Below are 144179 nucleotides of genomic sequence, written 5' to 3'. Positions count from 1 at the left end.
AGACCTTCGATTGTGAAGCTTTTGCTCATATAGACTCTAAAAATAGAACCAAGCTAGAAGCTAAATCAAAGAAATGTGTCTTTTTTGGATATGGCATTAATGAATTTGGTTATAGGCTTTGAGATTTTGAAAATCTTAAAATTATTAGAAGTCGGGATGTCATATTCAATGAGAAAGTGTTGTACAAAGATCTGTTGCAGCAACATGAGAAGAAAGAATATGATTATATAGTGCTGGATGATACTCCAAAAGCTGATGTTCCAGCCATTCCTCATGATGTGCAACAACTGCAACAACAAATACCACACACACCAGTGAATGTTAGATGATCAAAAAGGCAAATTAGACCTCCACAAAGGTTTTCTCCCTCTTTGTATTCTATTTTACTTACTGATGCTGGTGAACCTGAAAGTTATGATGAAGTTGTGCAGGTGGATACTAAGATTCAGTGGGAGTCTGCAATGAAAGATGAAATGGACTCTTTGCTGAAAAATAAGACATGGGATTTGTGCAAGTTGCCTGTAGGTAAAAAGGCTTTACAGAATAAATGGGTTTACAGGTTGAAAGAAGAGGAAGGAGGTAAGAAAAGATTTAAGGCCAGGTTAGTTGTAAAAGGATTTGCACAGAAAAAGGGAATTGATTTTGATGAGATATTTTCTCCTGTTGTTAAAATGACTTCTATTCGTACTATTTTAAGTCTTGTGGCTACTGAAAATTTGCATTTAGAGCAGATGGATGTTAAAACAACCTTTCTTCATGGTGATTTGGATGAAGAAATATATATGGCTCAGCCACAAGGTTTTGAGGTCAAAGGTAAGGAGAACTTAGTGTGCAAATTGAAGAAAAGTTTATATGGCTTGAAGCAAGCACCTTGGCAATGGTATCTGAAATTTGATAGTTTTATGCATAAGCATGGATATAATAGGTGTCATTCAGATTACTGTGTTTATTTTAAGAGGTTGGATGATGATAGCTGCATTATTTTATGTTTATATATTGATGATATGCTTGTAGCTGGGTCTAACATGGATCATATTAAGGGGCTGAAACACCAATTAGCACATGCATTTGCTATGAAGGATTTAGGGGCAGCAAAACAAATCCTTGGTATGAAGATTTGCAGAGATAGGAAGAACAGAACATTGACGCTATCTCAAGCTGATTATGTTGAGAAGGTGTTGCAACATTTCTCTATGGAGAATGCTCAAGCTGGTTGCACATCTTTACCTGGTCATTTGAAATTGACTAAGGAGATGTGTCCCAAGACACAGGAAGAGGAGGATAAGATGTCCAAGGTACCCTATGCTTCAGCTGTAGGAAGTTTGATGTATGCTATGGTATGCACTAGGCCAGATATTGCACATGCAGTGGGAGTCGTTAGCAGGTATATGAGTCATCCAGGATTTGAGCATTGGAATGCTGTCAAGTGGATTCTCAGATATTTGAGAGGAACATCCAATAAGTGTTTACACTTTGGGGGCTCTACTACTAATTTACAGGACTATGTTGACTTAGATTTGGCTGGGGATATTGATACCAGGTGGAGTACTACAGGTTATGTCTTTACTGTTGGTGGGGCAGCCGTGAGCTGGGTTTCTAGGTTACAGAAGATTAATGCTCTCTCCACTATAGAGGCAGAGTATGTTGCTGCTACAGAGGCAGCCAAGGAGATGATATGGCTTTAGTTCTTCTTGGAAGAATTGGGACATCCTCATAAGGATAATTATTTGTTCACAGATAGTCAGAGTGCCATTCATCTTGCTAAGAATTCAGCTCTACATTCTAAGACCAAACACATACAGTTGCGGTACCATTTTATTCGGTCAGTTTTGGAGGATGGACAGTTAAAGCTGGAGAAGATACATACCAATGACAATCTAGCAGATATGTTGACAAAGGTTGTAACAAGGGAGAAGCTGAACTCCTCTTCAGCTTCGGTTGGTCTTTTAGACTGAACATGAATAAAAGAACAGTAGAGTCTAGGATGGTTTGATCTAGTGGGAGCCCCATGTGGTAGTGGTATTGCTATAGGATCAGTCTCCAAGTGGGAGATTTTTGTTTAGTGTGGAGCCTGATCAGTCCCCAAGTGGGAGATTGTTAGATTATGGCCAAAATATGGTCGACATGTTATAACCCTAAAGCGGTTTAATACTTGTATAAAAGGGCTTAGGGTTGGGTATTTTTCATAATGTTGTGATACGAAATTGGTTCTTGCGGCGGTATTGAGCTGTAAGGGATTACAGATTGTAATCAGGTTGTAATCACTAGATTGTAATAAGATCGGACTTGCTGTTTGGTGGACGTAGCCCAGGAATTGGGTGAACCATGTTAAATCTTGGTGCCTTGTGTTCATTTTTGTGTGTTCTATTATTTTTTGTTATTGGTTATATTTGCATGTAGTTTTTTTTATTTCTGTCTATGGTTTATCCTAACACTAGTATCAATATCCCCTATCAAATCTAAGTCAACATAGCCTTGTAAATCAGTAGTAGAGCCCCCAAAGTGTAAACACTTAGTGGATGTTTCTCTCAAATATCTAAGAATCCATTTGATTGCATTCCAATGCTCAATTCCTGCATGGCTCGTATACTTTCTCACGACTCCCACTGCATGTGCAATATCTAGCCTTGTACATACAATAGCATACATCAAGCTTCCTACAGCTAAAGCATGGGGTGCCTTGGACATCTTATCCTCATCTTCTCATGTCTTGGGACACATCTCCTTACTCAACTTCAAATGACTAGGTAAAGTTGTGCTGACAGATTTAGCATTCTCAACAGTGAAACATTGCAACACCTTCTCAACATAATCAGCCTGAGATAGCGTCAATTTCTTATTCTTCCTATCTCTAAAAATTTGCATACCAAGGATCTATTTTGTTTCCCCCAAATCCTTCATACCAAATGCATGTGCTAACTAGCATTTCAATCCCTTAATGTGATCCATGTTAGACCCAATTACAAGCATATCATCAATATATAAACATAAAATAATGTAGCTATTATCATTCAACCTCTTAAAATAAACACAATTATCTGAATGAGACCTACGATATCCATGCTCATGCATAAAATTGTCAAATTTTAGATACCATTGCTGAGGTGCTTTCTTTAAGCCATATAAACTTTTCTTCAATTTGCACACTAAGTTCTCTTTACCTTTGACATCAAATCCCTGTGGCTAAGCCATATATATCTTTTCATCCAAATCACCATGAAGGAAGGTTGTTTTAACATCAAACTACTCCATATGAAAATCTTCAATAGCCACAATACTTAAAATGATATGTATAGAAGTCATCTTAACAATAGGAGAAAATATCTCATCAAAATCAATTCCTTTTTTCTATACAAATTCTTTTACAACTAACCTAGCTTTAAATATTTTCTTACCTCCATCATCTTCTTTCAACCTATAAACCCACTTATTCTGTAAAGCCCTTTTACCTACAGGCAACTTGCATAAATCTCATGTCTTATTTTTCAGCAAAGAGTCCATTTCATCTTTCATTGTAGACTCCCACTAAATCTTAGTATCCACCTATACAGCTTCATCATAACTTTCAGGTTCACCAACATTAGTAAGTAAAATAGAATACAAAGAGGGAGAAAATCTTTGTGGAGGTCTAGTTTGCCTTGTTGACCATTTAATATTCACTGGTGTGTGTGGTATTTGTTGTTGCAGTTGTTGCACATCATGATGAATGGTTGGAACATCATCTTTTGGAGTATCATCCAGTACTACATAATCATCTTCTTTCTTCTCATGTTGCTCCAACAGATCTTTGTACAACACTTTATCATTGAATATGACATCCTTGCTTCTTACAATTTTATGATTTTCAAAATCCCAAAGCCTATAACCAAATTCATTAATGCCATATCCAAAAAATACACATTTCTTTGACTTAGCTTCTAGCTTGGTTCTATTTTTAGAATTTATATGAGTAAATGCTTCACAACTGAAGGTCTTCAGAAAATAATAACTCACCTTCTTACCAGTCCATGCTTCCTTTGGAATACCACAACCCAAAGGAGTAGTGGGACCTCTATTAATCAAATATACATCAACATTGACAGCCTCTACCCACATGTATAAGGGAAACCTAGCATGCAACCTCATGCTCCTTGCATGTTCCATTATAGTCATGTTCATGCATTCACCCACTCCATTTTCCTATGGAGTCCTTGGAAAAGTTTTTTGTCTATGAATACCATTAGTGGAGCAATAATATTCAAATTCATGACTACAATACTCACCACCATTATTAAATCTAAGAAATTTTAATTTCTTACTAATCCCATTTTCAACCAAGCATTTCCATTTCTTAAAAGTTTGAAATACATTAGATTTTTGTCTAAGGAAATAAACCCATACTTTTCTAGTTCATCATCAATAAATGTAACATAATAATGAGACCTGCCAAGGGAAGATACCTGAGTTGGTCACCATACATCTGTATGCACAAGCTCTAATTTATATCTTTTATTTTCCTTCCTAGTCTTCACAAAGCTCACTTTCTTTTGTTTTCCATACACACAACTTTCACAAAAATCCATATTAACACATTTTAGACTTGGTAAAACATTCTTTCAATGAATTACTTTCATACCTTTCTCACTCATGTGCCCAAGTCTATTGTGCCACAATGTTGTACTATTTGTTCTTCCTACTCAACTACAGCAATTATTCCTTAACATTCATTTTTCTCTGAAACAATTAAAGTAGAAGAAAAAATATGGCTTGTACAAAGATATAAGGTGCCTACTTTCACACCTTTTTCTACTAGAAGGGAACCTTTTGAAACCTTCCAATTTTTATCATTAAAAGTAACTACACAACCCTCATCACTGAGTTGCCCTGTTGAAATTAAATTCCTATTTAGTCGTGGAACATGTCTTACCTCATGTAGTAGCCAATGATTCTCATTTTGCAACTCAATCTTAACTTTTCCCTTTCCAACAATTTGACAGAGTTCATTATGCCCAAACTAACAAGCCCAAAATCCCTTGGGACATAATCAATGAAATAACCTCTATGAGGTGTAGCATGAAATAAAGCACACGAATCTAAAACTCATGAATCATTAACACTTTCTTAAAATAGAATCAAAGCATCCTCTTCAAATTTGTTACTTACCACATTTGCCTCCTTGTCTCCATCTAGTTTATCTCCTTCATTTTTCTTTTGAGTCCAAAATCATTCATTTATGCCCTAGTTTCCCATAGTACCAGCAATCGTTCGGTCCTCTCGATTGAGACCTCCTCACCTTTGACTTTCCTCTTGATTTCCCACAATTTCCAGAATTACTTCCTCCTTCTCTGTTTTGCCTTGACTTTGGGCATTCAAAGCACTTCCAGATGTAGATCCTTCTGAGGATTTCCTACAAGTTTCCTCACTCAAAATAACACTGATCACATCATCATATTTTAGGGTACTAGATCTAGGAACATAATTACTCATAGTCATTACCAAGCTATTCTAGCTTCCAGGCAAAGAACACAAAATCAAGAGAGCCCTAATTTCTTTATGAAACTTGATACCCATAGAAGATACTAACTAGTAATAGTATTAAACACATTTAAATGATCTACAACAGATCCACCTTCTACCATTTCAATATTAAATAAATGCTTCATGAGAAATACCTTGTTTGAAGTGGAGGGCTTTTCATACAATTTCACTAGGGTTTGCATCAATTCTTATGTTGTCTTTTCTTTTGTAACATTAAATGCCACTAATGGCACCAAGCATAATTGAATGATTCCAAGTACCTTTCTATCTAAAAGATCCCATTCCTTATTTGACATAGATCCTTGATTCTTGGTTTTGTCTTCTAACAACTTCCATAAATCCTTCTGATAAAGATAGTCTTCCATTTGCATCTTCCATAAGTAAAAGTTTTGCCCATTAAACCTATCATCCCTCAACTTACCCTTGTCTGCCATCACTCCCACTCAACTATGAGACTTTCCTGTAGAGGATAACTAAAAAACAACTAGGCTCTGATACCACTTGTTAGGATTAAACCACAGATAGAAATAACAATTACATACAAATATAACCAATAACAAAAAATAATAGAACATACAAAAAAGAACACAAGACACCAAGATTTAACATGGTTCTCCCAATCCCTAGGCTACGTCCACCAAACAACAAGTTTAGTATTATTACAATCTAATGATTACAAATTGATTACAATATGTAATCCCTTACGGCTCAATACCACCACAAGAACCAATTTTCACATCACTTACTATGAAAAAACCTAACCCTAAGCCCTTTTATTCAAGTATTTTATGCCATATTTGGGTTACAACATGTCAACTATATGTCGGCCATATGTTACCCCAAAGAATTTATGAAGTATGTATAGTACATCCCTGATGAATCACCACAAACTAACACCTTTTTCTATATGTGTCTCTTACATACACTCGCACCTACACTCTACCATTTGTTCAGCTCTCTACCTCTTTAAATAGGCAATTCTTACTTTACCATTTTACATGATCATCGTAGATCTTAAGGTTTACAATCAAGCTCAACATGATTCATTGTATCTATCCATCTTCGTGATCTTCCTCTAGAAACTTCTCTGGATTCCATCTATTTGGTCTTTACCTAATCATTGCCTTTAATTTAATGATCTAATTCATCAATCTTATCTTCAACACAGTTTGAATATCCCAAGAAATCAACTAATTCTAATGTGAATCATGATTTCCTCAAATTCATCTTCAATAGTGTTACTCATAAATTATTAAGTTTTGACACTTGGTCATCACTTAACATTCGATCACTGTAAAACTTTTGGATCAGCATCAATAATCTTTCTCAGTCAGTACTAATGCTCAGTTAACACTAGATTTTCTCGGCACCAAGTGTGGCTTGGTTACACTAGTATCCCTCAATATTCCTTAACCTTTTACTCTATTGCTTGGCTTAGCTTAATTTTCTTGACATAAACAATCACTTTGTTTTATCAAAATCTATCTAATCAGATGTCCATTGTAGTTTCCTTTTCATAACTCAACCTTTTCTCTAGGTGCTATTGTTATGAGCAATTTCTCAAATCCTCTTCATTAATCAAATAGATACAACATTTAGATTAGGTAGCAATACATCTTATCAATAAATTTGACATCAATGAAAAAAGACAATTGTTCTATTTGTAAGCTTCCAACAATCTCCCTCTATGGCATTGATGGCAACATCTCTACATCTTAATATTAGCAATATCTCAATGTATCAAATGTATCTCACTTGGTTACCATACAATCCAAAAGATTTCACTCACATGAGTCATCAATATCCTTAGTTTCATTCTAATTATTGTTGTTGATTTTCTCCCTCTAAAACAACAAATCTCATTCTTTATCTATTTCTTTGTATATTTTCCCTCTTATTATTATGTTTTCCTCTCTAATGTATCTCCCTCTATGTATATTACTTCTTCTATATATTCTACCCCTTTGGCAACAATGCCAAAGACACTTAGCTTGCATAGCTTCAATCTCTTCACACATATGAGTTATGTAGATTTTTCATGTTTGTCTAATTTCTATCATCTATCTATGATTGATCTATTATGCGGTACTAAACTATCTACCTTAGTCATTTCCTAAAGTAGAGTTGTACTGCATCACTATGTAAGATATTTGATTAGCACATGTGATGCCATGCACTTTGCCTCCTTAAGTAGCTTTGGTTAGGGGAATCAGCCCTAATTTACCTCTAAGATATTCATGAGCATCTTTAGGTAATGCTTTTGTGAATATGTCAATAATCTGTTCCTTGGTGTTCATATATTCTAGCTTCACTTTCTTATCTTGAACTAGTTCCCTCAAGTAGTGATACTTGGTAGCAATGTGCTTTGTCTTAGTAAGCATCACTGAATTCTTTGAAATGTTAATATCACTTGTGTTATCACAATAGATAACTACTTGATCTATAATTTCTTCTTTTGTACCTTTCAATAATTGCTTTATCTACATAAAGTTTGAAAATTTTACTACAACTGCCACATACTTGGCTTCAGTTGTTGATTGGAAAATACAATTCTGCTTCTTGCTTTTACATGGCACCAATCTCTTTCCTAGAAAGAATGCACCTTCACTAGTGCATTTTCTGTCATCAATATTTTTTTCCCAATTTGAGTTAGTGAATAACTTTAGTTCAAATCTATCACTTCTTTTGTAATACAATCCATAGTCTTCTACACCTTTTAGATATCTCATTATCCTTTTCACAACCATCATGTGATTTTTTTAAGGATTTGCTGAAAATATAGCAACTATGCCAACTGCTAAAGTAATATCTGGTCTTCTATGAACAACATACTGTAATTTTTTCATGGATCTATACAAGGTTTAGTTCACTTTAGTAGAATCATCATTCTTAGATAGCTTATTTCCTGTAGACATAGGTGTACTCACTGACTTTGAATCTTCCATACCAAAATTCTTTAGTATCTCCTTGATGTATTTGGATTGAGTAATAAAAATACCAAACTTCATTTGACATACTTGTAATCCAACAAAGAATTTGATTTCACCAAACATAGACATTTCAAGTTCCTTCTTCATTTCATTAGCAAATGATTTGCATAATGCTTCTGTTCCTCCAAATATAATATCATTAATAAATATTTCAAATAATAGTACTTCATTGTTCTTACCATTCTTCAAATATAGATTATTGTTATCATTTGTCCTTTTAAAACCAATCTTTACAAAATAGTTATGTAATCTTTCATACCATGCTCTTGGGGCTTGTTTCAATCCATAAAGGGCTTTGTTCAATTTACATACCATGTTCTTCTTGTTTGGATCTACAAATCTTCCAAGCCATTCAATGTATACTTCTTCCTCCAGTATACTAATTAAAAATGCAAATTTAACATCCATCTGATATACCTTGAAGTTCTTGTAGGTTGAATAGGCAAGCAAAGTTCTAACTTGTTCAAGTCTTGCCATAGGAGAAAAAGTTTCTCCATTATCAACTCCTCCTTCTTGAACATAACCTTTGCATACCAATATTTCCTTGTTTCTTCATTTTCATTGAGTTTGTTCCTAAAACACCACTTTTTGATGACATTTTTGTCTTTAGGTCTAGGCACTAAAGTCCAAGTATTGTTTTTCTCAATCTATTCAATTTCCTCATTCATTGCCTTAATCCAATCTTCATTGTCTATAGCATCTTTCACTATTTTGGGCTCAAATTCACAAATTAAGCATGTGCCATCTTTGAGTTTCTTTCTTTTCATAATGCTTGATTCAACATTGCCAATGATTTCTTCATGTTTGTGATGTCTTCTCACATATTTTTCTAGCACATGTAGTTTCCTTCTTTCTTCTACAGGTTCATCCTGAAAAATAATCTCCAGCTCATTTGCTCTTCCTTGTTTAGGTTTTGGTCTAGCTTTTGCATGCTCAAAATTTTATATTTGATGGTTGGCATTGCCTATCTATGACTCAACATCTCCAGTATGTTTCTCAGCACCCACTCTCTGTTGCTTGCCAATTTTTTGCACTACAACATTTCCTATCTACTGAGAGATTGCAGCTTGATTATCTTATTCATTAGGAGTACTTGGAGCATCATCATCCATGCAGATGAAAGTACTATAGTCTTTAGGTTCTTCGTTGCATGCAGTGTCACTTCTTTATGCAAACTCATCAATTTTCACATTTGCACTTTCCACAACTTTGTTAGTGTTAGTGTTCAAACACTTTTAAACTTTACTCTTAGTGGAATATCTTAGGAATATACCTTCTTCACTCTTTGGATAAAGTTTTCCATTCCTATTATCTTTGAGTATATAACATCTACTTCTAAAGATTTCAAAATATTCCACATTAGGAGCATATCCATACCACAGTTCAAAAGGTGTAGCATTTGTACCTTTCTTGACTTGTACTCTATTTAGGGTATAGACAATAGTACACCATCTTCTCTCCAATATTTATTTGATACACTCTTCTCCATCATTAATTTTCTTGCAAAATAAATCATTACCAAATTTAACACATCCACCTTTGTATGAACCAATATCCTCAAATTTATCTTTATCACCAGTCATATGATTGGAGCATCCACTATCAATTATCCATATGTCAGTTTTTCTTACATATGAAATCAATTTAGTCTTCTCATCTTCATCAGAATATTCCTTCATACAAACATAGACAACTTCATCATCATTACTTTTAGATTTATTATCATTTTCTTCTTTAGTAATATAACATGATTTCTTACCTTTTTCATCGTTGTTTCTCTTGAAGTCTAGGTCATCTCTTCTTCCTTTATACTTTATTTCCTTCCTTTCATCCTTTTCTTCTTTGTCAGGACACCTAGCAACAATATGACCTACTTTGTTGCATGGAAATAGTGATAGATAATTTACCTTTGTATCTACCTTTTCCTCTTCCAAATTATTTTGCAATGAGGGCTTCAAGTTCATTAATCTCATCATCAAAACTATCACTATCACTCTTCACATATTTTTTATTTTCTTTTGCTAGAACCAATTGTGACTTAAAGGAAGATTCAATAGTAGTAGGTGTGTAATTATCAAAATTATGCATTTCAAAAGTAGTAAGTCTACCAATTACATCTTCTAAGGTCAAAGTGTTACCTAGTGTGCATCTTATTTCTTGAATTGCAAAAACTCTATGGCATAAATAGGGAGTAGAGTCCTAAATACCTTACTTATTATTATTTCATCTTTGATTTCTCCATTTGCACCATGAATAGCATTAATAACCTCTTTGACTATTGTGTGGTATTGAACTATGTACTTACCTTCCATCATTCTCGTATCATCAAATTTACCTCTTATGCTCTCATATTTGGCTCTTAAGACATTGCCATCACCTCCATATATGGTCTTCATTTTGTCCCACATTTTCTTTGCACTATCACAATCTTTCAAGTCATCAAAATCATCATAGCTTAGGCCTGAGGCAATCTCTAACATTGCTTGATTGTGTTCTTGCTTCTGCTTTAATTGTTTTGTTGTCAAAGGAGTAGTTGTTACCTTCACAAATTCATTGTCCAAAACTAAGCTCTAATACCAATTGTTAAAAATTTTTAGAATAACTAAGATGGATTGGGGGGGAGGGGGGTGGTTGTGAATCAATTACTCAATGTCCTTAAGTACCATTTGAACAATTAAACATAAACACATGCTCTTATGCTTATCTTGTTGTTTCTTGGTCTTTACTACAAAAATATTGTCTTAAACATAACATGCTTTGCTTAGTGAAAATATTATCAAATGTAAAACATATAAAGCATTCAACACAAGTTTGACACTAGGATTATAAATGGAAACCCAATTTGGGAAAAACCACTAGCAACATGTCACCACTTTTTCACTCTTTTGAAGTGAGCTTTGTTAGGATCCAACCCTATCAAAATTTTACAATACACATTACTAAATGTGACTTGGTTAAAGGATTTAATCACCTATTAGGATTGAGCTTGTTAGAGGAATTTGATCATTCCATTTAGAATGTCACCTAGTTAAAGGATTTACATAGATTGTTAAGTCTTCCAAATGATTGTTACGTCAACCTTTGTTAAAATAATTTCAATACAAACTATTTACAATGGTTACAAAGAAATTAGTAGGGTTTTGATCTATTTGATTACAACTCACTTTGCAAGTTCAGATCTCTATTTGGTCCATGTGTTGACTTACTGATAAGTTCTCCATTGCCATCTTTGTTCTTGATTCTCTTGAAAACTCTTCAAACAATCAACCTTCTCTTCTCATCAATAGTTAATCCTTCTACTCAGATTTACTTATCAACATGAACATTTGCATAAGCAATCTCCTTTAGCTTTACATTCACTCTCACACTTGTGCATCTCTGATCAACATTCTTTTGTATGTTTCACTTACATACACTCACACCCACACTATACCATTTATTTAGATTTGTACCTCTTTAAATAGGAAATTCTTGCTTTATCATATTCCATGATCATCATAGATCTTAGGGTTTACAATCAAGTTTAACACAATTCATTGTATCTATCCATCTTCTTGATCTTCCTCTAGAAACTTCTCTAGAATCCATGTATTAGGTCTTTACCTAATACTCATAGTGAATTTAATGATTTAACTCATCAAACTTATCTTCAACATGGTTTACATCTCCCAAGAAATCAACTAAGTCAGCTAGAAATCATAATTTCCTTAAATTCATCTTCAACAGTGTTACTCAGAAATTACTAAGTTATGACATTTGATCATCACTTAACACTTGGTTGTTGTAAAACTTCTAGCTCTACATCAACAATATTTCTTAGTCGATACTAATACTCGGTCAACACTAGATTTTCTCAACACTAAGTGTGGCTTGGTTGACACTAATATCACTCAACATTCCTTAACCTTTTACTCTATTGCTCGGCTTGGCTTAACTTTCTTGATATAAACAATCACTTTGTTTTATCAAAGTATATTTAATCAAATGTCCACTGTAGCTTCATTTTCATAACTCAACCTTTCCTCTAGTTGCTCTTATTATGAGCAATTTCTCAAATCCTCTTCATCAATCAAATAGATATGACATTTAGATTAGGTACCAATATGTCTTATCAATTGATTTGACATTAATGACAAAACAAAAACTATTCCAATTGTATGTTTCCAACAACTATCTACAATACCTTTAGAAAATCCCAATTTTGCCAAATACTTTTCCAATCTCGCATACTAATTTCTAGGCGCTTGCTTTAGTCCATACAATGCTTTCTTCACCTTGCATACCATATCTACTTCTTTTGTCAGAGGAAATCCTTTAGGATTCTCAATGTGGACTTCACATCCATTTGATACACTTTGAACTTCTTATTTGTTGCATAAGCCAAGAACATTCTCAATGCTTCAATTCTGGCAATAGGTGCAAATGTTTCTTCATAGTCTATACCTTCTTTCCATGAGTATCCCCTGCATACCACTATAGCTTTGTTTTTTATAACCTCACCTTGTTCATTCATTTTATTCCTGAAAACCCACTTAGTTCTTGTAACATTTTTGTCCTTTGGTCTAGGGACCAATTCCCATATCTCATTCTTCACAATTTGATCCAGTTCTTCCTTTATGACTTGAATCAATGATCATATTTGCATGCTTCATATGTACTCTTGGGTTTTTTTTCATAACTCCTTTATCTTTACTTCCAATAATTTGATCAGTAAGGTGATTCTTTCTCAAATTCTTGTTTGGTGTTGGTGTTATTGTCTCAACTCTTACTTCTAGTCTAGGTTCAGATGTTGGTTCCTCTTTATGTTCCACATCTTGAATGTCATTTTTCAAATCATTGTTAGTCTCATCAAAAGTCTGAACATTTTCTTGGATAGGATTAAGACTAGCTTCTCCATCATCAGAATTATAATCAAGCATTCTCTCTTCTCATCCACATTTACATTTGCACTCTCAACAATAGTATTAGTCCATTGATTAAAACATTTATAATATTTTCTTTTCAATGAATAACCAATGAACATACCTTCATCACTTCATGCATCAAACTTACCAATATCATCATCTCTCTTGATATAACATTTAGTTCAAAAAATTCTGAAATACTTCACTGATGGTGCATGTCCAAACCATAATTCATAGGTTGTTTTATTTGTACCTTTGATAATATGCACTTTATTGATTGTATATATTATTGTATTAACTTCTTCTCTCCAAAATGCCTTTGATACATCATTCTCAAACATTATAGCTATTGTTGCTTCTTTTACAAACCTATTTCTTCTCTCAATAATACCATTCTACTCAGGAGTCTTAGGGGCTAATAACTATCTCTTAATATCATTCATTTCATAAAAAGTATTAAACTCATTCAAGGTAAATTCTCCTCCTCTATCTAATCTTAAACATTTAATCTTCAATCCAAACTCATTCTAAACTCTATTCTTAAACAACTTAAACTTCTTAAATGCTTTAGACTTTTCTCTAAGGAATGTTATCTCTTACAGGAATGTTATCTCTAAGGAATATTAGTAGGCTTCATAATTTTTGGTAAATCTATTACAACAAATGCACTACTTACTTTCAAAATATTATAAAATTTTATATGATAAAACCTTCTATGTGACAAGCAACTATTATCAACTTTAGCAACCAAACATGTCATCTTTGTAGGATTCAGCTTAAAAATGTTACCTTTAGATCTTGTACTAGTGGCAATCATCTTACCATTCTTTTCCTTAATGATGTATATCTTCTCTATGAATTGTCATGTAACTGATATCCCTTATCAACCAACTGTCCAACACTTAGAAGATTATGTTTCAGTCTATCAACAAAGTAAACATCATATGTATTAGTTTTACCATCAAGAGTAATAGATCCTATTGCCTTGATATGACAAGCCACATTGTTACCAACTTTAACAATTCCTCCATCACAACTATTGAACTCAATAAACTTATTCATATCACCAATCATATGATGTGAACAACCATTGTCTATGATCCAATCAACTTGCGACACTAGGACTTTCTTTTCTATGACTTCTTTTTTAGGATTTTCTTCCTTTATAGCAACAAAGCCTAACTCATCATCACTTTCACTCTTTTCTACAGATTCATCATTATCATTTACATACAAACATTCTCTAGGCCTTCCAGACTAGAAATTATTCTTATACTTCTTCACTCTTTTAGGACACTTAGAAGCATAATGACCAAATTCATTACAATTCTAACATTTAATTTTTTTCTTACCATTTAGTCCTCTCTTCACAAGTAAGGCAATTCCTTCTTCAATCATTACGTCTTTTTCAAATCTTGATCTATTATTGCTAGAATAATCTCCACTTGTGTTTGCTCTCTTTGATAGGGAAGGATGAACACTTAATGCATTAAAGGAAGTTGCCATTCTAGGTAAGTCTCCAAATTATTTTGAACTTACTTCTACTACTTTTAATCATCTAAGAGAGTCTCTTTGGAAAATTTATCGGCATGAGGTATCACTTGCTCAATCATTTGTATTGTCTGCTTGAATGGTGGTGTGAAAGTCTTCAATGTATTCCATATGATCTCATATTCATCTTTAGTTCCATTGCAAGACTTGATTCCTACAACAATTTCTCATATTTTTCCAATATAACTTATTACAGATTCATCATCCATCATTTTAGCCTCTAGAAATAAACATATCTAGTTTTGTAATCCAATTCTCTTAGCATGATTATACCTTAAAAAGTAGATTCCAAAGCTTTCCAAATTTCATGAGATGGTACCAAATATTTTACTTGGTTGTACTCATTCTTAGGAAGAGATAACAAAAGTGCTTCTCTAGCAAGCATGTTACACATGAAAAAATCACTTCTAGCTTCTATACATTCTTCAAGTTTTCTTTCTTCCACAATGGTCTTCCCATTTTTTGTAATCAACCAATATTATGGACCCATGCATAGAAGATGTGTCTTTATATTCTATTTCCAACTATCATAGTTAACTCTATCAAACTTATGACTTTTTTTGAAATGATCTACCATTGATCTCCTTAAGTTGTTAAACTTTTCCTTCAAGGACCTTATACTCTTGTACCAATTGTTATAAAGTAAATTCTACCAAGATAATTGAGAGGGGGAGATGGGGTGAATTAGTTATCAGATCAATACAAATTTTATCAGCATCATTAAACTTCAAACATGTGATCAATATAAATAGCAACCATAAGAAGATACACATACACAAATAACACCAAATATGTTAACTAGAGAAACCCTTGATCAGAGGGAAAACCCTGGTGATGATGGTATCCATAAAATAATGTACTGATATAAATGTTCTTGTAAGAGGATGGACTCTATTAGGAGCCAACGAAATACATTTAGTTTATATCAGTCCCTACTAGGAGACTTTGAATCCCTATGAGGAGATTCCAACCCTGTTAAGAGTTGTGTTAACCTTGTTAGGAGTTGTAGAAGGAAGATGGACCTATTGTCCAATAGTTTCAAGAGAAAGACCACCGAACTCACTATCCAACTAGCATCTATATTATTCCTTTTAGAATAATAGAAATGCAACTAATCTCATAAACTCAATACTTTTGTTGTCCTCTTACCATGCTTCTACCACACCAAAAAAATCTCAAATCTAAATACCACATCTACAAACTCACATCACAATGATCCCTTTGATTTCTTACTTGCATTTACCGAATTTACATATCACTTACTTCTTGCACTCTACTCATATTTCATCACAAGGAAAATAACTTTCCTTTATACCAAGTCCTCACAATAATTCATTGATTCAACCTTGATGCTTTCCCAATTAATTACAATAGGACCTCATTACGATAACACACTATAATACATCATTTTCATAATTACAAAATACTATCAGCTCATAGTCTTCACAACTTCTCACATGTGTGACCTCAAACTTCACACACTTGCTGACATCATCATTAGGTTATCTTGTATCTCTATCTAACTTAGCTCATCCAGATTCTATCCCTAGTAGAGATATAATCCAATTATTAGAAACCACTTCTCAAATACTCTATCTGCAAACTTTCTTTTGTATTTCACAAATAACTCTCACCAATTTTTGACTTTTTGTATGCACACTTGAACACTAAATTAGGGCACATTGTAGTTCCCAACCGCACTTGACCTCAACTTTAGTACTCAATCCATGCAACCTCAATATTTGTCTCCTACTCTATCAATCTTCTCTATATATTAATATCAATGACAACATAGTCATGAATGCAACACATAGTCATGCTAATTGTCTCTCCACTACTCCAAAAATGTTACAATACTCCCCCATAGAAATATCATCAGCAATCATACTAACAAAAGTTCCTCCTGTAGATCAATATTTTTTTTTATCACCATGGCATGATCTTGCAAGAATGCATTACCTATGTATGGGACTTAGCATGTTGTGCTTGAATGTGCTACTTATATATGAGATTTAGCAAATTCTTATGCATTACTCATATATAAGATTTATCACATATGTATGGAATGCATTACCTATATACGAGACTTGGTGATCTTGTATGTGTTACCCATATTTGGATGTGTTACCAATAAATGAGATTTAACAAGTTTCTCTATGTTACCATATATGAGATTTAGCATATGTTCTTGTGTGTGCAAAAGAGATGAAACAACAATGCGTATATTTGAGAATAACTTAGAAGGCACAACAAGCATCCAAGGATAAAGTACTCAGAATTTGTATTTTCTATCCCACAATCATAAGCAAAAACTATGTACAAGGACTCGGGTATATATGCCCCTTCCTTATCATATCTAGATATTAGGCATGAGAAGAAAGAGAAAGAGAATACCCACTTTACACAACAAGGAGATATCTTTAAAGAAACAATTCAAACTATATTCATAGCACAAGCCTTAACCCATACAATCTAAGAACATAGACAATCATGGAAAGGATATATTATTTATGGAAAGAGGATCCTCAAAAGGGAGAAATCTTAATGACAAGACATCTACCTAAGAGGATATTTAGATTAACATAACATCTCCTAGAAGAGGGGAATAAGAACAAGAATACACCTATTCAACCCCCTGTATAGGTGGAATAGAAATCCTTGGATGAATGATGACAATCTCCAAGCAAGGGAAAGTATATATAATGGATATATATTTACTTGATAAAGAAGAGGCAACAACACAATTAATACACCTCTTGTAAAAGAGAGAATGCATAGTTCAGACACAATCCTTCATAAAAAAAGAAAAATGTTGCTTCATAAACAAATTCCACTTAAGCCTAAGGAAAGTAGATCCTTAGAAAAAAAGAAAGAATATAAAAAGCTTCTTCCCCCCTAGCATGTGATAAGAAAATGAAATCTATGGTGGATTATATAACAAAATCTTGAAATATATAAGGATGAGTTGTAAGAAAAAATTGATAGCCATGCACAGAACACAAACACCCCATATCCAACAAGAATTATTATAAAGTAATGCAACACCATCGAGAAAATAAAAGCAAGAAACACCATATGATAATAGAATTGAAACAACATACAATGCTAGAAAACATATCACATATGAAGTAAAATAGAGATGATAATTATGTGAGAAGAATTAAAATCCAAGCATGAAGAGATATTTGCTAGGAAAAAATACATAGTCATGCACGTAACACAACAATACATACCCATAGATAAGAATGTTCAATAAAACAATACAAATCTATAGTGAAATGAGATAGAGAAATGAAAGGATACCACATTATGCCTACTTAGTTATCACAAAACAAACAACAAAGGGATAAGATATCATTGAGATAAGAGAGAAGGAAAATCCAATATATGCACTAAAAGATATATTTTTCACAATAAAGATGCACTTATAAGCATAAGATGACATCTATGATGATAATTTGTACATAACACAATAAATGAATGCAAGAGAGAACATAAAATAATAGGAGAATGCAAATTAATAAAGGAAAGGGTATTGGATAGATTGAAGAAGGGAAGAAGGACACATTATGTCTCCCTGAGTGGCTTCAATGTATACTAGTCATGTAATTTCAAGAAAACATGAGATTACACTTGGGATGTTACTTTACAAGTAATAATAAGAATTGAATAAAAGAAAGGATGACATCATATAAAAGGAAAAAAAGTTAGAAAAGGGAGATAATGGATCTAATGATATTATAGAAAGAGGAAATATGGCCTTTGGACCCCAAGTGAAGAAACGAGGGAAATGACTATTATGTTTCTCACAAAGTAAGGATGATGAAACTATAGGATAACATGTCATATAGCTAGGAGAACCATAATAGGGATTTAGATGTATCAAATAAAATGATCATGAAAAAAGATACCATTCATCATTGCAATTCATATGAAACATAACATAAGAAAGGAATAAAAAAAGCATATATAAGATTATCTCTTAGATGTAATTAGATGTAAATGTAAAGAGAAGAAATCACCATACATATACTCATTAAATAAAGGTGTTAGAGTCGCAAAGTGAAGAATGTATGGTGTTGGTGTGAAATATAAAGTTTTTTAATCTTGAAGAGTTGACAAGTCATCCATCAAGTCAATCTGAGTGGGATCCTTAGGATCTAAGGTTAAAATAGGGTCATAATGATTATCATCTTCAACAAGACCTAAATCATTTTGAGATTTATATTGAAATAAAAAAGAAGAAGAAGAAGAATCAAGGGTGTGGTATTTTATGACTAAGGCACTCTTAGGAAAAGCGAAAATAAACTTATAAAAGCCTCATCTATAAAAGGAATATCAGTGAAATGCCTTCAAAGGATTTGATCATGAGAAGCAATAATGATGTCATCATCTAAAAATGTCTCATAAGAAAGAGAGTAATCCATGTCCTTATCTAAGGGTTCATCCCAAATAGTATGATCATCCAAAGAGGGAAGAAAACATACATTAGAGGAGGAAAAATCACAAGTCAAAGAAGTTTCATGAGGAAGAGAATAGTTAATATTCCTATCCAAGGGCTCATCCCAAATAGTAACACTATCAAGGTTAGGAACATTGTGAATCGCTAAAGGTTGATCAACATCATCTTTGAAAAGATTACCCTTTAAAGGGGAATGAGAGGGGTCGATGCAAGGAAAAACCAAATTCTCATCATATGATTAATGAAATTGAATGTCTTGAAGATCATGAATGAAAATTTAAAATAAACAAAATAACCCCATTGAAATGAAATACAATTACTATGAAAGGAACAAGATGCATTTTTTTTGTATTTTAAAATGAAAATATATATGAAATTCAATCTATATGTAAATGCACAAAAGGAGATATAAATACCACAAATACAAACAAGTAGATCTAGATACACCAAGAAATCTAACTCCAAAATGTAAGAAAGAAGTGCAGCAGTTGGGTTCACCAAAAAGAAGGTAAGCACCCAATGCAAAGAGTCTAATTCTAATGCAAAAAGTGCATAGGAAGTCATGTTAACTAAAATGTGTAAGGGTAAAATGGAATCAACCACCCTAAAACATTTAAAAGAGGGAAAACCAAGATCCACCTCCTTAATTAGAGTTGATTGACACAAAAGGAACGCTAATGTGTAACCGAATGCAAAAGGAGTGAATAACTTGGATTTATGTCCCTCTCACCTCTACCTTAAGAGGGTTTTGAGAAATTAGATATGAAATATAGAGCTAAAATATAAAGATAAGATAAGATGATAAAGAATATTGAATTGGAAAAAGGGAAAATGGTGTACCTTATGAAATACGAAACTAAAAATGAGCTATCAATGACCTCCAAAAGGGATCAATCATGCAATCGAGGCCTATAATTTGGAGATCTAAATAAACTTAAATCATTTGACGATCTAGCACAGGTAACTTTCTCACAATGATGACCTTTGTAACCTTAATTTGTACAAGGGTGAGTACTAAAGCCTTGATCAATTATACCTGGCCTTGATTCATATTTTGTTGTTCTATAGAATGAAAAAAAGGGTATCTAACTCTACAACATGTTCTCCAATCCAAGATTTGAAACATGCAAAACAAAGGATTTTAGGTTTTTATTTGTGGGGGGGGGGTGGGGGGGTGTGTGGATTATTATCCTCATCAAGCCCCAATTTAAGAATTAACCTTGAATTGAAATAGAAATGGAATGCTAGCAAGTACTAGTGATAGATCTAACATGAAGCAATGCAAAATCTATGAATATTCTCTTAAATTTGGAGTGTAATCAAGTTTGTAGGTTCAATAGCCTTGGCTCAACTTCAAAAACCTTAAGAAAGGAAATCAAAGTAAATCAAAACCTTCGTGAATGAATGTGCTTGAAACATTCCATAGGAATGAATATAGATCTTGAGTGGATAAATGTAGAAGACACAACGAAGGATCTTGAAATGTATGAAGGGAGATCTTGAATGTTGAAAATTCTAGATCTTGCACAAACTCCTTCAAAAGCTTGAATGCATGAATCTTTGATCTTCAATAGATAGATTTCTTGAATGCCTTGAATGCTTGAAGAAGTATTGAGAACTTGAGAGCTTAGATGCTTGCACATGTGAGAGATGAGATATGAGATGAAAAAATGGAGAAAATAAATGGGTTTATAAAGGGCTCAAAGGTAACTTTTTCTTATATACTGACCCACTTAAAAGTTAACACCTCATAACAATTTGGATCGAGGACCTAGTAAGCAGACCTAGAATAGGGCCCAAGAAGGGATGCATTTCGTCTTTATTGGTCCAACAGAAGCGCGCTACATCCTTGCCAACCAAGGACCAAAACCTTTAGGATTCTCGAGCATGGTCCTAAAATAGGATCCTGAATCCTGAAAATCTAGTCCAAAACTAGAGATATAGCCATTATAATATAGAAAATAGATTTTGAGGGATCATATGAATGAAAGGAAAGACCTTGGCCATTAAATCCAACCTCAATATTTATATTATGAAAATAGGAGCATTAAATAGTATCAATTAGGTCTTACCCCAATTATACCTAGGAGAAAGGAGAAGAACGAGGAGGAATGCAAATGAATGATGAAATCACATTAAATGGTTGTTAAGTCATCATTAAATTGCGGTTCTTCCAATTTAAGATTTTACACCATGAATATGGAAATTTCTATAATATTTTGCATACCTAATGACGTATGTTTGCATAGTAGGTCAGTAGTAACCAATCCTTAGTAGTTTTCATGCTAATGCAAGACTAATGGAGTGAGACCCATAGATGCTCTCATGGATTTCAACTAGCACACATTTGGATTCATATTTCTATAGACATCTAAGAAGTGTCCTTTCAAGACCCCTCCTAAAAAAAGTCATCAGAGATGAGGGTGTAATATGAAGCATTGCATATGAATTGGCATTTTTTGTTACAGATTAAACCATCAAGGATGATTAGGTCATGAATATAGGAGTAGATGTTAGTATAGCGGGAAGAATCATGACCAATGATGGTGCAAATGACATGGTCTTTAGGGGACTCACAAGAAATGTAACATAGCTCTTCCAACAAGAATTCAAATCTTGATTCATGTTCTTGTAATTGCAAGATAGAAGCCAAAGTTAGCATAGCATCAACAACTTTATTTTTGACTCTAGGTATTTGTTGAAAGGTGATGAAAGTGAAGTAAATACCTAGAGCATCAACCAACTTCTTGTAAGGGATTAGCTTTTCATATTTGGTTTGATAATCATTGTTTATTCGATTGATAATAAGTTGAGAGTATCCAAAGATGTGAACCTTGGTGATTCTCCATTTAATAGCCAATATGATCCCATTTGTTAATGCTTCATACTCATGAATGTTATTTGCACATGGAAATAGTCACTTGTGATAATTTGGGATAGTGTACCCATGAGGTGTGACAAATAGAATCCCAACACTCAACCCATTTTGTATGTAGGAACCATCAAATAACATTTTCCATGTATGCTCAATCATATACATAATGGATGAATCAAGGAAGTCTATTTGCATAGGAGCATGATCTTGTAAAGGGAAATTTGCTAGCTAATCTGCAATAGCCCTTTAATAGCCTTATGATTGATATACTTAATGTCAAATTCAGAGAGAATCGTCATCCATTTTATTGATCAAACACTAAGGGTAGCCTTACACAACATATACTTTAATGGGTCAATCTTCACTACAAGATGTATAGTGTGTGCAAGAATGTAGTATCTTAATTTTTGAAATGTAAATGCTACATCAGAAAAGATTTTTCAATATTATTATATTTGACCTTGTAGGCTACTAATGTTTGGTTAATATAATATATCACCATTTCTTTCCTTGTGTCATCTTCCTATACTAATAATTCCCCTAGGGATGTAGTTGTAGCTAAGATATACAAAATAAGAGGTTTCCTTAGGATAGGAGGAAATATAATTGGAAGGTTTGCTAGATATTCCTTGATTTACTTTAAGCTCTTTTTGCATTCCTCATTCATATATGAAGATCCTTTATGAATATTTTGTTGAATGGTTGTGATCTATCAACAAGTTGAGAAATGAACTTCCTAATAGTTTGGAGATGTACTTGTAGACTTCTCATCTGACTAATGTTGTGAGGAGGTGGTATATCTATTATTGCTTGGACCTCTTTGGCATGGACTTCAATTCCCTTGGCTGAAATGATATGTCCTAGTAGTTTCTCTAAGAACATTTCTTTGGATCTATCCTAAGATGAAATTATTCCATTGGATCTAAAATTGATCCCAAGTCCTCAAGATGTGTAGTCCTTTTCTTAGACTTTTCTAGGGTATCATCCACATATTCTTCCCTAAATTTATGCATAATGTCATGAAAGATTGTAGTTATAACTCTTTAATAAGTTGATCCAATATTTTGTACAAGTTATTTCCTCTTGGCCTTCAAGAGTGATCTTAATTTGGTTATATCTCAAGAATCCATCCATGAGAGAATACATTTCATAACCCGCAATCATATCTATCATCATATCTATGTTTGGAAGTACAAAGTCATCCTTTGGGAAAACTTTGTTAAGGTCTCATAAACCAGTACATACACAAATAAATTTGTCATGTTTTGAAACTAGTACAATATTTTAAATCTACTTAGCATAGTTAGTAGCTCTTATAAATCTAGCTTTGAGGAGTTTTTCTAGTTCTTCTTTAACTAGGAAAGCAATATGCAAATAGTTTTTTTTCTTAACTAGTTTAACACCAGGAGCTATGGACAAGTGATGCATAATCATATTAGTGTCAAGCTCTGGCATATTAGAGTATGTCTAAGAAAAAATATTTTCTTCTCTTTAAAGAACTTGGTGAATTCCTCTTTTTCATCTAATGATAAAAACTGAGCTGGGTGAATGATTTGTGGAGCCTCTTCTATTCCAAGATTAATGGCCTATGTAGGTTCTACCAATATTGATGATTTCTCTTGGAAATAACTAGGCAGGCTACCAAGTATCTTATCCTCAAGCACTTCAGGGAGGTTTTCACCCTTGGTTACATCTTTTGTTTATACTTTTTTTGGTTTTGGCATTACCACAAAGTGGTTTTCTCCATCAAAACACTTTATTTTCATTTATTTTCATTTTGTGACTAAGATAATTAACATGTGACTCAGTCATGTTTGTTGTTGGTTCATTGGTGGAAGAGACTATAGGTTTAATCAAATTTAGGTAACAAGTGATCTCATGTCATTTTGAAAAGTCAATAGCTATGGTTGTCAATTTTGTTGAGACTAATCTATGAGATTAGGATGCATAAGTGAAAGAGATGTGGTAATGGAAAGAGTAATCTCCAGTGATAAGAAAGTTAGAGTGTATAGAGTCCCCCTCAAAAATGCCTAGATCAATTGGTCCCCTAATGTGGTTAGTTTGGTCAATAAGTGTGACATGAGGATGACTCATCATCTACGTCAAGTTGGTTTGCATAAGTTTGGATGACATAAACCCCTAGTTTCATAGATTCTATTGAAGCTAAATTCCATTAATACTCATGTAAATATGTAATAAGATGTCTCTTTAGTAAGCATGCAATTTTACTTTAAATTCTCTCTCTATTAGGATGTTCAAAATTTGATTCTCCATTTTGATGTGATATGAAGGCTTCAATAGTATAGTCAACATGATGTTCACCATTATTTTGTGCCCAAGGAAGAGAAGTATAAAGGTAAAAAGTCATCCTCTTGTGTAACTAAGTTGATAGGTTGGACCTCTTATTTGAATTCATTAGAATCACTATGTGCTTCATCAAAAATATACTTTTCATCAGCATTGTAAAATCCTAAGCCAATAGTGTCTCTAGACTTGCATCAATTAAAATGATCTAGGGGCTCAATAAGAACATTATTTTTAGCACTCAAAGGACCATGACCAAGGAAACCCCATCTTATTAATGAATTCATAGCCTTTTCATTACTATTTGGGAGACATTTCAACTAAGATAATAGTTTCATCATATTCTTCCTCTTCCCCATGATAGATCCAATTTCTAACTATAGTTTCTTCATTCTTATCTTCTAGTGGTACGAAGGATTAGATGAAGGTACCATAAAATTTCATAGCTGAAGAGGAAGGTTTCATCTTTTACAATGGTTGAACATATGAGCATGGAGAAATGGGAAGTGTAGAAATAGAGTCCAATATACACTCTCTCATTCCTATGTTCAACATCTTAAGCTTCTTCTCACATTCCACAAGTGAGTTCCTATTATTAATTTTTTCTACAACTCTATTATGAGTTACACATGATTCAACACTGAAATTATTGATTGATAAGGATTTATCCCCAGGAATAGATACATCAGTGTCATTAAAATGAATTTTGATACATTTATGGTATGTAGATGACACAACTTGCATGTCGTATATCCATAGTCTCCTTAGCAAGATATTGTATATGGATGGACCCACATAAAGTACTTGGAATACAATGTCATTTTCTATTGGACCCATACAAATAGGTAGGAAAAATAATCCCTTGGAAAACCTCTCTTCTTTATCATAAGCCTTGATAGTGATCTTCTTCCTAGGATAAATGATGTGCTCTGAAAATCCCAACTATTTGAGTAAAGTAAATGTGCATATGTTTAGCCCTACGCCCCCATCTATCAACATGTTTTTGAAATAAGTTTTATGGATTAATATACTTCTATGTGTAAGGAAATATTGTGTGTATGACTTAGTGATTTATCACCCTCTGTAGAAAATGAAAGGTAGTGAGGGGTAGAAATGTGTTTAACTATTATCAAGAACTAGTCTACATCAATGTCTTTGGGAACACTACCCATGTGTAAGGCATTCTCTAGGATTTTCTTATGAGTATGAGACAATTCTAGAAACTCAAATTTTTATATTTATGAGGGATTCCATTGCAATTTGTACACTAAATTATGGCTTGACTTATTTGAGGTGGACACTTTCTTAGATGTAGGTTTTATGGATGCGGGTTGCTTAGACTTGGATTTTTGAGAGGATCTAGGACCCTTAAGCATGATATGGATTTGTTGACTCCTATTGGCCACATTTAGACTCTCAAAGGAAGGTGAAATAAATCTTCTAAGGATAATCAAAGGTCTTTCTTCATTTTCAACTTCATGTGAATGCCCATGTGTAAATGCATGACCTCTACCCCTAAGGTGTACTCTAGGTGGTTCATTGGCATCTGAGTCATGGTTGGTATTCTTTCCTTTCAATCATAACATATTAAAACTCTTATCTATAGGTTCAAGCATGTTGATCGCATTGTCCATGCTAGCATAGGTGTAATTTATCTTAGCATCTCCATTCTTAGGTTTGGAAGTTTCCCCTTGTTCATACGTAGGGAAAGGTTCACTATAAAGCCTCATGATTAAAATTAGTTATTAATCTATCTACACCAACCTTCTTGTTATCAATAAGATCTTGATGATGGTCTTGAGCATCATGCAACTATTAGTTTTATGTCCTTTATTCCTATAGTAGTTGAAATAGTGGTCATCATTCCATAATTTGGGCTTGATCTCTAACACATAAGGTTTTAAGTTGTTCAACAGAGTAATTATCTTGTTTGCAATTAAGGTCTTTTAAACTACATCAAGAGAGTCTCCCAAAGGTGTAAAATTGTATTTAGACTTCTATTCCCACGAATGTTTACCCTTGGAGTTGTTAGATATATTGGAGTCACTAGAGTTTGACGAAGCCTCTTTAAGTTTCATAGCTTGGACTCCACTTGATAAATTAAAGATAGGCTCCTTAGGCTTAGAGGTATCAACAACACCATCATTAACAACATTCTTGTTTTTGTTCCAATAGTTTTTTTTACCCTTATCTTTGTCATTATTGTTGTGTCCATTCAATTTATCTTTGTTTAAGCTAAGTATCCCTTGTTTGACCAAGACATTAATCTATGTAGAAAGCACTTTCTATAATGGTATCAAATGTGTCAAATAGTTGCTCTCTAAGGTCAAAATATAATAAAGGGACAAGAGTATTCACAAATATATCAATATTTATCTTGAATGCAATTTCCTCCATCTTTGCAAGAATGTAACAAAAGGTTCACCTTATTTTTGTTTAAGATTGAATAAGTCCAACATAGTGATTGGTTGTTGAATGTTATAAGAGTAGTATTGAACAAATCTTTGTGCTATCTCATCAAAGGACTTAAGGGGAGTGAAATTTTAGTGAACCATTACATAACTTGACCACAAAGGCTCCTAGGAAACAACCTCATGAGATATGTTTCATCATGCATAAACTCCATGCTTAAGGTATGTAATGTACTAACATGATCATAAGGATATCCATTCCTATCATACTTTTGAAAATTCAATTTTTTGTGGAAATGGAGTCAAATATAGATGCTTGTCTAAAGGAAAATGACATATAGAGTTAATAGAAAATGATGTTTAAGGCTTCTCATTTTCCTTCTCCATGCATGGCACCTTGTTTTTCAAGTCTCATATTTCTTTCAATGCAACCTCTAGTTATGAAAGTTCCTTCTTCTGAGTTAATCTATTAGCATTGAAGTTGTATGGAAGTTTTATCCCTCTAGAGGCTACATGCGTGAAATATCAATCACCATTTTTTTTGTAAGGTCTTCATCATGAGTTAATTAAATCCATTAAAGAGTGACCTCTCCAATCACTTTTTTGATTCACACTAATGGGTCAAAATTTATGATTTTCTTAGAAAGATAAGAGCATACTCTTCTACCATCAACACGAACCCTTACTAATGAGTCATTAAGTGCCTATGAAAATGAAATGCTACTAACAACAAAGACACCTTTTTGGGCTTTTTCTTTTCAATACTACTCCAAATGAAAACACCTATAGGACAAGGTTAATACATAAAATAAAAATAAAAACAAATAACCATGCAAAACCACTTGTTACAAGACATTAGAAACCAAAAAAATTGAAATGCAAGAAAATGAAAGAAAACTAGTCTACCAAAAATTGAAAGAAATCAATAATAGTTTTGAATGATTTTTCATAGTTCACTAGAATATTGTAGGATGTTTCTCTATAAGATAGGTGATATCTCAACTACAGGGGACAAAGAACCCTCAACTATATGATGTTTCACCTTACAAGGGATGATATTCTAGTTTACTTGTAGAAGATTGGATATGACTAGACAAAAATCGCTTGTAACGTAGAGAAATGTCACACAACATACTTGGAAGATGTCATACGATATTCCCTACTAAAAAAATAAAAATGATAGACTTGCAAGCTACAAATATGAAAATGAGCAAGAAGTGGAACTAGAAACTTGGTTCCAACCCTATGGTGGGTGCCAAAAATGTATACCAAAACTGGGGTACACTTCTATAAACCACTACACTTGAGAGAACCGATGAAGAGAGAGTCTCAAGAAGTTTCTTATAGCTTCCTACTCATAACATGCAAGGAAAATGAACAAGATATCATACTTGTGGCTCTCAAATAAACCAAGATAAGGGACCTTGCAAGATGCATTGCAAGATGGAAGATTCAATGGAGTAAGAGAAATGAGATGGTAGTATCCAAGGATTTCCAAGAGAGGACACAAGAGAAATGAGATGGTAGTATCCAAGGATTTCCAAGAGAGGACGCAAGTGCAAATGTGAGTAAACTAAGACGATGATGCAAAAACTAAGCTAAGATGCAAAGCAAGAACAAAAAAATTAAAGCTAATCTAAGTACAAGGAAAGAGAAAACAATTTTACCAATGCAATATTACAAGTCCTCCTAATTAGACTATGTGATTTAAGTTAAAATGCAATAAAGAAATTACTAAGCTAAAATGCAAGTAAATTGAATGAGGATACAAATTTGAGTGCTCAAGTGCTTAAATGAAAGTGGAACAACATAACAATAGTATGAAAGTATAAGATATGAGAGACCGAGGAGAGGGCCTCCTTTTAAAGAGAAATGGATTGTATAAAGAGAAATGGATTGTTGGAGATTTAGAGGCAAAATCAAGATTGGAGAAATATTCTCATTTTGATTTTGAGCTCAAGATTCTCAAGAGACAAAAGCAAAGGCTATGTTTAAGAGGAAAAAGAATGAGTGGATGAGATTAAAATGCAAAATAGATTCCACTTGCCTTGGAAAGTGTGCATTCAATGTGTAGACACAATTTTTTTTCTTATAAGAAATTCCTTTTTCGGGTGCACCCATAGGGTAAAGGGGATTTTATTTAATTAAAAGGGAGCAAGTTCTTCTAATTGAATAAAGACTTAGGATAAGGCAGTCAAACCATAGGATAAAATCAAATAAATAATTAAATGATGATTTGATCAATGATACATTATTAAATACTTATGCAAAATTGATTAAAAAATGCTGAAAAGGGGGCTTATAATTTACTAGATCAATTTGATAATTGTTATTTCAACATATACTTTATTTTCTTCATCAGCAATTGTGTTACTCTTGAGGTAGAGAGCTTTCACAGTATCCATTTCTTAGGAATTATTCTTGTGGTTTGATATCCATGTGTGGATTGTAAGTTATCTCTCCAACATGGTGAGAGTGGACCTAATTAGGTTACCCATGAGGTCAGGAGGTAGCAACATTCTTACCATTGGGGTCCCCCATAGATTTGTATAGATGTTGGATGATCCATTGTTACAATTGTACCATTCTTACTTATCTTCTTGACATGTTCTGTATGTTTAGTTAATGTATCTACTATGTATTCATGTATTATGTAAATTTGTATCTTAAGTTCGTTACAAGACAATGTATTGTATTTGGTTTATCATTACATACCCTATGACAAGTGCATTGGATGTTGTGTGTATATATGTAATTCATTGTATCAACTATATTCATGTATTCATCATGAGATCATATATATGATACTTCATTATGGTTATGGACATTGTACTTATAATTAAATCTAATTAATAATGCCTATACAAATGTGCTTCAATGTTAAGGAACCCTTGAGAAATGTAATTTTTCATTGTATTGCTTATGTGTGTACGATGCGTATGTGTTATATTGTTCTTGCATTGTTACCTTGATGTCGCATAAACTTAAAAAAATAAATTAGCAAACATTGTAGCATACTAGGTTAATTTCTCTTGGGTTCCCTAGTAGAGGTTACACTATTAGTTTTCTACTTGCGTAAATGTTATGTTGTGATGGTTAATTCTATCTTTAAGAAAAAAAAATTGTGTTAGTCTTTGATTGATCCTTCTTTCCAAGGTCTCAAGCGGACATTACAGACCATCCTTGTATGGCCAAGAAGGGAAGAAAATGCAAAACAATTAGGGCATAAAAATAGAATCATAAAAATGTTTTACAAAAATTTAGAATGACATTATTAATGAAGCTTATGAGTCTTGCTAAACTTCAATTAACAATTTCTTATAATACGTTTGTTGACTTCTCTAACAAATTTATGTTAATTGAATAAATATTGGCAAAGTTACATTTGACCAACTAATATGTTGCATTTATTTGGAAATATAACTCTTGCCCCAAAAACAATCCTATTAAAAAAGAATATACCTTTTTTTTTGGAGAGACGTGTAGTTGATTTTAAGGGGATTTTAAAGTATGTCATTTTCTTAATTACCTTCAACGACAATATGTAGGCAATGCTTCTTTTTATTTTATATATTGTGACTATAGACATTAATAATTTTTCATAAATATAATTGAAAAAATTCAAGGTTTCTTTTTGTATGCAATCATAATTATATTCAAAAAATACAATACATGTTTTAGATTTTTATATTGTTTATTTTAAGTAAAATATCAATTCAACTTTCAAATGTATTATTCCACTATGCTCAAAGTTTTTTTTATCTTTATATATATTAATTTTTTTAAAGTGTTAATCTATATAAAATCACCTCAAATAGAAAATAAAATTCATAAAATTTACTAATTGTATTATATATAAAATTTAATAAATACATAAAATAATTTAAAAAAAAAAAAATTAAATATGTTATAAATTAAAATTTATCATTGTTCAATTGATTGATTACAATTTTTTGGGGTTGGTAATATTGATAACTTTATTCAAAGAATCGAAAGGACCTTGCCCTAAAGCAAGGGTGGAAACAACCAAGGGAATCATCATCCCAAACAAAAGCACATAAGGAAAGAAAAGTTAAAAAACATCAAACACCCCAAACCTACACCAATAATTACAATTTGTGTCCATTGCCCACTTTAGTTTGGGATTAAAGAATCATTTCTAATTTCTTTGGATTCCTATCCTTCTCCTTTTTGACCACATGCCACCCATCTTCAAATTTAGTTGCCTCAGCCCACCACTCCAAATAATTGACCTATGAGCAATTCCCACAATCTCTTCACCCGAGTCTTTCTAAATAAACTCCTCCCTTGAGTCTTTCCCAACATCCTCCGCACCCTGAGTTGTATCACCTTTATGATATATCTTTGTCCATTCCTAGTGTGACCCCACTCTGCATTTCTCTTTGCACACATGTATGGCTATCTAGCTCCAACTACAACATCAATATCCTTTTGCTTCTTTCAACAAAGATCGAAAGAGGGAGTATCATAGGCCCTTGCACTATTTCTTGTATCACTTTTATGCTCTTTCTTTGTCCATTCCTAGTGTGACCCCACTCTGCATTTCTCTTTGCACACATGTATAGCTATCTAGCTCCAACTAGACCATCAACATCCTTTTGCTTCTTTCAACAAAAATCGAAAGAGGGAGTATCATAGGCCCTTGCACTATTTCCTTTGCCACCACTTGAAAGAAACTCCTTTGTTTCTCAACCATCTTCTCAATTGTGTACTATTGATAAGGGATATGTTCTCACCAAGATGATACCTTAGTTCCTCTTATTTTATCACAATTAGATGCAATATGCCTTGTTTAGAAACACCTTTTGCATGTGAAGAGAATCCCTTCATAGTCTACCTATTGTACTCAACATCCCTTTGAAGACTTAATTAAAATTTCAACACAAAAAACATCTGAAAATGTCAAATTCAACCAGAATTCGAGCAAAAGTTGAATGAAGGAGATTCGAAGATCCTTCATCAATCATTGGAAAAATCCCTGAAGAACTGTCAATAGCTTTTAGAAGAGTATCAAACCAAAGATGTAGGGATAAATTTGGTAGTATTATCCAAATATGAATTTAATAATTTTTTTGATAGCTAGACAAAAATCAGAATTCTAGTGTTTCAAGATCAACGAAAACTTCTCCTCCCAACTCTAGGAGCACTTATACAAAACCTTATTTCTACCTTAATTATCTCAAAGACCACAATGAAAAACCCTTTTACCACTATATATTTGAACACACCCATCATCAATCAACTCCCACTTCTCTAAAATCTAGGACTGAAGCTCCTATAGGCTTGGCCAAAAGTTTTGAGTTGCTCGATGACATCAAACTCAGAAAAAATAGAAAGCTTATGAGTGACTTCGTCCTTAGTCTTCTTATTCAAACTAATTGTTGCAATCTTGAAAGATATGCATAATGTCGTGCCCAAATGCTTTAGATGTTGGGCATCAGAAACATCAGAAAGCCTTGTAGGATTTTGGGAGGCACCCCCTTGCTTGTATTAGCATCTAATCCACTTATTAGAAGCCTACCATCATCTACAACACAAACCCCACCAAAACCCCCGTTAGACCCCAAAGTTGTCATTGCCCATTTGTAGGCTGCACATGGTTGAGACTCTACCTAAATTGAGAATCAACCAAAGGGGAGATTAAACCTTTGTTAGCAACATGGTGTGGTGACAAAGACCCCAAACTAATTTGACTATCCCTGTTAGCCACCAAACTATTAGTGCCATGTTTGTCCTGATGAGCCCAACAAACCTTCACCAACCTTTAGTCATCTCGTATCATCCTGCCCATACTAGAGGATGATTCTCCTTTAAAAAAATAGAAGCTTGACCTCTATAGAGATGATTTTTGGCCATTCACACAACAACAACACTAGTATTGTCATTCCACCCTCAATGTCCTTGTATGCTTGCATTTGTGCAATCATGATGAAGACACAAACTTCACCCTATACCCTAACTATATTGATTGAATGCAATTTACATGGGTGACAAAAGAAGATATAAAAAATCACCCAACAAAATTACTTATTTCCATTTAGAAACAACACAGATTTTTTCTTATGCTTTTATGAGAGTAAAGATATTGCAAAAAATGTCTCGAGTTTAATTTCCACATGTAAGATAACCTTTAGCTTAAACACTCTAGTTTATTTGTTTCCCCTCGTTGAATCCATGAAACTGCACTTGAGGCCTCCAACATTTGTGTGCCCCGAACTTTCTCCTTGTGATACCTGTGCTCTGAACCTCCTTATTTTCATGATCCTTCTGAATAATAACAGGGATTTTTTCCATATAAATCTATGTTATCAAACACAGGATTCAAGAAAAATAAACTTTTGCCATGGCTGATTTCTTTGCCTGGTTCGATGTCAAATTCACGCTGTGTTCTTTAACCCCTCTGTAAAGGCTTTCTACCTGCTTCAGTAATGTAATTTTGCCAGAGATGCCTTGAGTAGTGTATTTCCCGAGTGAATTTTTTAATGTAATCTTCTTCCTCGTTAAGATTTAAGTAATCTTTGGTTAGGATTCTCCCAATGTGGGGCAAATAAGCTTTGGCACAAGCATCATCTTCTAATTTACCTGGGGGTCAACCTGAGATCTTGTCGGAATTTGGAGCCCATGTTTATATCATTTATAGCCATTCTTTCTCAGAACTGTTGCAAGGTGACTCTCTTTTATCTGGACGCGATTGTTTTAAAACAGTCCTTAATGCCTGGTGGAAAGGGTATAACAAATATCCGACTTCATTTTGTCAAACAAGTAACTGCAACTTCAGTTTTCAGGTTAGCCGGCTACAACATTTTAAGAAAGTTACACTTGTTTATTTTGAGTGATCCCCACGATTTCATCAACAGGCCCATTTAGTATAAATGATTACGGTCCATAATACGGCAATTTTATCAAACAATTCGCGTCTTGCGTATGTTTCAACATTCTGCATGCTTGAGTAGTAGCTGTAAAATCGGAAATGAATTTGCGTTCAATATTTTTTTCCTGTATCGCCATGGTACGCAAAAAAATTGCCATTATGAGACAAGATTAGGAGGGTGCTGGCAGTGGTTGCTATTGGATTTAAACTTGCTAATTGCATTTGTCTACAGACCTTAATGGCTCTACCACGAATCTCATTTTATGCATATGCAACACTGATAGCAGTCCGCGCAACCAAATTCTACTAAGGTATCTTTTAAAGTAACATGTGTATTATGCACCGTTGGGCCAAAAGATCGACCTCCCCATACAGACGCACAACTTATAAACACAGGAGGCAGTTAGTCTAACAATCCTCCTCGGCATTGTCTGAGATTTGACCTCCGATCAAATTCTGATGCCACTTGTTAGCCGTTGTATTAGCCATTGTACTAAAAGATTGACCTGTTAGCACCGATGCAACCACACAACTTATATAATAAAGAAGGAGATGTTAAGCTACATCATGAGTCCCAAAGGGCAACATTGGTGGTTAGTCCAACACTGTCGACATTGTGGATTCATGTCTATTGGGTTAACCACTTCTGGTTTTTTCTTAAATAGTCTCTATGATTTATTCCATAGCACTAAATTCAGCAGCAGCTGGGATGGTGATTGAAAAGGTAGAATAGACTTATCTTTAAATATATAAGAATCCCAGACCTGATAAAATTAAAAAATTGACAATAGCACTATAAGAGAAGAGACTGAGACTGTGAAGCTTCTGCTAGAAGACACCAAATGCGTAGAGAAGAATCTTCCAATATACGCACAGAATGCTTTAGTTGTGTAGAGAAAGATCCACAGTGGAAGCTGAAAGAACTCTCATATAAACTGAAGTAGAGGGAACTATATAGTGGAACAGTTTGCAGTCAAAGAAACTTCAGCGACTAATCTCAGATATAAAGAACAAAATCCAAATTCCATAATTCCCACAGACTGATCTTTCTTATATGCCAAATACTAATTTATCAAAATATGATGCAGAATTGAACCATATAAGCAAATAATTGCTATTTTATGTTGAGTTATCAGGTTCGCACGTTCTAGGGTAAATTTGTTAACAAAATGATTTTTTTTTTTGATATTGTATAGACTGGACTTTCTGCTTGCAGTAAAGACATTTTAAAACACACCAGAGGTTTGAGCGTATCTTCCCTATATTCCCTCTTAGCCTATAAGCATGAAAGACTGTTAGATACATTATCTACGGACTCGGTGGTTTCAACTATCACTCAGATGAGGAACATTGTGAAGACATCTTTTTTGCTTGGTAGTGAAGGTTGTTGTATGGATATTGACTTTGGCTTCCCTTAGTAAGCCAACATGCACAAATACAACACAGTTTTACATCCTGTTTGTGGCTTTGATTGCTGAAACCTATTGCTTTTGCATGGTCTCAAAGCCATTCTATTTGCTTCCTGTGTATGAGCATTTACTCAAACAGAATCATCCAGGTGGATATGATTCATCTTGTGCAAGTAAGAAGAGGATTTGGAAAGAAAAGAGTGGGATACCAGTGGAGGCAGCGAGGGTGACTCCCCAGGCATAACACAGCCAAGCTGTGTTTTGGGTAAGACAAAGTTAAATTGTTACATCCCAATATTAAATGCTTCTTTATAGTGTTCGTTAAAATTCCAAAAATTCATTGAGGACAATGAATCACAAGGGGGAGGGTATGTTACATCCCAATTTTGGCTCCAGATTTTGGAATGAATCACAGATCTGTGTATATCTTCTTTGACCTTTTCTTTGTGTCAATATAAGAAAGTACCATCATGCTGATGGAAAGGCTATTTGCATAGGACTCTTCGAGTATGAATGTGTATTGTGTGTAACTAATTAATCTCTGCCAAGGGGTGCCAGCTTGTACAGAGGTATTGCCAATATACCTCTGAGATGAGCACAACACCATGTTTGATATTGGAAACAATCGGAAAAGAATTGTAACTTCATCTTAAGCCATAGGCCAAGTTTGGGTACAATGAGATGGCTGTAACTAAAATCAGAACTCAAGCTTTACTCAAGGGATCTCCTAGGAAAGCACCCATAAGGACTAGCATGGTCAAGATGAAGGGTGGGAGGAGAGAATATCCCTGCAACAGAAAGAACAAAGATGGATTAGTATATATATAACAAAAATAAATAAGTCAGCTCATAAAGGTCCAATGTCCAAATCTTGATCCCTAATCGAGCGGTGGAATTGATACTTCAGTACCAGGATGCTTAGAGGCTAGATAAGGTGTTCCATGACTATTTCCGAGTAGGGAGGGCCTTTCTCGGTTGAGATTGTGAGGGGATAATTAAGGGTCTGTGGTTGGGTGGTTAAACCCCTGACAATCCTTCCCCTCTCCACTAGATGCCAAGACATGCACAAAACAGAGATAAGTTATGCATTTAACATCTTTTGGTAATAGGTATCTTACTTTTATGATATTTGAATTTACAAGTTGAAGATATCTTAGATAGAATTATATCATTGAATCAGTTATTCCCTTCAATAAAATCAACTTTTCTTGTCAATGTAATTTGGTAACTCGTTAGATAAGTTGATCTTCCATTTGAACATGAAATGTATCTGTATGCATGAGATAGGCTTATTTGATGGTTGTTATTTCTGTCTTTCATTTATGTGAATAATGATTATAAACATATCTTTTAACTATATGTTATTGCCATTAGTTAGCAACAGAAAGAAAATAGATGATACAGTAGTATTTGATGCCCTAAATGGTAATTGTCTTTATGATATAGTGGTATAACTATTCGTGTCCTAATTAGTATATGTGGATTAACTTGGGTTTTGCAGATGATGCCCTAGGTGGATTCCGGTTTCGGAATTTAGGGTATGTAAAACTTAAATTCTTTATTTAGATTTATTGATGATACTATCAATTGTTAGTTATGAAATTTCCATTTAATTGATTATAACCATTAATCTCATTAACATGAACATAATTGTTGTAACTGTCTTCCCATGAATATGAAATAGTAACTGCATTTCTATTATATGCTAGTTGTTAGTTAAGACCCGGAAAAAAGGGATGTTACAGAAAGCTACTGACATAGCACTCATATAGGCTTCATCTCTTTGGTCAGTCTACCAGAAGTGGGTGGCTGAGGTGTAAATGACAATAAATCATTCACAGTCCAAAGTGTAAATAACTGAATAGAGCCTCTTGTAAGTGATGGGGTCCATGGGCATTTGACAGGTGTCAAACTTGTGTGAATGCTACATTGTTCAATCATTGTATGAAATCAGCACGTTTGCTGAGAGGCATCAATACTTCGCAATAACACAAAGGATAACTATCTGGAATAGTGCAAGGTTGGACAGCTTGGCATCTAGAGTACAGATTTGGTAGACTGTCTGCATGACAGATGTTTTGTGTATATTTGTTCAGTGGATGGGCAGCAAACACGAGAGACAACCAGTATGAGGTTGAATTCAAAAACATCATTGCCATCTTGTTGAGTGGCACGTACCAGGCTAGTTAGTATTGACACATTCTTGCTGGCATTTGATAATTTCATTTGCAATATTTTAAATATTAATTGGAAAGTATAATATCAATTAAATTGTTTTGATTGATATCATTAAAGTGATCTTTAATTTTTCAGGTTAACTTAAGGGACAATAATAGACAAAGTGTAAAGCTGTGTGGTATGATAAACTTAGTTAATAGTGTGGTCTTTATTTTTGTGATAACGATTTTATTGAAGTTTTGAAGTGTGCAGTGCGAGCATCTAATTCTTAAGGTGACAATAAGCTGTGTTCTATTTTATAAGGGTAACAATGACAGGAATCCAGACATTTCTTTCTTTTGTGTAATTCTGAGATATTGGCAGGAAAGAATTCTATGGACTCATAGGATACCATTTGTGAGCATTGTGACCTTGAGCAGATCATGTTGAATGAGGAAAGACCAGGTTATGATCAAGAGAACTGTGACAGGAGGCATAAGGAAGCCTTGATGCATCTAAAGTCCATTATAGATCCATTGACCAGGAGCTCAAAATGCCACTGCATAGGCTACTCAGGTCTTGTGTAGGAAGAACATTTTTTTCTTTGAAGTTAGAAGAAGGTAGATCTTTCTCAAATTGCTTGTTTTATTTGAAAGATCTAAGTGACTGTCTGCTATCCAGAATCCAGTGGGCGATGAAGACATGGTAAGTTTAGTTTTACAGAGCCTCCCATCATCATATGATTCATATGTTGAATCTTTACACTTCACTGTAGAGCCGCAAGCACTTTTTTTGTGTGAAGGTGTCCACACTTATTTCGGAAAGAGAAAGGAGATTGGATCAGATGGAAGTATCAACTTCAGAATCTATGTAAAGTGCATTCAGTCCATGGATGAGAGACAAAGGTAGGCAAAAGAACTAGAAGTGTATCAAATGGATCATCAAAAGGCAGTAGCACATTCAAAAGACCAAGAGTGAAATGTTTTTGCTGCAACAATAAGCTGGATTCTTTGAAGAGCATGTATGAATGAACTGGAGGTAAAATATGGATTTACATTTCCTTCTGTTCATTACATGGACAATCCACATAGTCTACAACCTAGCATATTGTTCCAGGTGCATCAAAACCCCATTTTGATGCTATACATGCTTCATAGATTGATATGAATCTTTTACTAAGGATATAAGTAAAAGTGATTTCACTTAAGGAAATGGGTGGACTCATCTTGATGAAGAATGTTGTGATGTTTGTGACATGTTGACAATGTAGTCCAGACTCTATATATGAGAATGTTTAATACATTCTGTTGATGTGAGTTTTGTTCCACTACAACATACATAACAAAGACTTTGTATTTCAGATGAAACACCAAATCTCCAGCTTTATGTTGAATAAGGATGCTCATATGCTATACAATGTACATGGATTGTGTGATCAAATGAGATAACCCCAAGGTTATCAGCATGTCTTCAACTTTTTCCAATCAAGCAACTTGCAAAGAGATAAGGATTTTGAAAGCTATTGTACTCCTAGAATGTAAGGAATTGTGGACGTCTTTGCGACTCTACTAGACTTAGTTTAGCCATCAACATCAACCAAGCTAGTGCAATCCCCTAAGATAAATGTAAGATGATCAAACTACCACCATTCCATTAACACCACCCATTGATGCATATCAATGTGCAGGCAATTATGAAAGTTAAGCTCATGAATATGTCATTCGACCATGCAATGCTTGCAATCAGCAAGCAACTAGTGGTGTGGTTTGAGTGAACTCACCAAAGATGTATCCAAAATCACTTCCATCCAACTAAACAATATTTCTGACCAACATGAAACAAGATCTACCCTAAGCGAGGAAATGAAGAAGCATACAATACTCCAAAGCAACACAAGTAATCCACCATAAAGACCAACAATGAATTAACAATTACTTTGATAACATTATGGCAACAATTTCAACAAGTCTCCTCCTACTGTACCTCTAATCTAATCTCCTCTCTAATGAATATATCTCATCCTTGACTAACTTGACTACTTAATGGGGCAAAGTTGCTCAAGCTCATCTCATAGACTTACAGGCTTGAAAATTACTGCCAGGATGACCTAAGACTGCTACTCCTGTTGCTAAGCGAAAAGAGTGGGTCCCCATTTGCAATGGGTTGATGGTGTGGAAACCTCACAATATTTAGCACCCACCCAAAGAAATGCTCCTAACATTTCAAGGATAAAACTCGCTTGGAATCAAGAACCTGTGATCAATTCCACTTTCACCTATCAAACAACTAGGAAATGCACTTACCAACTCACTTCCGCTGCCATTAACATTTTTTCTTTTGATATCATTTTCATTTCAAATTTCATTTTGGCCCTCAAGCAATAAAGCTCATAATGAGTTTGGAGAAACCACAATGACACTGAAACACACGTAAGATTTTCACTAACTCCAACTTCTCAAAAACTCCAATGACCCAGAGCAACCAAGTGTGAGACTAGGAGTAAATGTTGTAATCAAAAGACAATGCATGAATCCATTCCAAATTTAGGACAAATCCTTTTCACAAGATAAGTTTTTTAAGAATGATGTCCAAAATTCTGAGGACCTCACAAAGAGATATCTAGGAAATAAACTGAACTATCTATTGGGAAAACCAAAGAACCGAAACTCGGAATCGGCTTGGAGTTGGCAAGGTCGACTCGAATCGTGAATCGACTCAAAATCGCCTATGAATTGACAAAGTGAAAAAACCCTTGAAATTTAGAGATTTTAACAATTTGAAACTTATTTCATGCACCCTTTATTGAATATAACTGAAAAACACTATAACATCATCAAATAGAAGCTAACATTACATAAACAAAGAACATAAATGATAAATCCATCACATACGTAAAATGTAAATTGTAATTTGTAGCTGAAGTTAAAAAAAAAAAAACATAGGATCATATGACAGATATATAGAATTACAAATATTGTCAAATCATAAATGTGTGTAAGGTAAAGATCCATTAAACGAATGACATCAGATACTCAATGTATCTAAGATGAAGATCCATGAAAAGTATGTCTATCTATAAACAAAATGAAAAAACCAAGTTTATTTGTAAACAAAATGAAAAAAACAAGTTTATCTGTAAACTAAACTAAGATGTCTGAAAGGAAACCTATTGTAAGATTCTTGAACCAAATGGTCCAAGACAAGCCTACTCTAACTATATACAGAACACTCAAGTGGACAATGCTCAAAAGACCTAAATATATACATTGCCTCACATGGTTTCTCAAAATGTTTAAGGCTAAAAATGCTTAGGTTGTGGTTCTCATTCTAGAAAACTTATCATTATGCTTTGAGAGGAATTTTGTTACCTTACATTCAAACTCAGGAAATTTATCATGTAGAATCAATAAATGAGGCAACGCATATGGGCCATGGTCAATCCAAATGCAAGTTGTCTTTCCTAGATTACCATAATCAAAACAACTTTCAAAATTTATAACACTAAAAGCTAGGAAAGAAACAACCTGGTGTGCTTCAAATGAAAAATCTTGTTGCTGATCATCCATAGCTTCAAGAGGTCGAAGTTGGTGATAGATCCTCCGACTGGCATCAAAATCAAACTCATGAGAAGTCAAGGAAGGAAACTGAGGTCCATGGAATATTGCTTTAAGTGGCTTGTTCTTGTGTAACACAAACTGTGCATCTTTGTGGATTTCTTTGAGCATATCCTCGAAAATAAAGCATTCCTTGATGAAATGATCTTCAAACAATTCTTGAAGTTGTTCGAATGCAATGTCAAATTGTAGCACCCCCAAAATGTTCTTCATTCTCTTCTTCCATGGGAGCAACTTGGTCATCTCTCAACAAATCTTGCATAGTCTCACTTGACATGTGATTCTCAATTGATTTTTCTTTAGGAACATCTTGCAATTATTTGTGTGTATACCCATCAAGCAAAGTGTCTTTAAATATTGAGGATTCTTTGGTAAGTGGAGCTTCAAATATCTTGATGAATTGATCATCAAATACAATCTCAAGTGGCAATAACTTTGCAGGTCAAAGTTGATGATGAATCATGCCATTGCAGCAACTTGTCTATCTTGAGATGCCTTTCGCAATGAGTCCATTTGTATTTCTTCCTTGAGATCTTTGAGCACGCCCCCCAAAACATTGTGGTGATGATGTCTTGTGGTACCTTGTCAAATTGCTCTCTATACTCAGATTCTTCTATGATATCTTGACGTTCCTTGTTCAACTTGTCCACTTGACCATCTTCTTCTTCACGGAAGCTTGGAAAGTTTTACAATTTATTCTTAAGAATCTCCTCTTGCAACATGAATGAAAGCTCATCAAGGATTTTTTCTTCTTCAAATTTGCGGTGACCTTGTTATTCTTCAAGTGTTTTCAAATGTTGATCTCTGCTTCCTATCCCTCTTGTTTCTTGAATGAAACCAAGTGCCTCCTTGATTGCCTTTTCAATACATTCTTTGTGTGGAGTAATGCGTGAAAATTTATCTTCCACTTGATTGCGCTGGTCATTAAGCTCGACCATGCTACCTTGTTGTAACTCGTTCTCCTTTTCATTGGATGAAGATGTCGTACACTCATCTTTTGGTTTCAACTTGAGTGCTGACTACCATCCTCGTTTTCTACCTTTGATGATTCCTCATACCACCCCATTTAAAACTTGACTAGGTTGATGGTATCCTAACATGATGGACAAGTAGATTCTGAATGCAAGAGGTCATGTATACTACACCAAAAATGGTGTCAAGTATTTTCTTCATATCTGTTTCATGGTTGCCTCTTGATCTTTTCTATAAATTCATGGAGCTCTAATTTTGATCTGACAAGTATTGCTGGCTTATACACATATGGAAAAAAAATTATACGTTACAATGGCAATTCCACTCTCAAAAGAAGTACTAAACAATGTATTTTCTAATGCTTAGTCGTTGCATGTATTCTACATTGTGTTACATCCCAAAGTTTTGACCTAATTAAAAATAAATTATAGCCATTGAGATGATTAGTTAAAAACTATTGTTTTCCTTGATCATGTGAAAAGGGTAGTTATAATTAACCATTATTTCATATGAACTTGGTTGTTAACAATTATTATGTGTAATTGCTTAGTGATGATGGTAGTTAGTTGTTACATGTCATATGTTCGATGATGGTAGTTAGCAGTTGCTTGCTTACTGGATGATGGTAGTTAACTATTTTTACAACTATTTGTGTTATATGTTGATATTGATTTATTATAGGAGAACTTGTTATTATTGTGGAAATGTTGCATGGGTGGTTGCAGGAGTAGGCAAAGGGGAGAAAGCATTGCTAAATGGGATCTACGAAATGGGCACTACTTTAATCCATTGATCCAATCGTTAGGTATGGCCTCTAATTATCTTGGTAAGGACTTAGTGACTGCATAACAGGGTACATACATTGGACACGCATGAGCTACTTGGGAAACACATAAAACATTTATATATTTAAATATAACCAAAATTCGTACCTTTGTTGTTCTATGTTGGCATATCCATTATTCACATACACACACACACATGCACATATGTATAAAGGTATGATGCCACCATGATATTAAATATCCAAGCTCGTCTCTATTAACATACAGATAAATACACATGCATATATATACATTAGGAGGATATGAAGTTAAGATAAATCATAATTCTCCGAATTATGCACGTATATAGATATACGTATTATAATAAGTATAACCTTGGACATAATAATAGCATGATGACACCATTTTGAAAATTATATATATATATATATATATATATATATATAGAGAGAGAGAGAGAGAGAGAGAGAGAGAGAGAGAGAGATTCTTCTTTTTAATAAGGAGCCTTCGATATTGTTTTTAAATTATAAGTTTCTATGAGAGACGTTGAATACACTTGGCACCCCTTTTCCCATTTTTGAATTGGTGAACTAAGAAATCGATGATCTTGTTTTAACTCACATCTTGGGCTGCGGCTTAAGTTTAAGTCTTCTCTTTTTGCCAAGATATATGTCTGACTCCATTCTTCTTCCATTTCACCCTTTTTTCATTCCATGTGGCTCCCTCTTTCTATTCAATTTTACTCTTCTTACTCAGCTTCCATCACTGGATGTGAAACTGAGCATTGCTGTCATACGGGAGCTCTGTATTAGACATCCGCTTTGGCCTTCAATAGTTCAGAACATTGTGAGCTGGCCAGATGAGACTACCTGATTCATTTATCATTGATTAGGTTACGTAGATACCTTTGCTCTTATCTTTTATACATGCTCAAAAATCGATACAAGTATTGATTTAAATATGCCAAAGATTCTTCATCAAAGAATATCTTTGCTACTAATCAATAAATAATGTTCAATTTAGTACGGCCAAACCTTCTCATTTTATTCAATATCTATGATGAACTGTTTCATATCAGAATCGGATCGAATATGTAATATGCGTCTCCTATCTTTGAACAATTTGTCCTTTACTTTTGATGATATAATTTCTGATTAAACAAGATTGAGGTCTTTGAGTCACAAAGACGACTTAATGCCAGTAATGAATTATCATCTTTGCATTAGTTGAGTGTCAACAATGAACTGCTATTCCATTATTGATAAAATACCAAGGACTCACCCTGGTTGAATGGCCAATGAAAGGGGGTGAACAGGTGAAAGGGATTCCTGCAAAAAGGAAAGAACATAAATCGGAATTATCATGAACTTATTTACTTAAATTTAAAGAACTTTTCAGTAAGCTCATATTTTGTCCAAATCATATACCCTATTGTCAAGTCGAGCGGTGGTGATCGAGTATCGTAAACCCATCTAAAACTTTGGCCAAGGTTGTTAAAGGCATGCTTGCCTTCTATAGATCACATGATGTTGGTGGCAGCGGTTAATCAGGCATGCTCATCTATTACTGAGTGAACATTCTAAACACTCGTATTGCTCAGATAACTGGACAAATAGTGCCCCAAGCCTAGCCCTGGGGTAGGGAGGGCCTTTTGTGTTAAAAGAATGTGTGGGGATTGATAAGGTCCGTGGTTGGGAGGTTAAGCCTAAGCTAATGCTTCTCCTCTTATCCAAAATTGGAGGTTTGCACAACACTATGAGAACCCTCAGGTAGTTTATGTATGTTCCTCTTCAATTCTTTACTATGCATTACTTTTTCTTGTAATTATTAAATATCATAGATCTTAGAAGGTAATGATTTAGATTCTTTTGTAATTACCATAGAAATTAGTTATTTTAGTTGGTTGTTATTTCAGTTAATTTCGCATGAAATGGAATTCACTTCGGTACTTTGGTTCCAAGTAGTGCTCTTATATCTACTTTATTTCAGAATATAGTACTTCTTTTCTATACTAGAAAATTCATTTGTTACACATTGTCCAGATGATGCAAGTTGAGATAATCTTTGTGGATGTAACAACTTGTTTAAATTAAATCAAATTGGAAGAACATCAACTTGCTGACTGTGGTAATGGTGCCCCTCCATGAGAAGCCTATTCCTTTTGGATTTTCTAATTTTTCATTTTTTTAACTTGTTCATGCTTGTTAAAATTTTTTTCAGCCCTTGAGGATCATCGAAATGTAACTTTAAAAGCTCATGCTTGTTGATATCATCATGAACAAACTTTCTTCAACCCTCTTTCTAGTGTCCATTTTTTAAAATGTGAGTTGTGTTCCACTACAACTTATAGAATTAAATACTTAGTATTTCAAATGAAACTCTAAATCTCCAACTCTCTCTTAAGCATTGCTATTCCTTTGCAGAAGTATCCTAAGCATTGGAGAGATTGTGTGAATGATTGACATGTTGCATTCATGATTGTGTTTGTCATTGATGTCAACATAGTATTGTTTCTGTGAAGATTGACAGAGTAGTAAATAGAGAACTAGGTTGTACGAACTATGTATTGAGTATGAGGTCAAGCGCAGTTAAGGATGTATTCTACATTGTCCTAGTTTTGTGGACAAGTGCGCATATAGAGAGTCGAAGACATACGAAAGATATTCATGAATTACAAAAGATAGTAAGCAGGCAGAGTACCTGATAAGTGGTTTTTGATGATTGATTTGTATCTCTTAACTAGGATAGAATTGTGATTAGTGTAGTTAGACAGTGATAGTAGACAGCTTGATGATGACATCAATAAGTGTGCAAGGTCAGTAGTCGCACATGTGAGAAGTTGTAAAAATTGTGAGCCGACAGTGACTTGTAATTGTGAAAAGATGTAATATCATAATGAGGTCATATTATAATTAATTGTGGAAGTCATAAGGAATTATTTTGAGGATATGGTACAAAGGAATGTTATTTTCCTTGTTTTGAAGTATGCATTCAAGTGTGATATGCAAAGTATTTGGTAAATGTGAGTAAGCGATTATTTGGATGCGAAGTTGGTGATTTGGTATTGAGATCAGAAGAGGATTGGTTTGGTCAAGAGGATGGAGGAGTTCGAGATCATTCATTTCTATTATTCTGCAAGGAATAATACAGAGACTAATTGGACAGTAAGTTCGGTGGTCTTGCCTCTGAAGCTGTTTGGACAGTGGGTCCTTTTGCCTTCTACAACTCTTAACAGAGTTGACACAACTCCTAATAGGGTTGGAATCTCCTAATAGGGACTGATATGTACTGAATGTATTTCATTGGCTCCTAACAGAGTCCATCCTCTTACAAGGAACTTTTATATTAGTACATCATTTTGTGGGTACCATCCCTATCGGGGTTTTACCTCTAATCAAGAATTTTCCTAGTTAACATATCCGATGTTATTGTGTATGTATATCTTCTTATGGTTGCTGATTATATTGTTCACATGTTCAAGGATTGATAAGGTTGATAAATGTTTTAATAGTTGGATAATTGATTCACCCCCTCTCTCAATTATCTTGGTGGACTTTACTTTCTAATAATTGGTATTAGAGCATCAGGTCTTCGAAGAAAAAGCTTAACAACTTAAGGAGATCAATGGCGGGTCACTTCAAGGAAAAAAACCTAAATGTGATAGAGCTAATTTTGATATTCAAAAGATGGAGTTCCTTGGTGAGATATCAAAATTATGTACAGAACAAAACATTGAGTTTCTAGATCTAGAATCTTTTTGTTGCATACAAAAGAATAAACTTACTAATGCAAGCACAAGTAAAGATAGATTTAGATCCGAAGAAGACAAGAAGATTGAAGAAGGAATTGCCTTGCTTATGAAAAGAGAGTCAAAAGATATGAAAATTTTTGTTTGTTGGACATGTAAAGAATTTGGTCATTTTTCATCCAGATGTCCTAAGAGAGTAAGGAAAACTAGAAAGGATTCGCTTTCTGATGATGATGAAGAATTTAAAGCAAGTATGGAAATATTCTTTAATGATAACAATAATGAAGTTGATGAACTTGGATTGGTTAAATAGGAAGTAATAGAAGAGATAGCTTTAGTGACTATTGTTGATCCGAAAGCTAACCATGGAAATGTTAAAGTTTTCTTTGAGACACAATGATTTGCAGAATGATGTTCAAATTGTTGAACAAAGAGAAGAACAAAGATCTAAACTCAAAGAAGTAAGACTTGTAAGAACAACATCTACATCGAATAGGAATTTGACAAAGAATCACCCTGTTGATCAAATTATTGGAAGCAAAGACAAAGTAGTTATGACAAGAAACATAGTACATGAAGAATTGTGTTTGATTTCTCAAGTTGAACAAAGAATGTAGATGAGGCATGCAAGGATGATCATTGGATTCAAGCAATAAAGGAAGAACTAGATCAGATTGTGAAGAACAAGACATGGGTTCCGAACCCTAAAAACAAGAATGTTATAGGAACTAAATGGGTTTTCAGAAACAAGATGAATAAACAAGGTGAGGTTGTGAAGAATAAAGCAAGATTGGTATGCAAAGGATATTCATAGCAAGCAGGCATAGATTATGAAGAGACATTTGTCCCTATTGCCAGACTTGAAGCAGTAAGAATGTTCTTAGCTTTTGTAGCAAGTAAGAAGTTTAAAGTATATCGGATGGATGTAAAGTCAAAATTTCTAAATGGAGAACTTGAAGTAGTATACATTGAGCAGCCCGAAGGATTTCCTTTGACATAAGAAAAAGACATGGTATGCATATTAAAGAAAGCATTGTATGGTCTAAAGAAAGCACCTAGAACCTGGTATGCAAGATTGGACAAATATTTAGCAAAGTTGGGATTTGCTAAAGATACATCATATAGCAATTTATATTTGAAAGAAATTGATAATGGATTGTTGATTATTGTAATATTTGTGGATGACATAATCTTTGGAGGTAATGATGAAGCGAGTGCCAAATTTGTTGTTGAGATGAAGAATGAATTTGAGATTAGTATGATTGGTGAGATGAAATTTTTCTTGGGTTTACAGACTATACAAAATAGTGATGGTATTTTCTTATCACAAGCTACGTATTTGAAAGACTTGTTGAAAAGATTTGGCTTGGAAAGTTGTAAGTCTGTTGGCACCCATGATAACTGGTCACAAGTTATCTAGCAAAGATGAGACCCCTACAATTGAGCAGAAAAAGTATAGATCTGTTAGCATGAATGTTGATGGTATTCCTTTGGGGGAGTATCATAAGCATTAAAGAGCATTAACATGTTGCATTCATGACTTTGTTTGTCATTTATGTCAACATAGCAGTAATTTTGTGAAGGCTGGCAGAATAGCAGACAGAGATCATACTTGTACAGACAACGTTTTGATGTACAAGTGAAGCGTGGTTAAGGACATGTACCCTATGTCCTGATGACAAGGTTAAATGCGCAACGTATAAGTTGAAGATGTACAGAATCTATAAGTGATTTATAAAGAGCAGTGCAGAGACAGATTGCATGGAAAACAATTTTTGATGATCCTATTATATCTTCTAATAGAGATATAATCTAGTGATGTGTAGTCAACCAGTAATAGTAGACAGTTTGATGGTGATGTCAACAAGTGTGCAAGAACTAGTATCGCACGTGTGAATTTTTGTATAGACTGTGAGCCGACAATGCTATTGTGATTATAAATTAATTAATTATCTTATTGTAATTAATTGGGAAAGCCTCAAGGCCGACTCAAAGAATTATTTTGAGGATAGGGTATAAAAGAAAGATGTTTTCCTTGTTTGTAATAGAGTTGAATGTAAGTGCGAAAAGGAGCAGAGTGTTTTGGTGAATGCGAGTAAGCGATCCAAGGGATTATTGAATTCAAAGTTTGTAATTTGGTATTAAGATTAGAAGGAGCAAAGGTCCAGTTGACAGGATAGAGGAAGAGGAAGGAAGCACAATTCAAATCTATTATTTTGCAAGGAATAATACATAGATCATTTGGACAATGGGTTCATTGGTTTTTCCCTTGAGGCTGTTTGGACAGTGGGTCCATCTGCCTTCCACAACTCCTAACAGGGTTGGCACAACTCCTAATAGGGTTGGAATCTTCTAATAGGGTTGAAATCTCCTAACAGGGATTGATATGTACTGAATGTTGTTATAGACTCCTAACAGGGCCCATCCTCTAACAAGGAATATTTATATTAGTACATCATCTTGTGGTTACCATCCCCACCAGGGTTTTCCCTCTAATCAAAGGTTTCCCTAGTTAACATATTTGGTGTTATTGAGCATAAATATCTTGTGGTTTTTGATATATTGTTCGAATGGTTAAGTCTTATTAAGGTTGATAATTGTGATAATAGTTGAATAACTGATTCACCCCCCCTGCCCTCTTAGTTATAGTGGTGGACTATATATTCTAACAAGATCTATGATTGGAGGTTTGCAATATCTGACTCACACCAGACCAAATATAGCAAATGCAGTTAGGATAGTAGCAAGATTTCAAGTTGATCCTAAGGAATCACATTATGCGGCAGTAAAGAGAATATTCAGATATTTGAAGGGTACACTTGATTTTGGATTGTGGTATGACAAATCAAGTGATTTTACATTGTGTGGATATACTAATGCAGATTGGGTAGGCGGTATGGATGATAGAAAGAGCACTAGTAGTGGAGCATTTTTCCTTGGAGGAAGATCGGTTTCTTGGCTAAGCAAAAAACGAGACTATATTTCACAGAGTATAGCAAAAGCAAAGTATGTAGCAACAACAAACAATTGCAATCAAATCATGTGGATGAAGCAAATGTTGAAGTATATTGGGATAGAAATTTCAGAGCCTGTTATCATACATTGTGATAACACAAGTATAGTGAGTATGTCTAAGAATCTTGTGTTGCATTCTAAGAGTAAGCATATATCTATTAAGTATCATGTTTTGAGAGAAAAAGTTGCAAAGAAAGAGGTCAAATTAAAGTATGAGTATAAAAGAGAAGATTGCAGATATCTTTATGAAACCCTTGCCTAAAGATACATTTGAGTATTTGTGAGGTATGCTTTGGGTTATGCCCCTACCTACTTCTGAGTAGATGATGCAGAGAATGCATCAGTCTAGTGGTATAGAGCACTATTGTTTATTTGGACTGAATACTGATGCTTCTTGTATGGGGGAGTATTTGAGATGAGTAGACTCATCAAGGACTTTTGGTAGTTGTTATAGAACAGTGTCTTTGGACACTTTAGCTGGTTAAAGACTTGGAGTAGATGATTGACATAATGTAGCCTTTGCCATTGATGTCAATGGGGGAGAAGTATTCATGAAAAACATCCTCTAGCACAATGGGGGAGAGAGAGTACATGATAACATCTTCTGATAGTATATGGGAGATGTATGTATGAGAGAGATTGTAACAATTGGGGTGAAGTGTTATTGCAAGTAATTGATGTCAATGGGGAGAAACATTGAGTTATATCAATGGGGAGAAGTGTGAAACCTGATGACCATCCATGTAAGATAGATAAGAATGGAGAGTTGTTCCTGTGAACTAGAGTGTGAAGAATTGATGTCAATCCTAAGAATGAGAAAGCACATATAGAGCAGTGTTCTTGTGAGTTTCAGATTTGATTGATGAAGAGGATTTGAAAAGAAGAGAACAATAGCAGAGTTTGATTTGGTATTCTTGGAACTTAAATGTTATTTCATCTATGTTGCCATCAATGCCGAAGGGGGAGATCGTTAGCATGAATGCTGATGGTATTCCTTTGGGGAAATATCCTAAGCATTGGAGAGATTGTGTACATGATTGACATGTTGCATTCATGACTATGTTTGTCATTGATGTCAACATAGTATTGTTTCTGTGAATACTGGTAGAGTAGCAGACAAAGAACAAGGTCGTACAAACTATGTATTGAGTATGAGGTCAAGCGCAATTAAGGATGTATTCTACACTGTGTCCTAGTTCTGTGGACAAGTGCGCATACAAAGAGTAGAAGACATGCGAAAGATATTCATGAATTACAAAAGACAGTAAGCATACAGAGTACTTGATAAGTGGTTTTTGATGATTGATTTGTATCTCTTAACTAGGATAGAATCGTGATCAGTGCAGTTAGACAGTGACAGTAGACAACCTGATGATGACGTTAGTATGTATACAAATTCAACAGTCGCACGTATGAGAAGTTGTAAAAATTGTGAGCTGACAGTAACTTGTAATTGCGAAAAGATGTAATATCTTAATGAGGTCCTATTATTATTAATTGGGAAAGCCTGAAGGCCGACTCAAGGAATTATTTTGAGGATATGGTATAAAGGAAAGATATTTTCCTTGTTATGAAGTATGCATTCAAGTGTGATATGGTATTTGGTAAATGCGAGTAAGCGATCCAAGGGATTACTTGGATGCGAAGTTGGTGTTCTAGTATTGAGATTAGAAGAGGATTGGTCCAGTCAAGAGGACAGAGGAGTTCGAGATCATTCATTTCTATTATTCTGCAAGGAATAATACAAAGACTAGTTGGACAGTGAGTTCGGTGGTCTTGCCCTTGAAGTTGTTTGGACAGTGGGTCCTTCTGCCTTCTACAACTCCTAATAGGGACTGATATGTACTGAATGTATTTCATTGGCTCCTAACAGAGTCCATCCTATTACAAGGAAATTTTTTATTAGTACATCATTTTGTGGGTAACATCACCACTAGGGTTTTCCCTATGATCAAGGGTTTCCCTAGTTAACATATCTAGTGTTATTGTGTATGCATATATTCTTATGGTTGCTGCTTATATTGATTGATAAGGTTGATGAATGTTTTAATAGTTGGATAATTGATTCACCCCACCCCCCCTCTCACTTATCTTGATGGACTTTACTTTATAACAGTTCCTTCTAAGCATGGACTTTCACTCAGTTTTATGATGTCATATGCTGGTAATCACAAAGGGACTTGCGCTATTCATCCAGTGGATACCAACTTGACTCATTCTTCCAACCAAACTAATTGCAAAGAGACAAGGGTTTAGAAGCTATTCTACTACTAGAATGTAAGGAATTGTAGATGTCTTTGTGACTCTAATAGATTTAGTTTAGCCATTGACATCAACCAAGCTAGTGCATTCTCCTAAGGTAAATGTAAGATGTTCAAGCTACCACCATCCATTGATGGATATCAATGTGCAAGCAATAACTGAAGCTAAGTTCATGAATACGCCATTCAATCACGCAAGGCATACTTACAATTAACAAACAAGTAGTGGTTTGGTCTAAGCGAGCTCACTAAAGATGCATCTAAAATTACTTCCATACAACTAAACACTATTTATAACCAATATGGAATAAAATCTATGCAAGTGAGGAAATGAAGAAACCATGCAATACTTCAAAGCAACACAAGTAATCCACCATGAGACCAACAATGAATTAATTATTACTTTGATAACATTATAAAAACAATTTTGACAAGTCTCCAAGTCTACCTCTAATCTAATTTCTTCTCTAATGAATCTAATCTTATCCTTGACTGACTTGACTACCTAGCGAGGCAAAGTTGCTCAAACTCATTTCTCAAACTTGGAGACTTCTAAATTGCTACCACCTAAGACTAACTAAGACTATAACTCCTACTGCTAAGTGAAAGAGGTGGTCCCCATTTGCAATGGGGCGATGGTGTGAAAACCTCACAACACGTTCTCGTCATGAACAAGAATATTCTTTCAATAAGTGAAATAACTAAGAATATTGCTCTTTATGTCATTTTTCAAGGCACCAAATGTATAGTGAAAATTCTCAACATGAGAAGGTGATTGTAATTGACATTCATTGGAAGGGATTGCTCAAGTATGTTCTCAAGACCATAAAGTCTCATGTATTGAAAGCATTAGATGATAGACTCATAATTTGGCATGAGAGATTTGGGCACTTGAATTATTGGTATTTGTTTATAAAAAGAATGTCTATATTGTAAAAACACTTTCATCTATACAAGAATGTAAGGATGTGTCTTAGGGCACCAAATAGTAAAACATGGTTTGAATATTGATCATACTGATTTCCGTGGCTCAACTAATAGACCGATTGTATCTCGAGGCAAGTATTTCTTGCCAATTCTTGGTACTTTGAGTAGGACAATGTGGATCTGCTTCTTGAAAAAATAAAATTTGAATGGCATTTCTCATTTCTTAGCATTCAAAGTCGTGGTTGAAAAGAATGCAGGAAGAAAGTACGTGAGATTTGATAAATAAGTGGAATTTCCCTCTAGGACAGTCATGGAGATGGCAGGGTACATGGTGCATAGTCAAAATGTACCATTAGGTAGTGGGTGGAAATTGTGAATATAGTTGTTTACATACTTAACTGTAGTCCTTGCAAGGCATTGCACAATATTACTCTCTAAGAAGTAGGGTTAGGAAGGAGGCCATCGTTAAGACTTATGTGTGTTTGGTTTAGTTGCTTTTGCACTAGTTCTTGAAGCAGAAAATTAGATGCAAAAAGTATATGTTTGTTGGCTACAATGATGTGTCAAAGGCATACAAGTTGATGTTTCTATTAATCAGATTATGATTGATGTGGTTGCAGATGAGAAGATGTCTTTCTTCTTAATTTAAAATGATAAGCCTACAGATAATCTTGTATGGGGAACCACTAATAAAAAATCTAGAGCAAATATTGAAGGTTAAAAAAAAAGGCATAAAGCCAAGAACATCAGAGGATTGGAATTCTAATATGCCACTTGTAACCAAAGGAAGGTCAACATCTTAAACCAAAATGGCATTACAACAGTTTGTACATTGTTTGGGAGATGACGAACTAGATGGTAAATAGGATGATACTCAACCTTCAAAGCAAGCTCAGAAACAAACACCGAGGACAAGAGTGGTAATATTACATTAAAGTATGTTTGAGAATTTAAAATGCAGAAGTCCATTGAAGGCCTATGTAGTATCTACAAAACTAGCAAAATAACTTATATGAGGTGGTGAGAAACAAGTTTGCTTCATACATTTGTTGTCTTGCGGGTGTTAGAATCTTACAAGCATGACGAGAAAACTTGAATAAGAGGATGCCATGCAGGTGGAACTTTAGGTGCTGATGATGGATAAGACTTGGTTCCTGTTTATATTATGCTAAGGGAAGAAACCCATTGGTTGCAAATGGTTGTATAAGTTCAAATGGTATTTAGATGGTTCTCTAGATAGGTATTAAGCTAGGATTGTTGCAGAAAGATGTACAATAGAACGGTGTGTGGACTATGAGGAGACATTTGCCCCATTGCCAAGATGATAATCTTTCTAATATGAATCTATATTGTTGTTCAATTCAAAAGCATTGAAGACTAGAGCAGTATTATACTACAGTAAAGTATGTTTTAGAAGATAAAATGCATAAGTCCATTGAAGGCCTATATACACAACTAGGGAAATAACTTATATGAGGTGGTGAGAAAACAAGTTTGTTTCATACATTTGTTGTCTTGCAGGCATTTGAATCTCACTAGTATGAAGAGGCCAACAGAAAACTTGAATGGGAGGGTGCCATGTAAGTGGAACTTTAGGTATTGATGCAGAATAAGACTAGGATGTTGTTTATAGTATGCTAAAGTAAAACACCCATTGGTTGCTAATGGTTTTACAAGGTCAAATGTAATTGAGATGGTCTCTAGACAGGTACAAAGTTAGGCTTGTTGCAGTTAGATGTTCAGTAGAATGGGGTGGACTATGAGGAGATATTTTCCCCTATTGCCAAGATGGTAAGAATTCTACCAATAATCTTTATTGTTCAATTCAAATGGTAAATCCATCAAATAGATGTCAAAAGTGCCTTATTGAATGAAAATCTCCTGAGGAGGCTACATGGTGCAGCCTCAAGAATTCCAAGTTCTAGAAAAATAACATTATTATGAGTATGTTAAACCAGTGATGATCTCTGTTCACTTATTCCTGCTCTTTTGTTGGCAAGATAATCTGTCACCTTGTATACTGTCGAGATAATCCAAAATATATGACTTGGTTAGACATAACACAGAGGCTTCTATTATACTAAAAACGATTCATAGCTAATGATTTGACATGGAACCATTTTGAAATGTTTTGATTATTATTGTTGAAACTGCTCCACTTTTAATGTTGACAATCTGTCATCTATTAAAAACCTTTTCTTTGATTTCCTCTATGCTATAGTTATATGGAAAATCTTTTTGGCTGCCAGGGCGACTAGTTTTGCCAGAAATTATATCAATTAACCAATGCTACTTTTTCCATTAAACAAACTATGATTAGTCATATCAACAGCTGTGGGTTTTGAGAAAATAAATTAAATAATGATATTTTTGCTCAAAAGAGGAGGATTCTTACAGACTTTTAAATAATATTTTAAAATCTTTATCTGTATCTTGATATTCACTTAAGTGGTCTAGAGGTTGAGCCAAAGAAGTTTATGGCCAATGGGGTTCTTAAAGATACATCTTGAGTACTTGGTCAATACAAGTAGCTTACCCAAAATTGTTCTTATTCATGATAAAAATGAAGCAAATAGAGAGGTTCACAATGATGGGGCATTCTGCAACACGAGTATATTATACTAAATCAGCTCTAGATGGTTGTTTGATGAGGTAAACAGAGATAGTGGAGGACAATGGTACAGGCGAAAGTAGTAGCCGGAAGAATCAATTTCGACTAGCAGGGGTGGAGAATGGAACTGAAAGCCATGAAACAAACTTAGTCCTTTTAAGTTCTTCAGGAAACTGCTTACTATGTGGAGCAAAGTCAGCCAAGTTAGTTCTTCATTTGGTGAAGGCAACTTTACAAGAGCTAGGGGGTTGGTGATAAATCCAATAAGTTTGATTGCAACTTGTCTTTAAACTCATCTCTTTAGTGCTATCTTTTGCTGGAAATTAGCTATGAAGGAGTGTTTTGTACTTGGATTAGGAAGGTGATAGAGAAACATGTGCAGATTAACTGGATTCTTTGGACGGGCAAGAGGGAACAAGCAAGAAAGGACAATGCTAATGCAGAGGAATAATGATCTTGGGAATTCTAACATGACTGATAGAGCTCCATTGCCAACTTGAAATTGTTCTTTTGATCTTGTTAAACATTATATAGTTCATTGTATAATATTGATTTGATTTAATCGTTCGAGTGTTGTCGCGACTCATTGGAGGAAGGGTTGCGTTGATGCGAGTTTTATGACCACTTCAATATGCAGAATTGAATGGTTAGTAATCCCAAATGAAACACCAATTCTCCAACTCTCTCTTGAACAAAAAAGCTCATATGCTAAACAATTATATGGATTGTATGATTAAATATGGCAACCCCAAAAATCCTTCTTGTTGTGAAATTGTAATTTGATTGCCTTTTCAATTGCTTTAAAATTGTTTTCTTTCCCTTGCTTCAAATCATTCATCAATTTCATAATGCAGATTGGCTTGGACAAGCTGAGATGTGAGAGATCAAATCAGTGATGTTTATCCTTCTTCTTCTAGCTAGGGGGTCATAAATAAGCTTCTTCTTATGTTTTGTTCATTTCCTTCATGTTGTTTAGGTGAATTCATTTCTTTTCTTCACACTTCAACCCCTCCTCCTTGTCCATCCCTTGTTTCATCTCAAATTCACTGAGTGTGTTTCTCTCATCATGCTTATCTTAACTTCAACTCTTTATTTTCTCAAGGTGCTAAGGCTTAGTTTCCAATCTAGGCTTGATCTGATCCTAGACCTCTAATCCAGTCCCTCGGGTACTTGACTAAGTGCTGGGCTTCTTGCCCATTCCTTAACTAGCTTGAATATAAGATGGGAAAAGGTTGCTCAAATTCATCTCTTAGACTTGGAGACTTCAAAATTGTTAGCAACGAAGGCCAATGAAACCACCTACTCCTACTACCAAGCAAAAAGAGGGGGCCCCCATTTGCAATGGGAGAATGGTGTGAAAACCTCACAACAGGTTGTGCCCTCAAACACTCATTTTATAAAATCTTCTTATGTGGATAGAAACTAGTTTAGTATGCTACTTGCCATTTCTCAGTTAGGAGTTGATGCTTTCAATTTGAGTTGTATAAAATTTAGTTTAGTCTGCTGCCAGTCATTTCCTAGTTGGGAGGTCATTTTATTATTAGTGCATATATGGTCCTCCTTAGTGGACATATACAAATTGTAATGTCCCCTATTGGGACTTAACTCTAATTTGCCCGAGAATTCCCAAATAAGGTATTAAATATGTTTAGGAATGTCAATCGCCAACTTTATATCTTGATTTAGGGTCTGCAACTAGGTTAGTTATTATTATGAAAGATGAAGAGACATATAATGTTATAAAGAGAATCTTAATCAATTCAATAATGCTTTTCCTAACAGCCTATCCTCACTATGAGCCTATGTAGACAAGACATAAGGCACCTTAAACTTATTCCTTTCCATCAAGCCCAAGAGCTTGGAATGACACCTGCCATTAGGCCTCCTGACCCCACTCAGAGTTTGCCTACTTGAATGGAACTTATGTGCTACTTGCATCCCTTATTATGTATCACATCCTATCCTTCATAATGAGATAGTTCATTATTGAAAGTAATAAAGAATATTACATATCTGCTCTATTAAGCATAGACATCATAATGGCAGGAATAACAATGCGCGCAGAAACATACATACATACATACATACATACATACATACATATATATATATATATATATATCAAGAGCAATATGCTATCTGTATAACATTCCTATTTCCTATCAAATTGAAGACAATAAATCACCCAAATCAAAATGCACTCTGCATTATACAAATGACTTGAATGGTTAAGTCTGCAGTTTAGTTTTATTAGTTATGAAACTCAAATTTTCTTCCTTGAAAGCTTATTATCACTTCTTCAACGCCTTTCTGCAATGTCCCCATCAAAAATAGAATTTAATAGTAAACTATAAAAATAAATAAATAATTAATAATAAGTAATAATATATCTATAAATAAATTAACTATATTATCAAACTAATGATAAAAGAAAATAGCATATTACTATAGTATAACATAATATTATATATTGATGAATGAATATAGTAATATTAAATAACATAACCTATTAAATATAATAAATAATAATTTAAATACGTTGAAGATTAATAAGATAAATAATAATATAGAGGAAGATCAATTCAGAAGCCAAGGAAAATATGAAGTTTTCAGCAGTACCAATAACCTATTCTATCAATGTAAGCACACTGTGCCACATAACAATCATCTATAACCACTGATAAAGAGGGATCAGATATAATCAAGGGACTGTGAACAAAGTTCTTAGTAGCAACACAAATATGATACCATCAAAGGCTTGTCCAAGATGTATTCGATTATCACACAAAGAAATGTCTACATTGATCATGTAATGGCATAATTAGCAATAAGGAAGCAAACAAGACCATGTCAGCATTATTGCTGTTGAAGGGAGATTATAATTGTGTAACAACCAGTTTTCCCAGGTCTTAATTAACAACTAACATATCTAAGAAATACAATTATTACTTCATTTTCATAGGAAGATAGTTATATCAGTCATGTACATGTGAATGAGATTGAGGGTTAAAAATAGTTAAACAAAATTTCTTAACTAAGAACTTAAAACACCATCAATGAATTTACCATAGAAATTAAAATCCACATACTGTGAAATTTGAACCAATAAATCATTGTAAGAAGGCTTCTGCAATCACCTAGACTAGTCCACAAATACCACTATAACAAAATCATATAATGACTACCATTCAATACCCCTATATCAAAATCAAAGGATGATAACTATTAAATACCACTAAATAAAATTAGGGCATCACAAACCACTATATCAATTAGGGCATTGATTACCATTGGATCATTTTAGGGCTTCAGATACCACTGTATTACTTAGCGCTTCAATTACCACTGGATCATTTAGGGCATCAGATACCACTGTATCAATTAGTGCTTCAGATACCATTGAATCAATTAGGGTTTCAGATACCACTGTATCATTCATTTCCTTCTGATTGCTTAACTGTGGCAATAACTCAAGATTATAAGCTATGCTCATATTCAGTATTCATATAAATGAAAAACAATCCATAAATCCATCTCTCGCATCTAGGTGTAAAATAACTGTACTGATGAAATAACTCAATTAATCTTACCTTCTTGTATATACATCATAAAAGTGATAATACTTGTTTCCAACAAACAAATGAATGTATAGCTTATCTTTGTCTGTTGTACATTCGACCACTTGAGCAGAGGTGAAACATTGTTAGGGGCTTAACCACCCAACCTTGGACCTTAACTTTTTCCCCATACAATCTCTATTGAGAAAGACCCTCCCTACTCGAAATTGGACTTGGAACATGTGTCATCTACTAAGCATTTTGGTATTTAAACACATTGTTCGACTTGACAACAGGAGTTATAATAATAGGATTATGCATGATATTATTCTAGATTTAATGTATCAAATCTGACTCTTATGTTTCTAAGTCATTGCAAACTCTATCTCACCTCTTCGCCCTTTCCATGACTATACAGCCAGTGAATCGTAGGTGCTCGAATCTTAGTGCAATCGGCTCTGTCTGATGATTCCCAACAAATACATGAATAACATATATGTTCTAGCTTATCACAATTTGTGATTTGAAAAGGATATTCTTAAAGATTGTAGAATTTATTGTTTCATTAATTAATTTAATCATATCTGATTTCTCTTCTACATTCTTGCTGATTCATTCCACCTCTTCACCATTTCACGGCTTCTTTGCTGGTGAATCCTAGGTGCTTGAAAGATTATGATCATTCTGTTTTATTTACACCTCTTCACCATTTCATGGCTTCATTGTTGGTGAATTCCTTGGTGTCTGTAAGATTATGAGTATTTTGTTATTATTTACACCTCTTCACCATTTCATGGCATGTTTGCTGGTGAATCTTAGGTGTTAGAGAATCTATAAGTATTTTGATCTTTGTTCGGAATTTATGATAGCATGGTTATTGATGTTGGTTCATATAATCATTTAAGTTTCTACAACTACCATTCAAATTCATAAATGATGTTTAATCGCAAAGATATCCTATGAAGATCCTCAATGAACTCTATATAATGCCAGAGACCAATAGCGGGTTTTGTAAATTAATCTTAGTCCATAAATGCATAACCAACTACAGTCGGACATTCTAATCAGAAAAGGAAGAAATCATGAACACAAATGCATATACGGTATTACTCTCAATCCTAGCAATATGTAGCCGGCTGTAGTTGGACATACATTTAGAAAAGAAGGAATTTATGAAATACGATTGCATTTAATCATGACTTGAGATTGAACTTGAAGTTTGTCTGGGCATGGCTTCTCCCATCCTTGGCCGGAACTCCTATTTGGCAATTTGTTTCACCCACTAGCTTTGAGACTTGGTTTGTGGAATGCAAATGCTGGCGGAGGAAGGAAGAGAATAGTAAATTATTGGTTGAGCAGACGGAAAGAATGATTCGATTGGGGATGAAACTCACGGCTTGAAATGATTCACACGGCTTGAATGGAAAACATATTAGACATGGAAGAGGGTGATGCTGCCTTGGTCGATTCACGGCTTCTTAAAGGTTAGCCGAGACTCCTTGGCTTCTATCGGTTTAAAAAGATTATAAACCATTCGATTTCCAAATGTTTAATTCGATTAAACAAATAAGAGGAAAAGAAAAATCAAATGGTTGGAAGATAAAGTTGGAAAGATTATTGTCAATTTTATCATGCCAAGTGCTAATCGGTTTAAAACAAAGAATATTAAAAAGAAAAGAATAGAGTTGGAAGATTATAATTCGAATGTTATTTTTATAATCTTATATTTATATATGTACGTGTAAATATTAATGGAGTGACGTCACTTTATTAAATTATTATACTATAATGGTGCCATCTCAGTTTTATATCTATATGTACGTATGTAGATATATCTATTATAATAATAAGGTGAAAGATCATATTAAATCCTTAGAGGTACGTTTTATATTTTAACTCAATTATTTTATGTTTCTCAATTTATTTATTTAAATAGCTCATGCGGTCTCACAAATGTATCCTGTTTCAAGTTGCTAGGTTCTCAACCCATCTGCTTAGTGATGGTGATGCTCCTGTGCCTAATTCTTTTTTGACAATGCTTCCACCCCTTCGACGTGTTTCCTACAAGGAAATTCTCCATAATTAAATTATATTATCATAATAAATTATTTAATCGTAAATAATCATAATGGTTAACCATCGTCTCAATTCCATGAATTCGTGATAAATGATAGCAACTAACTTGCTATCCTCACTTGAAATTATAATGACTAACCATCTTACCATTTCACAAGATTATAACAAATTAAACTACCAATTGACTTCATGTGAACCTCAGTGACTATATTTTAAATTAGGTCAATAATTTGGATGTAACAAATTGACTGCTAACTAATCATTGATTAGTCATTCAAAGGGGTGCCATGAAGAACTTTATATTAAAGATATGACAAGGAGTTGTAATTCTTCATACAATATTAAAAGAGTAATAATATTAATTTAGTCGAGGGGATATAGCATTTTTCATAGGTACAAGACATCAATATAGATTCCATTCAATTACATAGCTTGTTGCTTTAATAAGACTACCTACAGTTTTGTAATGAAAAGTCGTCGATACAAGGACACACAACGATTAATATAATTTAGGGGATTCAATCTTTATATTGAAGGAATTTCCTTGATTACTAATAGGAATCATCAAACAAGACATAAAAATACATCCCAGAGAGGAAAACATCATTGGGCCTATCAGTTTCGATTTGTATATTCATTATAAGCATCTCAAAATTTGTCCAACTCTACGAACCGGTACTTTATGATCTGTTCCTAAAATTAAATTTTCAGTAACACTATATTGAGTTTAATATCAATTGTGAAGGGGGTATTACAAGAAAATCCGTATATTGCATGCTTCTAAAACCAGACTAGAAACAACTATTACCTTATACGCAGTACAAGGAAAGCTTTATAATATATCTTATACCACTATATTAGAACAGTTACAAGTATTGAGAAGGAAACTTGTATCATGATTCATTCATTCTACCAGGAATTCAAGTTAAACCCATAATTAAAAATCAGACAGAGCATATGATCAACAACCATTAACCATATAGTCCCTCATGCAAGCATGAGCAATCATATAATCCTTACAAGTATTAAGATTTAATATTTATTTTTAGAGGAAAAGAATTGGGTTTTGAGAAGTCTTTTGTAAACGGAATTTAAGGATTCTCATTAGAAGACATCATAAGTGACAACCAAACATTGTCAATTTGATTGTCAAATTTCATAATTCCGACAAGGGACATTACAATGCTATCAAAGCATAATCCTGCCAGGCTGTTAATAAAAAACTTATGCAAACCTACAAGAGAAGAACAAAGAAGACCACCATGACTGGTTTAGCCAATGGAATGAGATCCTATATGAAACATACGAAACAAACTTTGATAAGTCAAATGAAAAATCAAATCAGGCTCTTCTCCAAGCCTTGCAAAACATGGGAAATTCAATCAATAATTTGAAAAGCCAACCTAACCAAGGAAGAGACACTAGTTCAAGTCACTCAGAAAATAATAACGTGTCATCAACTTCTAAGGTACCCCAACCTCCATTCTTACCTAGAGAAGAGATACTAGGAAGAGAGGAAGGAACAAAACAATCAATGAATAGCATTGAAGACATTTTAAGAGCTTATGCGAATCTTGAGCCCCATATTTTAGAGGTTGTATTATTTAGAGAATTCTGTGAAGACAAACAATGAGAGGCACCTAGGAGGCACATAAACAAAGAGCTTAAATGCGAAGTAAATAAAGTGACACTTCCAAATGTTGATGGAACAGGAAAAATCACAGCTCTTGCATGGTTGCACGAATTGAATACCTTATTCACCTTAAGCCCCATGATATAAGAAGATGCACTATAGTTTGCAATACTTCATTTCAAGGGAACAACACATGAATGGTGGCATCATAGGCCTATTTTCCTAGGCCACCAAGATACAAACTCCTATGGGGGATTTCCTGAAAATCTTATTAGTAGATTTGATGATAGAGACCTCGAATGGTATTTCCAAACTAACCCAATTCAAACAAGTGGAACCATGGAAGAATTTTCTTACAATTTCCAAGGATTATGTGTTATTGTCCTGAACCTTTTCCATAAGAGGCTCACTTATATATTTATAAGACTTAAAGACTCCACCAAATTTTTTGTAAAACCATTTGAACCTCAAGACTTGGAGGAAGCCATTAGAAAGGAAAAGAAAGTTGAGTCTAATACAATTAGGGAAAGACCTAAGAAAATCCCAACCAAAGCACACCATGAGTATGAAGGGTCAAGAAAATTTGATAAAGGAAAGCATATTGTTTTTGGAAAGAACAGTGGAGTACTGAGCACCAATGCTAAGGCAAGGATACTCTCAAGAAAAAGGACATACTGAAGAAAGGCTTGTGTTTCATGTGCAAAGAACCATGGGCATCAGGACATAAGTGTGGGAAAAGGAATCAAGTCCATGGAATAGAAACAATATTTGACAAAGAAACAAAAGAAGGGCCACATAAGAAAACAAGATGTGATACAAGAGATCTCAACAACATTCAATCTGTAAATGAAGGGGAAAAGCGATAGAGTTTTGAAGAAATACAACCCTAGCTATGATAATGGTGCACAAATTTGAGAATCAAATGAGCGACCGATACTAGAAAAGAACGGAGAAACAAAGTGAAATTAGAAATTAGAAAAGTTTGCTCATTTCAAATTAGTTGACAATTATCAATATACATTAATCGGAGAATGAGAATTTGTAATGAAACAAGCAACTACAAATATATTAATGCTAGTATTCAGTTCTACTTATTCGCACTCAAAATCTTCTCAATTCCTTGTATGAAAAGATCACACATTCTAGAGGCCTATGAAGAGATAAAGTCTCTCCTAAGAATTATAAAGATGTATAGTCCTAAAGTGATATCCATAGAGGCCTGAAGACAAGATAAATTCTCTCCTAAGGATTAAATATAAATAAATAATCCTAAAGGGATATCCATGGAGACCTGGGATGAGATGAAGTCTCTCCTAAGGATTAAATAGAGATGGATAATCCTAGAGGGATATCCATAAAGGCTTGGGACGAGATAATGTCTCTCCTAAGGATTAGATAGAGATGGATAATCCTAAAGGGATATCGATGGAGGATTGAGAGGAGATAAAGTCTCTCCTAAGGATTACCAAGATGGATAGTCCTAAAGGGATTTCCATACATACCTGGTATGAGATAAAGTCTCTCCTAAGGATTGTAGATGGGGTGTGTCCTAAAGAGATATATCCACAAAGGTTTGGAAAGAGATAAAGTCTCTACCATAAATTCTAAGGGATGCATTTTAAAAGGGTATCTATAAGGTCTAGGAAGACATAAAGTCTATCCCAGGGATTATAAGGATTCCTCATCTGGATTCATCTTTGGATAAGACAATGCCTAGCTAGGAGCAAGAAAGAACTACAGTACATCAAGATAAGTTCCAACATTGAATTACTCTTGAAATTGAATATTATCTTCAAATTTGATAAATTTATATTTGTAAATGTATTGCATTTCTAATCTCAAGTTGAAAACTTCATTCTAGGGTCGTCAGATTGGATATTTGAGTCACACTAAAGGTTTATATTGCTTGAGGACAAGTAATTTTGGGAAGGGTGGACTGTGATGTCCTTGTTGAAAATAGAATTTTATAATAAATAATCAAAATAAATTATAATATAGTCTATCGATAAAATAACTATATTATCAAAATAATGATAAAACAAATAGTATATTAATGTAGCATAACATAATATTATATATTGATAAATGAATATAGTTATATAAAATAACATAACCAATTAAATATAATATATTAATATAATAAATAATAAATAATAAATTGGAATACAAAATGAGTAATAAATGAATACCATTATAATTATCATGTAAGTAAATAATAATTTATAATACAACGAAGATCAACAACAGAAATAATATATAAAGTAAGGTCAATTTAGTGGCCAAGGGAAATGTGAAGCTTTTAGTAATACCAATACCCTATTTTGTCAACATTAGCACGTTGTGACAGATAACGATCATCTATAATCATTGGTAAAGGAGGACTGGATATGATCAAGGTACTGTGATCCAAGTTCTTAGTAGTAATGCAAATATAATAGCATCAAAATCATGTCCAAGATGTATTTGATTGTCGCACTAAGAAATGTCATGTTGATCACATAATGGTATAACTTGTTAGAGTAAGTTATTTATTACTCAAATTGCTTTAGCTCTCTTAGGTGCATATAATTAATATTTTATATTAATTATAATGCGCAAACCTAGTTTTTCTTTCCTTTAGGGTTTTGTTCACCTTTAAAGGTTGAACCTTTGTACTTTTCATTTTTCAATAACTTAGAATACATTTTCACTCCCAGATTGTTGAGAACTTTTAAGCTCTGCTTTTTTTGTTTTCTGGTTTCTCTTCATTGCAGGATATTTGCATGTATGTGTTCTTGAGGATCTGTGAAGTTGGTTTTCTCAACTTCTACATGGTATTAGAGCGGACCTGTTGCTTCCTCGTCTGAAGATTCTTGAAGCTACGATTCGGAATTTGAAACCTTAGCTTTTTTGGAGTTTTTTTCTTCAAAAGGGTGAAGGGCGATTTTTTGGGGCACCTTGGGCACAAACAAATGCTGCCATTGGATCCAGAAGGCCGTTTGTAGTCAAAATAAATAGAAAAATTGTTGTTTTTGGCTTTCGGGCGTATGAGAAATTTTTTAGCCCCCCAGGAGGCTGTACAGACATGTTTTTCGAGAAAAAATAAAAAAAATAAAAAAAATGCAAGTTTGGGCGGCTTCGCCCATCGGCCACCCTGGTGCCATTGGAGCACCGCCTGCGCCCGATTTGTGCTCAATCGTAGCCAGCGCACCACCAGCGGTGCGGCCATAGCCTCGTTGCCACTAGCGGGCCACCCACGGGCCACCTCCGCCTGCCGAGCCATCGCTTGTTCCGCCTTCGCCCCACCTCAACCAGCAGCGCCGCCATCTGCGACAACTTGTTGCTGATGTCATATCTTGGTGGCACACGTCAGCAATTTCCGACATGACATCAGCAATTTTCGTCGTGACGCCATCATTTCTCGGGTTGACATCATCAATTTCTAGGTTGACGTCATCACCCTAAGACAGTTTGCTGATGTCATATTTCGACAGGCTGACATCATATTTCGGCTGTTGACGTCAGCAAACTGGCGGCCGGAATTTTTTTTCCGACGATGGCCTAGTGACGGTTGTACGGGTGTCAAATTTAAGATAGTGTCTGTATTTTTTTAGTGAGCTCCTCTTTTGGACCTGCAATCAGTTTTTTGCTCATAACTTGAGCATACGAACGTATTTTTGTGATCCGAAAGAAGCGCCGGAAAGCTGACTCAAAGACGGAGACAATGGTGCTAGTTTCGTTTGATTTTGAGTTCGTTTGAGCTTCCAAATTTGGCGTTGAAGTAGAGGCTTCTGTTTTCCTCTTTTCTGCATCCAAATTCTAGGTTCTTTTCTCAGTTTTTGTGTTTTTAATAGTTGTTGCTTTGGTTTTGGGGGATATTTTTATTCGTTGTGGGGTGAGCTTTTTCTATTCTATAATTTAATTCAGAATAAGACCCTTATACTTCTGTCTTCTTCTTTCTCTCAATGTCGGATCCTTTTGTGATCCGGCTCACGCCGCACAACTATCACACTTGGAAGACACAGAGGACTAGGCTTCTCATGTCAAGAGGCTTATGGTCATGCCTAGATGCGAACCAACCTGTTCTGCAGTGCCCTTTTGAGGTTCTTTAGCACAGAAACAAAATGGATGAAGCCATGGGACTGATTGCAATGAACATCTCAGATAGTTTACTGTTTCACTTGGATGGTTTGACCACTCCACCGGCAATTTGGACCAAATTCCAAACTTTGTTTGGCATAGTGAATGACATCCGGGCACTACAGCAAGATGCAGAGTTAACTTCTTTGACACCTACTGATTTCCCCACCATTGAGGACTTCTTGATGAAGTTCAAATTTCTGCGCACAGTCTTGTAGGGATGTAGTAGAAACAAAACAGATGATGAGTGTATTTTTTTGATACTCTCAAAGTTGCAAGGACAGTATCAAATCTTTTCTTCCACTTTCTACTTCACTATGGATGCCTTGGGTAACAGACATCAGATGCCTTCTTTTGAGATATTCTGTGACAGATTAACTCGTGAGCAGTCCAAGCTCACTCAGATGGATTCACTTACAGGTTCACCATCACAGGCATTACTTGCCAAGGATACACAGAAGCAAAAGCCGAAGCAGATATCTGATTCCTCTTCTTAGCACTCTACTGGTCCATCCTCTTCTAAGAAGAAGGAGAAAAAGAAGACTGAGACTCCTTCCTGTTCCTATTGTTGGAATGGAGCTCATGATGAGGCACATTGTTTTCAGAAGAGATTTGATGGCTATGAGAAACAGATTGCAGATTTGCAAGCTCTTCTTCAAAAGAGCTCTATTTCATCCCCATCCTCTTCTACCTCACAGGGGTCTGCCTTTTAGTGTTCATCCACCTCGTCAACATCTTCACCGGATTTTGGATAGAATCATGCATTACGAGCTTTCATTGCATCCCCTTCCTAGGTCCCTTGGATATTGGATTTAGGTGCCTCTCACCATATGGCATCTTCTCAAGGGGTCTTTTCCTCTATTGAGGCTTCTCCGATTCCTCATATTCTCATGGGGAATAACACTGCTCTAACAATCTGCGAGAAAGGTTCAGTTCGCATTCAGGATGGCACATTCAATGATGTATTGTATGTTCCATCTCTCTCTGCAAACCTTCTCTCGATGTATTCGATTACACACAATGGATCAGGGAAGACAATTGAGTTCACTGCAGATTCAGTCTACATTTGGGATAGTGCACCAAGAGGCCTTATTGCTACAGGGACAGTTGATCATACCACCCGTCTCTACACCTTCTCGCACTTTGGTCCACCATCTCCATCATCGGAGCATACTTCTTCTCTTTCGCGAGAACATCATGTGGTGCAGTCAGGACACGTGAACCTTTGTATTTTTCCTGAGATCACCACACCACATCCGGTTGAAGTCTTTTCTTCTTCAGCTCTGTCGGACCCTCTAGCTCCACTCATTGAGCCTTCAGGAGCACTTGTTGCGGATTCTATAGAGGACGTTCATCTCCTCTTTCATGATAGTGTCAACACACCTGCATTGGGGATTCCTTCTCAAGATCCTCATGTCTACTCCTTTGAGCATCAATTAGGCCTTCCTGTCATTCAGTGGTTTCCTTGTTCTGTGCCCTTGTTTCTTTCGCATTGGAGTTCCATTGGTTCATTCATTTCTATAGGGGTTTCATCATTCTGGGGGGGCTTTGATGTCTCATCTCTCTCTCATGGGGGGGTTGTTTATGGTTTTGAGAGAGTCTCTTGAGCCATTTTCTTTCTGTTGTTTTTTCATCTCTTTTTGGAGAGGGGTTTTTCCCACTGGGTTTTTTCCTTTGTCTTCGGTTTACAGAGATTTCCTTGTATTGGGTAGCTGATCAGGCCTTGTTGCCGGGACCCATTTTTTTGCTTTCATAGCTTTGTAGGTTAGCTTCCTCCTAAGCTTTGCTTAAGAGGGGTGTTAGAGTAAGTTATTTATTACTCTAGTTGCTTTAGCTCTCTTAGGTGCATATAATTAATATTTTATATTAATTATAATGCGCAAACCTAGTTTTTCTTTCCTTTAGGGTTTTGTTCACCTTTAAAGGTTGAACCTTTGTACTTTTCATTTTTCATTAACTTAGAATACATTTTCACTTTCAGATTGTTGAGAACTTCTAAGCTCTTCTTTTTCTGTTTTTTGGTTTCTCTTCATTGCAGGATATTTGCATGCAGGTGTTCTTGAGGATCTATGAAGTTGGTTTTCTCAACTTCTACATAATTAGCAATTAGGAAGTAAACAAGACCATCTCAGCATTGTCACTCTTGAAGGAAGATTATAATTGATTACTAACTAATCATCGATTAGTCATTCCAAGGGGTGCCATGAAGGGTGTAAGATTCGCCCTTTAATCTGCTAGGAGAAGTTAAAGCTTTACTCAAGGCATTTTACCAAATAGTTGGCATACAACATGAGTGTTGAAAATTGTTGATATCACTGTGTTGTTTGGTCTATGGTTATTATCAATTTTAACGGAGTGGCTGTTCAACAATTTGATTCAATGTTTCCAATAGTTTACATTAATGGTGGCTCAAGTCCATTAGTTTGCATGGACATACGAAATGTGGATTACATCTAATACAACAGTATCAATCCAAATGCCTGAAAAAAGTATGAACCCTTATGTACTTAGGAAGGTCTTACAACATAAACAGAACTTGTGTTACATCCCAATTTTTGACCTAGCTTGAATATAGCTGTTGAGGTTCACATGAAGTCAGTTGGCAGTTTAATTTGATATAATCTGGCGAAATGGTAAGATAGTTGTTATGATTTCAAGTGAAGATAATATGTTAGTTGATCATTAATCACGAATTCATGGAATTAAGATGAAAGGTTATTTGATATGATTATTTATAATTTATAATTTAATTACAGAGAAATTCCTTGCAGAGAACTTGTTGAAGGGGTGGAAGCATTGTCAAAAAAGAATTAGGCAAGGCATCACTATCACTAGCAGATGGGTAAAGGACCTAGCAATTTGAAACAGGATACATCTGTGGAATTGCATGAGTTATTTAAATAAATAATTTAAATAAAATAATTGAGTTATTTAATTAATAATTTAATTAAAATAATTAAATTAATTATAAAACGCATCTTAAAAGATTTTATCTTTTGTTATGTTGTTTTAATAATTATTTATAAATGTACATTTAAATAAAAAATGATTAAGCACCATTATAATTTAATAATTAATTTAGTGATGTTGCTTATTAGATTTTTAATAATTAAACTTTTAAAATCTTTTATCTTCTTTCTTTCTTTTCCGTCTCCTTTCTTTTTATTCAATTTGTTTTTAGAATCCGAATATAATCTTGTAACCGATGGAAGCTGTATAGACAAGCTCACATCTATATTATAAGAAATTCAAATGTAACTCGGCACTTTGTCATTTTCCAAGTCTTGGCGTTCATTATTACTTTCAACCTGCAAACCATATTTTTGTTTTTGAACCTTTAACTAAGCATATAGATCAGTCACAGAGGAAGCAACAAGAAAATAAGGAGCTTACGGCTGGAATATTGCCGCTAGTTGGAGAGTTCTCTTAAGAACCCGAGTCACATTCAATACAGATTAAAGTCACGTAAGATAGCTTTAGAATTCCATGAAAGATACGTTTTACCTCCTCTCCTTTCTTGATTGAAATATGCAGTCATCCCTATAGGTAGACGTGTAGGATTTTTCATATGTCTTGGCAATTACTTTGTTCTTTGTATCATCATATTGTACATATAACCCATCGTATTTCATTTCCAGTTGTCTTTTCAAATTTAGTTGTCTTTTCATTTCCACATTCTCTTTGTTTCTTGCTATGACATAAGACCCAGAAGAGGATGTCCATATTAAATTCTTTCAAAATCATTATAACCTTTTGAAGATCAATTGATCACTATAGCCTTATTTTTCTATTAAAATCAGTTAGCTGGAAGTGATATCCGAATAGGCAATCACTCTGAGTTTTTCTTAAGGAGGATTTTATTTCTTGATATCATTTTCTATAAGATTTGGAAATAGTAACCAAAACAGAGATGAGTTACATAAAACAGAGTACCAAGGAATTCACCAAGTTGAGAGCCAGAATAAGGTGAATAAGGTACAATACAAATCAATAAAGGTTAATTGTTCAGGCACCAAGGAGTCATTGGCCTGATGGCTTGATTATGGTGAGGAGGTGTAGATAAACTTGTTAAAAAGAAATACTGGAATGTTGACATTTTGAGATTATTTAAGAATATAATCATAGAATATGAAATGATAGTTGTATGTAATCTTCTTGAATAAATGAAAGTGCCATTTGATCTGAGAATCTCGAATCCCTGGGACTCACCCGACTGTGAAGTCAAGAAGATGGGTGATGAGGTAAGAAAAAGGAATTCTCAATAGTATGAATCAGTATCAATTATGACAATTCAGTATTTACCATTTAACATGAACTAATTAATAGCTCATGCATAATCCTCTTATGTAATCTCCTGCTACCAAGTCATATGGTGAGTTAATTATCAGGAAACCCAGTGGATGGTAAGATGTTCCCTGTCAATTCCGGGTAGGGAGGGCCTTTCTCGTTAGAGATCGTGTGGAGATATATTGTGGTCCGAGGTTGGGCGGTTAATCTCCTGACAATATTTCACCTCTTTCAAGATGTCGGCTATGCATCAGACAGAGATAAGCCATGCATTCAATTGTTTATCGAAAACAGGTATTATCATTTTTGTTTATGAGGAGGTAAGATTAAATTGTAGTATTTCATTGTTATCATCAATTTACTTTCATATATATGAATATTGAATATAAGTATTTATCTAATCTTGAGAAACTGTCACAGATAAGTAATCGGAAGGAAAAGAAATTCGAAGCCCTAATTGATTGGGTGACAGCTGAAACCTTAAATGATATAGTGGTATTGAAAGCCCTAAATTGAATCCGTTGTCGTGGAACCCTCAATTGAATCCGTAGTCGCGGAAGCCCTAAAATGAATCCGTGGTATTGGAAGCCCTAAGTGAGATAGCGGTATCAGAAGCCCTAAATGAACCGAAGGTAAACAATGCCCCAATTGATACAGTGGTATGTGATGCCCTAATTTAGAATAATAGAAGTATTTAATTTGATTTTAAGATAGTGGTTTTTAGATGATAGTTGTCATATGAAATTGTTATAGTGTATTTGTGGACTAACCCGGGTGGTTGTAGAAGCATCCCTAGATTGATTCGAACTCAATTTTTCTGAGGTATGTGGTTTTCAATTTCTGTAGTAATTTTATTTGATGGTAATTCAAGTTTTTAGTTAAGAAATTTTGTATAATTGTTTTCAACGGTAAATCTTATTCACATGAACATGAATGATATAACTGTCTTCTTATGAAACGAAGTAGTAACTGTATTCCTTGAGTATGTTGAATGATAAATTAGACCCCGAAAAATGGGATGTCTCAACTTGTAAGAAGTGAACGGTTAGGTATTTTACAGACCCGAGTTCACCAAGTGAAGAATGCCATTTTCTTGGAGATAGAATGCTCTTGCCGCCGCCGCGTGAAGGCCATGTTACTCCACCTTGAGTGTTTGCTACCTCTTGCTTGATGTTGCACTGGGTTCACCTATACCCCTATTCGGTTAGCCGCTGGCCTCTAGATGTTCCCATGTTGGAGGGTGCAGGACTCATTGTATGCTGAACATGGGTGCCGGCTTGTAGCTTCCAACTCCCCACATTAACGCAACAATCTACTCCCGAGTCTAGGAGAGATCACAACTAAGCTGAACCAACACTAAAGCAATACTCAGTTAACGCAAGGGTTACCTCTGCAATGCAGGCTGTGAAACTGTTATCCTCCTTATCTACCGGCTTCACTGATGTCTACCTATTGGTACCTATATGTCAATGACATCGAGGATTGTCATTCGGCTGCCTGATTCTTCTATCTGTCGTTGGAGCTCAAAGCTTTCATACTGTCTCCAATGGGTCACTTCTAACTTCAGTTCTAAGTATGAAAGGTGAGATACTGGGTTTGTGTCTAGCCTCTCTATTCTCCTTAAGGGGTTCCGTCCTTAAGAAAACCAATCACATTTAAGCAATCAACATTGTCTTAAAAATATTGATATCTCTCATGGTGTGAATTCCAATGTAGCTCCTTGTTTTTATAACCTCGATGTGAGGGGAAATACAAACAATTAGGCAATGTGGGATAAAAGCCGATTTCGTCTTTTAGTCACTTAAGTTACTTTTGTCATAAAGTAACTTTATAAATCAACTTTATAAAATAAAGTGACTTAACTAAAGGAGTTCCACACTTAATTATCTCCCCAACAAAACCAAATAGAATCCTGTAATTGGCTGGCATCCTCAAATTAAATGTCGTTAGCTTATCCAAATGGAAAGATAGACCAACAAGGCGCCATAAGGCCTAGCGCGGAGGAGGAGACATTGCAAAGGGTTTTATATAAAAGATGCAACGAGGAGTTGTAATTCTTCATACCATATTAAAAGGTTAAAAAACATTAATTAAGTCGGGGCGAGGGATATAACATTTTTCATAGGTAGAAGACATCAATATATTTTATTCAATTTACATAGGTTTACTAAGACTAACTACATTTTGGTAATGAAAAAATTGCTGATACAAGGATACAACGATTAATACAACTTAGGGGATTTAGTGTTTATAAAGGGATTTTTCTCATTACTAACAGGGATCATCAAACAACAAGACATAAAAAGACATCATAGAGAGGAAAATGCCACCGGGCCTATAAGTATGGATTTGTATATTCATTGTCAGCAGCTCAAAATTCATCCACTCTACGGACTAGTACTTTTTGATCTTTTCCTAACATTAAATTATCAATAGCACTATATTGAGTTTAATCTCAAATGTGAAGGGGGCATTGCAAGAAAACTTGTGCATTGCATACTTCTAAAACCATATTAGAAACAACTATTACCTTGTAATTATACGCAACACAAGGAAAGATTTACAATATATCTTATGTTGGAAATATATATATGATAGGCTAAGTTATTGAGCGGAGAGGGGTGAATCAGTAACCAATAAAATTTAATCTTTATTTACCAATTAATCCTTCATGTGAATTCTCATCTAATTGCATGCATGAAAAATTGAAAGCATTAAAACATTCATAACACTTTGACACACAATATGATGACCCAAAAACTTTCCAAATAGAAAGTAAAATTAGGGTGGGGATGATACCCACAAGCTTTAGCACTGCAGTATAAAGTTGGCATGTTAAGGCTTACAATGATCACTTCTGATGATCTGCCCAGTTACGAGCAATAAGGACTGGTAGGTCCACTTTTCAAAAGGATTTATAAACATACAATAAAGTATGCACTCAGTAAAGAGATTTATAAAAGACTGTTAAGTCTACTTTGTGAAAGGATTTAACTGATCCACTTGTTAGGATGAAAATAGTGGCTGATCTCTGATCTACAGCTTGGGTTGCTGAATGAGATTCCTTTGAGTGTAATGATTACCTTGCTGTGATAGATAAATCTTTGCTGTCCTTATATTGTTGTAGCCTTTTACTTACACTTTTTGCTCTTCAAATTCGCATTATACTTCTTGTCATTTATTCTACTCTCTTTTTGGATGTGATAAAATGTATTACATATACCAATCCAAAATATTATAATTCAACAAAGTTGGCTACAATGCAAGTTTACACAAAATACACAAAGTCGGCCCAATTGTAGGAACTCGGGTTCTAAAGACTAGCTCATTGAGGTTCTGATACTCGGCATCCATTGTCAATGCTCGGCATTAACATGCATTTGGTAGATGTAGAAGCTCGGTCCATACTGATCACTTCCAAGTAGTCTGAACTCGGTCTGCACTTGTGACTCAGTGAATACTGCGAAACTCAGCATATACACTGAATCACTTGATTCATATTGCATAGCTCGGTCAATGCTATCACTACGAGCTCGGTATAAATTGAATCACTTGGTTGACACTGAGTGGCTTGGTCAACACTAGATTCACATCACTGTAACTGCGAACTCGGTAAGCACTGCACAACTCAGTTTGCACTGAGGAACTCGGTAAACCTTATGAAGTTTGGTTTACACTGCTGATCGCCATTATGGTAGAAACTAATTGACGCAAACTGAATACCGTTCCTTGAACTCGGTAGCAATTGTAGAACTCGATAAAGCTTGAAATGCTTGGTTAACATTGTTAACTGTACAATAAGGTCAACAAATACTATTTGTCTGAATAAGTTTGTCACTAATAACAAACATGACTGTAATGTCAGTAATCTCCCCCTTTGGCATTAGTGACAAAAACACTTATTAATCAGAACTCAATTCTCAAAATAATCTTTATTCATCATCTTGTGTCTCCAACTCGGTGAAGTATACTATTTTGAGATTTTTCAAAATTGCTTTTGTAAGAGATGTTTCTCTGAATATCTGTACATATATAATATGATAATGCTCCCCCATACATAGATATACAATATACTTTACATCTTTTCACATCTTCTCATCTTCACATATGATATATACATTTTCCCCCCCTTTATATACACTACATCTTATATTATATCTTCTCCCCCTTTTTGACATTAATGCCAAACATGTATGCTGTATACTATACAGTAATGCCAAAATGTGACAAGAAATCTGAATGTACCTTTAGAATTAGTGCCATTGTCTTGTCCCAATTTTCTTGCAACACCTTGCATGTGTGCAATGCAACTTGAACTTTTGTTGAAAGTTCTATCATGTGGTCTGCAATAGAGAAGTTGTTATCATGGATGAGCATTTTAGCACGTCATCTATGTTTGGGAGAATCATGCCTTGTATGTCTATTGGTGTAGCTCTTATCCTGGCTTCATCTCTTAGTAATTCTGCCTACATATCAATTAAGAATTGGATCTTTGTATAGTGGGTAGAGCTGTAACTCGGGTCAAGTTGCAACTATTGTGCACTTGCCTTTTGATCTTCATCAATTTTAGAAAGTTTATCTTCAATTTCTTTGGTGAAATTTGAAGTATCACAGAGTTTACTGAATAATTAAGCCACATTGTTGCAAGAGGTCTCCAATGAGCCTAGAATAGTAGACAAATCTACTTGATGAATTGCAATCTTTTGAGCAATAAGCTCCAAAATTTTATTCTCAAATTTCTTCTCTACTCTCTGCAACGATTTCTCTTGTCCATTCAAATCTTCGTTGAATTTTTGGACTACTTCTGCTAACTGAGCCAAAATTGATTGAGAAATGTCAACCTCTGTGTTGAGTGCCCCTGCTAGAATATTCTTTGCATCTTCAAGAACTTGAAATTCTTAATTCCCTTCTTCTCTAAGCCTCTGGTGCTTAGCTTTCTTCTAAAGTAGCTATCCAAATATATGCATTTGATCAGATTAAGATTGGAGATATCCCAATTTGGAATAACAATCTCCTCATCAAGATCAATTTCTTCTTCCTTCTCTTTGCCTTTACTCAAAAATTTTGTACTCGGTTGAGGCTTGGTCTCAACTTTCCTTGTACTTATTAATTGCATGCTCGGAATGGAAACAATGGTAGAAATAGTAGGATTGACAGAAAAAGTAGATACTGCACTTATTGAAAAAATTCCTTGTGTAACCAAAATTGATGGAGGAGGACGTGTTGTTTGCTCGGTAGATGAAGTGCTTGTCACTTCTGTCAATGAAATACTGAGCTGAACAAGTGCAAAGATTGATTGAGTGCTTGTACTTGCAATGTTTGACATAATCAATTCTGCAATAGCTTTCTCTGAGCTTGATGTTTTCCATGCTTCACTCAGAGAATGACGAAGTGAGGCTATGACCGTTGCTGCAATTTTCTTTGGGTCGGTCTCCTCAATGTTTTGAACTTCAGGCATATCTTCCTCGGTAGTTTCCTGTTCCTGTTCCTCATCATCTATATTGTCATTATTTGTTTCCTCTTCATCATTATTTCCTCCTTCCTTGTCATCATCATCACCATTATCATAATCAACCTTGTCACTGACATTATCAACAAAATCACTCTTCTTACGAAGATTATAGATGTTCTTCCATGTGTTGGTAGCATTCTTCACTACATGTTCAATGTCATTGATTAATATCAGACAAGTGTTAAACTTCAAGGTAAGTTTCTCTCTATTCGGCTTGATGGACTCATTAACTTCTTTATCACACAAGCTCAGCATGAGTTGCCTCAGGGTCTGCTCATATATGTCTTTAGCAGTTTTTTTGGCTTGTTCCCATCTTGGCTTAACTTTCTCCATCAATTCACTTAGAATCTGCTGAACAAGGTGATCTGGAGAATATTTCCATTTGCCCATCTTAGACATAACCATGTCTTCAATTTGCTTCTGTTCCTCTGCAGTTCTTATTTCATACCTTAGTGATTTGATGTTTACCATACTGGCTCTAGTGTCAATTTCTTTCAACCTTTCTTGGAATGAGGGTGGTGGCTTTTTGAAGATTACATCTCCACCTCGTTTCTTCTTGGATGCCTTTCGTGTGAACACTGCAGTAGATAGTTTTGCAAGTTTGGTTAAAATAACCTTACCTTTCTTTTTTACTGGCTCTTCTTCCTCTGACTTCTCTTCATCTTCTGCTTCATCTTCCTCAATGTCATCACCTTTACCTTCAGTCAACAGAAGAGTGGCACTAGTTTTCAATTTTGCAATCCTCTTCTTCCCTTTGTTGACTACCTAAGGGAGTTTTGTTTCAAGTTCTATTCTTGCTTTTGCTTCATCAAAAGTGCCAAAGTATGTAGCTTTTGGGTCAATAGGCTCATTCAATAGTGCTTCAATAATGTCCTTCGTTTCATCAATGTTAACCTCATAACCTAGAGGCTTGACCCATACAATTCTTAGTCTAACTGCTTGTATATACACGTTATCACTATCAACCATGAAACAAAAATATCATCTTTGTAGTCATCAACAAGTTTCTTAGGTATCCTGAATTTGTAATTCATCTTGTCCTTGTATGCATCGAAGTAGTTATCCATAATACTAACATAGTTTTCTCCCATTTCTGATATATATTCATTAATTTGATAAAGAATAGGTTCATCCTTCCTCCATACAACTATACCTTTAAATGAGAAAAACTTTTGCACATAGAAAAATAGACAAGTTAAGAGTGAACCAAACTTACAAGGATTGTTCTTTGAAGTTCTTATACTCTCCATATTTTTGTTGAACTCATTCAACATCAACTCGGCTAGGTCAAATGACATATTATTCTTGACCATTTTGTATGCGAGATCCACAACTTTACATGATACACTATTGAGTTTGCTCGAGTTGTATATCTTATGTGCAATGACATGTATCCCGAACTTCAATTCCATATCCATAACACAACTGATCTTCATTCCCCTTCCATCCCACTTGGCTAGGGTTTTCTTTTCTAGCTTGACCCAACATAGGGTTTTGGTCATCTTTGCCTTGGTTAGCATTGGAATTCCTGTGATCCGATGGATCATTTTCTTTGTTATCATGATAGTTTGCTCCAACCACAACTGACCATTATGCACATGGCTGAGGATAAATCTTATCCATTTAATTTGAAAGTCTCATGGCATGTGAGGAATATGAGTTAAACCCTTAGCTTCAAGGTGTTGATGTTTTAGTTTTAATATGCCATTCACACATAGCTTCTCCAAGGTTTCATCCATTTCCAGGGTTCCAATATCTTGAATAGCACATCAAAAATGTGGTCAAATATCATTAATCAACAGTACCTTGGATGGAATTTGAGATTGTGCTCCTCTTGGATCTAAGGTTTCCGCAACAACCGGACTTAGCTTGAACCTTCTATTCCACGCCTCAAACTAACATCTTTGACCCTTTCTCAGTCTTGCTGCTAGAGGACGCCATTTGTTTGGTAGGGTTTTCAAAGAGACGGAAATTTCCAACAGTAATTCGCTCAGATCGCTCGGATGAACTAAAATAGCTCTGAAAAATTCGTGGTGATAAATGAATTTGATTTCGCCTTTTTATCAAATTTTGCCTTTCGATCGCCATAAATGCCTAGTACAATCATTCACTCAAATGACAGACTGTCTTCCACTTGGCCTGCATTGAATGGTTGGGAGGAACATCCACGACTTGGTTTCCACACAATAGCGAGTTACTCCTGACCTTGCTTAGTAGGGTCTTGCAACCCTACCTCGCTTGGTAAGATTTGCAACTCAACCTTACTCGGTAATGACTGGCATCTACTTGAATGCTCGGTGATCCCTTTGCATCTTGAATGCTGATATGGATCTGTCATTTTGCTGACTGGAATTGATGTGAGATGTTTTCTTTAGAATCCTAGTTCTAGTTCTCCTTGTAAGAGATCAAGTGGAAATGCTTGAGTCACGCAATTCTTAAATGACATGTTCATCATTGCTCGGACTTGCATTCTCAGAAGATTTTGGAATCCATTGCTGTCTCATCTGCTTTTTGATGTTATCAGCCTTGGCTTTCTTTTCATCTTCAATTTTTCCAATATTCATACAGTTCTTGGCAAGATGACCAAGTTCTGTCAAATAAAACATCTTTTGGTGGTGTCTCTTGTCCACATGTGATGTTTTATACAATTCATTCCAATGTGTCCAAATTCTCCACAGTAATGACATCTGTACCAAGTGTTATAATCCCAACTAAATATAGTTTTTACAATCTATTTTGCTGGGTTCAGCATCTTAGTTTTGCATTTTGAGGATTTGTGCCCATGCTCCTTACATTTGTGACATTTGCCTTCAAACTTAGGTTTCTCTCTGCATTCATTAGCTCTATGACCATGCTGATTGCAATTGTAGCATTTTCTATTTAATTTAGCTTTGCCATTGCTCCAACATTTGTTTGATGTATGACCTAACTTACCACAGTGACTGCAAGTAGGTCTTTGATTCTTTTGAGCTCCTTGCTTGGATGATTCACCTTCTTCTATATATCCAATTCCTGATTTTCCCTTTTGTTTGTAATGATTTTTCTTATTCAATTGATTCATGTTTGCTTGAGATTTCATCATCCTCTCATTGGTTTGTTTTTCAGTGTATAGATTATTCTACAATCTTTCATTTTCTGATCTTAGATTCATAATTTCTTCATTTGCATTGGTGAGCTGATCAATGAAGTCTGCCTACTGAAGGGATAGGTGCTGAATTTCATTGTTCTTTCCTTCTGTTTCTTCTTTTATCTTATTTTTCTCTTCCCTGACTTCACATAATCTTACTGACTAGATTTCTTACTCTCTTCTCAACTTTCTTACTTCTTCTTGAAGTGTACTATTCTTTTCCAATAGTTCTTTGATTGCCTTGTTAGCTTCATCTGAATTGCTTTCTGAATGGATGTCTTCAATTCTTTCTTCAACGTAGTGTGTCATTCATTTGGATTGCAAGACCTCTTCTTCTTTTCAATGATTGAGAGAGTTGCTTCTTTGCTTTCTTGAGTTGTCCAATAGCCAATTCCAAATCCAACTTTTCATTGTCAATAGCCTTGTCAAGTTTGAATACCTCCATAGCCTCTGATCTTTGCTCAAGCTGTTAAACTTCTTTTCTGAGAACCACAAAGCTTTGATACCAATTGTTGGAAATATATATATGATAGGCTAAGTTATTGAGGAGTGAATCAGTAACCAATAAAACTTAATCTTCATTTACCAATTAATCCTTCATGTGAATTTTGATCGAATTGCATGCATGAAAAACTGAAAGCATTAAAACATTCATAACACTTTGACACACAATATGATGACCCATAAACTTTCCAAATAGAAAGTAAAACTGGGGTGGGGATGTATACCCACAAGCTTTAGTACTGCAGTATAAAGTTGGCCTGTTAAGGCTTACAATGATCACTTTTGATGATCTGCCTTGTTAGGAGCAATAAGGACTGCTAGGTCCACCTTGCAAAATGATTTACAAACATAAAATAATGTATGCACTTAGTAAAGAGATTTACAAAAGACTGTTAAGTCTACCTTGTGAAAGGATTTAACTGATCCACCTGTTAGGATGAAAACAGTGGCTGATCTCTGATCTGCAACTTGGTTTGCTGAATGAGATTCCTTTGAGTGTAATGATCACCTTGCTATGATAGATAAATCTTTGCTGCTCCTTATACTGTTGTAGCCTTTTACTTACACTTTCTGCTCTTCAAATTCGCATTATGCTTCTCGTCATTTATTCTACTCCCTTTTTGGATGTGATAAAATGAATTACATATATACCAATCCAAAATATTATAATTCAACAAAGTCGGCTACAATGCAAGTTTACACAAAATACACAAAGTCGGTCCAACTGTAGGAACTCGGGTTTTGAAGACTAACTCGGCGAGGTTCTGATACTTGACATGCATTGTCAATGCTCGACATTGTTATGCATTTGGTAGACGTAGAAGCTCAATCCATACTGATCACTTCCATGTAGCTTGAACTCGGTCTGCATTGGTCACTTGGTGAATACTACAAAACTCGGCATATAAATTGAATCACTTGATTCATATTGCAAAACTTGGTCAATGCTATCACTACGAGCTCAGTGTAAATTGAATCACTTGGTTGACACTGAGTGGTTCGATCAACACTAGATTCACATCACTGTAATTACGAACTCGATAAGCACTGCACAACTTGGTTTGCACTGAGGAACTCGGTAAACTTTATGAAGCTCTGTTTACACTGCTGATCACCATTATGGTAGAAAATGCTTGGCGCAAACTGAATACATTGTTCCTTGAACTCGGTATGAACTGTAGAACTTGGTAAAGCTTGAAATGCTTGGTTAACACTGTTAACTGTACAATAAGCTCGATAGACACTATCTGTCTAAATAAGTGTGTGTCACTAATAACAAACATGACTGTAATGTCAACAATCTTGTACCCCCATATTAGAACAATTACAAATATTGAGAAGGGGACTTTTATCGTAATTCATTCGTTATATCAAAAATTCAAGTTAAACGTAGAATTACAAATTAGATAGAGCTTGCAATCAACAACCATTAACCATATAATCCCTTATGCAAGCATGAGCAATCATATAATCCTTGCAAGTACTAAGATTTAATATTTTATTTTTAGAGGAAAATAATTGGGTTTAGAAAGTCTCTTGTAATTGGAATTTAAGGATTCTCATCAGAAGACCTCATAAGTGACAACCGAACATTGCCAATTTGATTCTCAAATTTCATAATTCTAACAAGGGATATCATACTTTCCTTCCATAAGTGGTCTGCCTTGTGTATCGTCAAGAGAGGATGGAGAGTTGAACTTTCTACGAAAAGTACCACCCTTTAGCAGCAATAGGACTCATCTTAATTCATCCTTGCCTAGTAACATCCTTGTTTAATTTAATTGTATGCTTGAAGGGACCATTGTCAATAATCTGTGATCAATATTAAACCATCCTTTTAAGTGAGCCACAACCCTTCACTTGAGATTGCTGTAGTTAGAGGCCTTCTTGTAATCACACCTCCCCACTGATTGTTGTGCTTAACTAATACTTAGTTCATTGTAGTGCTATATTCTAATCATTGTTTATCTCTAGCCACTATTTATTAGTGTTTTATTGTTATTCATATTGATATCCCCTTCGTGGTAGGAGCATGTGGTGCAAGGAGAATATGAACAACTAGGGCCAAAGACACGCCTAACTATCAGAACACCTTGCTGAGCAAACACAACGAAAGAAAACACACAGAGAGAACAACACCAAGGAGAGAGAGAACAAAACACTTTTATTGATTCATCAAGGCCTCATGGGTTACAACCAAATACAAAATATAACTTCAAGATCTACAATCCAGCTTTAAATTTGCAATTCCAGAAACATCTTCTTTGAACTCTCTAAGTCTTTACCCTAAACTAAATGAAATATCTCTACTTATACTTGCCAAAACGGCTTACAAAAGACTTTAGATCATTACATAATAGAAAGATCGACCTCAAAACGGTCTGCACTCATCCCAAGACAAGATCCTATCACTAAATTCATGATCCAAATTAAATACATAAGTCAGCTCAAACTAAGAACCAATCATAGAAAAACTCGGTCAAAGAAGGACCCAAGCATCAACAAAATAACAGGTTCACTTAGCGCATGAAGGAACTCTAGCAACACTGAATAACTCGGTTAAGACTATAGGAACTTGGTCAACACTGAACAACTTGGTCAACACTGCTAGAACTCGGATAACACTGTTGGAACTTGGTTAAAATTGCTAGAATCAACAAATGAGCAGGATTACAAAGCAACCTAGGATGATTCTGCTTCAGACAACCAGGGTTGAAAGAAATGATTCTCCTGAATCATGCAAGTGTCACAACCTGAGCTGAATCCGACTCAGATTGAGAAATCCATGTAGCATCTTCAACTGGTCTATTCTTCCACTTTACCAAATATTCATAGTAATCTTTTCCTCTTGTGTTCTTACCAACTCTTTGATCCAATATCTGTTCAACCTCTTCAATCCACTTCGTAGGATAATCATCTGATACCAACAACTTCATCAATTGACTCATGATACTTATACAGATCAGCAACATTAAATATAGGAGATATATCCATGTCATAAGGTAACTCAACTTCATAAGCATTACCCCTGTCAAACTTCCTTAAATTTCTACAAGGTCCAAACTATTTCATTTTCAGCGTACTGTATGTTCCAATAGGAAATCTACCTTTCTTCAAATGAACCATCACTTCATCACCAACTTCAAAAATATTATGTCTTCTATACTTATCAGCATTCTCCTTATACTTCTGATTACTTTGTTCCAATTTCAACTTCACTTCCTCATGCAAAGATTTCACAAAATCAACAAATTCTTGCCCTTAGGAACTTCTCTTTTCTTCTCTTCACCTATAACATCTCTCAAATTTGATATTCCTCTAGGTTGCATTCCAGTAACAATCTCAAAATGTGTTTTTCTTGTACTCCTATTCACAGAATTATTAAATGCAAACTCAGCTTGTGCTAGTACCATACCCCAACTGCTCGGCTTATCTCACCCTAAACATCTCAACAAATTACCCAAGCTTCTATTCACAACCTCTGTCTGTCCATCTATTTGTGAATGGAATGTAGAACTAAATCTCAACTTAGTACCCATCTTCTTCCACAAAGTCCTCAAAAAATAACCAACAAACTTATTGTCTCTATTAGAAATAATACTTTTTGGTAATCCATGCAATCAAATAATCTCTTTGAAGAAAATCTCAGCAACATGCACAACATCTGATGTCTTCTTACATGGTATGAAATGTGCTATCTTAAAAAATCTATCCACAGCAACAAATATGGAATCATACCCTCTTGCTGTCTTAGGTAATTCAAGAACAAAATCCATACTGATGTCACTCTAAGGCTTCTCAGGAACAGAAATAGGTGTATACAATCTAGTATTCTAACTTACTCCTTTTGCAATTTGACAAATTCCACAACTCCTTACAAACTTCTAAACATCCTTATACATTTGTAGCCAAAAATACTTATCCTTCAACAAACTCAATGTCTTATCAATTCCAAAATGTCCGGCCAAACCACCACAATGCTTTTCCTTAATCAAACTAATTCTCATAGAACTTCTTGGTATACATAACTAAATTCCTTTGAACAACATACCTTCTTGAAGGAAATACTCATCACACTTACTCATTTGATTTGATAGATTTGGTGCTCTGCACTCTCTCCACGCCTCAGAAAAATCGGGGTCAGTATCATACAATTCTTTCATTTTATCAAAACAAAGAACTTCAACCTTCATCTCTGTCAACAAAGAACGTCTTCTGCTCAATGCATCAACAACTCGGTTAGTAACTCCACTTTTATGCTTGATCACAAATGTGAAACTGTGCAAGTACTCAACCCACTTCATATGTCTCTGTTTCAACCTATGTTGACTTCCCAAGTACTGTAAAACTTTATGATCAGTATACAACGCAAAATCCTTAGGAATCAAATAATGTCTTCACTTCTTCAAGGCTTGAACAATAGCATAAAACTCTTGATAATACACAAAATACTTAATTTTAGCATTATTCAACTTTTCATTAAAGAAAGCAACAGGTTTATCTTCTTGACTTAATACAACTCCTATTGCATTGCCACTTGCATCACATTCAACTTGAAATACCTCATTGAAATCAGGCAAAGCCAATACAGGGTACTCAACAACCTTTTGTTTCAAAGTCCCAAAACTCTTATCAGCTCCATGTGTCCACTTAAAATCCTTTTTATCTCCTCCCATTGTTTTAGTCATAGCATTACAAACAGAATTGAAATTCTTTGTAAATTTTCTATAAAAACTAGCCAAACCATGGAGTGATCTTACTGCGCCCACATTCTCAGGTGTAGGCCATTCCAAAATTGCTTTAACCTTCTTAGGATCCATTCTCAAACCATCCGCTGAAATCACAAATCCCAAATACACAATCTCCTCCTGCATAAAGGAACACTTTTTCAAGTTAATCATCAACTTCTCCTCTTTCAATCTCTGTAATACTTGTGTAACATGTTCAAGATGTTTTTCCTTAGTCTTACTGAATATCAAAATATCATCCAAATAAACAATCACAAACTTACTCAAGGATCTTTTGAGAACTTCATTCATCAACCTCATGAAAGTAGTAGGTGCATTAGTAAAACCAAAAGGCATTACCAACCATTCATGCAAACCGTCTTTTGTCTTGAAAGCAGTCTTCCATTCATCACCTTCTTTGATTCTGATATTATGATAACCACTCTTCAAATCAATCTTGGTAAAATACTTTGCTTCACTCAAACAATCCATCATGTCATCCATCTTTGGCATAGGAAACCTATATTTCACTGTGATTTTGTTAATAGCTTTGGAATTAGTACACATTCTCCATTCTCCATTCTTCTTAGGTGCTAATACAACAGGTACAACACATGGACTCAAGCTTTTTTTGGTCAAACTTTTCTACAACAACTCATGCACTTGTCTGTTAAGTTCTTCATTCTTTGTAGGTGTCAATCTATATGTGCTTTATTCGGAAAAGTAGCTCCAAGAATCAGGTCCATACAATGATTTATGCTTCTTACTGGTGGTAAACCATCAAGTATATCCTTTGCAACAATTTCTTTATATTCATTCAATGTTACCTTTCAATTGTACTGGCACTTGGGCAATATTGTTAGCTTCTATTGTCACTTGGTCATCACTATTTTTTGTCACTCGGTTATGACTAGCATAACTCGGTCTCGTAGAAATTAAGGCAGATTTGATTCTTCTTCATTTCCTTCTCAAATTGCTTTCCATTGACCACACAAACTCTTAACAGTAGTACAATTAACCTCATCTAGATTTTCAATCAAAGGCAACAATACTTGTTTTCTCCCATTCACCCAAAGAGCATATTGATTCAATCCTCTATCATGTATAGCATATCTATCATATTGCCAAGTTCTACCCAACAATATATGACAACAATCCATAGGCATAATATCACACAAAACTTCATCAAAGTAATTTCCAATCTTGAACTTCACAACACACTGTTCACTTACCAATATCTTATGTTCATCCCTAATCCAGGAAACATGATAGGGTTTATGATGATTCAGCCTCTGCAACTGCAACTTCGTAACTAGCTCCTCTGATGCCAAATTTGTTGAACTTCCATTGTCAATGATCACTTTACAACATTTTCCAGCCATCTTACATCTGGTCTTGAAAAGACTTCTCCTTAGGACAGGTGCCTCATCAATTCCCTTATTACACAAAGTTCTTCTCATCATCAAATTTTTTCCAACCTCAGGTCCACTTGGTGAACCCTCAAGATCTCCTTAAATCACAACATTTCTATTACCTTGTTCATTCTCACCAGAGGATTTACACTCAAAGGATCTATGCCCTTCTTTACCACATCTAAAACAATTACCACGAAAACCACCTCTAGAATAAGAATTACCTCTTCCTCGGTAAGAACTAGTATCTCCTTAGTAAGAATTATGGCCTTTCCATTTAGTCTTTCCTTTGTTATCATTTTTCCATTTAGATCTGCCCTTATCTTGCACAAAATTGTCAGACTTGCCACCTTCTCCATAAGATCTACCTCTGCCTCTTTATAATTTACCACCTTTATTTCTTTGTCTTTGTTCATGCTTCTTTGTCAAGATCTCCTTAGCTTTCAAGGCATATTGATAGGCTTCTTCCACACTTTCCAGTTTCACAAAACTTATCTCATCTTAAATTCCAGAGCTCAATCCATTTGGATACCTTACGACTTGCTCAACCTCATCATCCACATGTCTAGATCTGATGTCCAATCTACAGGATTCCTCAGTGTACTCCTTCACAGTCATGTCCTTTTGTCTCAAATTTTGCATCTTCCTCAACAAGCTAACTTGGTAATTGATAGGAAGTAACTCTTCTTCACTTCGTTCACCATTTTCAGCCAAGTCATGATCTTCTCCTTTCCTCTCCTTTGTCTATCAGTTTGCAAATGCTCCCACCATAGTAAGACATGACCTTTCAACCTAGTGATTGCAATTTTCACCTTCCTATTATTAGGAGTGTTTTCAAACTCAAAGAACCCTCCCATATCAGAGATCCAATCCAACACAACATTAGTGTCCAATTTTTCATTATAAGGAACAACTTCTACAATGGGCTTTGAATGTGCCCTAGACAACACTCTCAACAATCTTTCCTCATCTTGATCTTTCTCAAGTTTTGGATTAGGGTTTGGTGCCATTGCTTCATCATCATTCACATCGTTAAGATGTGCTCTCCTCTGGGCTGTCTCCACAACATCTAATCTAGCTGCAATTTGTCTCAACATGTCTATAATAGTAGTGTTAGCATTTCTTCTGCCTCAAACCATCTTTACAAATAGGTTCTTGCAAGATTGTAACCCTCTGCAAGTTATAGGTCAAATCCGCAGATCTGCCACCCTACAACCAAATTCAACTTAGGATTCTATACGATCCAATCTCCACAAGGATGAACCTCAAGCTTTGATACCACCTGGTGCAGGGAGGAAATTGAAGAGCTAAGGCCAAAGGCACTCCTAACTATCCAACCACCTTGCTGAGCAAACATAACAGAAGCAAAAACACCGAGAACAACACCAAGGAGAGATGACAAAACGCTTTTATTGATTCATCAAGTTATTAGCATACATGCCTAGTTGTAAGGCTTTCTGAGTTATGACCAGATACAAAATATAACTTTAAGATCTATAATCCAACTTCAAATTCGCAATTCCAGAAACATCTACTTTGAACTCTCTGTCTCTACCCTAAACTAAACCAAATACCTCTACTTATACTTGCCAAAACGGCTTACAAAAGATTTTAAATTATTACATAATAGAAAGGCTGACCTTAAAATGGTCTACACTCATCCCAAGACAAGATCCTATCATTAAATTCATGATCCAAATTAAATACATAAGTCGGCTCAAATTAAGAACCAATCATAGATAGACTCGGTCAAAGGACCCGAGCATCGGTAAAATAATAGGTTCACTCGGTGCATCAAGGAACACTCGGTCAACACTGAACAACTCGGTTAACACTGTAGCAACTCGGTCAACACTGCTAGAACTCGGTTAACAATGGACAACTCGGTTAACACTGCTGGAACTCAGTTAAAATTGCCAGAATGAACAAATGAGTAGGATTACAGGACAACCCAGGATGCTTCTGCATCAATATGACAATCTATCCTTTCTAAGATTTCTTTATAGCATCTTCTATGGGTAGGCCTTTCCACTTTACCAAAAAATCAGAAATAACCTTTTTCTTTAGTCTCTTTTCCCAAACATTGAGAGTGGTTTGTGGTTCCAAAATTAGTTTCCCTTTGTCATAAAGTGGGGTTAGTTCCACATAGGGGGTAACATGTTGCCCTAACACTTTTTTGAGTTGGGATGAATGAAATACATTATAAATTCTTCTGTTCTTTGGCAATTTCAACTTGTAGGCTACTTCACCCATCCTTCTCAAGATCTTGTATAGCGTGTAAAAGTGGGGCTTGAGCTTTTATGCTTTGCTAACCTTGATTGAAGATTGCTTGTATGGTTGTAGTTATAAAGCTAGGTCCCCAACTTCAAAGGTTCTATCAGTTTAGTTTTGATTGGCATAAATCTATTGTTGGTTATGTGCTTGATGCAGATTGTCCTTGAGTGTGTTCATGATGTCCATACTTTGTTGGATGAAGTTCTTGGCTCTTAATATGCAACTTTCTTGGAGAATCAAACTTCTAAAAGAGGTCGTCTTACATTCATATAATGTCATGGATGGGCTATTTCAGAGTGACATGTGGTGGGTGGTATTATAACAATACGCACCCAATTGCAACCGTTTTTCCATGCATTTTGTTGGCCTATGACATGATTTCTTAGCTATCCTTTCATCTACTTGTTAACAATCTCCTTTTCTCCATCTGTTCGAGGGCAATTACTTGTATTAGGTGTAAGTTTGAATCCTTCAAGATGGAGGAGTTCTTGCTAGAATAAGATAAGGAATCTGTTGGAGATAGTCACTGCGATAGAGATCTCTATCTCTAGGTGTAAATATTGTTATGGTCACCTTCAACTGAAGAAGACATTTATGATAATAATTTTAATGATAAATATAATGACGTGTCATTTGACATGCATTGTGGCATGAAAATATGAAGAGATGTGTATTTGAAAATGAAGTCTGTAATGGACACCCCTGGATGTCCCAAAAAACTAAACCAAATTGCTGAAAGGAATTATGTCAAACAGTTTGCATTCAACTTCTTAAAACCCCTTATAACTCCGAAAATCAAACGTTTATTTGTTTGTTGTGTTTCGTGCATGGAATTGGTATCGTACAACATAAACAAGAAATAAATTACAATAATATGCAAAGTGGAAATGAATGGCTGCTAATAAAATGTTATTTTCAGAATTCATAAAACCAAATACATGGCAGATTTATCAACTCACTAATTACTTCAGCAGTATTGACATAATACTCCAGCCCATGCTTTCGAACTTGCTGCTACAATACTTTGTCCTTCAATCAGTCCACTACCTTCATAATACCATTCCCTCAAAGCGGCATAAGCGTCAGACAAGTAGTGAAGAAGATATGAGCAAAATACCAAATCTGCCTGTAGCCGAAAATGCAACTAAACTGCCTGATAATGAAGCCAATAATAAAGAATTCCAAAGGCCAAACCCCAAGGGAATGACGTCTAGAATGTTACAAGAGAGGATAGACGTCCTCAAATGCCAAGAACGGAGCTGCAACTCACACACCAATTTCTTCTCATATTCAACCTGCCTAATGAAGCCACAAATGCTTCCTTTTATTCTATTTCCAAGGGTCCGCTCAACTCATATGGGCAATGTGGGATAAAAGATATGTAATATATAAAACATATATTAAAATACCCCTTATGTCTCCCTTGGGTACACATCACCATAAAATAAATATTAAAGTAACACTTTAATATTTTACAATTAAATTAGACGTTACTTTAATAAAACTTCAAGCATTAAAATGTATTAGCAATCGAACTCCGAATAATGCGAGTGATAGCTCATCGGAAAGCTCTCATCGAGGAGTATCGAATCCAATCACCAAAATTGACCTGCACTGTGTCCTGCCGACTTACTAAAAATAGTATGCCTGAAACTAAGTAAATCAACTTCGTTTTGGCCCAAACTGGAAATGACTAGGCCAAAACACTCCAGGATCCCATTAAACCCTTCGTTAGCCCTCAAGACCATGTAGAACAAGGCTAACGCACACACACTTGATCAACTGCTAAAAGAACGTGAAGGCCAAAAGATGGGATCATTACAAATCCGCCCTCCTTGAAATTGCTTGTCCTCAAGCAATTAAGTAACATAATGGACTCCAACCTCCACCTGGATCCCAATAGGTGATATCCATATGGAAGTTAAACCAACTGCAAATCCGCATCATCAGGACCAACCCTGGTAGCCTAGCATTCAAACCTTGTGCTGATGAAGTCAAAATGTCACCATAAGGCAACTCCATAGAAGATCTATGAAACGTCTTCTTCCCTTTATCCATCCACATAATATATATTGGACTGGAATGCATATTATCACCATCATGCATTGAAAAAGATGTAGTTGTAGGTGAACCATATGTACTCATGCTAACTGTATCAACAATAGGTGTTGCCGCATCGAAATATATGGACATAGGAACAACATTAACTGCTGCAACAGAAAACTGAACTGAATTTGTAGTTGATGAAAACTCATAATCATTAACATGTGTGGCTTCATTTGAAAATACATCAACCACTGCATTTATACCATTAAACTCCTCATTGGATGCTTCAGCTGACATAGAAGTGGCTGCTGATATGATAGTATCCTCGCATTCTCCTAATTCCACTATTGCTACATCATCATCCCCTGACAAGGCTTCATATGTGGTCTCCTGACTTTGCACGCATGTCTCTACTGACTCTGCCGAAATGCCCACATCACCAACATCATCGCTGGCTGGCTCTATACGTGTCTCAATCCCACCTGAGAAATCGACTACCTTTTGCTCTGGAGCAACATACAAATCATCAATGTTGATGCCCATCTGTCTAGCCATAAGCTGCAACATCATATCCATTCGCCTATTCTGCTCCTGTTGCACATGTTGCCCCTTCTCTAATGTACCCAATAACTGTCTGAACATCACATCTTGATCTGGACTAATATACATCTTTATCTAGCTATCAATATGATCTCCACAGGATGGCAGGACTTATAGCTCTGATACCACTGTAATGGACACCCCTGGATGTCCCAAAAAACTAAACCAAATTGCTGAAAGGAATTATGTCAAACAGTTTGCATCAGAGTAACGAGAATCGCCATAAAATCGCCTGAATCGGCGATTCGGCGATTAGATTCAGCAATGGCGATTTTTTTGGAGTCGGAAATCGCCATTGCCGATTTCTTCAAGTGAATCGCCTGAATCGCCGATTCAGGCGATTCAGGCAAAAAATCGCATGAATCGCCTAGAAAAATCGGCAGGAATCGCCCGCGGCCAATAAAGTATAGAGTTGTAAAATTTTAAAAAATTGCTTGGTTTTTTTACTTTGTTTTTGACCATTTCTCTTTGTTATAACCCTAAAGGGCCTTCTATTTATTCAACATGAGTAGAAGAGAGGAAAAGTGAGAGAGAAGAAGAGAAAAGAAAAGCCATAGGTTTCTAACCGGCAAGAAGAAAGAGCACAAAAGAGATCAGCAATCCATTTGGGGAGGCCATCAATTGCATTGGGAGCATTAGGGAGCCAATCTCAACACTCCTCAACTCATTTGCAAGAGGTAAGTGCTCTTTTTTTTTTTTGCATGTTAGTGTATTATGCATTTTTTGTTAAATTTTTATAGTTTTCAAGATTTTTAGTTTAGATCTTGAATGTTCTTTATTTTTACTAAGTTGCAAACTAGGGTTTGTTGTTTTGTAGCTTTTATTAGCTTCAAACTTTGATATTTTACATATAAATTTTTATTGCAGCAGCCTTTGCTTTCATTTTTTGCAAATTCGCAATGGGTAGAAAAGATGAATGTTGGAAATATAACGAAGAGTTTCCTGGAAGAACCAAATATCAAACAAAATGTATTTTTTGTAAAGAAAAAATAACTTCTGGGGGTATTTATAGATTGAAATACCACATTGCTGCTATACCTGGACACGATGTTACAATTTGCACTCACCAAACTCCTGAGGCAAAACGCACTTGCTTAATGGCATTAGAAAAAATTGAAAAAGACAAAGCCAATAGGAAAATGCAACTTGAAGGGTTAAGGGGTATTGGCTCCCATGTTCCCGCATCTGCATCTGCAGCCGCATCCACATCTGCATCTGCATTAGCTTCTGCATCTGTAGGTTGTGTTGGAGAGGGTTCTTCTAGGCCTCCTTTTTATCCTAGTTCTTCTGCTCGTGCTGGTGCTAGTCGGTCACATACTGAGACAGAGTCCCACACCAACCTATTGCAGCCTAGAGTGCGGAAAAATAGAATGGATAGTTACTTTGTGCCCCGCACTACTCCTGGTTCCCAACCCACGCTTGAGGGCATGGGTTTGAACAAGGAAATTCATGATGCTGCCAGAAAGGAGATATGCAAATTTTGGTACTTTTGCAACATTCCATTTATTGCAGCCAGGTAATTGATTCTTTTTTCGTTGTTTTCTTTAAAGTTAAAATTAAAAGTAAAAGTAAAACTTTAATTATATTTACTTGTTTTATAATTTGAGTCTTTGACATCTAAATTTTTATTTGTGACAGGGCTCCTTATTGGCAGAACATGATAGACGCGGTTGCTATTTGTGGTCCGGGGTTTAAAGTCCCAACTGAGGCTGAGTTGAGCGGATACCTCTTGGATGAGATGGTAGAGGACATGAGGGCTGAGCTCGAGGAGAACCGAAAGGAGTGGATTGCAAAGGGTTGCACCATCATGACTGATGGTTGGACAGATAGGAGGAATAGAACACTCCTCAATTTTCTTGTATCCTGTGGAGGTAATTGATCATTCTACTTTCCTACATACATAATTGTAAATTTTGATTTGTTGAATGCTAATTTGTTGATGATCCATTTAATTTTAATATTCTAATTCGTTGTTTTGTTACTTGTAGGATATACCATGTTCATCAAATCCATTGATGCTTCCGCACATGTAAAAAATGCCACATACTTATGTGAGGCTATTGAGGAAGTCATAGCAGAGGTGGAAGAACAAAATGTGATCCAGGTGGTGACGGATAATGCAGCAAGTTATGTTGCTGCAGGTAAACTTTTAACTTTTCAAGTTTTGAAAATAAATTTATTTGAATTTTGAAATTTGAATTTCTAATTGACTTAAAATTGTTGTAGGTAAACTTTTGATGGAGAGGCACTCCACCATATTTTGGTCCCCTTGTGCGGCACATTGCATTGACCTCATGTTGGAGGAAATTGGCAAACTTGAGTTTGTCAAGTCATGTGTGGAAAGGGCAAAAAACATATGCAAATTCATTTATAATCATTCATTTGTCCTTAGCACAATGAGGAAGTACACAGAAGGAAAAGAGTTAGCTCGCCCAGGTATCACGAGGTTTGCCTCGAATTTCATCACCTTGCAGTCCTTGTTGACATCAAGGGATGAATTGAGGAGCATGTTTGTTGGGCGGGAGTGGATTTCCTCTTCCTATGCTACGACCACTGTAGGGATAGATGTGGCGGATTGCATATTTGATGAGGATGGTTTTTGGAAACCCGCTAGAGAAATCCTGCAGGTAAATTTATTGCAATTTAACATTTAGTATTTTACTTTTACTTTAAGTTATATTATTTTATATTTAAGTTTTGACTCAAGTTTTTTGTTTTACTTTATATGTAGGTCACTGAGCCCCTTGTAGCTTTGCTACGAACTGCTGATGGGGAGAAGCCCTCTATGGGCTACATTTATGAGGGCATGGATAGGGCCAAGGAGGCCATCAGAGCCCAATATGCAGGAGTGCAGGAGAGGTATGGCCCTATTTGGGACATCATCGATAGGAGATGGCAGAATCAGCTCCATCGACCCATCCATGCAGCAGCTTACTTTCTGAATCCGGCATATCGTTTCCGTCCTGAGTTCAAGGCGGATGCGGAGGTTCTCACTGGCTTATACACAGTGATTCAGAGGTTGAGTAGCGATGAAGATAGCGCTGCTGCGATTGTTGAGCTAGACCAGTTCAACAATAAAGAGGGGCCACTTTTCTCTAGCAGGATGGCCATAAATGCTCAGACAACACTACAGCCAGGTAAAAATTAAATAATATATTCAATGTTCATGAATCTAGATTCTAATCTTAAAGTTGATTATGTAATTTTAGAGTTAACTTGTAATTTGTAAATGAGACTAATTGTTTCTATTTTCAATTTTTCCCTTATTGCAGATAGATGGTGGCAAATGTTTGGGGCCACAACCCCAAAACTTCAAAAAATTGCCATTCATATTCTGAGTCAGCCAAGCAGCGCTTCTGGATGTGAGCGCAGTTGGTCCATGTTCGAGCACATCCATTCGAAGAGGAGAAACAGGTTGACAGTGCAGAAGTTGAATGATATTGTCTTTGTTCATTGCAACCTCCGTCTTAGGATCAGACAGATTTTGGGCACTGACTCCTCTCCAATCATTCTAGAGGAGATTGATCCAGAATCGGAGTGGCTCACAGAGGTTGTGGATCCAGTCTTCACTGAGGAAGACCGTGTGTGGGTTGACCAGGTGGATATAGAGGCTGAGGCAGCTAGAGCACGTTCTTCAGGCATTGGTAGACGCACACATGCACGCACAGGCACAGGCCCTAGCGACGTTCATGAGCCCATCTTACATGCGGGAGATATGGCTCGGCAGTCCTCTAGGACCTACATTAGACGCCTTGCTACTAGGCAGACTGGATACTCAGAGGCTGAGGCTGAGGCTGCAGCCGAGCTTCAGGATGATGTTGAGGATGATGATGATGACTATGAGTCTGAGGCTTGAGCTGGAGCCTTGTTTTTATATTTTGTTTACAAATATTGATACTGAATCATTGATAGACATATGTTTCAAACTTTCATGGATCTTCATCTTAGATTCTTACATACATTTATGATTTGATGTCTTATGGATCATCTTACATACATTCTATGATTTAAATCATTGTGATCATTTGATTTCTATTTACTTCAGCTAGCCTACAATTTACATTTTAGATAACATAGTTACATATGTGATGGATTTTATGTTCCATGTTTATGTATGTTAAGTTTTAACTTCTATTTGATGATGTTATAGTGTGTTTAAGTTATATTCAATAAAGGGTGCATGAAATAAGTTTTAAATTGTTAAAATCTTTAAATTTAAAGGGTTTTTTCAAATTTGCCGATTCATTGCCGATTCATTGCCGATTCACGATTCGATTCGGCCTTGCCGATTCCGATCCGATTCCGATTCTTGTTACTTTGGTTTGCATTCAACTTCTTAAAACTCCTTATAACTCTGGAAATCAAACGTTTATTTGTTTGTTGTGTTTCGTGCATGGAATTGGTATCATACAACATAAACAAGAAAGAAACTACAATAATATGCAAAGTGGAAATGAATGGCTGCTAATAAAATGTTATTTTCAGAATTCATAAAACCAAATACATGGCAGATTTATCAACTCACTAATTACTTCAGCAGTATTGACATAATACTCCAGCCCATGCTTTCGAACTTGCTGCTACAATACTTTGTCCTTCAATCAGTCCACTACCTTCATAATACCATTCCCTCAAAGCGGCATAAGCCTCAGACAAGTAGTGAAGAAGATATGAGCAAAATACCAAATCTGCCTGTAGCCGAAAATGCAACTAAACTGCCTGATAATGAAGCCAATAACAAAGAATTCCAAAGGCCAAACCCCAAGGGAATGACGTCTAGAATGTTACAAGAGAGGATAGACATCCTCAAATGCCAAGAACGGAGCTGCAACTCACACACCAATTTCTTCTCATATTCAACTTGCCTAATGAAGCCACAAATGCTTCCTTTTATTCTATTTCCAAGGGTCCGCTCAACTCATATGGGCAATGTGGGATAAAAGATATGTAATATATAAAACATATATTAAAATACCCCTTATGTCTCCCTTGGGTACACATCACCATAAAATAAATATTAAAGTAACACTTTAATATTTTACAATTAAATTAGACGTTACTTTAATAAAACTTCAGGCATTAAAATGTATTAGCAATCGAACTCCAAATAATGCGAGTGATAGCTCATCGGAAAGCTCTCATCGAGGAGTATCGAATCCAATCACCAAAATTGACCTGCACTGTGTCCTGCCGACTTACTAAAAATAGTATGCCTGAAACTAAGTAAATCAACTTCGTTTTGGCCCAAACTGGAAATGACTAGGCCAAAACACTCCAAGATCCCATTAAACCCTTCGTTAGCCCTCAAGACCATGTAGAACAAGGCTAACGCACACACACTTGGTCAACTGCTAAAAGAACGTGAAGGCCAAAAGATGGGATCATTACAAAGTCATGTTTTGGGAAATTCAAGAGACCTTCGATTGTAATGTGAAGAATCTCTCTGTGTTATATATATATCGCATCAAGCGAAAGGCATTCCACACTTGAACATTTTATTATCAATAAATTGATATTTTGTTGTGTGGTTCGGTTTTTCCCATCATTTTAGAGGGGATTTCCTAAGGTAACTTCCGGTGTATTTTGTATTTGTTATGTTTTCCTTATTATTGTTTATCTTTATTTTCTAGAAAAAATCTAACATGGTATTAGAGCCAGGTTATGACAGCAATATAGGAGTAGCAATGTTCTGAGAGGCTACGAGTAGATTCTCACTCTTGGAGGCTCATGTTCTGCATTTATTTGCATTATTGTGGAGCTTGTATTTGGAGATTGAAAGTTCAAGTTGCAATATATTTGCATCTGTTCAATTATTTGCAAATATTGAATTGAGTGTCTATAATTGTTGTTGTATGACATTTGTAGCATCTTAGAAGTCAATATTTGGCTATAGAGCCTTAGTCTCGACATTTATGTTTGTGTAGTATGAGCGTACACTTTGAATATTATTATCGGTAGCATATTGTGATTAAAATCTAGACTTTTGCAATAATGTGCAAATTCATATTTCTTTTCTGGGTGTCTTGCCTTGGCATCGTAAGGAGGCTAGTGATTTTGTCATCGATGCTCCTTATGTTTTGTAATATTGTGGAGGTAAGGCCTTCTCCAAGGGCCTTTATTTTCTCATCCATGTTCACCCCCATTGCATGCGTTTATGAAATTAGGGTCCGTTCTGTTCAGAAATAAGTCTGGTAGGGTCGCTCTTCCTTTAGTAACTGCTGTCACACATTTTTGTGATGTTGAAGTGCATAATATTGTTTTGTATTATTCTATTCAAATTTAATATGCTTTCCACTATGTGTCTTCAATACTTCCTTCAACAGTTTCAAGCGTTGGTCATAAATTCTTTATATTGAATCGATTTTGTGTTTGTATTTATTATATGTCAGTTCCATAATCTTTTGTTTAATGACTGTTGAGGACGATTAGGATTCAAGTGTAACAGTTATCGATTCATTTTATGTGTATCTGTGTTGATTGAGCTTTTCCTTCAACGCTTGCTTTCCTATTTTTTTTCATTGGCAATCAATATGAAGGATTATTCTTGCAACTTGGTTATTGTCGGGCTGGGAGTTATATCGAAATAGCTTGCTCAACAGTTTCGGAAATAGGAGAATCGCTGAAATTGACGGGAAGCAACTTCCATTGATGTTCGAGAGGTGTGTATCCACTCTTATTTGGTCCACTTGACTCCACCATGGTTTCCCCTTCTGCATGAGTTTCGGCTTGCAACAACAAAATCAGACGCAATAACCATTTTTAGCAACTTGTTGTGCATGCATCGGTTCATTTCAATTTTGGCTAGCATCGTAAGTTGGAGTTTTACTTCAGTTTGCTTCAGAACTGATCATAGAGCATCATATATTGGTGAAATCAATTGTGGAAAAAATTTTAGATGATTTTTGGAATCTATTGTATCCATTGAAGGAATCCATCATTATTGATGTAACTGCTCGGGCATCATATGCATGATGTTTGAAAACACGCTTGGAGCCCGTTCACCCTTCTCCAAATTGGTAACAAAGTCTATTGGAAAAGAACTATTCATTCTTGATGGCTAAACTCCTTAATAAACCTTTCAAACCCTTCTAATGTCTCATCCTATCGTACCGGACTCAATTGAGTACCTCAACAACAGGAAGAACAAGAATAGGGCAGATCAAAAGGGGCTTTGGATCCATTATAACTTAAAGATATATGCTGGGGAGGTCGAGGAAAAGTATGGGAACATTAGTGTGAGTGTGAACGAGAAGAACAAAGATGGAAAGGTTAAATGGTAAGAAGGAGATAGCCCATAAATATGCGTGAATGGTCATTAGTGCCAATGAGTCTACAAACAACAACAATATCCTGACAGACTGACACAAGGTAGGATGGGGAAATGAACCGAGATCACTGACCAACCACTCTGCTAGAGTATACACACGGAAGCTAACACAATAATGAGAGATACCACAAAATATATATTGATTCCATATGGAGATATGATGAGACAATCTAGTTTCAACATGCCAGGAATAAGGCCTACCTTGTTGCAGCCATAAACATTCAAATTACTATCAATGAGCTTAGAAGCTCAAGTCTATAGAGCCAAATTTGGAATGTCTATCTTCTATCCAACTTAATCACTATTTACTCTAATCCTAGATCTTAAATATATAGCCAGCAAGACCACAAGTCGGCCTGTCAGGCAAATTATTACAAAATAATGGTCCTGCCCCGAAGGAGAAATTAGAGACCAAACATTTAATCAAAATAACATTTGTGGGGACAAAGATAGGTCCACAGGTGATCCAAGAAGAGATCTCCAAGGCCACAAAAAACCTTGATAACACAAAAACCTCATGGAAGCCAAACACTACACGTAACTTGGGCTGCCAAAAAAGAACATGCCTCAAGTAAAGATAGAGTATAACTCCCATATATGATGAAATTAGATTCCACGAACATAGGATAAGAATCCGTGATAGGTCCTCATTAGGTACAAACCTGCACGGAAAGAAATACCACAAACAACAAAGGCCATTCCATGAACAACATACAAGAACAAATACATGGAAATGATTTTGGTTGATGCAAGATTGCCAAATAACCCAAGATACTTGTGCAACACAGATGAATCCGACTTCACTATGTAGCTAGTATCGTCCTGGATTTCCTAACATTCATAAGTTTTATTTTGATCAAAGACAAAAGCATGGATGCAGTTGTTGTTTTGTATGAAATATCAGGTAAGTGTAATGGTGATTGTTTTCTTTTGTAGAAAAAAGTGTGATCAGGTTGTAGTTTTTATTATTATATATGGTCTACATATATGTTAGTGTAGCAGATAGTTTATTCTCTGTGGGTTTTTAAAAGATTATAGGATCTTTGATAAAGAAATACTAATACCTTCTTTGTGTCTTTTAGATAATAATTTCGGTATACTGATATAGAATTACTAGCATAACATATATGTTACTGAATCTGATTCAGATTACAGTTATATATATTGAAGACCTTGAACAGATATACTTGTGATTCTAAATACAATATATATTACTTACTGTCAAACTGACCTGAATCTGTATCAACTGTATTATCCTTAGGAAATTGCTTGTATTGCTGATGGAGAATAATGCATTGTCATGTTTATTGATCATCACTCAAACATCAGCGATCGGCTATATGAATAATGGTGAGGAGTCATGTTCCCGTAGGGACATGACTACGTGGCCATGGCCCTATGGGCCTATGAATTCATATAATAGTGCTGATGGTTTGTTAAATCCATAAGTAATACAATCATTTGCAAGACAATATACCAATGTAATTTCATGATAATTAGTAAACACATAATCATAGTCAACTATATATATATGTGTGTGTGTGTGTGTGTGTGTGTGTGTGTGTGTGTGTGTGTGTATATGACTGATGAAATCACAGATTTAAATACTTAAATGTAGTGTACTTCACTTCTACTCAAGCTACACTTTAACACTCCTTCTTAGTGAGGGAGAAGTGAAATATCAAAATTTCTTATGGGCTCTAACGTGATATCAACATCAATGATATCCAATCAAAGAACAAATTATCTGACTATAACACTTTGAAATAGTGACTTGCCAAATAACTGTGATCACAAACATATTGTCATGATAATAGGCCTATCATTTGTATGATTGTCACCTTACAATGATTACCTTTTGAATACATATGTCTATGAAAGATCTTCACCTTTCATTACATATCTGATGCAACTATTGAATTAGAAGCATAAACACACATAAAATTGAAACTTAAGTTCAATATTCAAAATTATGATTTGATCATACCAAGTTTTCCTCTGAAATATTCCAATTTAACCTTGGCAAGAGGTTTGGTAAGAACATTCGTTGTTTGCTCATTTGCACTTATGTAATTTAGTTTAATAACATCTTGATCTACTATATCCCTAATATAATGATAAGGTATCTCAATATGCTTAGATCGATTGTAGAAAACTGGATTTGCCGAAAGCTTGACACAACTTTGATTATTGCAGTGGATGATAGTTGGCTTTAAGGGTTTCTTGAACAACCGAACTAGCAACTTTTGCAACCATACTGCTTCTTTGGCTCCCATGGACGAGGCTATATATTTTGCTTCAATGGAGCTTAAGGCGATTGAAGATTGTTTTTTGCTGAACCAAGAAATCACTGTAGATCCAAGACTGAAACAACATCCTATGGTACTCTTACATTCAGTAGAGCTGCTTGCCCAATCAGAATCAGAATACCCATGAAGATTGATTTCAACTTGATCATATTTGAGCCCCATATTAATTGAACCTCTTAGGTATCGTAAGATGTACTTAGCTGCTATAAGATGTATATTCTTTGGTTCACACATGAATTGACTTAAAGTATTAGTTGCATAACAGATATCAGGATGAGTATTAACCAAGTACATTAGTGATCCAATGATTTGCCTGTAGTAAGTAGGATCAGTACGTTCATATTCAAATCCGTCATTCTTCAGTTTATGTAGATTAGTTTCCATTGGGGTAGTTACTGGTTTACAATACATATTCCAAACTTAGTTAAAATATCAACTGTGTATTTTCCTTGATTTAAGAAAATGTAGTTCTCCTTTTGCCAAACTTCTAGGCTTAGGAAGTAATGAAGAAGTCCTAGGTCTTTCATACCAAATTCTGTTGTTAGTTCCTATTTGCATTTAGCTATTAGATGTTCTTCACCTATTATTAGCAAGTCATCAATATATAATACTAGTATAATCATATCATCTCCATTTATTTTGAAGTATATGTTAGGATCAACTTCATTCTTGGAATACCCTAATTTTGTGAGATAGTTGTCTATTCTTTCGAACCATGCTCTGGGTGCTTGTTTAAGGCCATATAGTGCTTTCTTTAATTTACATACATAAGAATTTTTGTCATGAGGGATTAATCCTTCTGGTTGCTCAATATATACTTCTTCAATTTCACCATTTAAGAATGTTGTTTTGACATCCATTTGATGTATCTTCCACCCTTTGGATGCTACAATTGCTATGATAGTCCTAACAGATGTATACTGGGCGACTGGAGAAATTTTTTCTTCATAATCAATTCCTTCCTTCTGTGAGAATCCGTGAGCTACAAATCTAGCTTTGTATTTTTCAATGTTGCTATTAGGCACATGTTTGATTTTGTATAGCCATTTAGAAGAGACAACTGATTTATTCTTCGGTTTGGGTACAACATCCCACACATCATTTTTTAGTATTGATTGATATTCTTTAATCATTGCATCTTTCCAAGATTTTCTTGATAAAGCTTCTTCGACATTTGTAGGCTTTGTTTTGATGAGTTCAGAGAGTGGTGCTACATAGCATGAATGATTTTTTGTTCTCTTGTTTTCTCTAACTACTTCCTCAAGTTCTATATAATTTTCTTCTATCATTTTTTGTAGTGTTCCTGTTTTTGGCAGGTCTACATAGTTGATGGAGTTAGCTCATCATAGTGACCCTTGTGAGCTGATAGGGTGTTTTGGGGGGTCCCAACTATAGATTTACTATTTTTAGTAGGTCTATTTTGGCGGTTGCTAATTTTGGCAGTGCAGGGGGTGGCTTCGGCAGTTGGTTGTCACATGCGGTAAATTAAGTTAATAATTGCACGAGCTTTTATTTATTATTAAACTGCATTATTATAATAATGTTTAAATTATTATAATAATAACATTGACATTCTAAAAAGTGTGTTGAAAAGTTTTTAGTGTTGAGTTCTTTTGGGAAACTTTCACAATTTTTGAAGTGGAGTTTTTTAGGAAACTTTGGCCAACGAAGGATTATAAATGAGAGCTCATTTCATTGGAAAAAGCAAGCTTGTATAATTTATTTGCTTTTGATGCCTTTGTGGCTTTTTCTAAGATTCTGATTTTCAATCCCTTGCTAAGGTATAAGGGTTTGATTTTGAGTTGTGTGCTGATTCCACAATTGAGGTATTGTGGATCAAGCTCTAAGTACTTTACCAATTCTCCTTACTTTCACTGTATCTAAGGAGAGATTCATTTTGTGGTGTGATTTGAAGGAAGATTATTTGCTAGGGTCTGTATAGGATCTGTTGTGAGAATTTTTCAGAGAGTTTTGAGAATTGCATTGAGGGTTGGCTTGCAAATTGCTGCTGTGTATAACATTTTGCATATCTCCTACTGTTCATCATGTAGATTGGCGTTTGTGAGACTTGTCTGAATTGTGGAGAGAGTTTGAAGAATTTCCCATTTCACTATGTTGCTGCAAACTAGAATTCGAATCTGGTTTGGAGGTTGACATTTGGCTTCTAGATGTAGCAATTCACATTTCAATATCAACTACAGCTTCATCCAAGGTTTGGGGATTGCATTTCTGTTGGATGGTTTACAAATAATCTGAAAATCATTTCCAGACCTGCCGTTAGCTGTATAAGGAGTCTGGAATTTAATCTGAAAGGGTGCATCTAAATCTAAGGTCCCATCATTGATAAGTTTGGGTGTGAAATTCTCCATATCAAAATGCAAATGATTATTGCTGGAGCAGTGTTGTTTATGGACAAAATCGTGGCAAGCAAATAGGTCACGTAGGGGCAGTAAATTTAATTTTCCAGCTTGCGTGAGTCTTGGATCAGCCCGGTTGAATGTGATTGGTCATACAACGCTGGGAGTTTGGACCTAAATCAGGCATCAAATGCTGGAGTTGTTGATAGTTGCAATTTGGAGTGAATAACAGGTTCCTTTAGTATGAATTTATATTTTGGGAATCAGCTATCATAGCTATTGTTTATGTTTCAATAAAATTTGGATAGTAACGTAGTTTGCTACGGTTAACTGCTATTGTAATTTCATTCAATTCAGAATTTCAAAAAAGGCATGTATCTCAAAAATTACCAAAGCCAAGCAAACTAATAAAAAGCAGAAAATTCATACATCCTTTAGCACTTTTTAGTCAAGGTTAAGATAGGGTTTTTATGCTTTTCTGGCCCAAAGTGGTTTCTTTTTATTGTTAAGATTTTCAGTATTCTTTGAATTTGGAATAAGAGGTGTAATATGTTGAGTATCATTCCCCCTCTCATTCTCTACTGAAGGATTCTCATCTAGTTTAGTAGTAGGTTCTGAGTATGATTCTGATTCATCAATGTTCTTGGAAAGATTAAAGGCAATATCTTCTTCAAATTTTATGTCTCTACTGATTTTAATGGTTCTTTGTCTAGGGACATAGATCCTGTAACCTTTGGTTGATTCATTGTATCGGATGAGTATAACCTTCTTCCTAGATGGTTCTAATTTTGTTTTCTTTTTTTAGGAATATGAATATAAATAGGACACCCAAATATTCTTAGGTGGTTTAAGTCTAGTTTCATTTCTGTAAATACTTCTTCAGGAGTTGTATTTTTCAATATTGAGTGAGGACATCTATTTTGAATATAAATTGTAGTAGTAGAAGCTTTGGCCCAAAAAGAGGTATGAAGATTTTGGTCATGCATCATAGCTCTGGCTGATTCAATAATGGATATGTTTTTCCATTCTACGAATCCATTCCATTGAGGATTAAATGGCACAGAAAACTCCCTCTTAATCCTAATAGAAGCGCAAAAGTCTTTAAAAATTTCTGAGATGTATTCACCTTCATTATCTAATCTCAAGGTTTTGATTTTCTACCCCGACTAGTTTTCAACTAGGGCTTTGAATTCTTTAAAGTTGGATAATACTTCGAGTGATTCCTTTTGTTTAAGGAAGTAAATCCAAGTTCTCCTAGAATAGTAAGATCAGTATGAATAAGTTCAAGTACATAATTAGATTTGTGTACACTTTTGGAAAAGGAACCTTTTGTGTTTTTACCTAGGGTACATCCTTTGCAAATGCCTAAATGATCAGGTTTAAGACTAGGTGACCCAGTTACAATTTTTCCTATAGTTGATAAGGCATGGAAATGAAGGTGAGCTAGTTTTCTATGCCATATTTCATTTGAGTTTGATGCTTTTAGGGCTAAGTTTTGTTGGTTGCAAAGTTTATATAAACTTCCATCTCTAAATCCAATGGATGTAGCTTTCTTGATGTTGGAATTCTTTGGCCAAGATAGTACTTTATCTTCTTGAAAGGTGATTCGATACCCTTGATCAGCAAGACCGGCGATAGAGATCAAATTTCTTTTTATGCCAAGTACAAACAAAAAGTTCTCAAGTTGAAGAGTAATACCTGAATTTAGTTGAATTGAACATGATCCAATACCTTTTACCGGGTGTGTAGAGTTGTCTCCAATGGTTACTTCTTCAGAGGAGTATTCTTCAAAGCTTTCAATTTATCTCTAAAGCTTGTTATATGACGTGATGCTCCACTGTCCATAATCCAAGTGTTCTTGTTGGAGTTCAATTCACTTGAGAGTGATAGATAGAATGCAAAGTTTTCATCTTTTTCATCTTTGATTTCTGCTCAAGATGCTTGAATTTTCTTTCACTCAGGGCAGAAGTTATGAGTGTGATCAAATTTGTCACATTTGAAGCATTGTACTTTTGACCAATCTCAATTCTTGTATGTTTTGTTGAATTTCTTTCTATTTTGTTTGAATTTCCCTTTCTTTTCTTTATTAGTGGTATTGGCTTGAAGGGCTTGAATGTCTCCCTCTTGATTTAAACTAATTCCTCTGGAAACTAATCTTGACTCTTCTTGAGTACATTTGTTCTTAAGTAGTTCAGACTCAGGGAGATCAGGTTGAGAACTTAGACTACGAATAAATGTTTCCCAAGATAGTGGTAGTCCTTTTAGGGCTATAATGCTAAGCTCTTTATTGTCTACTTGACTTCCAATTGTCGCTAGTTGATCTTTCAACTTTGAAATTCTTAAGAAATAAGATGTTATTGATTCTCCATTGTTGATTTTGATGTATAGTAGATCTTGTTTTAATGTTAGCAATCTACTAGTGTTATCAATTTCAAAAGTATTCTTAATTGTAGAAAACATCTCAAAAGCTGTCTTAAGACGTGATATAGAAGGAAGAATGTGATTTGTTACAGAATCTATGATAATCTTCATGGCTTTATTGTTGTGTCTTTTCCATGTTGTCTTGCTTGAATCATTTTTTGGTATCAGTTTATTTGACTCTATATATTCTTCTAATTCCATCTCTCATAAAATAATCATTACTCGAATCTTCCATGAGGCAAAGTTTGAAGCCCCTTCAAGTCTATCATCTAATCTTACATGATTCACCATTTTGAGTTGAAGATTTTTAGAATCTGATATTTAACAATTCTGATATTGAATTTCTCTATAAGGATGGCTCTGATACCATGTAAAAGATTATAGGATCTTTGAAAAAGAAATACTAATATCTTCTTTGTGTCTTCTAGATAATAATTTCAGTATACTGTTATAGAATTAAAAGTATAACATATATGCTACTGAATCTGATTCAGATTACAGTTATATATATTGAAGACCTTGAATAGATATACTTGTGATTCTAAATACAATATATATTACTTACTGTCAAACTGAACTGAATCTGTATCAACTGTATTATCCTTAGGAAATCGCTTGTATTGCTGATGGAGAATAATGCATTGCTGTGTTTATTGATCATCACTCAAACATCAGTGATCGGCTATATGAATAATGGTGAGGAGTCATGTGCCCATAGGGACATGACTTTACATGGCCTTTGGCCACGTAGAGTCATGGCCCTACGTGCCCATGACTTCATATAATAGTGCTGACGGTCTGTTAAGTCCATTAGTCATACAATTGTTTGCAAGACAATATACCAATGTAATTTCATGATAATCATAATCATGGTCAACTATATATATATATGTATATATATATATCACTCTGATGAAATCACAGATTTAAATACTTAAATGTAGTGTACTTCACTTCTACTGAAGCTACACTTTAACAGGGTTATTATTTATGTATCAAACTTATATTGTAAGTTTAACAATTTTATATTAAGTTTAATTTTTTAGAAGGGTCACTGGATGAGCATCTTTGTGATTGTTATCAAGAGAGATGTTTAGAGGTTGTTGCCATATTCTGAGTTGCAGCTGATAGATAATGAAATGTCAGGTTACTATGGTACATGGGTAGTTGGGAGCAATTAGTATTCCACCAAGCTAAGAAATTTCCAAATTGAATGAAATTTTTGGTGGAATAATTTTCCTCAGTAATTATTGGCTAGAACCTATGTGTTGCAATTGTATGCATTTCTTCTAGTGCGTACAATCCTGTATATAAATACTGGTTATTGATTCTGCATGATGAAGGAGATTATACTACATCAGATAAGTATTCTTAGTAAAATTATGGTTTTTATTTTGGGATAAGAGTTCAATTTTATGTGTTATTAATAATCTCCCTTCATTGCAGGAAGCAACGAGATGAAGATCATGTGTTGATGTTACATATTCAGAGGGAGATGTTCAGCCTTAGAGGGAGGTTACTTCCACTATCTTATTACGGTGATCAAAGTAGTTCTTGATTGAGAGGGAGTTCTTATGGAATCCCTTCCATTCTTATATATGTTGTTAATATTCTGGTATTGTAGATTTTGAGACTTTTTGGAAAAAGGCCTCAGCTGTGATTTCTTTTCTTTCTGATTATGAGTTCTTATTTATGTGAAATCATTAAAATTGTAAGGACAACTTGATAACTCTTTCACTTGAGAGATTCGTAATGACTTGAGAGATTCATAATGAGCATCATGTAGAGAGAGTCCATGATGTCATCACGTTGAGAGGTTCCATGATGGGTGTTGAAAGTCATGTGAGAAAGTCCATGACTATATCACGTTGAGAGAATCCATGATAAAATGCTGGTTGTAAATCTTGCTTGTCTTGTTGAGAGACTCCATGACAGCATCACATTGAGCAAGTCTGTGATGAAAGTTGATTGTAATTCTTGTAGGTTTGTCATGTTGAAAGATTCCATGACAACATCACATTGAGTGAGTCTGTGATGAAAGATGATTGATATGATAGATTTTAATGATGTCCACGAGGCTAAAGTAGACTATGGGACCTACATGATCACCTCCTCAAGGCAGGAGTGGAACTAATCTAGCTGCAAAGTTTGGGTTAACTTTTCTCTCCTTCTCTGAAGTTTGATAATTAGAGCCGCTGTTCTCTTCACTTGATCTTCCTCGAATAGGTAGTTGAAGTCCTTGTTCTGTAATATCTCTGTATAACCAGATTTGATGTCACTGTATGCCAGGCAATCCTTGACAAAGTGCTACTTCATCTCTACTGCTCCCGTATTACAGAATAAACACGTTCTGTTTGCCCACTCTTCCTTTGGAACTTGCCATCTACCAGTTTCGCATCGCAGCCAGTGTGAACTAGTTCTTAGTTGCACCATCAACATTTTTGCTTTCCAATTAATAGGTGCTATTATATAGGCCTTTTCATGATGACTAGAAGTGGGGTTAAATTCTTTAATGTAATAAGTTTTTTTCCGCACTATGTTTTTCGTCCATAAAATAATGCGGAACTTTTCCATGACAAACTTCTTTATTTCTTTGATGCTATTCAGGCAAGTATGGATGTTGATTTCCCATTTTCGCATTCATTTGTCATTTTGCTTCATCCATGTGCATTTTCGCCTGACAAGTTTTTCATCTACGACTAGCTTGGGCCAGTGATGTGCTTCTAGACCTTGGAGTTTTCTTTAAATAGCTTAGCATTCAGACCAATGCAATGGCTTCTAACGGAAAGGAACCCACCTACGCCAATAAGATCTCATATGACACCGTGGTCTTGACTTTAAGATTGCATGTGATGAAGTGTTTTTGAATTCTTTCTATCTATCGCCATTTCTGTTCGGACATACTACTGCCCCACACTTCATATCCGTATAGAATAACCGGAGTGACCAGCAAACCAAAAAGAGTTTTCATGGTTGTCCAATTCCATAATTTTGCGTTCCTGCAGAGAATATAACGCCTTCCAGCCCCTTTGGATCCTTTTTGATCTACATGTATCCCAATTGGATTTGTTATGAAAATCTATGCCCAAGTATTTGTATTTCTCCACAATCTCAAGAGGGTTACCCTCAAATAGGAACTCGTCCTGTATACCCCTATTCTTCTTCAGCGAGAGAATCATAACTTTGTTTTTGCTAGTGTTCACTTGCACTCCCACTTCATGGCAAAGACTTTCTAGTGCTTTCAAGTGTTCTTTCACACCTTTAGCCATTCTAGCAAGTATGATGAGATCGTCTGCATATAAGAGCAATCTTATCACAAAGTGGGCCAGCTGTACCCCCTTGCCATTGGTCTTGTTTATCCATTCTTCTAACTTGTCAATATAGAGCTTGAATAATGTTGGAGATAGTGAACACCCTTGTTTATCCTCGATTGTAAACTATATTGGTTTGTCATGTTGAGAGATTCCATGACAACATCACATTGAGCAAGTCCGTGATGAAAGTTGATTGTAATTCTTGCAGGTTTGGCATGTTGAAAGAATCCACGATAGCATCATGTTGAGTGAATTTGTGATGAAAGTTGATTGTAATTCTTGCAGGTTTGTCATGTCGAGAGATTCTATGATAGCATCAAGTCGAATGTGTTCGTGATGAACGTTGATTGTAATTCTTACAGGTTTGTCATGTGGAGAGATTCTATGATAGCATCACGTCAAACGAGTCTGTGGTGAAATTTGATTGTAATTCTTGTAGGTTTTTCATATTGAGTGATTCCATGAATTATGTTTTGGATTTATGTGATTAGAATTTATTATTGACATTTTGTTTGCAGCCTTGTGTGTATGTTTAGCTAAAGATCTCTCTCTCACTAAGAGGGAGTGGTGGAGATTGTAGATGCAATAGAGATCTTAATCTCTAAGCCTGAATACCATTATGGTCACCTTCAGCTGAATAGGACATTTATGATAATAATTGTAATATTAAATATAATGACGTGTCATCGACATGCATTGTGGCATGGAAATACAAAGAGATGTGTATGTGAAAATGAAGTCATGTTTTGAGAAATTCAAGAGACCTTTGGTAGTAACGTGAAGAGTCTCTCTATGTGTTATATATATCACATCAAGAAAAAGGCATTGTACTTTGAACATTTTACTATCAATAAAGTGATATTTGTTGTGGCTAGGTTTTTCCCTTATTTTATAAGGGTTTTCCCAAGGTAACTTCCAGTGTATTTTGTATATGTTATGTTTTCCTTATTGTTGTTTATCTTTTTTTTTTTCTGGGCAAAACTAACAGAATCAACTACCTTTATAACTGACAATGTTTCTTGGAAGGCTATGTAGTCTAAAATCTCCTTAAAGAAAACTTTGGCGATTTGTGGAGATTGTGTATAACACTTCATAGATATTGATGTGAAGTGTGCATACTTGGTGAGACAATCCACTATTACATTTATACAATCCTTTACCCAATTTTCTGTAATCCCATTATGAAGTCCATTGAAATACTTTACCCTTTTGATTCAAAATGGGTAAAGGTTGTAGGATACCTATTGGGTGGTTTTGTTCAATTATGTTTCTTTGACAAGTTATACATTCTTGTACATGTCTAGGACATCCTTCTTGAGGCCATTCCAATAGCATTTTCCCCTTATTTTCTTATAGGTTTTGTAATACCCCTCATGATTAGCTAAATGATTGTTATTGTATTCCTTGATGATCTTGTCTTTCATTTTTTAGTTTCGCACATGAAACTCTATTCTTGTACAAAATAAGCTCTACTACCTTGTATTCCTCATTAGGAAAATTTCCTTCTCGGATGCCATTAGGTTGTGGGTCCTTGACAGTATTGTTAATGATGTATTCTTCTAGTTTGTTGCAATGCTTGTCATGGAGTTCAAGTGGGGTTGTCATGAAAGGGCATTTTCTACAACATTGTTTGTCTCTTTCATGTACTTAATATCAAAGTTGTAAGTTTGTATCTTGCTCACCCGATTTTGTTGCATGTCATTTAGATCCTTTTGATTCAAAGAGAAATCTAAGCTATTATTATCCGTTTTAACATTAAATTTCCCACAAAATAAATATTGTCTGAACTTGGTTATGGCATGGATGATGGCTAACATATCCTTATCATAGATGGAGTAATGTCTCTCAGTTTCAATGAGTTTGCAACTTTCAAATTGTATTGTTGTTTTATTTACATAATGAGTACTCTGATGCCTCCACTAGAAGCATCACACTCCAAATCTAATGGTAGTGCAAATTTGCCAATGGCTAGGATAGGGTGTGAGCTCATTATCTCCTTTGTTTTCTTGGAATCTTGTTTTGCTCCTTAATTCCATGCAAAGGCTCCCTTTTTGGTTAAGTGTTTGAGTGGGCAACTCATTTAGAAAATCCTGTGACAAATTATTGGTAGTAATTGCATAGACACAAAACCTCTTAGATGTGTTAGAGTTCTTGGTTGTGGCCATTCCTTGATGGGCTTTTATTTTTTCCTTGTCTGGGCTCACTCCTTCTGCATTGATTTTATGGCCAAGGTAGAGGATCTCTTCTAGCCTAAATTCACATTTGAAGGCTTTGGCATATAATGATTATTGTCTAAAATGTTTAGAACTTCCTCAATATGTTTATGATGTTCTTCCCATGTTATGCTATAGGTAATGACATCATCAAAGAATATTAGTAGGAACCTTCTTAGCTTCTTTTAGAATATACGATTCATACGTGATTGAAGTGTTGTAGGCGAATTGGTTAAGACAAAAGATAGGTAAAAAAATTCAAAGTGTCCATAGTGACATTTGAAAATTGTCTCGGGAATATCTTCGTTCCCCATAATTATTTGAGTGGTAATTGGATCGTAGATCAATTTTGTGTTCTTCCTTGGGTAGAAGGGTAGGTCTTGATGGCCTAACGTTTAATACCCTTGTTGAGATGTTATTTTTGGAGTAGTTGTAGTCGGTATACCTTCCATTTGTTTTGTGGGATTGAGAATTATTGTTATTTATATTTTGAATGGCTTGAAGCAGAAGTAGTCTTTTTCTTTCATTTCTTTCATTTTGCTGCATGAGAACTTGAGTGGTTCATGAAAGTCCTCAATTCATTGCCCATTATCTGGTGTAGGATTGTTAGTGGATGGAAATTTCCTCGTTTCTCTTTCCAAAGCCCTTTGAGCCCTTTGGCTATATTGCATCAAACACCTTTCACAGTATGTTAGGAAAGATGCTCTGATACCAATTGTAATGCCCTCTATTGGGACTTTACTCCAGTTTGCCCTAGAATTCCTAAATAAGGTACAAAGTATATTTAGGAATGTAATTGCCAACTTTACATCTTGATTTAGAGTCTGCAACTAGGCTAGTTATCATTATAAAAGATGAAGAAATGTATAACCAACAATGTTATAAAAAGAATTTGAATCATCATTATAATTTACATGTGGGATTCTATAGTACTTTTCCTAACAACCTATCCTCATTATGAGTCCCTTGGAAACACCATTTTAAGGTGCCTCAAGCTTATTCTTTTCCATCTTAGTTTCCCGGATCCCCCAGAGCCACGTCAAAGTTTGAACTAGTTCAAAATAGTGGTCCAGTTTGACCCAAATTCGAGCAGAGTTCCATTTGCAAGGGGGTGGTTCGAACCCAGAGCTTGGAAATTCGAACTTGGCCGAATTTGATGTGCCCAAATCAAATTTGCATCGAATCTAGGCAAATTTCCGGCAACTGATGTCTTTTAAGTCATTTTTTTATAACATATTTGATATTGTTTTGAGTTCCGCAGCTCTAAAAAGTGAATGTAAAGAGGTGATTGGGCTTGCTGTGAATTTGAAACAATGATACTTGAACTTGTTGTTATGATTCATGGATCATGATTTAATTTTAAAGTTTTGAATCTTTGATGTTGAACTTAAAAGTTGAAATATATGATGGTATGATCTTGATTCATGATGCTATAATTAGAACTTACATGTTTAAAGTTTATGCCTATGGTGTTTTTGTTGATTAAATGATCAAATCATATGATTTTATGATACTCTACGCTTCTAAGCTTCATATATATATATATATATAAACAATATTTACATGTTTTTGTACGAACAAACCCAAACAAACCCAAAACCCTTTCCAAAATTTTGCTGCACTGGTGAACTGATTCTTCGAACCTGTATTTCGAATCAAACTCAAACCAGTAACTAAACTTTCCATCAATCCCAAGAGCGCAAAATGATGCCTGCCATTCTGCCTCTTGGCCCTACTTGGGGTTGCCCTACTTGAATGAAACTTATGTGCTACTTGCATCCCTTATTAAGCATTCCATATTATACTTGATATTGAGATTGTTTATTGTTGAAAATTTTAAAGAATCTTATATATCTACTCTATTACACATAGATATCATAATGGAAAGAATACATACATATATCAATTGCAAATATGTTATCCGCATAACATTTCTACTTCCTCTTATATGGAAGAAAAATAATAAGTCAACCAGATCAGAATGCACTGTGCATCATATTAATGACTTGAAGGCATATAAGTCTGTGGTCTAGTATTATTAGTTATGAAACTCAAAGTTTCTTCCTTGATCAAATACTTATTCACACTTCTTCAATGCCTTTCCTTTCATTGGTGGTCTAATATATCCTCAAGAGAGGACAAAGAGTCACCCTTTTTACCAAGAGTGCCACCCATTAGAAACGATATGACTCTTCTTAATTAATCGTTGCTAAGGAACATCCTTGTTCAATTTAATTGTATATATTAAGGGATCACTGCCAATAATCTTTAATTAATATTAAACCATCCTTTTAAGTGAATCATTGCCCTTCACTTGAGATCACTTTAGTTACAGGCCTTATAATTGCACCTCCTGTGCTGAGTGCACTATATTTTTATATTCTAATCTCTGTTCATCTCCAGTCACTTTTTATTAATATTTTTTTGTGCTTATTAATATGGAAATCTTCATGGCAGGGGCATGGCAAAACTTCGTAAAATATCTCTTCAATATATCAAATAGGTTTTATTTATAACTTAAAGTGCTTGTGTTATGATTGTCTTTTTCTATTGTTTTTTAAGGACTATACTGGAAAGCATCCTCCCACCTTCGCTACATCCTGTCCACCATGCTGTTCTTAAGAAATGGAGATACTATATGATGTTCCCTAGCTATAAACTGCCGTGAAGAGTTACAAGGATGAATCCTCACTGAATCCTGCATCCTTGGTACATCTGGTTGTCATTTGGATATCTAGGAATGTCTATGATGTCCCTTGAGCCTCTCGAGGATAGACAGATGTCTACAATTTTTTCCCATGTTTTAGCAAAACATATGCTCTGAAATAATATGAAACATTGCCCTTTGCATCCTCAAATCTGCTTCTTGGGCAGTTCTATAATGTCTCCTTTTGTGATTGCCCTAAATTTGCCCTAGAATCACATGCTCAATTAAAATATAGTTTGAATTTAACTTAACCAAAAAATATGTCTTTCACAACATAAATCCTGGAATAAGTCCTGCAACCATGTTAGATAATGGATGTAACATATTTTTACAAAATATTTCTGTAAGGGTTAGAACTTAGGGTAACATATAAACCTATATATATTATTAATTCTTTCAACCTATTTTAATAAAATCATTTAAGAAGTTAAGAATCAATAATTCCATTCCCGTAGTCAACCATAATAGGGGTTGGAGAGGAAGCATGTTAGGGTGCCCTAAATTCACCACAACCAAGAGTGCGTCGTATCCAAACTCGACCTCTTTGCCCCAAGTGGCAGGAAGTCTTGTACATCCAGCATGAAGTGGGCTACTTTGAAGGGGAATATGCACCTATTCCCCTAATCACAACTCCACAATAAGGTCCACTCCTAAGCCCAATAGCGTCTAGCATCCATACTCGATCTCGTGTCCTCAAAGGGCAGGAGCTCTTTTCCATCCAACATGAGGTGGGCTACTTAGAAGGGGAATACACACCTGCTGTCCTTATTGAGGTCCTCCAAATCCTTACGTGGTGGTTTATAGGAGATTTGAATAAGTGAATGATTAATTACCATCACTATTATAAAGGATATATAAAGGTCATATATGCAGTCACATTATCTATACTTGTTTCTGATCTGATTCGTCTTTATGTTTGACCACATATATCTTATAAACTGATCTGCTTATTATGAGTATCGATTGCTTGGATTGATTGATGCCTGCCTGCCACAGCAGTTCCTCCTTAATTACCCATTAAAGGGTTGTATCTTTTTGTGGCAGTCACCTTCTTGCAAAGTGGCGTCTTTTCTTTATCCTTGACTAAATCAAATCGCTGTTATCTGTTGGATCACCGGAGTTTATTACATTCTTAACCGATCTTTATCACTTGTTAATTTAAACAATGCTTAAAGAGGGTCATATTTCAACAGTGACGTGCTGATTGTTTGTTTCCTTGTATTCATTCCTTGGCTAAGAGCGTTATCGAATAATTGGTGATATTCTATGAAGAGGATTCACTGCCTAGGTTATAGAAAACTGTGATGTCTAGAACTAAGACAATTTTCTTGCGCTAATCATGTTTGGGGCATGACAAGCTCCTTGTTTTTACATTCAGACTTTGTGCTTATGGGTTAGGTTAAGGTAATTCATAAGCTAGTGCTAGGTGTCCTTTTTGATGCTTTTCTTGGCTCTTAGAAAAAAAATGTAAAACCGAAGGTCTTTTTCGTTGGAGATGTACCTGTTGTTTTGAATTTGAAATCTAGGATGTTTTCCAACATCTAGAATTCTCAGGATGCTAGGAAATGGTGTTGCATCCCAACTCCCTTTGGTCTACTTGCTGTTTCATTTGGTTTATGTCTATAAGGAGATTATCTCTGAAAAATATTGTTTTATGGCAAGGGCAATAATTCATCTAGGTTCTCAGATGACCAATTTTTGAAGTGCAAATTACTTCTTAAAGTGTTTAGGGAGAAATGTCTATGGAGGCATGTTATAAAATGTACAATAATTGTTGTTCGCTCTAGATAGAATCATGCATATTGAAGAACATTATAAAATATTTACTGATGTCCTGCTAGATGAAGCCACTTTATCCATTTACTTTTTAGTTTTTTGTTGTATTCACTTATTTAGAAGCATGTTTTAAGACATGGATAAACGTAGAATTATATCTATATGGTTCCTTGAGGAATTGAGCAAGTAGTTGTTCTAACCAAGGAAATTTACCTATGCACTTTGTTTCCTCCAGGAAAATATTTTTCAAGCATGATTGATTGAACACACCTGTTCACTACTTCAAAATAGACATCTATTTGTAGATGGTGATATGTACTCAGTTTGAATGATATGCTCCTAAGAAAAATAGTCCCTAAGAAAGTAGCTGGTAAATTTATTACCTAGATTCCATATAATTTGACTAAGATTATCGTGCAATACATAAATGTTCTTCCAAAGAGATGTCTATGTAGTACAAAATATTGTCTTTTCACAATCAGATACTTCCACAAAGTTCTCTAAAAGAAAATGTGTTAGAAATCACTAATCTTTGCAAGTTCTAAAAGTAGACTGACCAATTAGTAAAACTTATTGTGTTGTTTGTTCTAACTTTTTCTCAATAGCACTATAATAGACTTACACAATCTTGGATTTGTTAATGTTCATGAATAATATTATATATTTTGTTATATTTTATACACCTATTTACTTTGATAGGTTTTACTTGCACCATGTGACTTGTACTTTCCTTGTTTGATAGAGAGGTTGTGCACACACATGATCATATCTCTTTTATCTTGCATTAGTTATAAATTCACATCTCTTGGTGATGTATCCTATATACACCAACGTCTAGATCTCATATGAGAATTTTGTTTTTCATTGTACCATGCCTTTCAATTAGAATACAATTTATTCATCATATCTTCAAAATTTCTTGTGCTTTTTAAGGCTTTCTCATATTCCTTTCAATTACAATATAATTTATTCATCATATCGATCTTCAAAATTCCTTGTGCTTTTTTTAAGGCTTTCTAAATCTTGGGTGGCTATCTCCATAACCAAATGGATTTAATACTCGAGTTATACTTGATGCATGATCTGGCTCAGATATCTTAATACATGTATTCAAGAACATAAAGATGTCTCAACCTCAAATGTCTATCTTATATAGAGATGTTTCAAAGAGGTTTAAAAATGAATTGTTCTTTTGTTTGTTGTAAATAAATATTCAATTGCCACCTATTCTTATGTTTATCTTTTGTTTTGCTTCTCATGATTAAGTAATTAATCATATACTATTCTATCCTTTATCTTTTATATAACATGTGAATAATTATGTTTTGTTTTATATTTTTGGAGTTGTAATTGGAAATACTATTTCAAATTAGACTTGTTTTGTTTGTGGTAATAATTCACTGTTATTGATGGCTTCTTTCATGAAAATGCAAATATGGTGAGAATGAAAGTTTTTCTGCTTTTTACATCTGATGAAAATAGGTTTAAAATCATGTCGATAATGGGTCTATCTTTTGTTGAGATGGTTTAAAGAGGTTTAAAAATCAACTATCCTTTTGTTTGGCTTGCCATAATTAAATATTTAATTACTAGCTGCTCTTACCTCTATATTTTGTACATAACATGCGAGTAATTATGTTTTGTTTTACATTTTTGCAGTGTAGTGAAAATGTTGGTTGAAATCAATCTTGTCTGTTCATGGTTATAATTTAAGACCATTTGTAAAGGCAGTGGATTTCAACCAGCTGGCAGAATAGTTGAAGCTGGGCCTTGTTCACGAGCGTAGGCTCTCCTCTGTTAAGAGAAGAAGTGTTTTGGTTTCACCCCTATTTAAGTAGTGTTTTGGCTTCTTTTAGATAATACTCATTATAGATTGATAGATGTATAACTATCATTTTACTTCAGTTTGTAGACAGGATCTTTTCACAGACTTATTACTGTTTCATACTATTTTAGACAAACTTCATTTTATCTAGACTCTTTAAATGTTTCTCTTATCTGCATATTCTCAGGTATTTTAGCTTGTTTTTCGTTTGGGAGACCTGCCAGCATTTTAGATTTATGTTGAACTGTACTTTATGTATATTTTATATTAATTTGCTAATATAAATATAATATTTGGCTTCAGCCTCTTACCGATCAAAAAAAAATTCTATACCATTTGTGGTTATCTTTTGTGAATGTTCTAGTATGTTAAAAATGACTCTCTCCAAGGCTCCACATCCAATGAAATTAGTTTTACTGTTACAGTCTTTGCCCTTTCCCTGTCTCTAATTGTAGACTACCCCTTGACATGATTACTCTATTCAATTGTGTTAAAATAATGTCAACAAATGTCACACCTCATGGAAGGACACTGTTACAGTCTTCACCGTTCGCCTGCCTTCAATTGTAGATTGCCTCTTGACATGATTGCTCAATTCGAATGTGTTACAAACTTAGAATAGTGGTGATAAATGATCCCCTCTCACTGAAATACATGTTACAGGCTTCACCCTTCCCCTGATTCCCACTGTAGAATGCCTCTTGAGTCTTGAAGAGATTACTCAAGTGTCACTTATTGGCCATATATTAGCTTATTGCAGGAAACAACCTGGTTAGATATCCTTTTATTATCCATGCTCTTGATTAGGATAGGAAATTAATGTTACAAAAATGTGAAACATTTCCCCAAAAATGATAAGGAACCTTCAGTCAAAACTTCTGCATGCATGTACTCCATGCAGGGTGAGGAGGCAACAAGGCAGAGAGAACTACTGTGATGCTAATATAACCATAAAAGGAACAAAAATTATCAGAGACATCGAGTGAAACTATGCCAGAAATTTAAAGAACTAGCACCTTTGTAGTGTAATTCAAATTACAGTTGTTGATTATATCTTTCAAATACTAATCATTGAAGTTACAATAACATGATCGATCATTTTCCTATCATCTGCTTACATCTCTTTCAAGATGCCAATTGCTGGCCAGTAACCTACTCACTGGAATGGTTGCTGTTGCTGCTTTTTTAAAATCTCGTTAACTACCCAAGTACGGTGAATATGTAATGATGATAATAAAATGGGTGGTTGGACCCTGATACTAGTGCTCCTTAATGAAAACAGCTTAATGTTTATCAAGTTTGGTCCCATTCTTTATTTCATCATTGGCAAAGGGCATGGAAAGGATTGATGAAAGTTACTTGGTCCCTGGAGTATAATTCTTTCTTTGGTTCCAATTTGATGATTTCCTTGAACAGGCTAGGATCAACTTTTTTAATTATCCATGTTCGGTGAAATCTATCAAAGTCTTTCTTCACGGAAAATACTCTGAGAATCCGACTGCCCAATTCTAAGTGGAAAAACTGATTGCTACAATACCTTTTGTGTGTTTAAACACTAATGTGATCAACATAGAATTTAAAAGGTTGTGCTAAAAGCTACCCCCTTCATGCTTTGCATGAAAAATTGTATTGTTGCTTGCAAATTTCTGCCGTTCTGCTAACTGATTAAGAAAACTAAAAAATCATGCACATACTGTCACCTCAATTGAGCATTGACTGCATATCGAACTTAAAAGTTTGCCAATTAAAAACTAAAACCTGCTTTTGTTCATATGAATCTACCCAATCTTGCTAGGATATTCTTCATTTAACTGGAATTTTCATATGGAAGTCATTCAAGAAGCTTCAACAAACAATACAACCCCAAATTCAGTCTGTTCAATGGTCGACATTACTCTCTCAATTCTTTGATTCTTAAAAATGCCTCATATTTTTTGCTTCATCTTTTATAATATAATGCTTTAGGAATTATATCTGTAATAAATATTTTCATTGAGGGGATTTTCCTGTTAGAAAAATATGCTGGTTTATAACAATTTCTACAAGAAGCTAAACAATGAACAAAGAGATGAAACACAATAAGTTCTCGATGTTATGGCTAATCAATTACAACATTTTGCATCTAGTCACAGCAAAGGCCATTCAATTGACTAACGGAGAAAACTTCCAAGAAAACAATTAGGTTCAGAGCAACTAAAATTCTTCATCTAAATATTGTAAAACTTCAAAGGTAGAAGCTTTGAATTCAAACGTCAACATTCAGTTTTTTATTAAAAGCAATATTACTAGAGTTTGTGGACACATTTATTCCATTTCCCTTCTTGCTCTAAGTGAGGCACATTTGCAATAAAACAGTCACGAGCGCTGTGAAGCCCAAGCCCTTTATGCTTTCCCGCTTCAATACTTGCTGTATCTCTTCCTAGGAAGATGATAACATATGAAACAATTGGAAGATGATGATGCTGTTGGGCCCCAAGTATCATCTATGCATACCCAAACTAATCCATTGCCAAATAGAAACTTGATATAGGGTTATTAGCATCATTGTCCATTCTGATCCACTGGGCTCAATATATTTTTGACAGAGGAAATAGTCCCCAGGACAGCAAACACAATACCAAAAAAGACGATGAGAACATCAGCAAGCAACTGAATCTTAGGGCAATCTCTCCTGCAAGCAATCATGTGAAAGATGGCAGGAAATACGAAACCAAGAGCACAGCAAACACTGCTACCCACCAGAGACAGAAAATCTGCAAAATTAGGCACCAGCATGGCAACTAATGTTGTGCAGAGCACAGACAGAGACCTTAAAGGAAGTGAATACTCGCCCCTATTGAATCTACTCTCCATGACTTCGTGTACAGGATTCATCATCAAAGGGAATGTAAAGAACAAATTAATACAAAGAGCCACCTGCACCAGATCAGTCATCAAATTCTTCCCCAAATTCAGGGTAATGATGTCTCTTGTCTCTGCTCCAAATGCAAAGTATCCCAAAAGGCCAAAACATCCATAAGTAAGTGAGATAAGTAAAATAGCCAGACCCAAGATTCCACCAAATTTGTGCTTCTTATCTGCCACCACCTCAAGGGGCAGCACCATGCCAATTCCTTCAAAGGCATAGATAGCCACCCCGATGCCGTAAGGAATGACGCTTAAACTTGTGAAAGCCTGCAAATTAGGGCTGTTATTCAAATACGTCACTAAGTCCACCACCATCACAACCACCATTGCTGCAATGTCCACCACATCGGCAAAAATACTCAAAGGGGCCAAGTGAGTCAGAGTTTTAATCGCATTAAGCCCAATTTGAAAGGGAAATATTATCCAAATAAAGAGCGTCTTTGCAGCAACGCCCAATATCTTGTACTCCCCTAGAAGCAACTTACTTGAGCTTGGACTGAGAAAATGCCAATACTTCTCATTCAGCATCGACTCCGGCTTCGATAAAACAGAAGAAAGACTATTACCGATAAAAATGAGGTAACTTACACAAAAACCTGCCTGGCTGAGGACTATCATAAAATCCACCATGAGCTTGCCAGTGGAGCCGCTTATAGTGAAGGCCACATCGCCAAAGCTGCCCAATTTTAGACAGCCATCATTTTCCAGCTTCCTCTTTGTCCACACCAGAAGCATCATACAGTAATATGTCAGCCCCGCCACAATTCCAAGCATTATAATTCCTGTAACCCATCCCGTTGTCTTGAAAGTGTAGGGCAATCCAAGAACACCTGCACCCACTACGGCGATCAATATATTGCCGAATGATTTCCATGTCGATGAAAGTAATTCTTGCCTCTCGTGTCTATGTGCGGGTAGAAGAGGCGAATCCTCCCCACAATTATTCGAACTGGTGCCCCTCTCCATCACCATTTTCTTCTTTCCTGGATCAACAAACTTCAGAAAATTAATCTAAAAAAAAAACAGCTTTCCTCCCTTCTACTGAAAATCTGTCGTCAGCTTCTGTTTCGAGAAAAAAACTTCAACAGATTATAACATAAAATTTCCAAGGACAAACGGGATTATATTCAGTTGGGGTGTCCGCTTGTGGGAAGCCGTTCGTTTTAACGACATATTTAATTCGTTAATAATGCAATAATCGCGCAGTCTATATTGAATTTGATAAATCTGGACATAGAGATGTAGACAATGGAATCAAGAGGAGAGTTGGTCGCAGGAATAGTTTAAGTTAAACACGGAAGAAAGGCGTAGCATGGACGTAATCTGGTTGGTATTTGCCTCCCCCCAAACCCCAAAAGGTGTTTCACTGGATTCCTTACAGTGCTGACACGGAATTTGGCTTCTCTCCTCTCTCTTTCCTATCCCCATTGACATAGATATGCGAGCCATTTATTTAAGAGAACAATGGCTCCACCAGGACGAAAGGAAAATAATAGTATAGAATAGAATAGAGTAGAATATGATAGATTGCAGATGAATAATGTGTAATAGTCATGTCAATAATTAGATGTACTTTTTCATTTTTAATATATTGAAGGGTTGAAGATATTTTGTAGTAATTTTGTAAGATGACAATTTATTTAAATTTTACAATATAGTTAATCATTAGTTTTAATATATTGGTCATGTACTAAATATATTTATGATAGATTGCAGATGAATAATGTGTAATATTTGTCAATAATTAGATATATTCTTTAATTTTTAATATATTGAAGGGTTGAAGATATTTTGTAGTAATTTTGCAAGATGACAATTAATTTAAATTTTACAATATAGTTAACCATTAGTCTAATATATTGGTCATGTACTAAATATATTTGTTGGTGTTTGTTGTTTTCAAGACCTAAACAATAATAATAAAATGATGTCTTTGTATTGTTGAATGATCAATATGCATGTTGGATTCTAATTTAATTAATTTTCTTATTAGTCAAATTAGATTTATATAGAAGATAAAATTGTAAAAATAGAATTATTTCTTCAAGAAAAACATAGCGACTTAGAGTTGTGCATCTTCATATTTCTTAGAGAAATAGTTGTTATAACCAAGTCCTCTCATTCTCCCTTACCATTTTGTATGGATTGTTTTGTATTTTGGAGATTAGTTCGAAGGAGAACATTGGCTTATTAGATGATATTTAGTCAACTTTTATCTATTATGTCCAAGAATTTGGTCATCACAATATGGTATGTTGGTGTTAAAGAGCACCTACATAACAAAATGTTTAAATTCAAAAATGATTAGGTGACAAGCTTCTAAAACAATTATATAGCTTAAAGCAGTAGGCAATATGATTAGGAGATATAGTTGAAAGTTGCATATCTTGATTTATTAGGAAGTGAGTTGGTGTAGTTGAGCTTCCTTTTTATTCCTTATAATTGTATATGGAATGTTTTATATTTTGAAGTACCTCTCGAAGGAGAATGGTGATTAAATGTGAAGGTCATTTAACGAATTGACCTTGAACACATTTGTGAATGTTAATCCTTACCTTTCTATTTCATCAATATTAATCATAACTTTTTGTAGTGTTATGCCTTAAAAATTGTGCATGGTTATTGTGCATGTCACTCTAAGGGGTATTAGCCTTCGGCTACCAATAGAAAATAATTATTGGTATTGTAGTGCACCAATATTACAGTCAAAGGAACCAGCAAATATAAATATATTTTTCTTTTTCAATGAAAGCATTTTTATTTTATTTTATTTGTCATATTTATTTACCCTGATCTACAATATTGATGTACATTCTTACAATACATTTTAACTAACTTCACTGACCACTTTAGTTCCTTCCAACCAGAACATTATTTGAAGTTCTAACAAAATGTCTTTATAACCTAATGTATCAATTTCAAATGGAGACACATTTTCTCTTAGAATCATTTTAGAAACAAAAGCATAACAACTTTACTCATTTCTATATACTATAGGATAGTGCATGATATATAAATTTCTTTAATCACTGAAAGTAGCAACATATCAACAAGTACAGTCCACTTATACAGTTTTTCAGCTTACAAGCTGTCATAAAACACAAGATTGGGAGTTACTCAAGGGTGACTCTCCCTAATACAATAAGAATTCACTTGGAAGTATGTTTTTGTTGCACATGAAAATAAGACAACATCCTTCTTCTCTTCAAGTCTTCAATCCATAGATCACAACCTGCAGTACAACACACACAAACAAGCCCATGGTACTCTCCTCCCAACCTTAGGCCTTTTAAAGGCCACCCCCGAGCAGGGAGAACCTTGACTAGGTGGACATACATTACTAACAACCATTTACCACACAATGCTCACATTACAAAACTGTTCACACATTTTACAGTTGACAAATAAACCACAAAAATTCCCAACCAAGGTAGACCACTTAGGATCACATGTAGATCCATCTCAAGGGGTAAGGGTGGAAAATGAATGTTGGGGAGACTCCACCTGCAACTATGCCTTCATTAGGCTATACATTTTATACACATGCCTTCACAAGGCAACCCAATACCACATACATGCCCTCACATGGCATCTTTACAATACTTATAACTCCAGCAAGGTGGCATATGGGGCCCATAACACCCATATGGCATCCCTCTCCTACTCTAGGAGAGACTCTCACCCAACACATTCCCTATGCACCCCTTACCCTCACAAGGCTCTCTTTCCCTCCCAAGAGATGAGACTCACCTTGTCACACCCAAAACAGAAAACTGCAACAAGAACATATGAATTCACAACACAAAGTAAATCACAATACACACATACACCAAAACTGAAACATGATCCCTCAACCTTACACAACACAACATTACAACACACCATATTACAACTACATTACAGAAAAACTCACATGCATAACACAATAAAAATAAACTACTTGACAACAAGCTTTCATAGCAAGGGTACATAAGGTTACCAACCTGGTTTCCAAGCAAATTTGAGCTCCCTCTCTTTTTACCAGCAATCCTCCTCCTAAGCTATCTTCTTCCCCTTGTTTTTCCCTTTTTTCCAAAATTTTACCCCACTTAGATTCTTTTTCCAAAAATTCTCCCCCCAAGAACTCTCCAACCAACCCCCTCTCAAGAATGTTTTCTTTTGATGCTTAAGTTTCCAAATTCGGCCAACTTGGGAATCCACAATTTTTGGGTGCTCTTTTCAATGCCTAGGGAAGCTTATAATACTTAAAAATGCCCCTACCCCCTAGGTATATCATATGGGCTTTAAAATAAGACCTCAAACTACCCCTAGGGATGGTGTAAACCTCCTAGAAATTCACAAAAGGTGTGCATTCGACCTAGCATGGAAAGAATCCCTCTTGGACCCATAAATACACCTAGGGAAAAGAAATCCTACCAAACCACTCCTTGGTTCACTCAACCACCTACCATCCCACTAAGCATGCTACAAAGGAGAACATGTGTCAAGTGACACCACAATACACACAACACACTTGGCAAGCCATCAAGAAAAACAAATTTACTTTTATAGAATCACAATAATACACACAAATTGGTTTTACAAATAAAATACAAGGGTAAAAAGGTTATACCCTCCTTAGGGTTAACCTTGGCTTTTCCAAACACCTAGCAAGGTTCTCCATAAATCCATGGGCTTCTTTCCTGCACACTTATTGCAAATATCAGTAGTCCAAGAATATGGTGATAAAATGATAATGTAAATATAAATCACATAGATTCTATCATCAATGAATAACATAACTAATATGAAATATGTATTTCCATTCATATCACATTACACACTTCACATTTGTAGCAATTCTCTAATCTAGATAGTAAAACATTATGATCATTTATTCTTACAGAAAATTATGGAATTAATCTACCTTAAGCAATGCATCAAATATAATATAAGTATACAATTCTAGTTTATTCAAATGATACATGAATTCTTAATGTTACTCTAAATATGCTAAGACATGATAATCTAGCACCATATGGAGACCACAATTCAAAAATCAAACATTCACTTGAGTATAACATAAGCTTTAATCATGACATATGGATCATCAAGAAGGTAAGTAAGCATATCTGAATAACATCATAAAAACTACTTAGAATATTAGTATCCTAGTAACATCATAAGGAATCATCATATAGCCTAATGATATAGGTATCAATGTCCCAATAACATAACATGAAATCAAATAGTCTAAGGATCAAAATATCAATGTCCATAGTGGGTAATAATGTGTCATCTAGAGTCTAACTATCAAAGTCCAAAAGAAACAAAATGTCAATAGTGCTATGATGGTTGGGGCGGGACATGACAGGTATGTTGTTTTAAAAGGAAGTCATCATCTTCCGTAGATACCAAATATATTAAACACTTGCTTATAATCTTAATATGGTTTACATAAGTGAGAATTAATTATGTTAATCTTTATTTGCTTGATTTTAATACCTATCATATTCTATTGTCTATAACTCAAATAAAACTATTGTGTATCATTGATTAATTAAAATAATTAAAATATAAGTAGTTATTCTTTTATAAAAATCTATAAATTGAAATATTAAAATCTTAATCTGCATGTTCCACTAAAGTGTATCTTTAATCCAAGTAGTAAATCACCTAGAACAATTGTTGATGTTAAAGATGATATGTTCCATTGTCACTATTGCAACAAAAGGGGGTTGAATAATTATGTATTGTGATCATGCAATGTCAATATCCATTGCCAAAATCCAAATCTCACAATATTGTGTAGCATTTGTGCATAATTGGTGGCTTTGGAACAATAGATGGGCATTGATCAATGCATTATCAAATGTGGAATTTGTTGATCAAACATTTATTGTGAGTGCCTTGATAGACATGAATGCAAAATATGGAAGCATACACAAGGTATGTAAACTATTTGACAAAGTGCCTCAAAGAAATATGATCTCATGAAATGCTATGATAATAGGAAACAAAATGAATTTTGAGAAATGGCCTAAAATAATGTGTTTGTGTAAAATCCTAGATTTAATTTGTCATCACTACTTAATTTGTTGTGTAATAATGTATTATCATTTATCTTAGACATGTAGTAGACCACTTACAATACTAATTTGTAGTAAGTTTACATATATATTCTAGATGAAAAATTGTCATAAATCACACACTAGTTTATCTCCATTTTACAATCAAAAAGTATAGAATCGGATATCTACTCCAATGATAAATCAAATAAATGTTAACTATGAAATATCTTGTATGTTCTTAAATCCCTAAATGTGAGGTTTTGTACCCCAATTGATGGGTTGCTTTGATATAGTTTACAAACTATTTTGGGGGGTCTCAACCATGGTTTGAATCCAAATAGACTCTGAGCCTATAATAGGATTTTAACCATGTTTTAGTTGCTCCAATGGAACAAAGCCCAAATTTGTCTCTGTAATTAGATAGAGACTTCATCATATTTCACCCCACTAAAAAGTGGAATTCTAGATCAAGGAACATTTACACAAAAAGTAGAACTCAAGCACTAGGAATAGTAGTCATTCCACGTTACATGCAAAGTGAAAATCTCTATTATTTATTCAATTGAATTAGATTGTACACAAATTCCCACACAAAAATGATGGCACTAACTTCCCTTGCCCCCAAATATGATAGTGCTATAAAGAACTATAAGCATCAAATATTCTCTTGGATTTTAAACTTCAAATATTTCCTTGAAGGATTGCAAATTGCTTCAATTTTCTTGAATAAATATAAATTTCTAACATTTCTTCAAAGAATTTTCAACTTCCCTCAAGGACAAAAGCCATGAGTAGAAGCACAATTAATTTATTTGCAATTAAGAGAGTTCAAAATGTTAATTCACAAGGGAAAAAAGAACATCAAAGAAAATGATGCAGGAGCATCCTAGGGTTTTTAGCAATCATGCATGTCACCAATCAGTGGTGCTCAGTCACTGAAGGGTGTAGTTGTGATTGTTGAGCTTGGTAGATTTAGATTGCTCGACATTCATTGTAGTGCTCGACACTCTTTGTGTGCTCGACATGTAGTGGGAGCTCGACATGCACTGGGAGCTTGACATGCACTAGGAGCTAAGTGATGCTTGGGAGTTTATTGATGCTTGACTTGGTCTTTTTGATGCTTAGCTTGGTCTTGGTTCTTGTTGGTGTCGAGTTGTTTGTGAGTTGACTTTTGGTATTTGATTCGTGTTGTAACCGACTTTGGGGTATTTAATTTGTGCTGTAGCCGACTTGTGGCTCAACATATATTTAATGTATGGGTTTTAATTTAATTTGTACTAAACTAGGCCGACTTGTGGCTTAGTTGGGTATAAGTAGGGGGTTTTGTGAAGTCTTTAGGCATAATAATGATGATTGGTCATTCATCTTGGAGAAGAGGATGCAAATTTTGAAGGGCTAGTAGTTGTGGCTTGAGAACCAATGAATAGCTTGGTGGACTTGGTAGACCTGGGGATACAAGTGTAGATTCTTCTTGGTGTTCATATCTAGTTGTGGATTGGACTAGCTGGGATTGGTGTGTGGAGTTGGATCTTGAGGGATCTTGCAGAACTATTATTGTAATTTTTGTTGTAATTGGCCCTAACCTGGAAGGCCTTACAATTGGGCATATTGCATGTAATCAATTATCTATGAATAAAGAGTTGTGATTTGGTATCGGATCTTGCATTTGTGTTGCATTGTTGTTGTGTTTCTGATGTGTGGTTATTTGTTGGGGGCTTGGACATCTCCTATGGAAATTCTCTTGCCTTGTACTACATCAAGTGGTATTAGAGGAAAGGTTTTCCTGAGTGTGTAGATAGATCGTTGAAGCTGAGGCAGTTTGCATTAGGACTTGGGTGAAGGTTGGAAGAGAAAGTTGATCTAGTAGAGCTGATTGATCTTCTAGATTTGTGGATCTATTGCTTAGGGTTTACAATTTTTTTAAAAGATTGGACCCTAGGGCAATTGATGATCTTAGTGATGCTATGGATGAAAGGATCTTAGAGAAGATTAAAGCAGAATTTAGATATGAGATTGCATTGATGAAGAGTGACATGATTGATGAAATTGTGATTGCTTTAGGTGGTGTACCTAGGCATGTGGGTATTGAAGATGGTTATGAGGAAGTTGCCGAAGACTTTGAAGTTGTTGGATCTAGTGGTGAGGACAGAACTGATCGTATGGAGAGACCTATTAGAACTAGGGCTGGTCAGTTTGTTAGACCTAGATCGTAGTTGAAGTTGAAGCATAAGATGGAGATTTCTAATTTCTTAGGTACTTTGACTCCTAAAGACCTAATTGATTGGATTGGTAAATTAGAAGACTACTTTGAGCTTGAGGATATTGAAGACCCACTCAAAGTGAGGTTGGCACAAACTAAGCTGAAAGGGCATGTTGCTCTTTGGTGGAAAGAACTACAAAGAAACAAAGACAAGGAAGGTGAAACAAAGATCACTAGATGGAGGTTGATGGTGACTAAGTTAAAGGCTAAGTTCATTAATGTTGATTATGAACTTGAGTTGTTTAAAAGGTTGTAGAATCTGAAACAGATGAATATGTCTGTGAAAGATTATAATGAGAAGTTCTACAAGTTGACTATTCGGTTTGGGCATAAATTATTGTCAAAGGAGAAGGTGGCTTGGTACATTGAATGGTTTGAGATTCAATATTCAGGATGAGGTTGGTATTCTGAATATTTCTTTGGTTGAGGATGCTTATCAGTATGCCTTGAAGGTAGAAAATATGTTGAAGAGGAAAATTCAAGGTAATACTGGAGGGAAGAAGAATCAGGATAGCTTGACAAAAGCTAAACCGAGTGCAAAAAGGTGAACCAAAACATGTTGATCAGAGGAGGAGGATATGTGGAGCTGGCTTTAGTGGCAATTGCTTTAAATGTGGTGAAGAAGGGCATAGATATTTTGAATGTCCTCATGGTAGGAAAGCTCCTACCGTGAATGAGGTTGTAATCTAGGACAGTCAACCTGAGCAAGGAGAGAGTTTACTAACTCAACGAGTACTAGTTGGTCAAAGGACTAATTTGTTCAGGACTTGTTGTAAGTTTGGTGGTGAAATCTACAAGGTGATTGTGGATGGTGGTAGTATCGATAACCTTGTTGCTGAGGAGATGGTTCAGAAACTTGGTTTGAAGAGAGTGAGACATCCTTATCCTTATAGGATTGGCTGGTTGCAAGATGAGCATGCTTTGGAGGTGAGGGAGCGATGCCTTATTGATCTCCAAATTGGGCAGTATAAGGATCAAGTGTTGTGTGATATTGTGGACATGAACAATTGTCATGTGTTTCTTGGTAGACCTTGGTAGTATGATTGCATGGATGTGCATGATTGTGTCAAGAATGTGTTTACAATTGTGAAAGATGGCAGGAAGCATTCCCTAATTCCTTTATAGAGTGAAGAGCTTGGTAGGAGAAACTCGAGTAGCTGTGTTGAGTTGGCAAATTCTGAGAGGATTGATGATCAACATGGAAAGTAGACTTGCAACACACTTAGGATGGATGTGTAGAAGCAAAAGAAGAACAAGGGAAAGAGTGTACAAGTTGAAGACTTGGAGGATATGTATGTGAAGAACCATTTTGGGATTTATGTGTTCAATCCAAGAAGATGTTCTTCTAGCTACTGAGAACATCTTTTCAAACCTGGGGTGTCTGATGCAGGAGCATCCTAGGAATTTTAGCAATCTTGCATGTTGGAGGTATTTTGGCTAAGTGTTGTGGACCCAGTCACCAAACAGTGGTGCTCGGTCGCTGAAGGGTGTAGTTGTGGTCGAGGTACTCGACAAATTTAGATTGCTTGACATCCATTGTAGTGCTCGACATGTGTTGGTTGCTCGACACTCTGTGTGCTTGACATGTGTTGGTTGCTCAACACTCCATGTGTGCTTGAAATGTACTAGGGAGCTCAACATGCACTAGGAGCTTGACGATGCTTGGGAATTTACTAATGCTCGACTTGGTCTTTCTGATGCTCGGCTTGGTCTTGGTTCCTGTTGGTGCAGAGTTGTTTGTGAGTCAAGTTTTGGTATTTAATTCATGTTTTAGTCGACTTTGGGGTATTTAATTTGTGTTCTAGCCAACTTGTGGCTCAACATATATTTAATGTATGAGTTTTAATTTAATTTGTAGTGAGCTAGGTTGACTTGTGGCTTAGTTGGGTACAAGTGGGGGGTTTTGTGGAGTCTTTAAGCATAATAGTGATGATTGGTCATCCAGTGTGGAGAAGAGGATGCAAACTTTGAAGGGCTAGTAGTTGTAGCTTGAGAACTAGAGAATAGCTTGATGAACCTGAGGGTACAAGTGTAGAATATTCTTGGTGTTCTTATCCAATTGTGGATTTGGACTAGTTGGGATTATGGAGTTGGATCTTGAGGGATCTTGCATGATTGTTATTGTAATTGCTATTGTATTTGGCCCTACCCAAAAGAGCTTACAACCGGGTATATTGCATGTAATCAGTTATCTATGAATAAAGAGTAGTGATTTGGTATCAAATCTTGCATTTGTGTTGCATTGTTGTTGTGTTTTCATTGTGTGGTTATTTGCTGAGGGCTTGGACATATCCTATAGGGATTCTCCTACCTTGTACTACATCATAAAACATACATAATAATCTTACAACGCAACACGGTTTAATGAAATATTGTCCCATAGTGTAACCTAAAAGCCTGTTAACTACGACCAATGCATTGTGTTGATGAATTACATGCATTCTTAACCCATCCTTATATGATCACATTAACCCTCTCTTTGAAAAGATCTTGGAATCCATCAAGACAACATTTCTTCGTCAGTAAGAGCAACACACATCAAGTCTACATTTTTCTTATCAGAAACTTGAAAGTATTAGACCTCAAAAAATTCAACCTGGCTAAAGAATCCTTGATAATGCATATCATATTTATCCAAGACCAAGTCATGTTATTGGAAAAGTTGTATTATCATGATCCACCTTGTGAGATGAATGTTTCTTAGGACTTATGCAACATTTTTACCTTTTTTGACTTAGTCTATAAGACGTAGACTAGTGTTGATATGTTTTATTTGGTTGTTACATCAAACTATTTAATTAATGTTTATTTTGTCTTAAGATTGAGTTCTTAGATTAGACTTTTTAGTTGGTATCCTGTGACTATGTGTGTTAGTCTTAATAAGGTAGACTTTAGTCTAAATTGGGGTAGGACCAAACTCCTATGGGGTTTCTCCTCCTTTTCCCACTCTAACCCTATTTTGACATTTAAATCTCTATTTCCTACTTATATGTTTTGTAATTCTTGATAAAAAATGAACATTTGAGATCTTGAGGGATCTTGTATGCAAGGAACCTCCTAGGGTGGAGGAAGATAATATCCTCTACCTAGGGTATAGGGTGAGGTCATCCCTTATCTTGGGTCCCGTAATTATGGGATCTCAAGCCAATATCAGATTTGATGTCTTCTTACCCAATTTAGTCAACTCTTGCAAGGCTTCATATCATAATCACTATAAACACCCTCTTTGGCTTCATTTGGAAATCTAAGCATTAATGATATTGTGAAAGGGTGAGAGAATATTTTGGTGGACATCCAAATTTGACATTAGAGCAATCACAACGTGAAAACCAAGGCTTTGCGTTTCATCCATTGAAGCAAAAAGTAGTTCAAGGATTTCTTAATCAAGCAATTCAAACAACCTTCAAACAAGCATTCAAGACATCATGGAGTTATAAATGGATTCTAAATATTATTAAAGTACTTTATCCCTTGGGGTCTTGGTATTATTTCTATGATAGTTTTGGATCTATTCTTTTTTTCTTCATATTTTCATATTAGCATGCATTCAATAACATATTGATTGAATTTACATGCTAGGTTTTCACTCTCTAGGGATTGATCTTGACATTTTTATGTTACATTACATAGGTCCTTGCATTCTACATCCACATTCTAGATTCACAAGAACATCATACACTACATCTTTCTTAATAGCTATTTGTGGAGGTGGAAATCACCAAAACGAGTGGTTGACTAAAGTAAATCCCTATATAGCCACCCCATTTTTTAGATTTGTAGGAGTCAGAGCATAGTTCTGATCACAAATTTGAGGGATATTTTTAGAGAACTTTCTAGATTTGTATTTCATTCTACATTTTGACATTTTAGGGATAACATCAACGTCATCCCTAACCTTGTAGTTATAGGCACAGTTCAGTTGTAGATCTAGGAGTCCAAAATGCATATCTGTAGATTATGGCATCAAATTTAGGCCTAGGTAGAGGATGAGGTTATCCTATAGCTAAGATCAAGATTGATGTCATCTTTGACCTCCTGGGTCATCCCTCACTTATGCAAAAGCATAATTCAACCCAATTTAGATTTGACGATTTATGGGGGCTCACACATTAATCAGGTCAATAGGGGCTTACAATCGACAATAAATCAATCATTTGGCCTTATTTCTCTATTAGTCCTCATAGTTCACATGTCTTTAGCTCTATTTCTTGCATTTCTTTTCCTAGATCTTATTTACATACATCTTATCTTGTGCATTATATCTATATCACATTTAGGATCAACATAAAGAGGTATTCAAACTTGCAAAGTTGAGGTCTCATGCCTTTTCCCTTCATTTTTTTTGGAGAGGTGGGAAGGGAGGAGGGGGGAGGAGGTTAATAATAGTTGAATTTATTAATATATAAAAAATATAATTACATCAAAAATGTTTTCAATTCCATCATATCATTGTTCACATATACATATTATCCCTTTATGAACTACACCCCCCCTTACATTTTAATAGGCTTATATAGCATTTCAACCAAACTTATAAACAAAATTTTTAACCCTTAGTAGTCTTCCAATTTTTGTTACCTATTCCTTTGAGCTATGACTATTCATGGGTTCCTTTTAACACACTTAAATAGTAATATAATGCTTATCTATTCTCTATTTATTTACACAAAAATACAAAAAAGCTTTATGCAGGGACACCATAAATACACACTATCAAAAAATTTCATTTTTTTCAAAACAAAAGAACCCTAACTTCAACATCTTCATTTATTTTTTGGGAACCTAAACTTGATCATCTTTAGAGATTAGTGTCGCCTCATAGTGCACTTGGGCATCCTTTCACTAGAGAGTTGAAACTCCATTATTGATGTCTTCAACTTCCTCCATTCTCTTCTTATATTCTTTTTGTAAAAAGATTCAATCTTCTCTTGCTTCACCCTTACTGGTCACCAAAAAAGTGGAACAAACCCCATGATTATCACTTCATTTGGTTCCTCATATCACTTACTAAAATCAAACCCATCACTAGTTCAAGCTCACTCGAACAAAGACTCCAACACAAATATGAAATCTTTCCTAAAGAGTTGATTAATGACATGCCTGATTATTTCCTCATCTTCACCAAACTCCAAACCCCAAGCTATCAATTGCGCTTCTATATCCACATTTAGATTCAAGGAATGAGTTTATTTTTGAAACAACTCATCTAACGTTGCTTGCACAACTCTCGCTACATCTCGTGATGGATATTTTAGGAGTATCTTTAGTCTATGATCTTCTAGTGGCCCACAGAGGCCCTTTTGTTATTTCCTTATCTTGAAGGTGATTGTGCCTCCATTTTGAAAAAATGCTCTCACAAGATCATTGCCTCTTGCTTCCTACTTCAAAATAAAGATCCCCTCATACAATCTTTCACCACTACTCACTTCACATTTCCAATGCTTATATATTCACACCTCTTCCTTTCCATCTCTAAAACCCCAAACACCTCTATAGGAAACCACTTTGGAATGATTGTAGTTCATCCGCAATCTCATTAAAACAACACCCTTTTGTATATTGCCCCACACTTTTCCAAGTTGGCTTTCTTCAAAATTAAGAATTGTCCTTTCATAGACATTTCCATATCTAAGTGTTAGCAATTGAAAAATTAAAACCAACCTTTTTCAATCATTCCCTTTCTAAAAACGCTTCTACTAATGACGACCCTTCGCTAACGTTAACATGTCACATTGCTATCTTCTCTTGTTTCCAATGGATCCCAACAAAATCCCCTCTATTCAACTTTTAATATAATTTAATATTTCAAATATTTCTATATTTTAATGTTCCACATCCATCCAATGCACACCTATCCTAGATAAATAATGTGTTTCTTCATTCCCATTGGCTAGGCACATGAATAATTTTAAATTCTTTAATTTCCTATAAATTTACTCACAACTTCATCAATTATGTCATGAGCCCGAATTGATAAAAAAAAATTCATTAATCATGTATCTATTAATAAGTATATCAAGGTAAGTGCACCAAGTTGTGGTGCCAAAAGTGGGGTATAAGTGGACACATTTTTTTTTTTTCTTTTCTGAAATCAGCAATTTCTAAACTTCAACAAGAATTTGAAGATAGTTATGCTCAAAATTTTAAGATATGACAAAAAAAAAAGGTAGTAGTCTTTTAAATTTAGTTTTTAAACTACTAATTTTTTCTCAAAATGGTTTAGTTTTAGGTCTTCAAAAAGGGGGCCATAGAAAGTGGTACTGTTTATTAAAAAAAAGACATAACATAGTAAAAAGTGTGGCCCCCCTAAAATTTTATTTTTTTTTGAAATTCTTTAATCGCTCTGGTCAAAAGTTACTTAACACTATGTAGTTTATCCTAGATTTTTCAGGTAATTTTATAATGTGTATTTTTTTAAATGATTTTTTTAACTAGACACATCCCAAAAACATGAAATATCTATGTGTTCCCCCTATAAATGATTCAAAACTAATCTAAAATCAAAACTTCTTTTTTCAAAGTGTGTAGAATGGACTCTAGTTTCTAAAAAATTAAGTTGTTACAAAATTTGATGAATGAGCTAAAATCTACAACTCAATTAGTACATGTTGGTTTTTGACAAAAAATGGACATACATTCAAAAAAAATTATAGATGAAAGGCTTGAAATAGTTCAAATAAAAAATAAATTATATGGTAATATAGCTAACACAGAGACCTACAATGTCATGTAACCTGATCTTATCGATGCTCAACGATGAGGAATCTTGAAAGAGAGCACACGAAAAATTAATCATTTTTTGTATGTTTGCAGAAAAACATGTCTAAAACCAGTTTATAGACTCCAAACCTTTGGGTTGGATCCCCAAGGTAAAACCGAGCTTTAGGCTTGGTAGAATGCAAAGGTTTGAATAGCACGTGCACGCTATAGCGCGCACATGCTATTTAGAGCTTTTTAAATTTGAGTCTTAATAGCGTGTGAGCGCTTTAGTGCACACACACTATTGAGACCTAAATAATGCATAAAGAGGGAAGAAGAGAGAGAGAGAGAGAGAGAGAGAGAGAGAGAGAGAGAGAGAGAGAGAGAGAGAGAGAGGGATGGGTCTGTGTGTGTGTGTGTGTGAGAGAGAGAGAGAGAGAGAGAGAGAGTAGGGGATGGGAGATAGAGGAAGTGAGAGAGAGTAGGGGTGGTAGAGAGAGTACGGGATGGGAGAGAGAGGAAGTGTGTGAGAGAGTAAGGGTGGCAAAGAGAGAGTACAATATGAGAGAGAGAGATTGAGAGTAGGGGATGGGAGAGAGAGAGTGTAGGGGTGGTAGAGAGAGTACGAGATGGGAGAGAGGGATTGAGAGTAGGGGATGGAAGAGAGAGAAGGCAGTGGGAGAGGGAGTGAGAGAGGGAGAGAGAGAGAGAGGAGGATGGGAGTGTGCGTGTGAGAGAGAGTAGGGCATGGGAGAGAGTGTGAGAGAGTAGGGGTGGTAGAGAGAGAAAGTAGGGGATGGGAGAGGGGAGAGAGAGTAGAGGATGGGAGAGAGAGAAAGTGTGAGAGAGAGTAGGGGTGGTAGAGAGAGAGACTATGGGATGGGAGAGAGAGATTGAGAGTATGGGATTGGGGAGAGAGAGAGTGGCAGAGAGAGTGAGAGTAGGGGATGAGAGAGAGAGTAGGCAGTGGGAGAGGGAGAGTGAGAGAGAGAGTAGGCGGTGGGAGAGGGAGAGCGAGAGAGAGAGTAGGGGATGGGAGAGGGGAAAGGAGAGAGAGAGGGGGGATGGGAGTGTGTGTGTGTGTAAAAGAGAGAGAGAGAGTAAAGGATGGGAGAGGAGGGAGAGAGAGTAGGCGGTGGGAGAGGGAGTGGGAGAGGGAGAGAGAGAGGGGGGATGAAAATGTGTGTAAGAGAGAGAGAGAGAGAGAGTAGGGGGTGGGAGAGAGTGTGAAAATGTGAGAGAGAGTAGGGGGTGGTAGAGAGAGTAGAGAGGGAGAGAGTGAGAGAGAGAGAGAGAGTAGGTGGTGGGAGAGGGAGTGAGAGAGGGAGAGCGAGTGAGAGAGAGAGAGAGAGAGAGAGAGAATAGGCAATGGGAGAGGGAGTGGGAGAGAGAGAGATAGGGGGATGAGAGTGTGTGTGAAAGATCTAGAGAGTAGGGGATGGGAGAGGAGAGAGAGATAGGGGGATGGGAGTGTGTGGGTGTGTGAAAGAGAGAGTAGGGGATGGGAGAGGGGGGAGAGAGAGAGTAGTTTGAGAGAGAGAGAGAAGGGGATGGGAGAGAGAGAGTAGGTGGTGGGAGAGGGAGTGGGAGAGGGGGGGGGGAGAGAGGGGGGATGGGATTGTGTGTAAGAGAGAGAGAGTAGGGGACGGGAGAGAGTGTGAGAGAGAGTAGGGGTGGTAGAGAGAGTAGGGGATGGGAGAGAGAGTGAGAGTAGGGGATGTGAGAGAGAGTAGGGGACGAGAGAGAGAGAGTAAGCAGTGGGAGAGGGAGTGGGAGAGAGAGATAGGGGGAATGAGAATGTGTGTGTGTGTGTGTATGTGTGTGTGTGTGTGAGAGAGAGGAGAGAGAGAGAGAGAGAGAGAGAGAGAGAGAGAGAGAGAGAGAGAGAGTAGGGGATGGGAGAGAGAGTGAGAGTAGGGGATGGGAGAGTGTGTGTGAGAGAGTAGGGGATGGGAGAGAGAGTGAGAGTAGGGGATGGGAGAGAGTGTGTGAGAGAGTAGGGGATGGGAGAGAGATAGTGAGAGTAGGGGATGGGAGAGAGATAGTAGAGAGGGAGAGAGAGAGTGATAGTAGGTGGTGGGAGAGGGAGTGGGAGAGGGAGAGAGAGGGGGTAAGGGAGTGTGTGTGAGATATCTAGAGAGTAGGGGATGGGAGAGGAGAGAGAGAGTGGGGATGGGAGTGTGTGTTGGTGAAAGAGAGAGAGTAGCCCGAGAGAGAGAGAGAGAGAGAGAGAGAGAGAGAGTAGTGGATGAGAGAGAGAAAGTAGGTGGTCGAAGAGAAAGAGAGGGGGGATGGGAGTGTGTGTAAGAGAGAGAGAGTAGGGGATGGGAGAGAGTGTGAGAGAGTAGGGGGTGGTAGAGAGAGAGAACGAGATGGGAGAGAGAGAGTGACAGTAGGGGATGGGAGAGTGAGAGAGAGTAGGGGATGGGAGAGAGAGAGTAGGGGATGAGAGAGAGAGTAGAGAGGGAGAGAGAGAAAGAGATAGTAGGCGGTGGGAGAGGGAGTGGGAGAGGGAGAGAGAGGGGGGGTGGGAGTGTGTGTGAGAGATCTAGAGAGTAGGGGATGGGAGAGGAGAGAGAGAGGGGGGATGAGAGTGTGTGTCTGTGAAAGAGAGAGAGTAGGGGATGGGAGAGGGAAGAGAGAGAGAGTAGTGGATGGGAGAGAGCGAGTAGGTGGTGGGAGAGGGAGAGAGAGAGAGGGGGATGGGAGTGTGTAAGAGAGAGAGTAGGGGATGGGAGAGAGTGTGCGAGTGTGAGAGAGAGAGTAGGGGGTGGCAGAGAGAGAGAGAGAACAAGATGGGAGAGAGAGTAGGGGATGAGAGAGGGGGGAGAGAGAGTAGCCTAAGAGAGAGAGTAGTAGATGGGAGAGAAAGAGTAGGCGGTGGGAGATGGAGTAGGAGAGGGAGAGCGAACGAGAGAGTAGGGGATGGGAGAGGAGAGAGAGCGAGAGTGAGAGAGAGTAGGAGATGGGAGATGAGGGAGAGTGAGAGAGAGTAGGGGATGGGAGACTTGAGAGAGAGTGAGAGAGAGTAGGGGATGTGAGAGAGAGAGAGAGTAGGCAGATGGAGAGGGAGTAGGAGAGGGAGAGTGAGAGAGAGTAGGGGATGAGAGTGAGAGAGTAGGGGATGGGAGAGAGAGTAGGCAGTGGGAGAAGGAGAGCGAGAGGGGTGATGAGAGTGAGAGAGAGAGAGTAGGGGATGGGAGAGAGAGTAGGGAGAGAGAGAGTAAGGGATGTGAGAGGGGAGAGAGAGAGAGAGTAGGCGGTGGGAGAGAGAGAGAGAGGGGGGATGGAAGTGTGTGAGATAGAGAGGGTAGGGGATGGGAGAGGAGAGAGGGTGCGAGAGAGTAGGCAGTGGGAGAGGGAGAGTGAGAGAGAGTAGGGGATGGGAGAGGACAACAAGAGCAAGGGAGAGTAGGGGATGGGAGAGGATAGAGAGTGAGAGAGTAGGGTATGGGAGAGAGAATGAGAGAGAGTAGGCGATGGGAGAGGGAGTAGGAGAGGGAGAGTGAGAGAGAGTAACAGATGGGAGAGGAGAGAGAGAGTAGGGGATGGGAGAGGAGAGAGAGTAAGGAGAGAGAGTAGGGGATGGGGGATGGTGGGATAGGGAGAGATTTATTTTCACATAGTGTGTATGCACTATGTGAAATCACCAAAAAATGGTCATAAAGCAAGTTTGGATTCCTTTTGATCCATATTTTGCTTTTTGTCTATTATGCATTCTATTGCTTTGACATAAAACACAGGTTTCAAGCTATTGGAAGTTAGCAAACACTATTTGAAGACTTTTTGAAGCTAGCAAACACCAAATTCAATCATTGGATATGCTATTTGAAGGCTTTTTGAATATTCTTTCTATAGAAAAGGTTATTGTAGTCCTTTTTAAATATTGTTTGATGATATATAGAGACAAATTTGATTATAATTTGACATGTTATTTAATATATAATCAATTCATTGAAATTTGTATGTTTGAATGAATTGTTATTTGGAAATAGTTAAAAATTTGGCAAGTTGTTTGATATATATTGTGTATTCATTGAAATAATTGTAATTTTTATATGTATTTGAATGATTTATAATTTACAAAGTGTAAGTAATTCAGATGTTTGAATAATTTGACATATAGAAATCATCATCATGCCAAGGAAGAAATCAAAAAATCAAACAAAGAAAGAGAGGGAGGTAGATTTGGAAATTAAAAGAGATAAAATAAAACTACTACGTGAACAAAGAAAATTGCAAAGCAATAATAAAGAATTGACTTTTGAAGAGAAACAAGAACCATTGATACAAAGAAACAAAGAGGAAGAATTGGAAAGACAAAGAGAACAAATGAGACTGTTACGCTCAAGAAGACAATTGAATTTTGAAGCTACACCATCTTCCATTGTTGGAGTCATATCATCCTCTCATGTTGAAGAGACACCAATTTGTAGATCCAATGATGTACACACTCCATCATGTCATATTGAAGGCACACCATCAACATATCAAGTAGGTGATATTCCATCTTTTGCATCTTATTGCCAAGGCACATCATCTTCGGTTCAAGGTACGCAAAACACTCAACCTTATGTTGATGTTTAAAATTTTGAGGGAATGAAAGAGATTATAACACCTTCTAGAATTCATTTTAGAAGATCAAAATATTTGATTGATATTGATACTAACATTTTGAAATCAATGCTTGGCAAGATTAACAAGCGTACTTGTCAAAGAAAAGTTAATCATATGTGGAGATTATTCTTTGAAGAATTAAATATTACAGGTCAATGCCAATTATTTTTTGAAATGATGAGAAATTTGAAATTTAGGCCTATCATGAAGATTCTTGGGCTAAGAATGATGGACAATTCAGATGAAAAAAATATTGTAAAGAATCTATTGAGTGCTTATGACAAAGTGGGTTCTAAATCATGCACCAAAGATAGTAATATCACAAGACGAGTACTTACATCGATAATAGTAAGTACCCAAATGAAGAAAGCTTGACTCATGAGAAAGACAAGAAAAGCATTGAAAATTGGTAGAGGTACTCTATGGAGAGCCATGCTAAGGCATGAGAAATTGGAAGATCCAACAAAAAATGAGTTATGGACATTTAGCAGTAGACTACTACGAAAGGGTAAATAAATTAGTGAAGCTTTGAAATCATTGATTGAAGATTTTTAGAAAAATAACACACGTGTTTTCCCTAATCAAAGATATGTTGTAAGAAGGAGGATTGGTAGCCAAGATTGCGACTCACACATAAAATATTTTTTGGACTCAACTCAGATACAATTTTTTGCAAAATTTATTGGTATGTATCCTCAAATTTGAATAAGTCAATTTTTTTTGAGATGGGTAAACCTTTTTATGTGAAGATAATTTACACATGCACAACTTGTTGTTGTAGGATAAATATTGAATTTTCTAACCATTTTGATGTTTTTAGGCATATATGTGTGTTTTTGCATTCTAAGTTTGTTTTGTAGGATTATGACATGAATGAGCCACCAAGATCTTCAAAGGAATTCATATCCAACATTTTATGTGAAATAGGAGATGATCAACAATTTTACAAGACATCATGCTTGGATGGTACATGCTTATTTTGTGGTTCTTTGCAATTTTTATCAACTTGTGAACATATGGATAGTATACATGCAATTGGAAATGAAATAGTAGATTATGAAAAATTTAAGACAATGACATATGCTCTAAAAGATGAGAAACAAGGTAAAAGATGTGATTTAGTCATTCAAAAGATTTCAGTGTATGAGTTCATGAAGATTTTTCGTAAAATGATTATTTACGAGTATGCAAGGCATACACATAGAGTTTGATGACTAAATTTGCAATTCAAGTTGTGCAAGGATACGTTTCCACTAGATACCATTGTTTCAGTTATATACTTCTTAGAGAATTACACACTATAACCACAAATGAAGTGCAAGAAAAGTATTATACTTCTCAACAGGTTTTCATATTTGTCCACATAACATTCATGCATTCACCTACAAGTACAGAGGATGACAGGAAGATTTTGAGGGAGTACCATTTTTACATTAGCGATGATCAATCACATTCTACGGAGTTTGTACATGGTTGTTTTCAACTATTTTATGGAGATTTGGCTAACAGGGGCATAACATATCATCAACACATTATTGGTCAGACAATTGCGCACCTGAATTCAAGAATGCACATATGTTCTATTGGTTGAGCAGGATGCACAGGTTGTGTAGAATTTAATATATGTGAAATTTCACAGAGGTTTGTTATGGAAAGGGAGAGCATGATGGTGTAGGCGCATGCATCAAAAGAGCCTTAGCTCATGAAAAAATAAAGTACAAAGATGAAGCAATATTGACAGATGCAAAATCCATCGTCTAGTGGTGTAATGCTACAATGGGTCCAAGTAAGGAAGGTGAGTCTATGGTTCATAGATTTTTTTGGTTGATAGATAATACTACCATTGCACCATATGAGGATTGTTGCACTCTAACAGGATCAAGTGAGTTGCACTCTTTTAGAAGCTCTGATGCAGGTTCGTGGAGTATCCACACACGAAAATGGCATCCTATTGTCCATCATGTGCAGAGGAAAATTGGGATGACTGTGAGTCAACTGAATGGGTGGAGAAATGGGATATATGGGTTTTAGACTCAATTGACACCTGTCGTCCCCCACAAGCACTGGAAATGGTAGAGATGGATTCGTCTATTGATTTTGACTATTTGTCTGATCTAGTGCAACCTAGTGATATATATATATATATATATATATATATATATATATATATATATATATATATATATATATATATATATATCTTTGTAATTTCAATATGTAACTTTATAACTTTTACCTAAGTATTTTATGAATTAATGATCGCATTTTGTACATTTGTAACTGCAAGCCATGTTTTTGTTGTTATTGCACCTGAAGACAATGAAGAAGGGACATATTATTATTTGTGTCGTTGTGTCCAAGCCAAATAAAAATTGGATCACTCGGTTATATATGGTGAAGGTTTAGAGTACCACATCAGTGTGGTGGTTGTAACCGGCACATGGCTTAGACGATATTCTATGAAGAACCCTAACTTGTGGTTATTCAAGGATTGGCAAACAGAGAGGAAGTTTTTTCATTATTTGAACCTTGTTGTCGCATCAAATGTCCACTTGATAAAATATGGTGGAAAACCACATAATAAGATTCTTTGGAAAGTTCGCGAATTAGACCACGGGGCAATACTTGAGACATTAAAATATAGAGCATATCCAATTGGTTCATTATATTGAATAGGGAGAGAGGGAGAGAGAAAAAGAGTGATTAATTGGATCCAAATACAATGTTGCAACCTCTCCCCCAAGATTGTCCACATGACAAGGTGGGTATTGTTATTATGTGTAAGTGATGAGATAAGTTTAAATCACAGATTTTATGTTTTGATTTGTTTAGAATCTAGATACATTATTTGAATTTATATTAGATTCTTTAATAGGACCCATTTTCAGATTAGTCACTTGAATAAGTGAAAGTTTAGAATTTTTTGTTTAGATCAAAATGTAATGAAAGAACATGAAAATTGTTAGAATGTGAATGCTTTGTGATGTAAAGTCATGATTGTGTGCATGCAACTAGAAACTTGAAACTGGCGAAAGCAAGGATATAATGGGAGAAGTTTGCAAGACTCATCAAGCCATTTAGTAAGCCACTTGATCATTACTAGAAGCTCAAACAAATAATTCTTTGCATTTGGAACATTGTTACCAATAATGATATTATGACTAACATGCTTTTATCTTTTATTTGTTTTGTCATCTATAATTATTTTAGGTAAACTCCAAAACAAATTTATTTTCGAATCATAAACTTATAAAACCCATCTTATAATGCTAGATTGAATTTTGATGTGCTATCATCTAAGATATATATAAATGTATGAGAAATTTAAATTAGTTGAATCTATTGGGATAAGTGGTATTGTAATGGATAGTTTTAAGATTCATTTGAAGAATATAAAGGGGCATGAGTGATGCAGGTCATTAGACAAAACAATATCTTCATTGGAAATGGAATTAGGAGCAGCAAGAGTTGCAAGTGGAATGAAGATGAATGGAGTGGAGAAAGAAAATAAATCTTCTACCAAAAAAATATTTGTTGTGGTGGGACTCAACACTACCTTTAGCAGTAGAAAACTACGTGATTCTATTCGATACATTTGGATGCCACAAGGTCAACAACTATACTCAATTAAAACACTTGTAATAATTGTAAGTTTTTAAATTTGAATATTACTATGTCTTGTTCGAAGCCCACGAATAAAATGGGAAATGGGAAATGAGAATGGCAGGGGCAAAGCTAAAGAATTTGGAGGAGGAGAAGGGGATAGTGATAAGGTTTGTGATTGGGCACAGTGCTACACCAGGTGGCATTTTGGATCGTGCAATTGAAGAAGAAGATGCAGAGCATAATGACTTCCTTAGACTCGAACATATGAAGCAAGTGAATTGAACAATGCACATATTGTTTCATCTAAACACAAACCTATTGTCCCAGCATTTTAAGGCCTCAAAACTCCATATTATGGCCTGTAACTTGGTAATCAACATATTTGGATCATTCCTCAACATCTCCAATTGGTCTCATTTTTTTAGCACGTGTTTAAATGGTACTTCCTTTGTAAATGTGGCCTAATTAGCCCTTGTGTCTAAATGATGTCCCCACAGGTTTTGACAATTTGC

The 144179-nt window shown here is 35.4% G+C and overlaps 2 protein-coding genes and 1 long non-coding RNA gene across 5 annotated transcripts; 2 read left to right on the top strand and 1 right to left on the bottom strand.

Moving 5' to 3' along the window:
- Positions 1 to 33212: 33212 nt before the first annotated feature.
- On the top strand, positions 33213 to 117700 carry LOC149542607 (uncharacterized). 2 transcript variants are annotated; one of them, XR_016355483.1, is made up of 4 exons: positions 33213 to 33820; positions 36817 to 36853; positions 42784 to 42863; positions 117363 to 117700. It is a non-coding gene; the product is annotated as an uncharacterized LOC149542607 (long non-coding RNA). The 2 variants fall into 2 exon arrangements; XR_016355482.1 differs by lacking the exons at positions 36817 to 36853; positions 42784 to 42863.
- Positions 91491 to 95312, top strand: LOC149542608 (uncharacterized). 2 transcript variants are annotated; one of them, XM_089797499.1, is made up of 7 exons: positions 91491 to 91683; positions 91792 to 92795; positions 92918 to 93150; positions 93268 to 93420; positions 93506 to 93906; positions 94011 to 94416; positions 94552 to 95312. In XM_089797499.1, the coding sequence occupies exons 2-7, from the start codon at positions 92179 to 92181 to the stop codon at positions 95133 to 95135; spliced, it is 2394 nt and encodes a 797-aa protein (XP_089653625.1). In that variant the 5' UTR covers positions 91491 to 91683; positions 91792 to 92178; the 3' UTR covers positions 95136 to 95312. The 2 variants fall into 2 exon arrangements, with proteins under 2 accessions (XP_089653625.1, XP_089653624.1); XM_089797498.1 differs by having other exon boundaries at positions 91491 to 92795.
- A 2066-nt stretch (positions 117701 to 119766) lies between the features above and the next one.
- Positions 119767 to 121919, bottom strand: LOC149542606 (amino acid transporter AVT3B-like). Its single transcript, XM_089797497.1, has one exon. The coding sequence runs from the start codon at positions 121405 to 121407 to the stop codon at positions 120070 to 120072; it is 1338 nt and encodes a 445-aa protein (XP_089653623.1). The 5' UTR covers positions 121408 to 121919; the 3' UTR covers positions 119767 to 120069.
- Between the last annotated feature and the right edge of the window lie 22260 nt (positions 121920 to 144179).

The sequence above is a fragment of the Cupressus sempervirens genome, chromosome 8, assembly GCF_028749045.1.
Source record: "Cupressus sempervirens isolate cs-2001-9-10 chromosome 8, ASM2874904v1, whole genome shotgun sequence".
Classification (NCBI taxonomy): domain Eukaryota; kingdom Viridiplantae; phylum Streptophyta; class Pinopsida; order Cupressales; family Cupressaceae; genus Cupressus; species Cupressus sempervirens.
This window is presented reverse-complemented; position numbering and strand designations above follow the sequence as displayed.

Coding starts and splice junctions, on each gene's coding strand:
- LOC149542608 (XM_089797499.1), top strand. CDS start 92,179: ATGGGTAGAAAAGATGAATGTTGGAAATATAACGAAGAGTTTCCTGGA. Junction 93,421..93,505: donor AGCAAGTTATGTTGCTGCAG/GTAAACTTTTAA, acceptor AAATTGTTGTAG/GTAAACTTTTGATGGAGAGG. Junction 93,907..94,010: donor CCGCTAGAGAAATCCTGCAG/GTAAATTTATTG, acceptor CTTTATATGTAG/GTCACTGAGCCCCTTGTAGC.
- LOC149542606 (XM_089797497.1), bottom strand. CDS start 121,407: ATGGTGATGGAGAGGGGCACCAGTTCGAATAATTGTGGGGAGGATTCG.